The sequence below is a fragment of the Thyridium curvatum genome, assembly GCF_004353045.1.
Source record: "Thyridium curvatum strain D216 chromosome Unknown NODE_64_length_252902_cov_84.359145, whole genome shotgun sequence".
NCBI lineage: Eukaryota > Fungi > Ascomycota > Sordariomycetes > Thyridiales > Thyridiaceae > Thyridium > Thyridium curvatum.
The window spans coordinates 116302-252035 of NW_022156819.1; the positions used below are offsets into that span (position 1 = coordinate 116302).

At 55.4% G+C, this 135734-nt stretch overlaps 34 protein-coding genes across 34 annotated transcripts; 25 read left to right on the forward strand and 9 right to left on the reverse strand.

The window, feature by feature from the left end:
* Window positions 1-923: 923 nt before the first annotated feature.
* Window positions 924-1817, forward strand: E0L32_009130 (uncharacterized protein; the record flags this gene model as incomplete). Its single annotated transcript, XM_031144061.1, has 1 exon — window positions 924-1817. The coding sequence occupies one exon, from the start codon at window positions 924-926 to the stop codon at window positions 1815-1817; it is 894 nt and encodes a 297-aa protein (XP_030991368.1).
* A 619-nt stretch (window positions 1818-2436) lies between these two features.
* On the forward strand, window positions 2437-4045 carry E0L32_009131 (uncharacterized protein; the record flags this gene model as incomplete). Its single annotated transcript, XM_031144062.1, has 2 exons — window positions 2437-2550; window positions 2663-4045. 2 exons carry the CDS (start codon window positions 2437-2439, stop codon window positions 4043-4045), a joined length of 1497 nt encoding a protein of 498 aa, XP_030991369.1.
* Window positions 4046-5456: 1411 nt separating this feature from the next.
* On the forward strand, window positions 5457-7237 carry E0L32_009132 (uncharacterized protein; the record flags this gene model as incomplete). The annotated part of the gene is made up of 3 exons (XM_031144063.1): window positions 5457-6039; window positions 6108-7060; window positions 7124-7237. The coding sequence occupies 3 exons, from the start codon at window positions 5457-5459 to the stop codon at window positions 7235-7237; spliced, it is 1650 nt and encodes a 549-aa protein (XP_030991370.1).
* A 1619-nt stretch (window positions 7238-8856) lies between these two features.
* On the forward strand, window positions 8857-9513 carry E0L32_009133 (uncharacterized protein; the record flags this gene model as incomplete). Its single annotated transcript, XM_031144064.1, has 1 exon — window positions 8857-9513. One exon carries the CDS (start codon window positions 8857-8859, stop codon window positions 9511-9513), a length of 657 nt encoding a protein of 218 aa, XP_030991371.1.
* Window positions 9514-9836: 323 nt separating this feature from the next.
* E0L32_009134 (uncharacterized protein) lies at window positions 9837-10550 on the reverse strand (the record flags this gene model as incomplete). The annotated part of the gene is made up of 1 exon (XM_031144065.1): window positions 9837-10550. The coding sequence occupies one exon, from the start codon at window positions 10548-10550 to the stop codon at window positions 9837-9839; it is 714 nt and encodes a 237-aa protein (XP_030991372.1).
* A 1337-nt stretch (window positions 10551-11887) lies between these two features.
* E0L32_009135 (uncharacterized protein) lies at window positions 11888-12743 on the forward strand (the record flags this gene model as incomplete). Its single annotated transcript, XM_031144067.1, has 2 exons — window positions 11888-12035; window positions 12100-12743. The coding sequence occupies 2 exons, from the start codon at window positions 11888-11890 to the stop codon at window positions 12741-12743; spliced, it is 792 nt and encodes a 263-aa protein (XP_030991373.1).
* A 1154-nt stretch (window positions 12744-13897) lies between these two features.
* On the forward strand, window positions 13898-15064 carry E0L32_009136 (uncharacterized protein; the record flags this gene model as incomplete). Its single annotated transcript, XM_031144068.1, has 1 exon — window positions 13898-15064. The coding sequence occupies one exon, from the start codon at window positions 13898-13900 to the stop codon at window positions 15062-15064; it is 1167 nt and encodes a 388-aa protein (XP_030991374.1).
* Window positions 15065-21929: 6865 nt separating this feature from the next.
* Window positions 21930-23397, reverse strand: E0L32_009137 (uncharacterized protein; the record flags this gene model as incomplete). Its single annotated transcript, XM_031144069.1, has 3 exons — window positions 21930-22401; window positions 22463-22998; window positions 23185-23397. 3 exons carry the CDS (start codon window positions 23395-23397, stop codon window positions 21930-21932), a joined length of 1221 nt encoding a protein of 406 aa, XP_030991375.1.
* A 6364-nt stretch (window positions 23398-29761) lies between these two features.
* E0L32_009138 (uncharacterized protein) lies at window positions 29762-32794 on the forward strand (the record flags this gene model as incomplete). Its single annotated transcript, XM_031144070.1, has 4 exons — window positions 29762-30081; window positions 30200-30453; window positions 30577-31088; window positions 31163-32794. The coding sequence occupies 4 exons, from the start codon at window positions 29762-29764 to the stop codon at window positions 32792-32794; spliced, it is 2718 nt and encodes a 905-aa protein (XP_030991376.1).
* A 1424-nt stretch (window positions 32795-34218) lies between these two features.
* E0L32_009139 (uncharacterized protein) lies at window positions 34219-36996 on the forward strand (the record flags this gene model as incomplete). The annotated part of the gene is made up of 1 exon (XM_031144071.1): window positions 34219-36996. The coding sequence occupies one exon, from the start codon at window positions 34219-34221 to the stop codon at window positions 36994-36996; it is 2778 nt and encodes a 925-aa protein (XP_030991377.1).
* A 7374-nt stretch (window positions 36997-44370) lies between these two features.
* Window positions 44371-46593, forward strand: E0L32_009140 (uncharacterized protein; the record flags this gene model as incomplete). The annotated part of the gene is made up of 4 exons (XM_031144072.1): window positions 44371-44548; window positions 44817-45247; window positions 45313-45638; window positions 45693-46593. 4 exons carry the CDS (start codon window positions 44371-44373, stop codon window positions 46591-46593), a joined length of 1836 nt encoding a protein of 611 aa, XP_030991378.1.
* Window positions 46594-47274: 681 nt separating this feature from the next.
* On the reverse strand, window positions 47275-54352 carry E0L32_009141 (uncharacterized protein; the record flags this gene model as incomplete). The annotated part of the gene is made up of 6 exons (XM_031144073.1): window positions 47275-50836; window positions 51420-52248; window positions 52308-52405; window positions 52470-53030; window positions 53084-53199; window positions 53252-54352. 6 exons carry the CDS (start codon window positions 54350-54352, stop codon window positions 47275-47277), a joined length of 6267 nt encoding a protein of 2088 aa, XP_030991379.1.
* A 941-nt stretch (window positions 54353-55293) lies between these two features.
* Window positions 55294-56876, forward strand: E0L32_009142 (uncharacterized protein; the record flags this gene model as incomplete). The annotated part of the gene is made up of 6 exons (XM_031144074.1): window positions 55294-55932; window positions 55990-56125; window positions 56199-56313; window positions 56368-56494; window positions 56550-56678; window positions 56733-56876. The coding sequence occupies 6 exons, from the start codon at window positions 55294-55296 to the stop codon at window positions 56874-56876; spliced, it is 1290 nt and encodes a 429-aa protein (XP_030991380.1).
* Window positions 56877-57077: 201 nt separating this feature from the next.
* On the reverse strand, window positions 57078-57744 carry E0L32_009143 (uncharacterized protein; the record flags this gene model as incomplete). Its single annotated transcript, XM_031144075.1, has 2 exons — window positions 57078-57374; window positions 57439-57744. The coding sequence occupies 2 exons, from the start codon at window positions 57742-57744 to the stop codon at window positions 57078-57080; spliced, it is 603 nt and encodes a 200-aa protein (XP_030991381.1).
* A 379-nt stretch (window positions 57745-58123) lies between these two features.
* E0L32_009144 (uncharacterized protein) lies at window positions 58124-58912 on the forward strand (the record flags this gene model as incomplete). The annotated part of the gene is made up of 2 exons (XM_031144076.1): window positions 58124-58400; window positions 58500-58912. The coding sequence occupies 2 exons, from the start codon at window positions 58124-58126 to the stop codon at window positions 58910-58912; spliced, it is 690 nt and encodes a 229-aa protein (XP_030991382.1).
* Window positions 58913-60093: 1181 nt separating this feature from the next.
* E0L32_009145 (uncharacterized protein) lies at window positions 60094-60506 on the forward strand (the record flags this gene model as incomplete). The annotated part of the gene is made up of 2 exons (XM_031144078.1): window positions 60094-60266; window positions 60350-60506. 2 exons carry the CDS (start codon window positions 60094-60096, stop codon window positions 60504-60506), a joined length of 330 nt encoding a protein of 109 aa, XP_030991383.1.
* A 293-nt stretch (window positions 60507-60799) lies between these two features.
* On the reverse strand, window positions 60800-63939 carry E0L32_009146 (uncharacterized protein; the record flags this gene model as incomplete). Its single annotated transcript, XM_031144079.1, has 5 exons — window positions 60800-61548; window positions 61614-61834; window positions 61897-62091; window positions 62515-63399; window positions 63461-63939. The coding sequence occupies 5 exons, from the start codon at window positions 63937-63939 to the stop codon at window positions 60800-60802; spliced, it is 2529 nt and encodes an 842-aa protein (XP_030991384.1).
* Window positions 63940-64718: 779 nt separating this feature from the next.
* E0L32_009147 (uncharacterized protein) lies at window positions 64719-65963 on the forward strand (the record flags this gene model as incomplete). Its single annotated transcript, XM_031144080.1, has 4 exons — window positions 64719-64765; window positions 64837-65015; window positions 65081-65178; window positions 65523-65963. 4 exons carry the CDS (start codon window positions 64719-64721, stop codon window positions 65961-65963), a joined length of 765 nt encoding a protein of 254 aa, XP_030991385.1.
* Window positions 65964-66132: 169 nt separating this feature from the next.
* Window positions 66133-67933, reverse strand: E0L32_009148 (uncharacterized protein; the record flags this gene model as incomplete). The annotated part of the gene is made up of 3 exons (XM_031144081.1): window positions 66133-67277; window positions 67333-67590; window positions 67642-67933. 3 exons carry the CDS (start codon window positions 67931-67933, stop codon window positions 66133-66135), a joined length of 1695 nt encoding a protein of 564 aa, XP_030991386.1.
* Window positions 67934-71740: 3807 nt separating this feature from the next.
* On the forward strand, window positions 71741-73265 carry E0L32_009149 (uncharacterized protein; the record flags this gene model as incomplete). The annotated part of the gene is made up of 4 exons (XM_031144082.1): window positions 71741-71885; window positions 71951-72274; window positions 72328-72340; window positions 72392-73265. 4 exons carry the CDS (start codon window positions 71741-71743, stop codon window positions 73263-73265), a joined length of 1356 nt encoding a protein of 451 aa, XP_030991387.1.
* A 1753-nt stretch (window positions 73266-75018) lies between these two features.
* On the forward strand, window positions 75019-76484 carry E0L32_009150 (uncharacterized protein; the record flags this gene model as incomplete). The annotated part of the gene is made up of 3 exons (XM_031144083.1): window positions 75019-75274; window positions 75331-75412; window positions 75467-76484. 3 exons carry the CDS (start codon window positions 75019-75021, stop codon window positions 76482-76484), a joined length of 1356 nt encoding a protein of 451 aa, XP_030991388.1.
* A 640-nt stretch (window positions 76485-77124) lies between these two features.
* E0L32_009151 (uncharacterized protein) lies at window positions 77125-78885 on the forward strand (the record flags this gene model as incomplete). The annotated part of the gene is made up of 6 exons (XM_031144084.1): window positions 77125-77233; window positions 77303-77522; window positions 77597-77858; window positions 77927-78245; window positions 78305-78399; window positions 78457-78885. 6 exons carry the CDS (start codon window positions 77125-77127, stop codon window positions 78883-78885), a joined length of 1434 nt encoding a protein of 477 aa, XP_030991389.1.
* A 1685-nt stretch (window positions 78886-80570) lies between these two features.
* On the forward strand, window positions 80571-81575 carry E0L32_009152 (uncharacterized protein; the record flags this gene model as incomplete). The annotated part of the gene is made up of 1 exon (XM_031144085.1): window positions 80571-81575. The coding sequence occupies one exon, from the start codon at window positions 80571-80573 to the stop codon at window positions 81573-81575; it is 1005 nt and encodes a 334-aa protein (XP_030991390.1).
* A 2119-nt stretch (window positions 81576-83694) lies between these two features.
* E0L32_009153 (uncharacterized protein) lies at window positions 83695-85229 on the forward strand (the record flags this gene model as incomplete). The annotated part of the gene is made up of 3 exons (XM_031144086.1): window positions 83695-83818; window positions 83939-84133; window positions 84190-85229. The coding sequence occupies 3 exons, from the start codon at window positions 83695-83697 to the stop codon at window positions 85227-85229; spliced, it is 1359 nt and encodes a 452-aa protein (XP_030991391.1).
* Window positions 85230-85982: 753 nt separating this feature from the next.
* Window positions 85983-93046, reverse strand: E0L32_009154 (uncharacterized protein; the record flags this gene model as incomplete). The annotated part of the gene is made up of 5 exons (XM_031144087.1): window positions 85983-90988; window positions 91035-91143; window positions 91615-91648; window positions 91747-92964; window positions 93027-93046. 5 exons carry the CDS (start codon window positions 93044-93046, stop codon window positions 85983-85985), a joined length of 6387 nt encoding a protein of 2128 aa, XP_030991392.1.
* A 563-nt stretch (window positions 93047-93609) lies between these two features.
* E0L32_009155 (uncharacterized protein) lies at window positions 93610-95703 on the forward strand (the record flags this gene model as incomplete). Its single annotated transcript, XM_031144089.1, has 3 exons — window positions 93610-93744; window positions 93804-94701; window positions 94763-95703. 3 exons carry the CDS (start codon window positions 93610-93612, stop codon window positions 95701-95703), a joined length of 1974 nt encoding a protein of 657 aa, XP_030991393.1.
* A 562-nt stretch (window positions 95704-96265) lies between these two features.
* E0L32_009156 (uncharacterized protein) lies at window positions 96266-99568 on the forward strand (the record flags this gene model as incomplete). The annotated part of the gene is made up of 2 exons (XM_031144090.1): window positions 96266-98850; window positions 98902-99568. The coding sequence occupies 2 exons, from the start codon at window positions 96266-96268 to the stop codon at window positions 99566-99568; spliced, it is 3252 nt and encodes a 1083-aa protein (XP_030991394.1).
* Window positions 99569-102837: 3269 nt separating this feature from the next.
* E0L32_009157 (uncharacterized protein) lies at window positions 102838-104630 on the forward strand (the record flags this gene model as incomplete). Its single annotated transcript, XM_031144091.1, has 3 exons — window positions 102838-102848; window positions 102963-103021; window positions 103081-104630. The coding sequence occupies 3 exons, from the start codon at window positions 102838-102840 to the stop codon at window positions 104628-104630; spliced, it is 1620 nt and encodes a 539-aa protein (XP_030991395.1).
* Window positions 104631-105687: 1057 nt separating this feature from the next.
* E0L32_009158 (uncharacterized protein) lies at window positions 105688-106409 on the forward strand (the record flags this gene model as incomplete). Its single annotated transcript, XM_031144092.1, has 3 exons — window positions 105688-105780; window positions 105915-106273; window positions 106346-106409. 3 exons carry the CDS (start codon window positions 105688-105690, stop codon window positions 106407-106409), a joined length of 516 nt encoding a protein of 171 aa, XP_030991396.1.
* A 9000-nt stretch (window positions 106410-115409) lies between these two features.
* E0L32_009159 (uncharacterized protein) lies at window positions 115410-116895 on the forward strand (the record flags this gene model as incomplete). The annotated part of the gene is made up of 6 exons (XM_031144093.1): window positions 115410-115455; window positions 115518-115690; window positions 115746-115829; window positions 115897-116245; window positions 116302-116700; window positions 116762-116895. 6 exons carry the CDS (start codon window positions 115410-115412, stop codon window positions 116893-116895), a joined length of 1185 nt encoding a protein of 394 aa, XP_030991397.1.
* A 1401-nt stretch (window positions 116896-118296) lies between these two features.
* On the reverse strand, window positions 118297-121226 carry E0L32_009160 (uncharacterized protein; the record flags this gene model as incomplete). Its single annotated transcript, XM_031144094.1, has 14 exons — window positions 118297-118432; window positions 118571-118816; window positions 118898-119120; window positions 119192-119681; window positions 119744-119822; window positions 119914-120021; window positions 120089-120102; window positions 120168-120175; window positions 120238-120443; window positions 120521-120549; window positions 120600-120809; window positions 120859-120867; window positions 120929-120975; window positions 121178-121226. The coding sequence occupies 14 exons, from the start codon at window positions 121224-121226 to the stop codon at window positions 118297-118299; spliced, it is 1854 nt and encodes a 617-aa protein (XP_030991398.1).
* A 1048-nt stretch (window positions 121227-122274) lies between these two features.
* E0L32_009161 (uncharacterized protein) lies at window positions 122275-124927 on the forward strand (the record flags this gene model as incomplete). The annotated part of the gene is made up of 4 exons (XM_031144095.1): window positions 122275-122347; window positions 122423-122889; window positions 122946-124026; window positions 124083-124927. 4 exons carry the CDS (start codon window positions 122275-122277, stop codon window positions 124925-124927), a joined length of 2466 nt encoding a protein of 821 aa, XP_030991399.1.
* A 734-nt stretch (window positions 124928-125661) lies between these two features.
* Window positions 125662-126864, reverse strand: E0L32_009162 (uncharacterized protein; the record flags this gene model as incomplete). Its single annotated transcript, XM_031144096.1, has 1 exon — window positions 125662-126864. The coding sequence occupies one exon, from the start codon at window positions 126862-126864 to the stop codon at window positions 125662-125664; it is 1203 nt and encodes a 400-aa protein (XP_030991400.1).
* A 575-nt stretch (window positions 126865-127439) lies between these two features.
* On the forward strand, window positions 127440-129622 carry E0L32_009163 (uncharacterized protein; the record flags this gene model as incomplete). The annotated part of the gene is made up of 5 exons (XM_031144097.1): window positions 127440-127466; window positions 127541-127587; window positions 127650-127678; window positions 128503-128637; window positions 128706-129622. 5 exons carry the CDS (start codon window positions 127440-127442, stop codon window positions 129620-129622), a joined length of 1155 nt encoding a protein of 384 aa, XP_030991401.1.
* Window positions 129623-135734: the final 6112 nt, after the last annotated feature.

The window sequence follows — 135734 nt, forward strand, 5'->3', positions numbered from 1 at the left end:
CCGGGGATGTGGGAATGGATCTCTATTAGGCTTGGTTTTAGGCTTCCCTTGGGGGCGTTTTTTTAACCCTTTAGCAGCGCTACCCACCCCTCTCCATCCGGGCGATTCTTCCTCTCTTCAGCCCTTCCGGGTTGGTTTGGGCGTCCTCCCGGCAGGATGGTAAACGCGAGATGGGACCATGCACGAGTATGATGACTCTTGTGTCCGCGGCTCGTACCCCTTGTCACTTTTGGTACAAAGTACTCCTTGGTACGGACCTAACCTTGGGTAGGTAAGGTAGGTAGAGCACACAAGCAGAGGAAACACAGTGTCGGGACGTAGTTAGGTGCTGTTGTTTTCGCACAATCTCCAGTCCACACTCTTGCGTGCTGCCGTTGGTCAGGGATGAAATGAGACACGGTTTACCTCCGTACCAACTTGACGCTGTGTAACCGGGTCTTCGGGTTCTTTGCACCTAGTTACGGGCCCGGGCGGCTAATTTTCCATGTGTGCTCGGTGTTGATGAAGCCCCGTGCACCAGGCGTTCACAGTGAGGCTCAAGAGGTAACCAGACAACCAGCTGCCTACAGCTGTCAGCGCAAAGCGGCCTGTCGCCCTCGCCCACGCAGACTTTCTCACTGGCTTCAATGTCTGGCTTCCCCAAACTGAAGGTCGTATATTCATTCACCCATCAGATTCGCAACAGTACTCCGGAGAAAGTGGTTGCAAATCAATTAATCTACGATTCCTCCAAGCTGCCGACCACAAGATAGCCAGTATATGCAGGCAGATTAATCTTTTGGCGCTCCCAGATTTTCTCACCTAGTTCTGCTTGCCCCCTCTGCGAAACACTTTCAATTCGACATTTCGCGGGGAGGTTATCAAGACATCTGATCATGTTTGAGATCCCGAACGCAAAGAGGTATATCCCAATCGGTCACGACATGGCTCACGGACATGACACGCTGACGGACCTCATACACAGGGTGAGACGTGAAGAGCTCTACGGCAACTCCTCAGAAGAGGATGACGGCCCCCACGACGAGGCGCAGGATGCCGAGGCGCGGGCGCAACTAGCTCGTCTGCTGGGCCTCGACGTGAGCGCTGGCCCGGACGCGGCGGAGGCGGCAGAGCAGCCGGCCGACGGAGGCGCGGAGCAGCCGCTCGCCGCGGCGCAAGAGGAGTTCGAGTTCCGCCTCTTCTCCGCCCCTTCTGCCGACGCGCCGGCGCCCAAGGTCGTGATCTCGCCCGACGAAGAGGCGGCGGCGGCGGCAGACGGCAACGCCGGCTCGATCGTGGCGGGCAGGCCGCTCGAGTACTACGTCGTCGGAGAGCCGACGGGGCAGCAGCGGGCCCGCTACGAGTTCGCGGCCGTGAGCGGCGACGACGTGCTGAGGGGCGCCACGCGGCGGAGCTGGGGCCTGGAGGTGCCGTGGAGGGTGAGGAGGGTGGTGCTCTCGGCGAGGCAGCTGCGCGCGCTGAGGGAGCACGGCTGGGGGCCTGCGGAGGCGGCGCTGGGGTCGCATGGGCCCCTCGGAGGAGGGAGCGGGAGCAGCACGATGCGAGATTCCGACGAGCGGGAGAAGAAGAAGAAGCGGCGGCCTGGGAAGAAGCGGAGGATAGCGCTGAGGGTCAAGGACAGGGCCGAGAAGGAGAAGGCGGCGGCGGCGGAGAAGTCCAAGATCAGCAAGGAGGAGCACCTGCGGGAGAAGAAGAAGCGCCTCAACAGGGAGAAGAAGCTGAAGAGGAGGCAGAAGGCCAAGGAGCAGAAGCTGGCGGGCAAGGAGGCCGGCGGCGCGGGGGATGAAGACGGGAGCTCCGACTCTGGTGGTGAGTAGCTGAGAAAGGTGTGCGTGGTAAAGCACGTAACGACTGCCAATGATGATGAGTACGAACTGGAAACATTAGCGGAATGGGCGATTTTGTACTAGTCTTCCGGAAGATGTCAGGCTGTAACTGGATCTTGAGGCTCTGTTCTCATAGGTCCAGGTACGCAGAGTAAGAGCAGTTCACCCTCCCAGACGCAGCCCTTCGGATCACTCCGTTTGGCAATTGGGCCGTTGAGGTGAGCGGTCGGTGCCGAGTGGCAGCCACACCCGATGTCGACGGTTGGTAATGTCAAAGTCGTCGATGGTGTGACAGCCCAGAGCTAAGCATTTTGGGGGCCGGCTTTAGCAGTCCAATCTACGGCCCTTGAAGATGCGCCAACGCTTGATGGAGAATACGGTCAGCTTTCTGGTGTGGGGGGGCCGATCTCCAAGCGCCTTGCGACAAGACTTCATAGGGCTGACTCCCCCGTCTGACACATCTGATGCCTCGCTAGCCAAATCAACCAACTTTCTTCTCATCTCTGTGCAGGTGCGCGCCCTCGAGGCTCAGCGCTCATAAAATCCAAACCGCCTGGTATCTAGCAGACTCATCGAAGGCTTGGCACGCACGAGCTCTGGAACGCAAATCATGACAGGCAATTCATCCCTCGACCCCGGGGCGCCACAACGCCCAACAGGCCCTAGACTCTACCATCGCAAGTCTCGGACAGGCTGTTTGAGGTGCAAGGCTAGACGGGTCAAGGTAAGCACTCTGATACTCTAATGTCTTGGCATTGTCTTGTCATTTGTTTCGTCACGAGAGCCCCTCTCTGGTGTAAGATGTGTTTGTGTGACTAAGGACGCACGCATCACAGTGCGATGAGGACCGCCCCTCATGCGGTGGCTGCAGCCGCCACCTGGTCGAGTGCGTCTATCCTAATGCAGACGCGGACGGGAACTCGAGAGCGCATGCAAGGAGCTCCCGGTCGTCGACGAGGGGTGCAGCGCAGGGCTTAGCGCACACGCCCAACGGCGTGTCACCGGCGGCGAGCAGCGGCACTCACGAGTCGAATCCGGACTCACGCTCTGAAAGCATGGGCATGGCCATTTCTCCGCCCGAGGGCTCGCAGCACGGCGCGTCTACCCCGGCTTCCGCCCGCGCGCACACAGCGCATGGCGGCGAGATGGAGACCGACGCACCCGTGCCCGAAGGCAGCGTGTCGGACTCGTCGACGCACCAGCCAGGGAGCGTCGACGTGCTCGACCTGCCTGAGACGCGCGACCGACGCATCACGGAGATGCAGCTGCTGCATCACTACCTCTTGCACCAGGCCAAGACGTTTAGGAGGTCCCTCGTCCCGGAGGAGTACTTTACGCAGCCCAACCCGAATGAGTATCTATGGTCGGTCGAGACGGTCAACATGGCGTTTGAGAACGACTGCATCCTCTACGGACTCCTCGCGCACTCGGCGCTGAGTCAATGGATCGAGTACGTGGAAGCCGGGGACGAGCGGGCGGAGCACTACCGGAACCTACAGCAGCAATACCTGGCCATGGCCCTCCGCGAGCAGCGCCGGGCCGTGGCTCAGCTGTCGAGCGAGCGCACAGATCACGTCGTCATATCGAGCCTGCAGCTGCTCAACCACGTCTTCGCGCTGGTGCAGACCGTGCCCGCCAGCCCGTGGGAGCCGCCGGCCGAGTTCATGCAGATGGGCCGCGGCGTGGGCCAGGTCTTCATGGTCGCGCGGGGCCACCTGGGCGCCAACACGGGGCGGGGCGGGCACGGCGACCGCATGACGCGCTTCCTCAACACGCCGCCGCGCTTCGACCCGGACGAGATCTTCGACCCCAAGTACCGCGCCCACCTCGAGTGGGTGCTGGACCGGCCCGAGGGGCTCGCCGAGGCGGCGGACCGCGAGATGGAGGACAAGGTGACGCGGCACTTTTACCTGCGCACGCTCAGCTACGTCGGGTGGTGCGAGGCGGCGGTGCGCAGCGGCACGGAGCCCGACGTGCTCGTCTGCCGGCGGTTCGCGGCGTTTGCGGTCTGGGCGCCCGAGATCCTGGCCGACTTCATGGCGCAGCGGCGGCCGCGGGCGCTCGTCGTCATGGCATACTTCTTCGCGCTGTGGATCCCCTACGAGCACCTCTGGATGATCCGCACGACCGGGGCGCGGCAGGTCCGGGGCATCTACGAGGCGCTGCCGCCGGAGTGGAGGGCCAAGCTCGACCCGCTGTTCGTGGAGTATAAGCTGTGATTTTTTACAAGTACGTGATACCGATTGCTACTCGCATCAGTTGCATGGCGGCGATGGAGCCCTAGCAGTCAAATGCTTGCTTGCTTGCTTGCTTCTGGTGATGTTGATGTGGCCTGGCAAAAGCCGACTTCGTTCGTGGCACTGTGCCGAAGGCGGAACCCACATACCCGCTCGACACAGCCACCAGCTCCGGCGAGATACCCGCCGCACGAGCACGCGGCCATTCTCGGCGGCCTCCGTGGATTGGAAAGGGGGGAAGTGCGGATTGAAATATGCATCTAGATTTTTTGTTGTTATATCGAGATACCAGATAACTATCTACAGAGCATGTGGGAAACGTGACCGATAGGTAGTACTGATCGCTCATGCAGTGAAGAGTTCGCGCTGGCAGCACCGCGAATAGGGGCTGTATTCGTGTGCGTGTCTCTAGCACTGTGCAGCTGCGTCCCGTGACGAGGTTGGCCAGTCGTACCAGTACGGACACCCATTTCCAAACTTAGAACAAGAGGATGTGTGTGGCACTGGACACCTTGTTCAGCCTGCGTCAATTCACATCACTGACGCAACAAAGCCAAGTGGGAGGCTGGGCAGATACCCAAGACGATATGACGAATACGTGGCGCCACAGCCGGCTTCGTGTTAAAGAGCGGCGTACAGCCCCAAGCCTGAAACGAGCCTTCGACAGTGCAGATCTTTACGGGTGCCGGGAGGCTCTGGCCACTAGCTACCCGAGCTGACTGGTGCTAACCCACTGAAACAGGCCCAAAGTCCAGGCACTGTTCCAGCACAGCCATTAGGAGAGACGACAGCCCGCTCCACACGGCGCCCACACGACCATCAGCCGGCTTTCTTCTACTAAGTACCTAGGTAGTGTGACGACAGCGTGCGCGCGCCGCCGCGCTCGGGTCTTTGTCCCAGCTCCATCCTCCCCAAAACTTGGAGGACCCTGCACCCCAACCCTCGCAAACCCTTTTCTACCCGTGTTTCATATTGCTCGCTCGATACTCCCTTCAATCGTGTTGACGATAGGAACACTTTCGGCCAGTCAGTCGTTTCACTGCGCGAGAAAGACGACCTCGGCCTGCTTTCGTTTGTACTGGCTCGATCAACGACTGAGATTTTGCTGCTTTACTTACCGGCGCTGGCTAGGGGTACAGAATACCAGCCAAAAGGGCGGCTTTTAATCTCGACCCGCGCTCTGACGACGAAACACTTAACTTTACCCCTTCGAATCCAACTCCAGCCAATACCCGTCCTGGGAGCCGCCCTGGCGGAAAGTCGCGAGAGTTGTTGTTCTTCTCATCCACCACACTCTCTGTCGCTAAGGCCCCGTTCGACCAACCCGTGCCTGTAGATCGAACTCTGAATTCCCCCCGGAGCTTGATCATCTTCTCGATCGTACTTAGGCAATATGGCCTCTCACAACTACTACGGCACGCCGCCGCCCCAGCACCAAAACTACGGTGTCCCCAATCCACAGCAGCCGGCCGCACAGTCGGCTTCTTCACCCTACTACACTCCTTACGACGCAGCCTCGACAGTCTCTTCCTACCCGCCTTCGTACGCGCCCTATTCCTCACAGCAGCACCTGACCAGTGCTCCTCAACGGCCGCCGCAGAGCGTGTCGCCCGTGTCGCCCTTCGAGACGCCCTTCGATGACCATGTATACCCGACCAACTCACGGCAACCGGGCGGCGCGTCCGCCCAAAGCCTGCCTCAAGACACTGGCTACCACGGCCTAGGTCGGACGCCGTCCGAGGACCAAATGATGGCGAATCAGGATGGCATCCCCCTCCAGAACCGGCCCACCAAGGATCTCGAGGGTAACGATCACGTCTACGAGGTGCCTCGGGGCACCAACAGGGCGCACAAGGGCAAGGTCCGGTTTGGCGAGCTGGGCATGTTTGGGGCGGGACAGAAGAAGATTACATTTGTCGTCTACTTCTTCACGCTTGTTCAGGTCGCAGTGTTCCTCGCCGAGGTCATCAGGAATGGTACGTTCCGCCTCTTGCTAGACCTTGTGAAGTACCATGAGAAAACTAACCCAGAAGGAAAAAAACAGCGCAACTGACCGGCTCGCCCATCATGATCAAGCCTCAGTTCAACCCCATGATTGGCCCCTCTAGTTACGTGATGATCAACATGGGAGCGAGATTCACCCCTTGCATGCACAACATTCCCGACCTCCAGGGCGGTTCGGGTCCTGTCTTTTGGCACTGCCCCAATTCAACGACTGACGACACGGACGATCCGCGCAACAAGTGCACGCTCTCCGAGGTTTGCGGCTTTGGCGGCGTCCCCAACCCCGTCTACAACAACAAGGACCAGTCGCCCGAGCCTAACCAGTGGTTCCGCTTCATCATCCCCATAGTCATGCATGCCGGTATCATCCATATCGGCTTCAACCTAGTCCTCCAGCTGACGCTCGGACGAGATATGGAAAAGGCCATTGGCTCCATCCGCTTCTTCCTGGTCTACATCTCGGCGGGGATCTTTGGCAATGTTCTGGGTGGCAACTTTGCGGGCGACGGCCTGGCCTCGACGGGTGCCTCGGGCGCCCTCTTCGGCATCATCGCCCTGACCTTGCTTGACCTGTTGTACTCTTGGAAGGATCGACGCAACCCACTGAAGGACCTGCTCTTCATCGGGCTCGAGATCGTCATCTCGTTCGTCCTGGGTCTGCTCCCAGGTCTGGACAACTTTGCCCATATCGGCGGTTTCTTCATGGGCCTGGCCCTAGGCATCTCGGTGCTGCACTCGCCCAACGCGTTGAGGCGCAGAATTGGGGAGGATGCCTCGTACGCGTCTGTCAATGCCGGATACCTCAGCCGCGAGACGCCTTCATTCATGCGGAACCCCATCGGCTTCTTCAAGGGCCGCAAGCCGCTGTGGTGGGCGTGGTGGCTTGTCCGAGCGGGCTTTGTTGTGGTGGTTGTCGTTGTCTTCATCCTGCTATTGAACAACTTCTACTTCTACCACCACACTTGCAGTTGGTGCAAGTACCTTAGCTGCATTGTAAGTACTCTGGGTCTCGCTGGTTTTTCTCGGTTTATACCCTTTACTAATTGTCACCTGCAGAATGTGAACAACTGGTGTGACATGGACAAACTGCAGTTCACACCCAAGGGATCGAAACGGGCCCTCGAGTTGCTGATGTCTGGCACCGAGCAGATGAGCAAGCGTTTGTCTTGAGGGAAGCATCGCCAAAATAGACACGAGAATGACACTTTTTTTTTTGGTGGCTTTGTTGTTGCTATAGGGGTTTGCATTTACCACAGACAGACGGCACATGACGACTGAGACGGACGGCTATTCTGAGGCTGATCCCATTAATGACGACGGTCTACTGCACAGCGATGGCGTTTTACGGGCAAACGAACTATTTCTCAGAGACTACAACTTATCATCTCGAAACGAAGGGTGTGTGCTGCGAGGGTGAGCATGAGAAGCATGAAGCATTTACCAAAGACCAACGACCAGTCTGGACATCTGCATCCAGGGAAAGGAAAATCAATCCGCTGAAGATGGGGCCGCGGGATGCACGGGAACATCCTGTGTGCAACGTGCGCTTGGAAAGGCAATTTGGGCTGGAGACGTGGGTATGGGCCAAGAGGATTGGCTCTGCGGACGGGGGGGAGGGACGGCATTGGTGGTTTGCCTGCCGTCTTGCCGATTGTTCTGCAGCTTACCCCCCGCTGGGTGTGACCCCAGTACCTATTTGATAATAGAAACTCAAGCTGCATAATACCTAGTAAAGGAGAAAGTCCATTTGCTCTTTAAGAGATGCGTGTTCCATTTCTCCTCCTGTGACTACTGTACTTGTCTTTTGATATCTCTCTCTCTCGTGCGCGCGCGCAGTCCGGTTCCGTTCTGTGTGGTTCTTGAGCTCCAAAACCTGACGTCTGAAAAGCAAAGCCTGGAGTTTCTACACGACAGCCTGACACCACATACGGTCTCTCAAGGCCTTGTAGTTCGCTGGCAGATGGTTTGTATGGTCCTTTTTTCCCTATTGAAACAGTAAGCCTTCCTTCTTTCCTCTTCCTTCCCCGGTCACTCCGCTCCTCGTTGTATGATGAACACATCAATTGCATGGCTTATCTGATTGTCCGCTGACACCGGACCTCGTGTGATGCCAACTCCTGTCCTGGAGTAAATATGTCTGATTCCGTCGAGAACAGTCCACATCAGGCCGTATCCGCTCAATTCTTGCTGTGTATTTACTAATCTGGTTTGCTGGATTTCGTGCAGGTAAAAAAAAAGCCATAGGCCAGCTAGAGCAGGCTGTTGATCGCGTGCCTGATTGCCGCTTTGTACCTTGTAATTGATTAGCCGGGTTGGATAGGGGAGGGGATTACAAAGAGCCATTGTCTCGTCGAGTTCGCAATTTAAAAAGGTCTCAGATGGATCATTTGTACACAATATTATGTCGAGCAGTAATTGCTCATTGACTCTACAGACCTTGTCAATTCTTCAGCAAATGGATGGCGTCTTGTCATGGAAGGCGCGCGGCAGCTAGCACAGACGCACACTAGGAAGGCGGGACCCGTCCTTCGCCGCCCCCAAAAAAAAGCAATGTTTCCCCATGCAGGCCGTCAAGAAGCTATCGTCGATCTCCACACAAGCTCAACCTCTCTTCAATTGCAGCGACAACTTTTGTGCACCTATGACGCCAATCGCGTAGCCGCGTCAACCAAAGGTCAATTGGATGACAGTCGAAGGTCCCATACAATAGTCTGTACCATCACGGCACTGCAGTGGATATTCCCGCCCACCGTTCCGTCTCAGTCCCATCCGCCAGCCCCGGGCCCGCCATGGCAAGGTCACGCCCTGCCGCAAAACCCGCCGCCGCTGGCTCAGCGGGGGTGACGAGCACGCCGGCCTCGGGCAAGTCGAAGCCCAAGGAGAAGAAGGTCTCGGACGACAAGGTCAAGAAGCCGCGGGGCCGGCCTCGCAAGGCGGACGAGCCTGCCGCGCCGCATCCGCATCCGCAGGCCGCCGAGATCAGCGCCGCCGCCGCCCAGGCCGTGGCGGCCGTGAAGCAGGCCGAGCAGGAAGCAGCCGCTACGGCGGCGGTGGTAGCAGCGGTGGTGCCAACTGCAGGGGAGCCGGGCCCGGCCGCGCACGGCACTCCTGGCGCTCCCGGTGCTCCCGGTGCTGCTGGCGGGGAGGGCAAGGGTCTCAACCGGGCCGCGAGGCGGCGCCTCAAGCTCATCGCGCGCCAGCGGGAGCTGATCGCCGGGCAGCTGCGCCAGGCGGCGGCCGGGCCGCTCGAGCTCGAGGAGCAGGTCGAGGTGCAGCTGCGGGCGTGGACCGCGAACATGGACGCCAAGGCCGCGCCCAAGGCCGCCAAGAAGCAGCAGCAGAAGGCGAGGCGCAGGAAGGCCCAGATGGAGAAGAGACGTGCCAGGAAGGCCAAGGCGGCGGCGCGGGCGCAGAAGAAGTTGGCTGGGGGGAAAGGCTGTGCTTGAACAATATTCATATCGCTCCTGTCTGTCGGATCGGATCTTTCCAAAAAAGGACATCTTTGGAGTGGCGTTCAGGGAACTCGACCGGACTAGCTACGTAAAACTGTGGTAATTCATTGGGAATGTGTACGAAACAGAGTCATATGAGCAACTTGGTCTCTAGCTCTCGAGGCCGAGAAATGAGTAGAAATAGTACAATTGTTGTACAAGCGCTTTATCGCGGCTATCATATACATGCTCAACCATCATCCCGATACCCAATCTATGTGATTGCCGTCCTCGGCGGGCTTTTCCAGTAACAGTCATTGCGCACAACTCCTGACTTATCAAGACTTTTTCTCGGATTCCTTTGCAGCAGCTTCGTCTCTCTTCTGCCCGTCACTGCCCTTCCAATTGACAACATCCGATATCTGCTCCACGATCAACCCCCAGTACCCCCTGCCGTCCTCGATGGCCTCTCGCTCCTTGGCTAACCGCGCCTCCTTCCAGCCGGGCTTCTCGCCGCCCATCCACAGCTTCGTCAGCGCTCCCTGCTTCTCCTCCTCGCCCTTTTGCAGCAGCGCGTCCGTCACCGGAGAAGGCGATGACGAGCCATCCTGCTGCTGCTGTTGTGCTGGCGTCGCCGCGGCACCGGTCTGTTGTTGCTGGGCCGCCGATGCCGCCGCCGCCGCCGCCGCCCTGCGCGCCTTCTCGGCCTGCATGAGGGCCTGGTTCTTGCGCGCGGCCTCGGGCAGCCCGCCGTCGGTCCACCTGGCGAAGCGGTCGGTGAAGCGCTGGTTGATGCTGCGGCCCGTGTAGTCGTAGGCGAGCTGCGAGGTGCCCCAGAAGGTGCCCGAGGTCAGGATGACGAGCTTGAAGTCGGCGCGGCGCGGCGGCAGGAGCATGCCCACGGGGCCCAGCACCGTGGCCGCGAGGGCGAAGTTGTGCAGCCAGGCCGGGGTGCCGTGGTACGGCAGCTTGGCGGCCTCTTCGGCGGTGGTCGGGATGACGGAGGGCGACGCGGCCGGGCCGCCTGGGGCCGAGGGGGGTGGCGCGGCCATTCTGTTTGGGAGGAGACGGGGGGGAGGTATGCGATTCGGGCTATATCCTCATTACTGGAGGGAGAGTTTGACTGGCCGGTGAATGGGGGGAGATTGTCGCAATCTGACTGAGCTTGACGGCCGTGAAGGGTCCTGGAGGTCAATCATGAAATCACAGCATGCGGTCCGCACAATCTTTTTTGTGGGTCTGGTTCAAGGATAAGCGGTATCAATGGGCCAGTACTCCGTACGCTTATCGCATCAGCGCCTGCCACGGCTAAAGGCCTGAAAGTGTTCCGCACCAAGTTCGTTGTCCTTGGACCGAGACATACGGCGTTGATCAACCAGCAAAGAACCATTCGACTTCTTCGTCGTCAGCGGCTCTGACAAGATTGATTGCAGACCCGTTTGGGCGCCTGTTTGACGTATGAGATGCAAGGCCACCCTGCACGGAAGCCGGAAGCCCAGCCTTCTCGAAGCCTTCCTAATAGGTAACTACCTATCTTACCTTACTGTACAGACATAGGTACACAGACACTCAGAATCAGTGGGACATGCGCTGTCACCAACCATCCTATTCCCCAGTGCGCTAGACTCCACTACAGCACAACTACTTGTGCAGATAACTCCGCCAGTGCGCCTTTCAAACATCACCAGATATTCGCAGCTTCACTGGCAGCATCTCCTTGTCGCATGTCATCCAGATTTCTGAATTGGCAGCTTCATGCTCGCTCTACCGCCTGGACTCAAGTCAGAACAGTATGACGCACTCCAAGCCGCGGTGAGCTTCAGTGCCGTCCTGGCTAAATGCGAGTGGCTCGGGTGATCGTCCATCTTGCGCACACCAGAGACCTCGCCGTCCATCACGCCAGCCTCACAAGAAGCCTGGTCTCACAAACATGATGCCAAGCTCCTCGAAAGATTTTGAAAGGTGCGCTCGTTTGTGTTTTCCGCAGACAGCAGAGACCGCCAGCCAATGGCGGGACTGAGTTTTCCCAAGGTTTGTTGAGTCTGATCGGCCTTCCATGCTTCATGCGGTGTCGTGTCGCAGAGCCTGTCCGCCTGCTGTTTCAGCGTCGTCATCGTTTCCGCTTGTTGCGGATCGCCGATGACACGCCACAGAAGGCTCTCGAGCATTCACTTCTGTATGCGGCAAAGTCTGCATCTTTATTACCAGCCATTCCTCCCACGGCTGTCATATTTGATTTCCTTCTTGTCCGATCACCGTCGACCTATCCTATCTGAGAAGCCTCGTGAGACTTTGTACATGCGCTCTGGTTAGCCCTGCAGTTTGACACTGCCTTCTTTTCCATACTCATTGAACCCCTACAGAATTGCCGGCAATCATATCAGTCATAATGTATTCTCCGTCGTTGGTCCTGCTGGCGACCGTTGCGGGCGCTCTTGCCCGGACACCAGCCGGCTTCGAGCCCTCGAGCAACACCCAGCTCATTGTCGAGTACAACAACATTGCGGCGATGAACGGGATGATGATCTCAAAAGAAGGTAAGGATGCCACCGTAGCCGACAATTGACCCGAGTCCAAGAGCTCTAACACACCGGGAAATAGCATCATCAAAAGCGCCCAGGCTGGCGACGGCCGAGAAGCTCACGGGCACCTTCGCGGTCATCATGGTTGACCTCGACATCCCCAGCAACACGTCGCGGACCAACACGCTGCTCCACTGGATGCAGATGGGCCTCACCTCGGCCGACCGGGCCACCATGCTCAACACCACGAGCGGCCAGAACATGGCCTTTGTGCTCGAGAACAGGCAGAACACGCCCGCCGCGGCAGAGTACATCGGGCCCAACCCGCCGGCGCGCAACCCGCTGAGCCACCGCTACACCGAGATCCTCGTCAACGTCGACAACCTGCAGGCCGCGTCGATGAACGCGCTGGCCACGGCCGCGCGGACCCGCCTCGGCTTCAACGCCATGGAGGTCCTCATGCGCGCCGGGCTCCAGAACAAGGTCGTCGCCGGCAACTTCTTCAACGTGACGAACCCGGGCCCGGCGACCGGCAACGGTGGCAACGGCGGCGGGGCCAACAGGACGAGCACCGACGGCGGCCGCACCAACACCGGCACCACCACCTCTGCGCGGCCGGGCGCCAGCAACACCTCTCTGATCAACGCCGGTGCCGTCAGCGGCGCCCAGCCGGCCTTGCTCCTGGCCTTGGCCACTCTCGCAGCTGTCTTTTTGGGTTTCTGAATGTTCTTAGATTACGGAGTGACTGAGCTCTTTTTTTTTTCTTTTTCGTTTGGCTTTGTGGCTTGTAGTAATGCTTGGCGAATGCAGCTTGAACAGTAGTGTATATACACAAAAATACAAAACCCTTCGAGACTTGGACCCGATCAAGTCAGGCAGTGCTGCATCGTGAGCTGTGATACTCTCTTTGATACTCTTAGATTGCAAAGTGAGAAGGGCTAGATGATCGACCCGTGCGTGTACTTGGTCTTATTACACATCAGACGAAGCCTTTTGCAGACACACACCAACACACACCAATAAGCAAAGTGAACATATGCCGCCATGTAGAAATAAGGTTGATGGCTGTCATCCCAGACCAATAATTTAGTCTGCACTTGACTACGTGTCATACATAAGTACCTTAGTGGCCAAACAAACTTTTGTATTACTTACCCGTTCTGGACAGCGGAGGGATCTGATTCGCCCCGGGTATGGGACAGTGCATGCCCGCGCGGCAACCCTTCTCGTCTAGTGTGGGCCGGGCTCTGCGCGGACTGGCTGGGGGGGATCCAGCGCGCGCTGAAATTTGTAAGCCAGACTGTCCGAGCCAGCGGGCGGGCCTTTCACCATGGGAATCCGACCCAAATACGCGTGTACAGAAGAAGGCTCTTCCCGCGCGGGTACTGAGCATGCAGCGAGCGACGCATCTCCTTCCCCCCGGAGACACAGCGAGTCCTTTGCTGGGAGATGGATTCACGGACAACTCGTTTGGTCCGACTCGGAGACATTCCAATGGCCAGGCAACTAGGATTATCAATGCGAAGAGAGAAGGAAGAAGAAGAAGAAGAAGGATCAATAATATCAGTCTTTTGGAAAGCGATATGGGGCTCTCCCTTCACGCCTTTTTGCGTGCCGTTCTTACACAGACTGCCTATATATCAGGCCAGAGTAGCCATGCATTGATGCCCTGGTTGGCTTCTTGGACAGATCCGTGAGCCTTTTTGAATTTCTGCTTTTTTGATACCCAGACTCTTTCTTGCTCTTGTTTCTATATATTCTGTCGTCTTAAGTGATCTCGGGATTGGGCTTGTATACCCCGACTCACCTTCCCCCTAAACTGATCTCTCCAGACACATACAAACCACAATCCCTCCATCTCGATCTCAAAGAAAACAATGGCCCCCCACACGATCGTCGTCCTGGGCGCTGGCCTCGGCGGCATCCCCATCACCCACTGGCTCATGAAGCACCAGGTGCCGACCAACAAGGACCTCAAGGTCGTCCTCGTCAGCCCCACGAGCGAGCTCTTCTGGAACATCGCCGCCCCGAGGGCCGTCCTGCCCGGCGCCCTGCCCGACGACAAGGTCTTCTACCCGATCGCGTCCAACTTCGCCAAGTACCCGCAGCACGAGAGCCAGTTCGAGTTCATCGTCGGCAAGGCCGAGGCCCTGGACCCGACGAGCCAGACCGTCACCGTGGCCGAGGTCCCCGGCGGCGCCCACCGCAGCGTCCGGTACGACACGCTCGTCGTCGCGACGGGTTCGTCCGCCCGGGCGGACATGCCGTGGAAGAGCCTCGGCAGCACGCAGGAGACCAAGGAGGCGCTCAGGAAGCTGCAGAAGGCCATCGGCGCGGCCAAGCACATCGTTGTCGCCGGCGGCGGGCAGACGGGCTCGGAGCTGGCGGGCGAGCTGGGCTCCGAGTACGCGGCCAAGGGCCTCAAGCAGGTCACCTTCGTCATCGACGACGACCTGCCCCTGACCGCCGACGCCCGCAGGGACGTGCGCCAGGCCATCGCCAGCCGCCTCGAGAGCTTCAAGGTGCGCATCGTCAGGTCGGCGCGGGTGACGGCGTCGTCAGTCGAAGGCGGCAAGACGGTGCTGGAGCTCACGAGCCGCGACGGCGGCAAGAAGCAGCAGAGCCTCGAGGCGGACCTGTACCTGCCGACCGTGGGGCTCGTGCCCAACAGCGACTTTGCGCCGTCGAGCATGCTCGACGCCCAGGGCCGCTTCAAGCAGACGGCGTCGCTGCGGGCCGAGGGGTTCGGCAACGTCTTCGTGCTGGGCGACGTGGGCAACCTGCAGACGGCGACGGCCAAGCACGCCGGCGACCAGGTCCAGCACCTGACCAAGGTGCTGGGGCCTTACCTCAGCGGCGGGCAGAAGGCTGAGCCGGCATACAAGGCCGACAACGGTCCCATGTTCGCCGTGACGTTGGGTAAGAGCCATGGAATCGGGCAGATGGGTACTTGGAAGCTGTGGTCGTGGCTCGTCGCCATGGTCAAATCGAAGCACATGGGCACCAACATGGCGCCGGATTCGGTAACGGGAGCCAAGATGTGAGAAACGAAGACGGGTCTGGGATAATGGCAGGGGGACCGATTGGGGCCCCGTTAAAGCGGATTGTGTTTCTTTGCTTGACGGTCTTTGCTGGCCGGCAGTTTTATGCCGCTGATAAACAGGGGGGCAGCCAAGCAGTGGATTTAGCTCTTCCCTGTCTCTTGTTTTCCTTTTTGGGTTTTCCAGATTTAGAGCCATCTCAGCAGGCCTTGGGTAGATAAATCCACCCCCGTCAGAGGAGGCTAGCAGCAGTGTGATGGAGGATGTTGGCTTGCATGATGGCGCTGACCGGTTGGGACGGGTGCGGGCCGCATCTAGTTAGCGATCCGGATATGTCTTCAGCCCCAGGACAAGGGCTGCCTTGGTCACGTAATAAGACAGATCGTATCTCAGAAATAGCGCCTGCGGATCAGCTTCATGATCAACCATGCCCTCCCTGTTTGCTCTGTGGGGATTCTGTGTCTGTGCGGTTGTGTCTACCAAGCTATCGACCGAGTCCTGCCTAACAAGCCGGGCGACGACAGTGGATACTGCCAGGGGCTCTTAGGGTCAAGGTCAGGAGTTTATGTCCCTACCGAGCCTCTCGAGCCTACTTGTACCTACGTACTTGTAGGTACTTGTAGATAGCAGGGTAAGCCAGGCCTGTCTTTCTCGGCTGTGAGAGGTTGGAGTGGGCTAACCATCCTGGCATGACAGAAGATGGCCCAAATTGTGACCCATGATCTGCGGCAAAGGGTCCTCTTGGACTCGCTTCAATTGCTCGCAGTGACCAGGGCTAGGTGTGCTAGGGTAGATAGATCCACCCAAGCCGCGCAGATCGGAAGGCTCCCGGCAATCCGTAGATGTCTTCTGAGGACGCATCCGAGTGGCGCTGTTGTTAGCCGGGGATAACTTGGGAGATGAGGGAGATGAGGGAGTTGAGGCTCAGCAGCAGAGCAAGGTTGCTTGCGCGAAGGCGGTGGGTTCTCAGCATTACGGAGCAAGATGAAGAAGTCTCGACGCTCGTCTTCACACAAGTACTTTTTGTGGCACCTGCCTCGATGGCAGTGGGTCGATGGCAACTACCCAGTCCGGTACACTACCTAGCTTTGCGGGGAGTGACCTGGGGGTCTAGCCGCCAAATCGATGCTTCCTGTTTCAACTTCACTCACTTCAATTCAGAGGCCTACCTTGGTTGCGAATGTTTCGTTCCTTTTTTTGGGGGTCTTCTTTAGCACTCGGGTACGAAATGTGCCAACCAACAATGTCGGGAATTGGGCCGAACGGGCTGAGGCCTGGGGTCGGCGGCTGAGACGTCATGCGTCCAAGGTAAACCCAAGGCCGACAGAAAGGCGCGTCTCGATTCGTGACTCTTTGAGATTTTCTCGATCTGCGGTTGGTGGCACAAGAGGATGTCAAAGTGGGCAAACCCAGCAGTCAAAGACCCGGACCTGAGGAATTCGGCCTCCATACCCTGAGTACCACACAAGTGAACAAGGTGTGTCGATTACCAGCTTTGGCGCATTGCAGAGTCTGGAGTGTTCTCGTCTGTGGGAGGCCCCCGGCTATTGACCTTAGGCGATCTGACCCTTGCCTACGATACTTCTGCAAAGCGTACTTAGACAACTGATATCCTGGCCGTCGTCAAATGCACCCGTATCCGATGTACCTATCGAGGTAACTTATTCTGGAGCGAAGTGGTGTACAGTCACAACATCCAACCGTTTTCCATCCACCCCAGCCCCCAGGATTTCGGAACGAGGATCAGGCTGCGTCTGCAATTTTGCAACAGCAGATGCGCAGAGAAGAGTGCTACTCGTTTCTCGAGCCAGGCTTTTCTTCCACCTTCGGTCCCCGCATTCGTGGAGATACAAACAAGCTACTCATGCGGTCGAGGTTGCCTTCCTCCAAGCGAGGGAGGGCTGGGGCTTCGAAGAAGGTGGATGGGTGTCTGGTCGCGGCCTTTTGCTGCATGAGTTCCATCACTTCTTGCACGACTGCCCTTATTCCCGTTCACGTCATTCCATGCATACCGCCTTGGTCTTTAGCCATCCACCGGCCAGTGTCTGTTGATCGTCAGGAGCCACCTGTCAGGGCACTCGGATTCCAAGACATTCGATTCGAGACCATGCGCCCAAGGTACCTAATTTCCCGAATGTGCGACCACCCTCTGCACCTCACACAAGATATGATGGGCCTTTTCCCTATCCTTTCACCTTTGCATGCAGGGGAAATGACCGAAATGACCTGCCAAAATGACTGTACAAAAGACCCACCTACTGGTATTGTCCTCGAAGACTCTGGACATGAGCTTGAACGGGTGCAGCGACAAAGCTACCGATTATATGCAGCTGTACAGCGTTTATTTGTCTATCATGATTGTGACTCCCTCCTTTGATTGGCTGTTGCCGCGACCGAAGGGGGTCTGGGAACGCCGAGACCCCCTTTTGCCTACAGGCACCAACTTGTCCAAGGCGGCCCCAAGAGGCATACATTGCTGCCAATACAGAGAGCACAGTAGACACACCTCAGCACGCAACTGCAGTTTCAGATAATATTCCAGAGAGCCTGGGTGGGCATCATCTGACCAGCTCGAGGATGCATGTTCTTCTCGACTGCACGCACACAAACACCTGGCCCCCAGGCCGCCGACCAAGCGGCTGCATATCCCGCTTGATACCTGGCCCAGGAAATCGGTCATTCGATGTCACACCTCCATCTCTCAACTCTTCCCTAGAATAAACGGAAAACCGGAGTCGGGTGGGTGGTGTCATCCAAGGTGTCAGAAGAAACTTCCCCAGCCATGTGTTGACCACTATCTGGGTACATATCCACTTCCTTCGTAAGGTGCCCGCCTTAACCACATAAAGACCACAGAGAGGGGGGTGTTCGCCTTACGAGACGCTCCTCTATTTTTCTTCAGGCGGCCAGGATCGTCAGCAGGGGCAGCCTCTCAGCTCGGGGGCATGACATGACCTCCTCCTCTCCACTCCCTCTTCATTCAAGTCGGGTGGGCCTGGATAGCAATCACACTGACCAAGAGTCTGGCCTGCAGGTCTTCTGAGACACCTCACATAGGGTACAGGAACGAAATGCGTCCCCATCAATCCCTAGTGATCGCAGTAGAGCCAATCAGTCATCCCTGATCCTCCAGGCGGACGGCCTTCCGGCAGGTCTCCTCCATATTTCTCCCCGACCAAGCGAAAGCACAAGACTGGAGTGGCTCGACACGAGAGACAATGGGATCCTTGACAGGCAATAGTTGGTTTCAACACTGGATGACGGCGTGGATTCCTCGTCTTTTCTTTCCCACTCCCTCCCTACCTTGGTAGTGAGCAAAGCGTAGTTGGGATGACATGTTCCTGGCCTTCGGCACCACGCACAATCTTCCTCAAAATGTGGCTCTGTATTCGCTGTATGTCTCTGTTTCAGCAACGCCTTTTCAGCATCGCTATTCCTCTGATCGTCACCTCAGTTTGATGGAGAGACTGGCGCATTTAGACAGCCTCGTATGTTATTCCCAGGCTCAAGTCACCGTAAAGCTCGACATGAGCCATCCGTCAAACGCAAAAAGACATGAGCAAATGAATCCATCATGAAGCGAGGGTTGCAATCGGGAATCTCTACTGCTTCTGCATATGCCTACGTCTCGGCAATGCCTGCCGTCTGGACCAGGGTATACCTAGGTGAGGGTTGGTCTCCTGTAGAGCCGATCTGCGTCCCAGCCCGTACTCACGCCGTGTTTCCCCTTTCGCGCCACATGACCACTACGCAGTCTAGAGTCTAGGTTATTTTTCCTGCAATGCATCATCCTACGCAGCTCTCCACCTCGACACAGACCCTTGTCATCCTCGACGCCCCATCTGAAAGCGCTCTCGTTGCTCCGTTGGGTTGGATGGTGAAAATCGACCAAGTGATGTGTATTCACCCGCGTCAGCGTCCAGCCCAAGACACCTGGCGCAAGCCATACAGCGCGCTACTCGATCCTGGATCCGCGGAAATTGCTCCGGCACGACTAAATGCTTCTGTCTCTTGTCGCACAACATCCATCCATGGATGTATTCATCAACATCGGATCACATCTGCAGCAGGAGCACTCACACCCCCTCAGGATAAGGGCCCCTGTCCAGTGCTATTCGCCGCGTAGGCCCTGGATGTCTGATGCAGACACGATAGCTTCTTTGCTTTTTTTCGCTTTGACCCTGTGCCCCTATTGACAGCTCATCGTACTTGGCTTGGGCGGCGAAAATCATGATCCTCCGGAGAGGGAAATTGTTTCTTGTCATACTGGGCCAGGTGCATGTCGACGCGTTGGAAGAAAGCCGGACTAACGACAGCCACTCAGACCGACACCAGATTCATTCACCCTTGACCGCCATGCTGATACGGGAGCAGTGTTCGCAGTATCATCTGCCAGTTCTTTGACGTATAAGAAGCACGATGCCTTCCCTGACCCGGGTCGGTTTGCAATACATTCAGGGACAGCGAACGAAACCCCTTCGACTCCAAGTCATCAAGCGATACAATCCCCTTCCCTAATCAACTCGACTGCAACAGCACTCGTACACAGCCGTGGTTATGGCCCAGTCTCCGACCATGCCTCTACCGAACGGGTAGGTCAATGATCTCCCATTGTAGCTGGGCCGGGGCGCGCTTTCAAACAAGGTGTTACCTCGCCGTTCGTCTCCGCTGACAAGAAGCTGCAGACAGAACACAGCTCCTCAGGAACCACCCAACAATACCGAGAGAAGACAGGGGCGACCAATGCAGAGATACGTGCGAGAAACACCGCATCAAGGCTATCGAATTGCTGCCCTGGTCTCGGGCTCGTCCTCCTCTGACATCACGGGAACACCCAACCCCGAGTGTTCCAAGGTGATATCGCGTGTTGAGCAGAAGCTTCCGGTTCCGGACAACAATCCCCAAAAGTGACTTACAGAGAGACACTCATCGGCGGCTTCCCATGGCGTTGGTGACGATCGGCGGTAAGCATTCTGCGTCAAAAGTGCCCCTGAAGCAGGCCACCGGTGAACTGACATCTTGACGCCCGAGATCCCCAGCAGGTGCCCAGCTCAAGCACAAACACGAACAGTCACGGCTCTCCCTGCTCTTCCAATCATACTGCGTTTTCTTCTTCTTCTTCTTCTTCTTCGACCTTCACTTTCTCTCCCCCTTCTCGCTCGATCTCCTTCCGGAACCCACCCCTCCCTGGAACAAAGACCAAGCTCTGAAGATCCAACACCGGGCACCCACGCTACTCGACTCGGAGGGCCTTGGCCAGCGCCCACGGCGCCACGGCACGATGCCGATACGCTCTTTCCCCTCGACGCCACGGTCACACACATACACAAGGATCACCAACTTTGTACGCCTTGAGTTGCACAAGAGAGGAGTAAGACCTAAAGTCGGGCGAGGCGAGGCGGTCTGGCATTTTGTCAAAACTGTGGGATGATTTCAGTCGTGATTTTTTTTTCCTTCTTTTTTCCCTTTATTTCCTCCGGCGATGCAGGCTGCCGGCCGCGCCTGTCAACAGTTCTGCATCCGCGGGACTGTCAGACGGGATACAGCGGCAGGTTGCATTTTGGGGTGGGATGGTCGTACTTTGTGCCTATCGGGGCGTAATGTAAAAAAGGTTAATCTCTATCTTATTTTATCATCGAGAAACTTCGTCTACAACCCTATACATTGTCTGCCCTATTCCCCAATGTCGTGATCACTATCTTGTTCCTCCTTCTCGCTTCTGCTGTAGCAGAGTCCCCCATAAGGGTGTTCCGGCGATGCTGCCGTTGCCGCCACCTGTAGAAAGCCACGCCGCCGACCATGCAGTCACCAGCCAGCCCAAAGACAAAGGGCAAGTAAGTGAATGTACTTCATTTCACACCTGGGGGGGCACATGCCGTTGCTGCTGCAACAGCGTGTCCCTCTCACAACCCCGAGCGCTGCCTCCCCCACGCCTCCCTCCCTGACATGGACTGGCTGGAGTGGCTTGTGGCACGAGTAATGAGCCAAGCATGAAGAGCGGTGAAGACCAACTTCTCTTCCACGGCTGACCCAAGCGAGCTCCGTCACAAACATGCATGTACGAGGATTGTGACATTGTACGACACTGCGTGGTGGGAAACTCGGGCAATTCCGTCCGTTTTTGCCCTCTCCAGGGACCGTTGATCGCCAACTATCAGGACAGAACCCGAGTTCAGTGGCCACCCAGCAAACGCCTGACGCAGTTGTGTATTGTCCTCTTTCTCTTTTCACTCCCCCTCGCTTTTGGAGAAAAAGGGAACAAGAGTCTTGTTCTCCTTCGTATTTAAGGCAGTCGTCGCCTGTCCTTGTTTGATTCGTCCGATTTGCAAACAATGGGCAGCGCGCTCCGAAGATCGATCGGCCTGGCGTGTCTGCCCTATTGCTCAGGATGTGTGGAACGCTTGCACGCAAAGCCATGAACTGCGACCAATCCATGCGGGATCACAGATGTGATTGTGATTGTGAAACTCGAACCTGGTCACAACGGCGATAGGCCATGGCTTTTTCATCACAAAGCATGGACCAGACACTGTCGACCAGTCGTTTCGCAAGGGCGGCCCCCAAGAACAGACGAGGGAAAACTGCACACACAAGATCCAACCCAAAACAAACCATGGGAACCTTTTCAAAAAATTACACATTATTAGATTGAATCCGGAACCTACTATACTATGGTGCCCGAATTATGTAATAAAAGTACAAAAGCGTCGGAGTTGGTGTCTCCATAAATGGCATAAACAAACCGTGTGTGTCTCCGCACCTGATGTACGGACTGGGTAACCTCTGGGTATCATTCCCCTTTCCCGTCCTATCCTGACCCTGATCCTACAATTGTCCGCCATAGCCCTCCTCCCTGTTGCCGTCCTTCCTAGACAGCAGTGCCTCGGGTGTAGACACCGTCGTCGTAGCGGTAGTTCCCACCGGCGGGATAGGTCGCGGGCTCCGTGCCGTGCACGCCACCGACGACGCCGGTGTGCCCGTAGGCGGGGTCGGGGTGCACAGGGCCGGTGCCGACGCCAGCAGCTCCGGCGCCGGCGTGGCCGTAGCCCGCCTCGCCGTGCTTGGGGTAGGTGCTGCTCACGCGGCCGTCGCCCACGGCGGTCGCCTCGGTGGCGTAGCTGTCGCGCATCGCGCTGGGGTGGGTGTGCTCGGGCAGGGCGTTCTCGTTGGCGGCGGCGGCGGCGCGATCGTGGCGGCGGCGGCGCCAGCCGAACAGGCCCTTGCGGCGGCTGCCGTAGCCCGAGGTGTAGTTGTTCTGGGGGCCCGGGCCGAAGCGCTTCTCCTTGCGGTGGTGGCGGACGAGGGCGACCTCCATGAGGGCCGAGAGGAGGAAGAAGATGCTGTGGCAAAATCGTTAGGATCTTTGTATGTCAACGACACGAGGTGAATATGGTATCTTACACAGCTACGATGGAGACGGCGAGACAAGCAGTCTCCATCCTGCACGCCGTGCGGAGGCTGGGCAGATGGGTGAACCCGCCGTGGCCATCGTCGGTGACGTGGTTGTCGGCGTCGCCCGAGCCGAAGGGGGTGTCGACGTAGCCGGAGCACGAGCTGGCTCCACCGCGGTTGGCAGTAGCAACGTAGATGAAGGCGCCGGCAAAGGCGACGTCGAGCACGATGGCGATGAAGGAGGTGAGGGCGAAGCCGGCGAGGCAGCAGAGCAGCAGCAGGCCGAGGATGGTGTAGAGGACAGCGGCGCCGGAGATGCCCTCGACGGCGCGGATGTAGGTCGCGATGGGCAGGTCGTGGTTGTGCAGCGTGGCGAGGAAGTACGAGTAGAGGGCGAGGACCACGGCGGCGCAGCAGAACTCGATGCCCCGAATGAACCACTGAAGGAACTTCAGTCCCAACCCAGATTTGGCACCCATGGTTTCTGGCTCGTCTTGGGAATGCTTGAGCTTTGAGATGTTGGAATGGAGTGAGTTTGTCCAAGACTGGGAGACTGGTCGAGTCGATGTGTGGTCGATTTTCAGGGTCCTAATCTACAAGAGGTCCCTGCAGGATAAATGTCCCGGTAGTTGATGGCTGGTTCGAGAAGGATTCCTGGAGAGAGGGAGGGCTTGGGGGCTGAGCAGGAATTTAATACCGAAAGGAATGTTCAAAAAGGAAAGTCAATGTACTTGCACTTGCAGATGAACAGCTGCGTCACCTGTGGGCGTTACATCACTTTCATTGGGATTGTCTGGGCCGTATTGCGCCAGGACCAGGGCAGTTGGAGCTGTGCTTAACTCGAAATGGTTTAAACCACCGGCAGACAGGAATCGATCAAGAGGCAGATCATCGGCACTACCGTGGCCCATGCAGGGACGTTGAGACCGCTTGAGGGCACACATGACGAGTGCATCGTTGCAGCAGAACCTGTCCTGGGTTGTTCTGAGCTGGAGGGAACCGGCTCGTGACGTCAGATAGTGGCTCTCTGCTGGGGCCCGATGGGGCTAGCGCCCGCGCCTTGTCAGCCACACTGCGCCTGCGCACCTACAATAGTGGTGGTGTGTGGCGCTGGTGGCTCCCTTAGTGCTTGGCTCCCTCTTCTTCGTCAGGTCTTTTCTCTCATCCCATTCATTGTTCAAACAATTGGATGGGATGCTCGATGAATGACCGACCTTAGCTCAGAATGGGAGTTGCACTAACACCGACCTAGCGAGGCATCAAAACTCAATTGTGCACAGCGACACTTCCCGTCAAGAACACCTCAAGAATGCGGAGGTCCGCTGACGTCTCGGCACTGTAGCGGGATCACCCCTTGCTTCGTACGTGTCAGTACACTCCCGAGCATAACCCTACAGTACGATGTGGAGCGCCGCCTGCAGTCCACAAAGGGACGACTCGTGTAATAAAACAGGGGAGATTGTACGACGACCCATCCAGATGTTTATGACAAGCCCCTCTTGTGATTGTAGTAGCCATTGTCCTCGCAGGTGCGCTTGAGATTGAGTATGACGTGACGTTGAAATAGCCATGCTCGCGTGGAGTAGTGTTTGGTGCGTGCTTGCATGGTTCGCGACATATTGCTTCTTTGCGCATGTCATCGACCTCCCCTGCCTGTGGCCCGACACCAAACAGCAAGGGTCCCTGACAAGTGCGCAAGGGTGTTCTCGATCCCCCAAATGGAGTTCCATGATAGGTCGCAACGTATTTCTGGCGTGATCACGGCGAGATCTTTCGGCAGCCACCACGCTCACCAGGCCTCGAGGGTACTTGCATACGAGGACAAATCCTGCAGCTGGAACCAAGAAGACCATATCTCGGCATACATGGTTCCTGGAAGTGGTCATAGCCAGGAGACCACCAGCACGAAATCCATGCTATCCACGAGACTGGAGCCAGATGACAGACTCCTTGGACACGGCGACGATCTGGCTATTGCTCTACAAGGCGGCAAGACCAATGGAGCTGCATATCAGAAGAGTGCCGATACTGGAGTCTGTTGATACAGAACACAGTTAGCTATAACTTGCAGAATGGCAGCTTCTCACAGAAGCCTTGCCTCTTGGCTCTGGTACAGTGTCCCGGAGCTGGGTATCCGAAGCTGGGTTAGTCGTTCAACAAGTGCCAGATCCAAACCTACTCAGAAGACACGCTCTCGAGAACAAGCGAGGAGAGGATGTAGAGTTCCATTCTTTGGGGGAATGAGCAAGGTAGCACAGTCTTTCGGGTTGCTCTGCCGTAAGATAGAGCTTGATCTTAGGCCAACTTCAACTCGAGGCTCGATCTGTATATTTAAGAAATTTGCTGACCTTTTTGCGACTCGTTCCGAAGCGGAAACTCAAAGAGCTCGTTGCAGTTCCAATCTATTGCATCTCCATAGAAATATCAGAATGTGGAGAGTATGCTCTGTGTGCCTCGGTTCGTGGAGCCTGGAGACATAGATGCCCGGCCGAGGCCAGGGCCGCAAGTCACCATGAATAAAATCGGAACAGTCGGAGTGGAAGCGCAGAATACCTAGCAGATTTCCTGAACGTATTAGATATTTTTATGGGGGGTTGACACAGTACCCTGCCTCTATGATGGTGTCTAAAGCTGGGTCTTGCCAGTGTCCACTACTCAATGGTTGCCGGCCTCCCCATTGTGAAGACTACCTAGGTAGAGTAGGACTTCGTGTAGATTCTTGACGCGAGAACTGCCTGCTTATGTCAGTATTGCTTGCCCATCGCTCTATAAAAGGTCCAGCCATGGTAAGAAAGCAACGAATCGGGTCGATGGAGAACATTCTCGACTTGTGAGGTAGTCGTGATCCTCTTTGAGTGAGTATGACACTCATCGATGGGAGGACTCAGAGGGCTCCAGAATCGAATTGACCGGTCTTCAATCCTGTATTTCACATTGCCTCAGCCAACCAACGGTTCGACTTATGGAAAGTTCTCCAATGTTGTCATGATCATCCACGGGATGGCTGTTCCCGGTGAGTATCAACGCTCGACGTGTGAGATTTGCACATGTGCATCCAGATAGAATCGACACCATCTCAAGTCTTTATCAGAGTAGTTCTTTCACAGTAGATCAATACGGCTGGTGTGCTTTAAAACTTGGCGGAGTGAGAGCCTGGCCAATTACATCAATTTTGGTGACGGTCTCGACGGGAATACGGCCATGATGGGCCTGGCAGATCTTCCCAGCGCAAATGAGCAAATAATTTCTCTCTTACAAGGGTTCTGTACTGATTGTGACTAGCCTTGCCAAAGACCTATGCTCAAGCCAGTAGCTCCTTTACAATGGCCTGGTGTGGCCTTGCTTGACTGGCAACACCATGCGCGATGGCCCAGCCTCTGGTCTGACGAGCATATGGAATCATCAAGGTGTTTCTTGCTAACACCAGTCGCTGATCGGCCACGCCGTAGCCGTATGAAAAAGCAACAGGGCCATCTGCAAAGTGGCAATGATCACACCACGACGATGGGACCTTTGACATGCATCACATCCTTCGTCAAGTTGTACGAAGATACCCGCATTCAGCTAGCCGTATGCATGGCAACGGCCGCTAGAATCTCACAAAAGCCAAAACCCCTTGGGCAAGCTCCCAGACTGCCCAGACCTGACAAGTTAGAGGCATGCCCTTTTCAGGAATGGGTGTGTCTGGGGGAAGCACGCGATCGACCCTCTAGCATTGTTGGATCATATCATGACTGCTTTTTCCCATCACATTGCAGGGCCAAGAAAATAATGATGATGATGATGCAACGCACACCTGCAGAAAATGCTGGCAGGTCCAGAATGCCATGTCGTCCCAATCAGCACAATGTGATTATTTCCCGACCTAAGGACAATGTTCTATAACGGAGTATGCTCGGCGGTGACGAGGGCTGAAGCTCGGTGTGTGGGTGGAGATCCCGTACGTTCCCGCCGTCCGACAGGATCCGGGACTGTGGCAGGCGAGACGACTTGTACGCAATCAATGGAGGCTGCTCCATTGACAATTTGGATGCGTGATAATGTAGTCATGTCAACCTCTGCCTACCAAACCCAACGCGACGATCAGCGGCCGCATAGGGTTTGCAGTTCGATCGTAGACGTTTCCCCAAAAGTTTGAATGCCAGCCAAGAATTAGGCGCTGGTGGCAAGCAGGTGGTCTGATAGTTTCTGGGGTAGAAGTAACGAACCCCAGGTCCCGTAGTGATGGATGGACTGGGGACGAGTCCGCCCAAACGCCATAGTGTCACCCCTCGAAGGCTGAGGGACCTGCCTTTGGGTGTCTGTCCAATAAGTCTCGTCTCGTTGGAGACCGTGACGAGGTGCCGGAGCCATCAGGTGGTAATGAGGAGATCGAGGAGCACAGCTGCGTTAAAAAAAAAAGGCTAACTACCTAACAAGCCCGATCCACACCAATTGAAAAGGACCAGACTCATTGCTTGGCACAGGGAGCATGTGTGTGTCAAATATTTCCCGCTGAAAATGTGTCTCTGTCGTTGGAGGCGAGTCAGCCAACCCCTGGGAGTAAACGTATAACGCCAGATGTCGCTCCTTGAACATTACTCCAGTCGCTTCCCCTTGATCCGGAAAGTGTGACGGTGGAGAGGAGTAGATGAAAGATCTGGACCCCAGCCATGGACGCAAGGATTGCGTCAGTCAGGTTGTCGCCGTCACCCTTATTTGGGGGCCATTATGGCCAGGTTTGGCTTGTCTGGTTACCCCAGACATGTCAAGCCGTGTCACAAGGGTGGTAGAAGCGGCCATGATCATCAAGAGTTGTTGGAAGCAAATGCTCAGACATTTGAAATAACTCGAGACTAAAAACACATGGTTGCAACAATGCAAGGCCCGAGCATGGAGCATGGCCATCGGGAGGGGGACAGACAGCCAATGGCAGCATGACTGCCACCGCTTCCTCCGGGAAGACACGGAGATCGCGTGCTGGACGAGGCAATCGTAATCGGAGTCAAATGCACGACGGCGAACGCGGAGGTGGGGATCGCGACAAGGAGTTCACGGCGGCTCCAAAACGGGGAACAAATTACGACTCCTACCCGACGCAGAGCTCGGCGTGTGGGTGTGCCCATCCACGGACGCGTGAGTGCGTCCGCCGTCAAAAGAGATCTTGCTCCGAGCCGGCAGTCGTACATACGACCGATTGTCGAGCGAGGCCAGTCAGAAACAAGCAAAAGAGCGGCGCATCGTGCGCAACCCTTGAAGGGGGCCTTGCCCTTTTGAGCTGCTGAAGGAAAGTGTACGAAGTACAAGCTGCGAGGACAAATTTCATGCTCAAGCCATGCCATACTCCGTAAAAATGGAGGCCCTCCAAGGTACAGGCGTGTGGGTCGTTGGAATGGAGCCTCGACGAACTCATGAGCACTCGAGGCACTCTATCCCAGCATGACTCCAGGCGCTAACAATGCCCAATAAAAGCCTCGTGACGATTTTTCTTTTCATGGGCCTTGTTCGCTCCACGTTGAGGGCTTTCAGCACCGGTATACATCTCCAGAGGACGTAGATTTAACTCCCGGAAGCCTGGTTCATAGAACGGGCCTCCAGAGCAGCTCCGGGAGGGTCATTCGAGAAGAAGGGGAGAGGGAGAGACACACCCTGGCATATGAAAGTCCGAAAAGGCCTGTTGTCGCGATCACGATCCCGAAGCACGCTGGCCCCAGGGTTGACTGTTGGAAGCGACAAATTTGCTCAGCATGTGTGCAGCGTGGAAGAATTAAAGCGTATCCATGCGGCCTCTCGACCCACCCGGGGACTACTTGTACAAGTAGGATCAGATCCGTACTATTTCCCTTTAGTCCACTCCCAGGCCAAGATCCCGAAAGCTTCCGATCTTACGGGCTCTGACAGCTTCGTGAGGTAATTGGCGCGTTGCCATGTTAGTGCGCCTAACGCGGAGCCAGTCTGCGCGCAGGCCAAGCACTTGCCATGCCTCAGCATGCGACCTCGGACAAAAGGCGGGAAACGGAACGCTGACTGAGCAGTGAGATGGTGGCCCGGAAAACATGAGTAACCAACCGAACACAGCTGCCAGGCTTTCCGGAACCGACTCTGGCCTGCCGTGAGAGATTTCCAGTGCCGTCCTCCAGTCCCGGGCAATGATGGATAATGGAGCTAGGGGCCCATCAGGGTTTCTTGCCCTCGAAAGGCCCTCGTCTCTTGCGTGCCGGAATGCGGAGTCCGACATCGTCGTCGATGCCCGTCTCGCTTTGTCTTTTGGCACTTTATGACTCGCCGGCCGGTGCCGATTGTACAACTAGCTTCGCATTGCGAAAAAGCTGGTGGCCTGGGATGGAAGGAACGGCGTCCTTTTACCATCATGATGATTGGATGCTCCACGGCAGAACGACAGGAAGAAGGGGGATGTGGAGAGCCGGTGGATGGGGGGAGCCACACTGGCCTTGAACTGCCCATGCCGGTGTGGTGGACCCGGTTCTCGCCCAGGGGACCACCTTGGCCTGTTTGACGAGGCCAAGGAGTCACCAAGCAGGCCAAGCTAGCAGTGCCAGTGACTTGAAATATAATTTTTCCTGCCCACCCCGAGGCGCAGGCTAGTCCTGCTAGAGACGAGGGCGCAGGCAAAAGGTGTGGTCTGGGGGAGATGGGTCAAGGCACCCCGAGGGGTAGGAATGCTGCTCCATTTTTCCCACCAGGTGTTGCGAGACCTGGCGGACTCATGCCAAGCAGCCCAGACGATCACCGGGCATGTCCAGAGGTACAATTCTGCTGGGGAAGGGGGCCCCTTAGTGTGGAACACGCCCATGACAAGGCTTTCGTGTGCGGTGGCAGCTTGGTGCGGAGGAATGGTCGATGGATGGTGTAAGTCGCCCAGGTCGAGATATAATAGACCGCACACCCCACCCACTGGGGCCCCCAGGGTGTAATCGATTCTCTCTTTGAGCTGTTTGGCCTTTTGTCTCGCTGCCCTCGCCTCCATCTTGAACTCTTCTTGGTGCTGCGTTGTTCTTCGATGACCGCCAGCAGTGAGATGAGTGAAGACTTGCTGCAAGGCTTCTTACACGACTAAGACTCGGGTTGTGCTGTCCACCACCCAAGAGCCGAAGCTGGCCGCCACTGCTGTCATCACCGCCGACGACAACAACACCTTGACGGCAGATTTGACCACCGGATGTTGAGGAGACTCCTAGTTCCCTGGCACTGATTTACGCGGATAGCATCTAGACGGCAATACCGGCAAAAAGAGTCTTCCGGAGCCACTAGGAAGAATACCTGTCTACCTGGACTCATTCTTCTTCCTACTACACAACACATCCAACCATGACGACTACCGAGAAGCCCCTGGCTTCAGCCGCGAAGGCTCCCGGTGCAGCGACAGAGAAGCCGACGACGGCCTCACCCGCCTCCAAGGGCGCAGGAGTACCGCCGCTGAGGAAAAAGAGCTCGGCGTCGACATCATCGGTCGGAGACGCCAAGGACAAAGACAAGGACAAGGACAAGATCACCAAGCGCCGCGCCGCGAGGGCCTGTGTCAGCTGCCGAGCTCGCAAGGTCCGCTGCGACGTCGTCGAGGGAGCACCATGTGGCAATTGCAGATGGGACAATGTCGAATGCATTGTCCAGGAGAGCCGCCGTCGCAAGTGAGTGTTGGCCCCTTCCGCCCACACAAGAACCTGCGTCATAATCACAGGCTTCTTTTTCTTTTCCCCAAAGCTTGTCCACCACACTGGCACGCGCACACACAAGAGGCTAATGCAGCGGACCCCGGTCCCGTCCTGGTCACAGGAAAAACATCTTTACTGCTTCGAATGGAGCGGGGCACGTGGCCGGAGGTGCCGAGGCACTGCGGGCGAAACCGCTCAGCGCCAACCCAATCAGCATCACGAGCGCTGACCTGCGCAAACCGAGTACCGCGACGACCATCTCCATGACGGGCATTGAAAACTCGGCCGCCGGCGGTGGAGCTGCGCCCCTGATGGACGGGATTGATGGTCATATGCCCCATCTCATCTGTAAGCCATGGATCTTACCCCAATCACATGCCAAAACAAGGCCCATTGAAGCCACTCAGTGAGCAACCCCAAAAAAAAGAAAGCCTCTTTCTAACCACGAGACAATCTCGATTTCTGTAACAGATCAGCGCCAGAATGGATTCCAGCCGGATACTGCGGCCTTGCTGTCCAAGCTTGGCGACGCCAGCAACCCCCAGCTGCTCTGGTCGAATCCCGTGCTCAACCAGACATCCTTGTTTGGCGACCTGCGTACCAATCAGTTCCTAAACTCTCTAGAAGAGCCTGACTTGGACGCCCAACTGCCAGCGTTCATCAAGCCGCTCCCCTCCAAGATCGCAGCCGAGGATGAGAAGTACCTCAAGACCAAGGGAGCTCTCACCCTCCCTAGCCTGTCTCTGCAGAGCGGGCTCTTGAAGGCCTACATTGAGTTTGTACATCCGTACATGCCCATCATCGAACTGCATGACTTCCTGGCGATTGTCAATTCCCGAGAAGGCTTCCATGGCCAAGTCAGCCTGTTCCTTTACCAGGCTGTCATGTTCTCGGCCACGGCCTTTGTCGGAACAAAGTACCTGAAAGAAGCGGGATACTCGAGTCGCAGGGCCGCGCGGAAAGACTTTTTTACCAAGACCAGGGTATGTTGTTGACAAAGCCCAGGGCGAATGAATCCGCTGTGCAAAAAAATCAACTGACAAACGTTCGTGTGTAGCTGCTCTACGATTTCGACTACGAGTCTGACAGGCTCGTCCTCGTGCAAGCGTTGTTGCTGATGACGTATTGGTACGAAACTCCCGATGACCAGAAGGACACTTGGCATTGGATGGGCGTTGCCATCTCTCTGGCGCACACAATCGGACTGCATCGCAACCCTGCCAACACCAACATGGCTCCACGCAAGCAAAAGCTCTGGAAGAGGATCTGGTGGTCATGTTTTATGCGTGATCGCCTGATCGCTCTGGGCATGCGCCGACCCACAAGGATCAAGGACGAGGATTATGATGTGCCCATGCTGGAGATGGCGGATTTCGAAATCGAAGTGCTTGCCAGCGACAACCAGATCATTCCGGCTGAGTGCCTGACGATCCGCGATATCAGCATGCAACAACAGCTCGCCGAGATGTGCGTGCAGAAGACGCGGCTGTGTGTGCTGGTGAGCCAGATGCTGAAGGCGCAGTACTCTGTGCTCATCAGGGATCCGGCCAGGCCGGACCAGACGACCAACAGCACCATGATGCTCTTCCCGAACAAGACGCTGGAGAACGTGGGCAATGTGAACATGGTCGACCTCGAGCTGACCAGCTGGCTCGAGGCACTGCCGCCTTCGTGCAAGTATCGCCCCATCACGTCAGAAGAGGTCAAGAAGGGCCAGGCAGCCCTCGCGGTGCAGCGTAGCCTCCTCCACATGGTCTACTACACGACCATCTCGGCTCTGCACCGCCCGCAGTTCCTGCCTTCGTCTCCTCTCCAGCAGCCCAGCATCTCGCGCCAGATCCAGGAGATGTCTCGCATGCGGGTTCGAGACTCGGCCAACCAGATCACCAACATGGTTGCTGAGCTGCACAAGTACCACCTGGAGAAGTTCCTGCCGACAACCGGCGTGACGGTCATCCTTCCGGCAATGATCATCCACCTGCTCGAGATGAAGAACCCCCTCTCGGAGACGCGGGAGAGGGCCACCAGGGGGTTCCAGCAGTGCATGCAGGTCATGGTGCAGCTCCGAGAGATTTATGCGGCTGCCGATTTCGCCACGGGATTCTTGGACGCCGCGCTGCGAAAGGCCTCGATCGACATGGCCGGCATCGACAACCAACAAGCCACCGCGGCGGCGGCGAGCCTGAACCTCGGCAACCTCATGGCCCAGCAACAGAACGCCGAGGACCTCTCAACGCCGCCGCCCGAGAACGCGCCGTACCTCAACTCGACCGAGGTCAAGCTGTACCATTCTCACCGCTCGTATATGCAGAAGACGGGCTCGACATCGGTGGCACCCGACGGGGCGGGACACTCGCCGCCGCCGACGGAGAAGGACCTCGACTCGGCGGTCGGGCTGACGCCGTCGGCCAGCGGGTCGTCAGAAGGCGGCATGGTGGACGGCGATTTCGGCATGGGCCAGGAGTCGATCGATTGGAACGCCGTGTCCGGCACCAACCTGGACTTTGACCAGTGGCTGCAGTTCCCGGCCGAGGGCGTCAACAACACGGACGATGCCTTTATGGGCATGTTCGATGCCGGCGAGGACGCCGGCCACCAGGCTCTGCCGACCCAGACCCTGTCGTGGGCCGGGACGGCGGACGACAAGATGGACATTGATGGGCAGGCGGGACTTCCCATCCTTGCGTGATCTTTTTCTGGATTGCCCTTGAGTGTCGTGTGTCTGGTTTCGTCTTTCCTTTTTCCTTCCGTCTTGTGATCTTTTGCATTTTCACTCGGAGTTGTGGTCCTCAATTTCAAGGGGCGTACGGATCTCGGGATGGGTGCAGGGAAAAGTCTCATAGAAAAGAGCATGAGCCAGACGACATCCACCCAAAAAGAAAAGTCGTCTGAAATGATTTTGATGTTATTCCAAACTTGATTCTTCCCGAGCTGCTGGACTAGCGGCACAACACACACTCTTAGAAGCAAAGACTTGGTCTACAGTTTGTGTTTCACCAGGATATAACTAGTTTCTACTAAGACGAGCGGCAGCGAACAGCTCCGTGTCTGCTATTTAATCAATGAAAAGAAGAGATATTTGAGGAAGATCGACCGGTTCCGGGCTCGTGACAACTCCTACATGCTGTGCCTCTCGGGTAAGTTGACATGCCACTGGGGATGTGAGCATATGCAGCGCTGTACATCGGCTTGCCGAACAGCATCGATCTACCTATTTACAGAGACCAACTGATTATACAACATTCCTTACGCTTCGATTGGAGAAGAATGCAGTCTAAGTAGGTACTCCGTACATGTCTCTCTAACAGAGGTGAGGTTCGTGGGATGTTACCCCAAATATTGGGGTTAGTAGTGTTTTATTTGGCGGGAAGCTTTCACTAGCCTTGCCGAGGGAGAGGGTGCTGGCGCTTAATTTGAGCACCTATGAGCAGTGTCAAACCCCCTAAAGCTGATGCAGGAATGCGCACCAATGCAGCGACTGGAGGCAATATCCGACGTCAAACACCGACCACCAACGAATCAATCTCGTCGATGCTTTCATCTCCACCACCTGTCCCATCTTGCAATTAACCCGTTTCGCGCTGCACTTTGTGTGAAACACGTCACTCGCTTTTCCCTTTGCGGTCCTTTCACTTCTTTGCCTAGCCTTTCTCCTTTGACTTCATATTCGTTTCTTGACCGACGCGTCTTCATCCCCTTGTGCTATTGTTTCCCCTAATTACAACAAGTTTCCCCAGCAGCAGCAACCTCGTCTCGCCTGACTGGTCGGCGACAGCAAACGAACGAGACCCGACATCCTCTTCGACGGCGTCGAAACCCTACTTCGATTGATCAGTCTCTTGCTTGTGGACTCATAGTTCCTCATGGTCGCATAGTCAACTCGGGCCACTCGATACCTGCCTTCAGCTCCAGGCGCGCCCCTTTCATTGTCGTCGAGGAACTGCTGTTGGCAAACAGGCGTCGGCTTTGTCTCCTGGGCGCACCCAGTTGGTCGTTGTTCTGCATTATGGGCACTTTTGACCTGCAGAACAAGCGCACCACCGCCTCGATGGCTCTATAAGAAGAGCGCCATGTCCTACACACAGGGCCGATCCATCGACGTCTAACTCCGACATGCAACAGCCGGCCCGCTATACCATGGGCGACACGATACCGTTCCTGCCAGTGCCAAAGGGCCAGCATCTTCGCTCAACTTCAGGATCCCCCACCCGACACCGACATACCGATGATATCCTTGCGAACTTGACGCCCTCTACAGCCGTTGATGTTCTCCGTCACCCTTCGGGTTCGCTCAAGCGCTGTCTCGATAGTGCAACACCTACCGAACAGTCCTTTGCCCTGAGAGCTGCCCAGGCCTCCAGAGCTGTGGCACAGTGGCTGGAAGAGCTTTCCACCTGGCCATGGCCCGCCGGCGGTGGCTCTGCCGGCTTTGAGATGCCCACGGCGAAGAGGCGGAAGCTCTTCACAAGGTCCGATGAAACGCCAACTTTGAACGGCGGTGCACAAGAAACACACCAGACAGAGGAGGCCCCATGGCTCGGAAGCCTTCCGGCTTCAGATGTCACACAGTATGAGAGGCGCGTGAGCGGCATCCGGACGGAGATGAAGGAGCTGGATGTCGAAGAGATTAAAAGTCACGTCTTGCACCACCACATTCTACCCCTTTCCCGGCCAAGTACGCCCATGTCCGATTCGAACCGCCCCGGGAGCTCTCTGGATCAGAGATTCAACAAGATGGACGACCTGGCTGCCATAATCACTGCGATCGTGATGCAGCTGTTGCCGAACTTGTCCAAACTAGTCCGTCTGATGGATACCTGGAGCCTTCGAATTTCCGTATTGCATAGAATCCCATCGACCTTGCATTCGCTGCAGGATGCTGAGGTTGCCCTGCAGTCAGGATGGGACGCCACCAGACGTGAAATCGATGCTGCGGGCACACATCCCGGATCTACTTCTTCGATGCTGACACGCCAGGATTTCGATATCATGAAGCTTGTGGTAGATAAGAAGGTAGCCAAAGCTGCCCGTGATATCGACTTCATGCTTGATACGCTCGACGGGGCCGAGGATACTATCCCGGATGAGTGGGTTGATCGGATGGACTCAGTCGAACAACGATATGGCGAATGGGTTGCGACATGCGAGCGTGAGATGCGACAGTCATTATGGAACCGGGTCAATGGCGGTGAGATGAGCAGCCTGGGATCTAGTGCCACTGAGGGCAGACTGTCTCCGACCAAGGGCAAAGATGAGGATCGACCAAGTGATAAGCCTGCCGTCTCGGCACAACCAGTCCCAGTCGCGCCAGAGGTCGAAATCCGCCTGACTTCTGCGGAGCAATCACCTGTTCAGCAAACGCTCGATGGAGGCCGAGATACCAGCCCACCTGATGTTGATATTGTTGATATATCAACTCGGCCAAGCGTCAACGGCAAGGAGCCGGTAGCTCTCCCTGAGGACAGCCTGCCGGACGAGTCTAGCCCGGGAGCTCGCACCTCGGAATCCGACCCTGTCTCCGAAGAAGCTCTTGAGTCATACCATGATCTTTCTTCCCGGAATTCCCTTGCATCGCTCAGAACCCAGCCATCTTTGCCCTCCTTGATGGGTGACCCAGTGGTGGGGAGCGAAACTTCAACGGTCGTTCATGGGCCGCCTAGTGGCTTTGACATCTCAAGCGACCAGGCCGAGTATATGGACACGGCCGCCGACCTTCCTCAATTCCAGGAGCCCGCTGCACAGTCCGATAACGGGAGCCCTCCAAGCTCTCCACCGGACTTCAGGTCCAGCACAAGGTCGACTTCAACCTTCACTGACATGCCTACGGTGGTCGAGGAGAGCCCGCCAAGAACACCGCTCATGCCTTCTTTCTTGGACGACACTGATACGTCACTTCAACTGGGTAGCCCAGGTAAGAATAGCGTTACCAGTGAGGATGACCAGCTGCAACAGCAGATCAGCGAGATCCTGGGCTCTATCCCGGCCAAAATCAAACTCTCGGCAGATCCACCGCCCGTCAACCATCTCAATCCTCCAGACTTGCAGCTGCCAAAGATGAAGCGTAGCAGCTTTGGCGCCCCCGAATCCGTACGCAGCCAGTCGAGCATGTCGTCCAGAGCTGGCACCCCTTCGTTTCTGTTGGCTCCAGCCTACGCTCGGAACACGCGATCCCGTCACCAGAAGGGCAACTCCGAGATCAAGCTCTACCATCTCTCGAGGTCTACAGGTGAAGCGCCTATCAAGCTGTTCATCAGACTCGTGGGCGAGAATGGCGAGCGCGTGATGGTGCGAGTGGGTGGCGGCTGGGCGGACCTGGGAGAGTACCTCAAAGAGTACGCCAGCCATCACAGCCGGCGGTCCAAGACGGGCAAAGAAGGCAAGGTGGAGATAAGAGATCTGCCTCCGCTCTCGACTTCCAAGGTCGGCTCGAGCCCTGGCGGGCCTGCGAGCCGGCCGGCGTCGGCCCTCGACTCGCCCATCACGCCGCTCAACGTGCGCAAGACGAGGAAGAGCATGGGCGACGAGAGCTTCTCGAGCAGGATGCTCCCCAAGACGCCGCTGCCCGCGGGCGGCCCGCGGTCCTCGGACACGCCCGTCTCGAACGCGTCGGGCCGGTCCCGGTCCAGCTCGCGGCTGAGCTGGACCGAGGAGGACAGCTCGTTGGGCATGTCGGGCCCAAAGGCCAAGAACATCGCCATGAGCGAGGAGAGCCGCGCCTGGGTCGAGAGCGTCAAGGAGAAGGTCCGCATCGCCAGCGGCGAGCTCAAGGCCGCCACGTCGTCGGACCAGCCGCCGCCGCTGCCGCCGCCGCCCGCCGTTTCCGACGGCCGGTTCGGCGAGATGGGCAAGGTCGGGGGCACCAAGCGTCTTTTCCGGAAGGGCGGTGTCTAAAAAGTGCATCGGGGAGTTTCTTGGAGAGAGGACAAGGGCAAAAAAGGGGGGAAAAGAGTAATGTATGGCGGGCCTTTCGAAGGGTTCTTGGACGGAAGGGCTTGGGGGCGGAGGGAGGGGAGACTGTCGAGCATTCTTAGCATTTGGAGGAGCGTTGCATTGGAAGCAAGCCAGTCAGTCACACAGCAGTACGGCATCTTCTTTGGACAGAGGCAGAAGAAGGATCATACTTGATGATTCATGCCTTTGTTTGTTATTGTTCTTTTTTTAAACCCAAGTCATGGAATACCCCGAATTTATTTTCTTTTTCATCTAGCTTCTTACCCATCAGACTTGCAGGTGTTGGTGCATATACAATATCAATACTATACTTTCTGCAACACTAAGAACTATCCTGCATTTCCACCTGGTATAGGTCCAGTTATCACCGTCGGATTGTTGTTGACTGGCGCGGCCAATAGAGTCTTGGCTACCAGGCTTTGTTATTACTGCTGTGCGGTACTGAAGGGCAACCTGGATCAGCTTCAGGGAAACTGGGACAACGGAATCATGGGACTTCACAAGTCAGAGACCTTCATGCAGTCCCTGATCTTGTGAACGGCAAGGGAGACATCGGTATTGGCCTCAGATGCTCCCACAAATGGACTTTGTCGGGGGGGATTCAGGTCAGGGCCTTACGCAACGATGAAGCTCGAGCTGTCAGGCTTTCTTCATCGTTCAAATTGACTGCTCTACGTTATGCCCTCAGCATTTCATGCACAAGCCGAACTCAGGGGGGGATTCCCTGTCCTGCGGAGAGCCGCCAGCTATATGATATGGAGATCAAGGCAGATTCCAACCCGGCGGACAGGTCTATTGCAGATGATTACCAGGTTGAGCTGGAATACCTCAACTGTTAGCCGGCCAGGGCTTGCTCGGGCGCTCCTCTCGTAGCCGCCATCATCGCTGTCCCGGTCCCAAACCTGTCTGCTTTTGTAGCTCGGGGTCGCTACTCAGGAGCCGCGACGCGACTTCTTCTCCCACCACTTTCACTTGCTGTTTACATTTGATAGTTGCCCTTATATGTGTGTATGTCACTCTGAGTCTTACCGAATATCAAGGCACCGCGAGTCAATCTCTTCTCTTTGTCCAGTAGTGACATCTCCTGTGCTGGTTTCGCCATCTTAAGATTGAAATAGCCAGTTTCATGATCTGACCTAACGAAGGGTGCAAGAGTCCCCTCGGAACACTGGTGGCAACATATGGATGGCGCCACGAAAACCTTATTATCTCTCTGCTGCCCGCCTTGGGTAGGCAAGGGGCAGAGCTGCCCGTGGTGGAGAGTCAGGTAGGATGGTGGAGGAACAGGAGAGGAGGAGAAGAGCAGGGGGGGAGAGGAGCGGAGGTGGAGGAGCAGGAGAAGGAGGACCACGACGATGGATGTTAGAGTTCAAGATGGTATTGTGTAGAAAGAAGATACATAGTCTACACAATCTCTTTCTTGCCAAGTAAATAGCCGCGGCTCGACACTCATAACACAGGATTATCACTTGTGCATGTGTAAAAAACGTTTCCAATCTTGCCAAAGAGCTCAAGTCAGATGGTTCCAGATTGAGATGGCCTGCTGTTGACATGTGGCGCCCAAGCTGGACAGACTAGTGATGCTTGTCTAGTAGTTCACACCAATATTGAGTCACAAGGTAGATACGTAGGGACGGTGTTTCGGAGATGCCTCGGCTAGGCTCAGTCAGAAGGCAAGATGATATCAGCTGCTATTACATTGCTCAGAGCACGAAAAAGAGACGATAACCACAGAGACAACATGGACTATACGAGGATAGAGTGCAGACCGTAGTCTTGGCATTGAACTCTAGCCGCATCGTCGAGGGTGAGTCATGGCGCAATCCGGAGGGCATCTCGGCTACGGGTGTGAACCTACCCCAGATCTCTCGAGATCCGAGGTAACGCATCTAGCTGCCGCCCGTCTAACACCAACCACGAAAATAGGAGCATGTGGAGTAACGCGGCGGGAGCGCAAGGTACCGGTACTACTGCAGCCGGGGCAAAGGGTGGGAGGGGGGGAGGGAGGTAAGGTAGCGTAATCGCGCGCTTGACGCACATGCCAGCCCTACAGAATTGGAGATTTGGAGAACTCGAACTATCTAACAAGGTGCCACCGACTCTATTTTTACTGTCCTTGACGATCCGGGGAAGACCAGACCGTTTGTGGTGGAAAACGACGTTGATGGGCAGAGGGCCGGGTAACCGGAGCCGAACTGAGCCGGCGGAGGCCGAATGACAGGTGAACATCGACCGGGGGGGTGACCAGAACTCCCGTTGTCCCTAGCGCAATGCGGGGTTTTGGAGCCGCGGAGACCAGGAACGTCTTTGGCAATAGTTAAATTCGAGTGCATGTGTATCCAAGATCAGATCAGATCAGATCCAGAGATGATCTTGCATGCCCAGGAGCCGTATCATTTTCGTGGTGGTTCGGACCTAGTGACTCATGCTACCGGGCGGCTGTCGTGCACATGCACGCCGCGGCTAGGAGGCATCACGGTGCAGAGAGCGGAAAAGGACCACTCATGGATGTAAAAGTTGAAAGGCAGTCCATGGGCATTTGAGCACGCTGGAGATGACCAGGCATGAGGTAGGTATTTGTATAAGCTGGGAGCTACTCAACCTCAACGTTGAGAGACGAGCTCGGGCCGTTGATATCCAGTAGTTCACTAGTTGATACAGGTTGAGCCGTGGATATCCAGGTCAAGCATGTGCTGGCTCAGCGCGTTGGAGGTCGGCAATGTTCAGAATGGCGTAGGCCGGCCGACTTTGTAGACTGCGAGACGCGTAGCTTCACAAAGAGAGGATGAACGAATGACAAAGGCGGAGCTAGTTGACCTGTTTGTCTGAAACCCATCAAGAGGTCTTTTGCACTAGCACGAGGGCCGAGATGTATCAGCATGTCAAAGTACATCGTCATATGCAAAGGCATATATGGCTTCGTGGGTCTTGGCCAACCGTGACCTTTCACATGCCTCCTCGAGGTCACGGCCACGAGCCAAAGGAACTTTGCGGAAAGAGTATACGTCGATCTGATCTCCAACAAGAAGACTATGCATGTGCTTGATGCTGGCGAAGCTCAAACGGCGGCCGGAACAGGCCTTGAGCCAAGTTGAAAGAAGATGGTGGGGCGGGAGGAGATCATGCATGGGCGGGCCAATGCTACAGATGCTCGCTCTCCCGTGCACTACCAGAGATGAGACTGGTCCAACGGTCTTGTCTACGGGTAGATGGGATGCTGGCAGATCAAGCAGCTTCGAGGTGTGCGAGCATGGATGCTCGTGAGATTAAGGCGAGAGAGACTGAGTAGGTCTGAGTGCCGTTGAGACGGGGCCTCCATGTAACTACAAGACAGAGTTATGCAGAAGATCAATGCGCCAATGAAGATTGACAGATAATGCAGGTGCATTCGTCCCCCAACCATTCAATGAAAGAGGAAGCACACACCTCAAGCTGTTTGACCTTCCAGCTCAGGCATCACAACATTGAACCATGACTACCTTATCTGGCCGTGTCTCCGGATGTCTGAACGCTCCTCCTCGTGTTGAGATACTCGGGAGCCTGCTGCCTACCTGACCTCGTACCCTGCCTCTTCAGGACAAGGGCGGGCAGTTCAACGCCGGTGGGGCGGTGTGCAGGTACTTTACAGGAGTAACTACCTACCTAACTATTGCACTTGCATCAATATCGGAAAGAGCAAACTGGCTGGGAGCATCGTTTCAGGCGACAGATGATGGGGGCCAGGGACATTCTGGAAGGGCCGACCCCATTTCCCGATCAGGACCCATCAACTTGAACATTGACCTGTCACCCTATTTCGCACCCCTTGATTTCTCTTACTCATTTTCATCTTGGGTAAACCCATCTCCCCATATCCTGTGTACGGAGTGGCGATCGCAGACCTTGCTCGAGCGTGCCGTAGGCCAGGGGGTTGTGCCTGTTCTTGCCTCCTCGCTCATGCCCGACCAGTTTCAATATTTGCCCTTTTTTCCCACAAGTTTCATTCCCCAAAAAGTTGCTTCTTTCGATGTGGATCGCCGCCCACCCCAGCCATGCGTGCATGCTTCCAGGCCGCTTACCCAAATTGGGGTCCTGATGCGCTACGATTGGGCAATGGTCCTAGCTGCAGCTTCCGTGGAGCCGACCCTTGCGACCAGCCTTCCGACATTGCCCGACAGCTCCATGCGACTTGGAGAAGTAACATCTGAAACCCTGTCGTCGAGGAGATTGGGGCGGGTCTTCTTTTGTTGATGAAGGTTTGGCCTCTTGGCTATTTGTCCTTGACAATGTGTATTGTGGGCGAGCGTCCTTGTACTTGTAGATCAAGCTGCGCGTCAACAGTCTTGCGTGCTCTCCATAGTACTTGTACAGAGTACAGTACAGCAGACCCATCCCCAACCGGTTCTCTCTGGCTCAAGACAACATACCCCAGACGGTGATGCTTGTGATAGCAAACCTTGAACTACCCCAACATTTCACGCCTTCCTCCTACTGGGCCGTCGTTGTCCCGGCCGAGATCGCCCACGTTCCAGAAGCCGCCCTGCAAAGCTGCCGGCACATCAGCAGCTAACTAGGTCCAGTCGTTCTGCTTGCGGGTCTTTGTCGGGGCGATAGGACATGTAACGGGACGTGTGGCTGGGCCCTCGTCCAGAAGACGGTGGAGACTTGTCAGCCAAGAAGCCAAGCACCCTGATCCCAGTAGCCCACGCTCCGGAGACCGATCCCTGGGAGCCCAACGCTCACACGAGTTTGCGCGAAAGTACCAGCACAAGGAGCCTTGCTGGCTCTCAGCTGCCCTCGGACGCAGTACGTACCCGCGGTTCGGGACGCTGTCACAGCCTCTGTCCCATCAAGGAGGGTCGCTATGATATTAGGGTTCCGCTAATTGGACAACTACCGCCAGGTATGCGGACTCCCTGAACTTAGCTCTGGCTCGGCTTGCACCCGTCTCTGAGGGCTGTTCCAGACCCCCCTCCTTCTAGGTAGGAGAGGAAGAGTCACCACCTAGTCCGAACAATGCAATTTGACGACCAATCGGCCTTTACCTGAACGCCCATGCTCTAAGGAAATCAGATCAGCAAGGGAAAGAAAGTCAATGCCGTTTACAGAGAGTCACTCCGTGAAAGAAAATACACCCCGTCTCACACCGCTGGGACTCCGGTAGCACCAATCAGCAGGCACAAGGAAATGCGCCGGGCAATTTCCGTGGATCAGCGGCGTTGGACCTACGCACGCCCGGCGGGCTGGGGCCGCCGGAGATCGGTCGTGTCGGGGCATTCAAGTGGACCGTACAGAAAGTCAGGGCTCGGGTTCAACAAAGTCATGGCTTGAGATATGGCGTTAGTGACTCCGTCTCGTCCGTACTTCGCAGCACACACCAAAAAAAAAAAAAAAGGAAACCCACAGAGGGCTGGTAGGTCTCACCCACCGCATAGCTCCTGGATCGGGACCTCGCCCGCGTATCGAGTGACAATGGGTTGCGAAAGAGGTCATGGTCAGTGGGCGTCTGAAGGACCAAGTACCTGATGTGGGATGCTTACCCCGATGCGTTGTCACTGTCACGGTCACGTTGGTGGTATGGGTTGGCGGTGGTACAAGTGCGTTGATATGGAGAGCCTTACAGCTCCACGCCGCAGAAAGCGGACCCCAACAAGGCCCTGCTGGCTGGGCTTACGATTCAGGCAAGAGTCATCAAAGGAGAGGGAAAAAAAAAGTACGGAGCTGGGGCAACAGCGCCGTGAACGGAGCTGGCAATCCAGCGGTGACTGGACGGTGCAAAGAGAAGGAAGAGAAAAAAAAAAACCGAAATGAGAGGCCATTTCGTAAATCCACAAGCATCCTTCAATTTCTTCTCTCAAGCGACAGTTGCAGTTGCAGTTGCAGTAGCATTCATCATCCCCGAAAACCAGACTCGTGTCGCCTGCTTGGTGCGGCGCGGTGCAAAGCCCGGTGCGAGGTCATTCATTCATTCACGTCTCTGTGACCAGCGCCTACGGTACTCCGGCAGCTTCCCCAACACTGAGAACCTTGGCCGCCTGCTTTACGTTATCCTGCATTCCGCCTCCGAAACACGCAGACTCCAAAAAGGAGAGGTCGTGTGCGCAAAGCAGGGTTGACCAATTGCGGTGTTGAGGTAGTGGTACATCTTACGGGAGTTTTCGGCACGCATCCCCCTCCTGTCCTGTCCAGCTCTATCACAGGAAAAAGGGCGACAAGGGACCTTGCTTGGAACTTTTTCTGGGCTGCCTCGTTTATGAAACGGGCGCCGAAACTGCCTGTAAGAGACAAGAGAGCCGCCCCCTGATGTTACAGAAGAAGCCTAACGAAGCAGGGCAGGACTAACAGGGTTTTGTTTTTTTTTTCCCTTTCCTGTTGCAGCATTCGCGTACGATCTTCGGGGACGTTCCCGAGGGGGCACAATCCGACTTCCGACAAGCACACAGAGGACCGTCCGAAGAAAGGTCCCGAAGGACGAGGACGACGATACAACGGCAAAGCGTCTCCTACCCCCAAAAGTATTTCTTGATGGGGAAAAGTCTCAGTACCTGGGCCCGGTCGGCGTCCCTTGCAGGGGCCCCTGCTCCTGCTCTCCGCAACGTACTAAGGACGCTAGGAGGGCCCGCTAGTGGCAGACCGGGTCCGGTTCAGGCTCGTGTGGCCCCGCCTGCGTCTAAGTCGCTTTGCAGCTCTGCCATTCGCCCTCCTCGCATCTCCATCTCAGCAGTCGTCGCAACGGCAGCGGCTGCAATATCGCCATCACGTTGTTACTCGTCGTTGGCATCTGATCCCGTCTCTGCCTCTCCTGTTTCGCCTGGCGACATCCCTGCTTCCTCGTCGTTTTCTGGCGCTGCTACTTATCATCCACCTCGTTCCTCGTCTGCCGGCGTCGTCGAAGCTGCTGATCCCCATCTTTCTTCTTCGTCTTCCTCATCTCTTCCCGCTCCTACTTGTACTGCTGCTGCTGGTTCCAGTCAGATTCCCTCCCGTTCCCTTTCCCATCATCATAAAAGCCCCCTCAACAGCCGCCGCCGCCGTTCCTCCTCGCCGCAACCACCATTCTCCACTAGTACATGGTGCTTGACTAATTGCAATTCCTCGTGCTGCTCGCCTCTCCCGTCTTCCTCCGCACCCTCATCTACCCCATCTTTCTCCATTCCACAATCGACGGTGCCAATGGCGTCGGCCTATTCATTCAGCACTAGCAGTTCTGACGTGTCTACTCCTCGGTCTACCTCCCCATCCGCCTCAGTAGCGTCCGGCCGTTCATCGCAGACGTCTATATCTAACAAGCGCATGTCCATTTCCTCGAGCCGCCGCATTTCTAGCTTCAACCCAATGTCCTCCGTCGACATCTTCGCCATTGAGGAAGCCATGAAGGCCCAGTCCCTCGACCAGCTTCGCGGTTACGCTCAGAACTCCTACGCAGAAGTACAACAAATGTCTACTACTGAGTACGTCCCCAAGCACCAGGCCCTGGGCTACCAGGTCCTTCGGGAACCTCTTTGGAACAAAGGTTGGTCTAGCTCTTGCTCTGAATCTGATTTCATGGTCTTTCATATTCTTTTCTTCTACATCTCGAGTCTTGCCTTGTTTTCTCCTGCTGCTCTGTGCTTTCATATCTATCTTTCAATAATTACTTTTTTTCTTCTTTTTTAATCCTCTCTGCCTGCTCTAAACTGCAACCGTTGTACCATGTGCACATGACTCGGTTTCTCTTAGTGTCCACGACTCTCTCGATGGCCCTTGTTGATGATGATCAACTAACACCGCCGTCCATATAGGCCTTGCCTTCACTCCTGAGGAGCGTGTCACCAAGAACCTCACGGGTCTGCTGCCTCACGTCATGGAGAACCTCAACACGCAGTGCGAGCGCTCCATGAAGATGATCAGGACTCGTCAGACAAACATTGACAAGTACCTCTACCTCTCGTCCATCAAGCATGAGAACGTGGATCTCTTCTACCGCCTGCTCATGGACAACGCCCGCGAGCTGATGCCCTTGGTCTACACCCCGACCATTGGAGATGTCTGCCTCCAATACTCCACCCTCTACACCCGCCCAGAGGCTCTCTACATCTCCATCAAGCAGCGCAAGAGCATCCGCACTATTCTGAGGAATTGGCCCCACCCTGCCCCGGAGATCTGTGTCGTCACGGACGGCTCTCGAATCCTGGGTCTGGGTGACCTGGGTGTGAACGGCGTTGGCATTCCCGTAAGTCTTGGTTCCGATGAACAGCCCCTGAAATTCGTCGCAACGAATACTGATATCTTCCCTAGATTGGCAAGCTGGCCTTGTACACTGCGGCTGCTGGTATCCACCCTGAGAAGACCCTGCCCATTGTCCTGGACTGTGGCACGGCCAACGAGGCCAACCTGAAGGATCCTCTCTACCTGGGTCTGCGCTCTAAGCGCATTTCCGTGGCTGAGCAGGAGGAATTCATGGACGAGTTCATGGAGGCAGCCGTTGACGTCTTCCCCAACATGGTCGTCCAGTTCGAGGACTTTGAGAGCGAAAAGGCTTTCAACTACCTCGACAAGTATCGCAACAGCTACAAGTGCTTCAACGATGACATCCAGGGTACTGGTGCCGTCGTTCTGGGAGGGTAAGCGGGAGACATTGCTTGAGCCCTTTTGACAAGTTCACTAACACGTTGCAGTTACATCGGCGCTGTCAACCTGTCTGGCGTTCCTCTCGAGGAGCAACGTCTTGTCTTCATGGGTGCTGGATCCGCAGGTGTCGGTGTCGCCAAGCAGCTCGTCGAGTACTACACCCGACGAGGACTGTCAGAACAAGCCGCCAAGGACAAGTTCTGGCTGGTCGACACCAAGGGTCTCGTAACAAGGGACCGTGGCGACAAGCTGGCCGAGCACAAGAAGTACTTTGCTCGGACAGACAACAACGGCCGCCAATTCCGCACCCTGGAGGAGGTCATTGAGTACGTCAAGCCTTCTGCCCTGGTGGGTCTCACTGCCACCTTCGGTGTCTTCACCGAGTCGGTGGTCCGCGCTCTCAAGGCATCTGTCGATGCCGGTGGTCTCGGCCGCCGCCCTATCCTCTTCCCCCTCAGCAATCCCCTGATCAAGGCCGAGTGCACCTTTGAGCAGGCCATCAACTGGACTGAGGGCACCGCCATCTTTGCCTCTGGCTCTCCCTTCTCACCTTACACCGTCAAGGCCGCCGACCAGGCCATCACCTACCACCCCAACCAGGGCAACAACGTCTACGTCTTCCCGGGTATTGGCCTCGGCGCTATCCTCGCCAAGGCCTCCCGGGTCACGGATGACATGATCTACACCTCGGCCGAGGCCCTTGCCAACTGCCTCAACGCCGAGGAGATCCACAAGGGTCTGATCTACCCCCGCATCGAGCGCGTGCGCGAGGCCAGCGTGATCGTCGCCAGGGAGGTCATGAAGGCGGCGAGGAGGGACGGCGTCAGCGAGCTTCCCGAGGCGCAATGGCAGGAGTGGGAAGAGTGGGGAGACGTTGCCCTGACCAAGTTCATCAAGCATCGCATTTACGACCCCTTCCCCGAGGCCCGCCCTCATGCCCACATCTAGAAGAGTGCTGCATCTCGAAGGATGAGGCATCGATAGTTTCTTTTTTTTTCCCGCGTTTTAATGGGAGCCTAATCTGGCCTTTGTAAGGCCAATGGGTTCAGAACGAAAAGGGTGGCGAGGCTGTCGTGGCGGGAGATGGACGCAGACAGTTGAGACTCGCCGGGATACGCGTGCTGTGTGGCCTTTCTTCATACCCCTTGAGGCTTCTGCAGAGGATGAGCAACCCAATAAGCTAGGTTGTGTGTGGTATCAGATAGAGATTTGGGCACAACAAAAGCGTCATGCCTGGATGGGAGAGCAGTCGAGATGAAAAAGTTGGAACCAAAGTTCTAGGATGAAGGGTGGCTTCCTGAGCATACATAGCAATCATGGTTTTAATGAAGCACACGAGGTTTTAATTACCAAATGTCCGTTGCTTGATCATTCAGATGCAAGTCTTGGGTGTTGATCATCATTGATGAGTGAAATGTCTAGTGTTACACGCTTTTGTTTTTCATGATCCTGCGTATTTCTGCAGAAAATAGATATAAATACATTCATTGTTACACAAACTCCCAGCTCGACCGTGCTCTGCCCACATGTCTTGACGACTATCCGTCTTGACATATTCCTTTATTACGCCTAGTTCAACCTGGTACCCCCCGGCGCGCAACGCGACACCAACCAGCCCACCCCCCAATCTCACGACGTGCCGGGCCAAGTCTTGGGCGACCAGAACCTAATGCGCGCCGGCGCCTTGCTCGGGTCGTTGACCTGCAGCGGGAAGGGCGCCTTGGGCTCGTTCTTGAAGACGTCGTCCCACTCGAGCGGCCGGTCGAGGCCGTACACCAGCACGGGCTTGCTCCTGGCGGCCGCGTTCTCGCGCCGCCGGAACTGCACGCCCCTGCGGCTGAAGTCCTGCAGCTTGCGCATGAAGACGCGGTCCCAGGCCGGCTTGCCGTTGTTGTTGTTATTGTTGCCGCCGCCGGCGGGCTTGCGGTCGGGCCCGAGGTGCTGCCGCCGGCGGGCCTTGATGCGCTCGTAGAGCAGGGCGGCGCGCCCGGCCTCGAGCTCCTCGATGGCGTACTCGACGACCCACGAGGAGCCCTTGGTGAGGCCCTCGGGCCGCTGGACGTAGGCGCCGTTGACCTTGTTGCGGATGGTGAGGATCATGCCCAGGAGCTCTTCTTCCTTCTTGGGCTGCTCCTCCTCGGCGGGGGCGGGGGCAGAGGCGGAGGAGGAAGAAGAAGTGGCGGCAGCCGTGTCAGTCTCGGATGGCTGCTCGTCGGTGGTGCTGGCGGCCGGCTCCTCCGCCGTAGTGACGCCCTCCTCATCCGCCGCCTTGTCACTCGTTTCCTCGACTGCGGCGCTGCTGCCCTCGGCCGAGTCCACTTTGGAGGTGGCCATCAGCTGAGAGAGGATGCGCTCGAACCGCTTATTCTTTGGCGAATCCGTCTGCGTGTCCAGAGTCCACTTTTCGTCCTCGCCCTCGCCGGTCTTGTCCTGCGGCGAGGCCTCCACCTGCGCTGCGAGCTTGAGGATGAGATCCTTGAGCGACAGCTTGGTAGCCGAAGCCTTGGAGGAAGCTCGAGCGATCACTTCCTCAATATTCTCCTTGGCCGAGGCAACTGTCTCGTCCTCTGAAGCCTTGTCCTCAATGGCAGTGAGGTTCTCCTCCGCGGCTTCGGCGGGCGAGGTTGCTGTATCGCCGGCAACTTCATCGGAAGCGGAAGATGCTGGCTGAGATGCCTCAGCACCAGTCTCTGAAGTCTCTGCAGGGGCCATTTCGCGCTCCGTCTCTTCGTTGTCCTCAACCACGCCCTCGTCCCCATCGATCGAGTTATTGTGGATGTTCTCGGCTGCAATAGCGGTGTCCGGACTGGTGACGGCTTCCAGTAGGGCATCCACGTAATAATTCGTCTCTTCTGGGGATCTTGCGACCAGCAGGCCACTGTGCTCCAGAGCATCTTCAATCGTCTCACGCACCAGGGTCACACCAAGGGCCTCGTTCTCCGTCGCCTCTTCGACCTTGAGCCTGATCTCCTCCCAGACATCTTGGCTCTGCAAGTCATCTTCCTCAACCTCGGGCTCGACAACCTCCTCTGACTCGGGAGAGGGGTCTGCCTCTTCCGACACGTCGTTCTCGACTTGTGGGGCCAGGCCCATCAGGTTCTGCTCGAATGCCTCAATCTCTGCCTTGTTTGCATTTTGGATCTCCGAGATCTCCTCAGTAGTGACAGGTTTGGCAAAGATGTACATGAATGGACTGTCCACAGATGGCCGGGTCTCAATGTGCAGTCGGAGCGAACGGCCTGGATACTTTGCCGTTGCTCTATCGAGCACTTGATTGAGCAGATGGAGACTCAATTTGAACTCACGATCGCCGAGACTGCGGTCATCAGTGCCGTGCAATGCCAAATCCATCTCGTTGATGCTGATGTACTGGAAGCCAAAGATGCGCTGCGTGTTGTGGAAAGCCACAAAGATGCCGTCCATACGACCCATGCGAACCTGGAGCGAGTACTTCAAGAACGCTGAGCGGATCATGTCGTAATATTCACGCTCGAACGACTCCCACTGACCAATGCGATTGCGAATCTCGTAGCCGAGGCCCTTGTGGAAGTCTTTGGCGTCCATGCGGATGGACACAACAGCCCTCGTCTTCAGATCAAACATTCCCGACCCCAGGACTCTAGGGTCATGGGCATCAAGTTGCGACCGCATCATGAAGTCTCCCAGTGTTGTGTAATGGTAGGCCTCTTCGGCATTTTTCTCCTCGTCGGACAACTCGTGGGACTTGCTGATCCGGTACTTTTCGAAGTCCTCCTTCGGCAAAGTCAGGAGCTTCTCCATGGACTTTCCTAGCATGCTAAGGATGTTGGCTGAGTCGTACTCCTTGTCTGCATCGATGGCGTAGGTGCCATCTTTCCAATGAAGAAAAGCGGCAGACGGAGCGCGCATGATGTTGGTGAAGTTGTATGACTCTGGCTCGAACGACCGAGAAGTGTGCGCTGGATTGATGGGCCTCCAGGCGGAGAGCAGATAATGGAAATGTGCAAGGGTAGAAGTCATGCTAGAAGTTGACCCAGTGTACTTTTTTTTGTGCTCGGCAGCAATGGAAATGAGGGTGTTGTCCTTGGACGACGTGATATACTCCTTGAGGGCTTTGAAGTCGAATTCATGTATTGGCATGATAGTGGCAAGGTATGGATCAAAGTTGTACACCCTCGACCTAGGATCCTGGAGGTGATAAACACCAGGGTTGAACAAAGCTCTGTCCAAGCCGTACTGAAGACGCGGGACGGGGGGCTGAGGACTGGGAACGGGCGTCAACTTGAGATTGTTGGAATTGACCTTTTGGACCTTGAACCGCGATCTCAGCGGGTTGCTAGCAACGACTGTTGGAGCTGCTGATGGCGCTGTTGGCGAGGCTGCCTTCTTGGACCTGGTCTTGGTCTTCTTTTTGGCTGCAGTGACAGCATCATCCTGCTCATGGGGTACGGCTTCGTCTGTCGAAGCTTGAGGTAGATCGCTAGTCGCATCTGTATCTTGTTTTGCAATCGGCCTGGCGGGCGTGATAACATTGGATTCGTGCGCTGGGGTTGTATCCTTTTTTGCGGGGGATCTCTTGGCTTTCGGTGTCGAAGACTTTCCGGACGAAGGCTTCTCAGATGGAGGCTTCTGAGAACTGAGCACATCCTTCAATAGTTCGAGTGCTCCAGTGAGCACTTCGATCTGGCGCTTGCTTGATCCCTGATCCAGCGGCTGCTTCCCCGACGCCTCAACTTGACCCTTCGGGGGTTTGGTGTGTTTGGTAGCCCGTTTTGCCGAACCTGGCGCTGCGGTTGGAGATGCTCCATCTCGTCGAAGCTCTTCCACTTCGGCAGGCTTGCTCGTCGTCGCTGGAATGCCTGGCAGGCCGCCTGCCTGCTGCAAGTTTTTCAGAACATCCAATGTCTCCTGCCAGATCTTCAGTTGTACTTTGGAACCCGAAGCAGGGTGACCCGCCCGTGTTTTGTTTCGCCTCGTGGACCTCCTTGGCTGAGTTTTGCCTTCCTTTGCCTTGTTCTCTCCTCCTTTGGGTTTTTTCGAAGTAGAGTCTTCCGTCGCATACGACCGGCAGCTAGCTGGGGTAGTCCATGGCTTCGGCGAGCTCGTGCTCTGGGTTGCCGCAACACGACACGAGGTACATATGTACGATGGGCGGACAATGCGAGCGCCCGACGCACCCAATTGAAGCATTGGGAGATATTCGTCTGGGATACTATTGTCGGGTTTACAGTGTTGGGATCTCCGGCAAGCTTTTTGGTGGTTGTTTTTTCTCTAGGCAAAGCCAGAGTCTGAAGAGACGCGGGTTGGAACTAAAAATTGATCATCCAACGCGCGATGCCCCTTATTTTTTCCCGTTTCCCCATGCAGCTGCTTATCGCATCCCGATAAGGCGCAAGCATACTCTGTGATGCAATTGGACCGAACAGACCAGCTAGATACAACGTCTGGTCGACATTGCTCGAGGTTACTTTCCTCAACATTTTCTGTCATCTTTTTACAACAACGTATTACCAAGTCATCATGCAGGTGCTAATGCCGAACCAGTCCATTCATACCATGATCCCTTGCCCGTAGCCCGTCCTACCGATGCCGTGGATGATTGCCGATAGTGTGCCCAGCCTCATCCGGCCGCCAATGCAAAAGCGCAAAATTGGGGTATACATTTGTTCACAAAATCACCGACATGCGCCACAGTATCAGATCAGCACCTTGTGCCTAAAACGCCCTCCTGGCCCTCCTCCCATCGTAGAAAAAGAAAAGAGCAATACACGCCGCCTGTCTCGGGAGTACCCTACTGGGTCTTCTCAAAGGCTTCATTCGCATATCGGGTGGCCGACTGTTGTGCTTCCCTCGCCTCTGATAACGCACCCTGCACCTCATACGACTGCGCCAACATACCATCAGCGACGCTCATCCACAACAGGTTACCACTCTTCTTGGCCTGAGTAGCACCCGCTTTTGCGCTCTTGAGGGCCTGTTCCCCAACTACGTTCTCAAACAGCTTGAATCGCATGATATTGAGCGCAATAGACAGGCAATGCGTATTGTTCGCTGTTTGGGCACCTTTCAGTCCCAAGTGAATGTGGCGCTTGGCCTGGTTGATCGACATGGGCGGATTAGTTTCGACGGTAGCCATGACCAAGTTGAAGGCCGTCTTAATCTCGGGGTCTGGGTGGTCGGGGCAGATCTGAGTCAGCTGCTCAATGAGCTCGTCCGTCTTTCCTTCATTCCCTCGAGCCTGGCTCGGCGCCTGGAGGATGCAGAGCCGGTTGAGAGCCGCCAGTATCGAGAGATCCTTCTCCGTCTTTCTCGTGGCATGGGTCCCGTCCTCTATCAAGGAGAAGCGCTGGTGTTCAAAGAGCCGCAACGCGCTATCCAGCTCGCCCACACCTTGTTGATATATCCCAGAGAGATACATGGCCATCGTCTCAAGAGAAGTATCCCGCTGATGCTTCAGCAGCTTCTCAACCACGTGGACAGAACTCTTCACCCTGGCCCAGTCACTATGAGTTGCCGAGTGCAGTCCTATCATGATGTGAATGTAGCATTCCATCTCTTTTCGCCATCGAGCACGATCGATAGCATCAGGAAGAGAAGATGGAGACGGAGGAACAACCTTCGTGCCTAGATACCAAGCTCGTAAGCAACAGAATCCACACCAGGGTCACAAAGAGTCAACTTACAAGACGGAAGCATCCTCTGTGCCTCATTCCAGAATTCCAAACTCTTTTCGCTACTGCCCGTAGGCTTGTACAAAAGCCCTAATCCGCTGATAGTATATCTGAATCCGTATGTCAGTTTTGCATCTCCCCGCTGGTCATCAGAGGTGCCAGGGTGCCACTTACGCAAGTACATAGACTTCCATCTTGCTGAAGCTTGACAGAACTAGAAAATCACAGTCTCCATCGCCGGGGCGCAATATATCACCCGTGTCGCCACTGATAGTCTGACTGGATGTGCCCTGCTTGCGCATCGGTAGGAGCAGTTCGGTTGTGTGCTCCTTCCAAGATGGGACATGGACTAGATCGTCCATCCGACTCTGCAGTGCTGTGAGCTTCTTCATCACATCGGACGGGACCTTCTGATGTAGACTGCAAGCCAGATCGAGCAACAAGGTCAAGATATCGAGCTGTGGGATGTGTACAGTGGCATCTAGCTGATATTTCGACGCCTGCGCGATGCAGGTCTGAATCCGTACGATGGCGTCGTCTTTCATGGTCTTGAGCAAGGTCAGGCCCTCCAAAAGATAACCCAAGACGCAGATTGCATTGTCGCCTCTCTCGCCGGCGAGAATAGTGATACTCCTCAGGTTTTCTAGGGCATGAGCATCGGCTTGCGAGCCGCCCTGTACATAGAAAGCTGCTTTGAGAAACCTAAATGCGTAGATCCAGTAGACTTGCTTGTACCTATGAGCAATAGTTAGACCGAGCAGTCTGGCATGTACAGCTGCAGTACGTACGTTGTGCAGTCCGAGATATGCTTGTCTACGGCAATGAGAGCCGCCTTGCGATTTCTGCGGAACAGAACCCTCAAGAAATGGTATTGGGTATAAAGTTTCAAATCCGCGAACCGGTGCTACCAAGGGTCAGCGTGTCGCTTCATTATAGATACTAGGCCGTGACCATACCTTCTCGCAAACAGTGATGCCTTTGCTGAGGGCAGTCTCGGCTTGCATGAGATTTTCCGTCTCCTCATTGAGAGTGGCACCGTATCGGAGCCTGACCTTGGCCTCGGCCCTGGGCTGTAGCTTATTTGTATTGAGGGCAGCCTCTAGGCACGCCAGCCCAGTTGCTATAAGCTTGTGGTACTCTTGCAACATTGCGCCGTCCATCGCCGCCGCAACCTGTTCAACTGCCACCTGCGCTTGGGAGAAACAGTCATTCGCAGTGCAGACAAGGAGGGCTGCGGCGTCGACGAGCGAGGTGGCGGCTGGTTTAGGCGACTTCCCGATGGAGCTAGAACTTGACTTGCGCGACTGCTTCCCAGATGTACTTTTGACTGACCCCTCGGATGCTAGCCTGCGACCCTGGTCGACAATCGGACTGTGGACTAGGGGTGTATGTTGCGCAGATCGCTCTTGCGATGGCCGTTGCGGCGGTGGCGGCATCTGTTGGGGCAGTATTGGCGACGCTGCTGGCTGCGGCGAGGGTCGTGGTGCCGGCTGCGGTGAGGGCTGCGGTGCCAGTTGCGGTGAGGGCTGCGGTGCCAGTTGCGGTGAGGGTTGCGGTGCCAGCTGCGGTGAGGGCTGGTGGGATTGTTGGTACGGTTGGAACCCTTGTGTTGTTGGATGCGGCTGATATTGCTGTCGTGGAGGGAACTGCAGCTCTGAAGGTGCGGGCACGGGAGAAGGCATAGGGACACCATGGCCCAGATAAGATCCATCCCAGGACGAATAGAGCTGTTGAGGTTGTAGATTGTGATTTGGCACGGCTTGCTGCTGTGCGTGCAGAGCCCGCTGTTGTGCGCTCATATGAAACTGAGGGTGTGTTTGTGGAGGCATGTGCTGCTGCTGCTGCTGCTGCTGCTGTTGATGCTGCTGTTGCTGGTGCTGCAGATGTTGGTGCTGCTGTGGCAGCTGTTGTTGGTGAGGCAGGTACCCGGCGTTCTGGTATGGCATATGTGTTTGCTGGCTGCCATTGCCGTAAGCTGGGTAGCCATGCTGCTGGTGCTGCATCGGCTGCTGGCCGTTGTAGGCCTGCCCCGGGGGCAGATGTGCACGATATGTCATCTCATTTGGGGAGTCGCGGTTCGTAGCTGCGTGGTCGTGAAGCTCTTTCAGTCGTGTATTCGGCGCATCATGGGCAAGACGGTCGCGGTTGGTTAGTTATTCGACACGATACCCTGCGCTTGGGGACCGTGGAAGTGGAGGAGTTGAGGGTGGATACGGTACGTAGGTACTTGCACCTCCAGCCAGCGCCTGACTCAATACGCGCAAGTGGCACGCTTGCACCGCCTGCGCGTGCAAGCTGGGGGGAGGAGCTGCAGGCCCCACGTGACTAAGCCACGAAAGCCGGGCGCCAGAGGCAATTGCCAGCTGGAGACAGGCCAAACGGGCCCGCTTCTACTTGTATGGCTTGAATTGACTTGATTGAAGTCCAAGGTGCAAGTGTGGGACGGCGCATTACCATATCATCGATATGATGCATACATAGGTACTTTATGCACTTGACGTACTCCGTAGTTAGTTACCTTGATCTGTACCTACTCCGTAGAGTCTGGGTTTGAAGCTCCACCCAACCATCAGTTGATGCACGACCTGCCTGCCTCGGCAAGTGGGCCAAATATGAACAGACTCAGGAACCAGACGACTCGTTTATTTGGAAGAAGAAAATAGTCTGGACGTCTTTGCTTAGGAAAGTCTTTCATCGCTTCTATGTGACGTCTGCACGTCCCAACTATCCTCTTGTGATTCGATCATCAGTGAATTGATTCGCTGAGCGAGTCTGTAGTTTATGTCCTCTTCTTCCGTTGATTCCCATCAGCAAATCGATCTGTCCAAGCCGTTCATATAAAACTTCACTGGTGACGCCCAATCCGGGTTGCTCTACTTCCCTACACCGAGTACGGAATAACAGGGCAGAGACTTGCGTTTGAGCCCAAAGCGTATCGACCTCCAACAACAAGCTGTTGCGGCGTAGTGCAATCACCGGCGCGCAGAGACGGGGCGGGATGGATTGGTTCGGTCGGGCCCGGGTGGCATTCACTCATGCCCCTAACCCCTTGAGTCTGAAGGGGAAGGATGGGTTGCAAACAGATTTGCTCAAGATCTGCGAGCAGAGTACACCGCCATGCCGTCTCAACCCGTTGCTCTTCAATGGACACATCCAGACGATGTGGACGGTGACACAGCCTCACGGCCCCCAGGTCTATTATCGAAGGAAGATCTTCGATGCCAGCCACAAGACTTACACCGGAACCTTTGCCGTCGACTTTGCCGTCGATCCGCACACTGACCACGATGAGCCGCTGCCGCCCCGTACCGCCTATTTCTCAGACGAGGCTTTCGCCAGTATCGGGTCCGACGATGAAAGGCCCATGCTCATTGTCCTCCACGGACTATCTGGGGGCTCCCACGAGGTGTACCTGCGGCATGCGATCGAGCCCCTCCTTCGTGACGGCGGCGGGGACTGGGACGTTTGTGTTGTCAATGCCCGTGGATGTGCGCACAGCGCCATCACCAGCGGCGTCTTATTCAACGCGCGGGCTACTTGGGATGTCCGGCAGGTCGTCAATTGGGCGAGAGAGACTTTCCCTAACCGGCCTCTCTTTGGCCTCGGCTTTTCTCTTGGAGCCAACATTCTCACCAATGTATGTGCAACGTCTTGACGGCGCTTGGTGGTGCCTGGTGCTGACATCAAGGGCTAGTATGTGGGCGAGGAAGGGGAGAATTGCCCTCTCACAGCCGCCGTGGTGGTAGGCAATCCCTTCGACTTGCAGCTGTCAAGCAAGGCCCTGCAGCGCACCTGGCTTGGAAAGGAAGTGTATCAGCGATTCATGGGCAGTATGTCGAAGAGCCATCATGTTATGCATTTCCAGTGGTCCGAAACGAAACTGACAAAACTTTGCTCTCTTAGCGAACATGAAGAAGTTGATCCAACGTCACAAGGAATCAATCGAGAAGTGGACCAACCTTGATTTCCAAGGCATTCAAAATATCACCTATCTTTTCGAGTTTGATCGCGAGGTTCAGTAAGTATCATGTAGAAGTTGCCGGCTTTTGATTTAGGCCAAGACACTGACCAGCCGCACCTCCAGATGCGCAACATGGGGTTATCCCACCGAGGAAGCATACTATCGCGATGCTTCCTCGTCTGATTCGGTACTTGCAATTCGAATCCCGTTCTTCGCCATCAGCGCGGAGGATGACCCGGTAAGTGCTCTTCTGCAATATGTCTCAGATGAATGTAGCTAATATTTCTTCCCAGATTGCGGTCAAGGAAGCAGTGCCTTACCAGGAATTCAAGCAGAACCCATGGACCGTCCTATGCACAACCTCCCTGGGAGGGCACTTGTCATGGTTTGAATTTGGTGGTGGTAGATGGCACGCACACCCGGTACGTACTCGGAGCTCTAATCTTTCATTCGGACAGAAATCTAATCGATGGTAGATCTCCAATTTCCTCAAAAACATGGCGACAAAGGTCGATCTCAGCAGTATACATAAACCAGCGAATGGCAAGGCTGACGGAAACTTCTTCCAAGGGGCCGAGTTCGACCCGATGAGGCGAAAGATGGAAATTGTTCTAGATTAGAGAGCAAGACAGTGAAGAGAACTTTTCGGAGTGGGAGGATGGATCTAATAGACTGGTTCGGACTGGGTATCGCATATAGATTATCTGGACAGGAGCTTACTGGCTCGCCAAATCCTTCGAATAGCCCCCTTTTAATGACCGCGAAATACATTGTAAACCCCAATGCGCCGTACTCCACGCCATGCTAGCGGTTAAAGATCTTTACTCGTCTGCAAAAGACACACTCTTCCTCTTCTTAGGCTTGGCAGCCTTGGTTCCTGCCGATGCAAACTCGTTGATATTGCTGTCGTCCTCCCCGCCCTTCTTTGTTCGCTTTCGTTTCCTCCGTAGAGACTCTTTGGTTTCGTCGAACTTCGCCTTGCGCTCAGCTTCCTTCTTCTCCGCCTCGGCCTTTCTCGCTTCACGGATCTCCTCCATCTGGCGCGCCTTCATGATCTTTGACTCGATCTGGCCCTCCTTCTCAGCCTGGACCATCGCAAGAATCGTAGACATGCTCTCCTGTCAACGGCCAAAAGTTAGCACCGAAGAACCTGTGGCGCATTGGTGGATGCAGAGAACGTACCCTGTCGTCCACGAAAACCTTGCCCTTCTTCTTGCCCTTCGGCTTCTCCACGCCCACAGGGGTGATCATGTTGAGCTTGGGGATGTCCAGTTCCTTTTCAGAGTAAACCTTCTTCTTGCGCTTCTTGAGCAAGTCTGATATTGACGGCCTGCCCTTCAGGGGCGTTTGGATAGCGTTCTTTCCCTTGGGCTTCTTGGACTTGGAGACTGGGTCGATATCCGGGTTTTTGGAGCTCCTGCTGCTTTTGATGCCAGACTTGTTGGCAGCATGCTTGTTCTTGACGGTTCTTGTCCGTGTGGGCGCCATCTTTGCTGTATGCAGGGGCAGTTCACGATGTCGCACCTGAATCCGATACTCGTGATGGTAGGATTAGCGATTCGAGAAAGAAATTTTTGGCGATAAGATGGAAAGCTACCCACTGATATCCGCTGATAGAGGGGCGGTAATGGTGTTCAGTGGTGCTAAACCGGTGGCTGGAACATGCCTGGGTCGCCTGCGGGGCAGCTTATCGTTATCGGCCAGCCATGGATGCGATCACTAACAAATTGGCCCAAATTTTCCGGACGACCAATGACTTACTGCCACTTTCCAAGCAACCGGATAGACCATTGTCACGTATGTGCTTGGAACAGCCGAGACATTCGAGAAACGCTTGAGCGCAAGATCATACCGGATAGATCAGACCATGTCCTCTACGAAGTCGAGCCCTCGCTGGGCTGCAATTGCTCGCGACACCAACGAGACCAGCATCCAACTGGCGCTCAACCTCGACGGCGGATCATTCCCCACAGACACGGACTCGCGATTGCTCGCAAACGGTGCCGACAGCCACGCCTCGCAGTCCAGCAAGTCACAAACCATCAGCATACACACCGGTATTGGATTCCTTGATCACATGCTGCATGCGCTTTCCAAGCATGCCGGCTGGAGCTTGACGCTCAACTGCAAGGGCGACCTCCACAGTGAGTCAGACATCTTACCATTGCTCACCTCCTTGAAACCCTGGGCTACCTGGGTTTCCAAACAATATTCGCAATGTTCTAACTAGACCCCCCGTCCAGTCGACGACCACCACACCGCAGAAGACGTCTGTATTGCCCTCGGCACCGCCTTCAACAAAGCCCTCGGCAGCGCCGCCGGCATCGCCCGCTTCGGCTCCGCCTACTGCCCGCTGGACGAGGCCCTGTCGCGCGCCGTCGTCGACATCAGCAATCGGCCGTACAGCGTCATCGACCTGGGCCTGCGACGGGAGAAGATTGGCGACCTCAGCTGCGAGATGATCCCGCACTGCCTCCAGAGCTTCGCCCAGGCGGCCCGCATCACCCTCCACGTCGACTGCCTACGGGGCGAGAACGACCACCACCGCGCCGAGAGTGCCTTCAAGGCGCTGGCGGTGGCGGTCAGACAAGCAACGTCCAAGGTGGCGGGCAAGGAGGGCGAGGTGCCGAGCACGAAGGGCACGCTGAGTGCTTAGGTGCTCGAGACGGGGATGATGTGTCAAAAGGCGTCATGGAGCGGAATCATAGAGTGACGGATGGGGCAGGGTCCCTATAGACACACGTCGGCATTGAATTGGAGTCATCGATGTCGAGAATGCATATATAGTCCGATGTATTTTCAGGATAACAGAGGAGGAGATCGAATGCTGCATGGTGTTGGAGTTCATGATAGCAACCCAGCAAGATACCGAAATCTCCCGATAATCGAACGTGCGCTTCTGTGACAGCCTTAAAGATGACTGGGGTAAAAAGACCCATTGAGAGGGATTCCACTGCGGAGTACATCATTGAGCAAGTTCCATGCAGGCACTTATTAGGCTGGATAACCGATGCGGCCACCCCGAGACAACACAATGGATATCTGTACGGCGTCTAGCTTTGCTGACCGCAAACGACACACGACAGAGCTGGTTGATACACTCAGCGTCCGGAAGGATCGCTAGCCTTACAGGCAGGTCCCGTGGTCCCCTAAAACGCTTTTAGGCCGTGGTGCCCACTCGGAATGATGATGCTCCACACTTCGGGCCATGACGCGCAGAGCAACTCGTGGTGGTCGCCGAGCTTTCTCCCTCCCGGGGGTCCAGGCCAGCGAGGTCGGGATCAATCATACGAGCTCAGCGCTCTAGCGAGTCGAAGTTGCCGCCAAAACCGTGGGCAAAAACGAGTTGCATGGGAATTCCCCATAAACCAAGACAGCCTTGGCCAAACAAAACTTTTTCTCTTTTTTTCGTGTAATGCTTGATTTGACTACAACCTAGGTAATAAGATCTGAGCGACTTTTCTCATCTGTGTCATATATTACCCATACTTCTCCTGTGGCAGGAAAATACTTCCCCGTCCATCCTCACTTGCAGCACTCTTGCTCTCCGTTTTGCGCACGCGACCCACGAAGCTTGTTCTGGACTCAATTGACAGGACGCTTATCTCCACGCGATCGTCCCTCCCAGTATATTTATTATCCAGCATCGGAGACACCCGGGCCTTGTCAATTTCACGGTACAGAGAAAGCACAATCCCGGTCAACTTGGGACGGAAAACTTTCACCCTTCTCAATTGCGATTCCAGTCAATTGAACAACTTCGCGCGCGCACTCTTTTTTTTGTTAGTTCTTCTGTGGAAAGGAGTGGTCCAGGAGACCACGCACAATCGACCAAAGATGCGCCACACCAACGTAATGAACAAGGATGAGGAGACGAACCAAGCCGCGAGGGAGGCCATGAAGGGCGCCTTCTACGGCACGGTCAAATGGGGCGCTGCCGTGGGCGTCCTCTGCGGCGTGGGTTATGCCGTGTCGCCGCTGTTCAGGAGTTTCACGATTCAGTTCAAGACGTATGTAGAGTTGCTGCCCGCCCTCCCTTGAGGCCTTGAGGCCGCTGCTCTCCACAGACTGGCATGCTCACGAGATTGAATAGATATATCGCCATGTCCGGCATTGCGTTCGGTGCCGCCCTGGAGGCGGAGAACAGGATGAGCGCGTACCGCAACATGATGAAGCTGCAGCACAAGGCAGCGCGGAACGCCATGCTGCAAAAGGCCCTGGACGAGGAGTACGGACCGGAGGAGGAGTAGGGTGCATTCGAATCGGTGTTTGTCTTTTCTATTTGGGTAGCGGGAGGCAAAAGCGCAAGTTTCATGATATTCATGTATAGACTCATCCATTAGGCAAACTGGGTACCGAAAGATCCCAAGGAGCCCATGTAACAACACCAGCGACTCTTGAGACCATATCTACCGGCCATGCTTCTTTTTGTGTACATCCATTGACTGTGCCTGTGATCCGAAAACGCCATAGCCATGCCAGCTCCTGAACTACCCCGACCATCATCTTCAAGTATTAGATGACCTGCTGTCCCCATCATCGCTTACTTCTTGGACACCTCGAACTTCTTAGGGTCCATGTTCAGCTTGCACAACCTCACCACACAGCCGCTGAGCTGTAGTAGTGTCTGGACACCTTCGAGGATCTTCATGTGCGTGAAGCCAATCTCCTTGATGAACTCGAGCTTGGCATTCTCGCTCAAGGTCGGGATGGTCTTGGTCACCTTGAACATGGTGGAGATGATATCGTGGCTCGAGTAGCCAAGGTTCCACAGCTCGCGAAGGGTGTCGAGCGCCGAGTCGACATTACCCTCGTAGCACGCCTTGAGCATGGCCTGCACCTTGATCGGGTGCGGAGAGTCAACGACCTTGAAGACGTTGTCGCCCGACACAAAGCCGAAGCCGGCATATGTCGACTGGAGATTGTTGATGGCCTGGCGCATGTCGCCCTCGGCGCTGAAGACGAGCGCCGCGAGCCCGTCGTCGCTGTATTCGACCTTCTCGGCCTCGATGATCTGCAAGAGGCGCTTGACGACCTGTGCGTCGGTCAGACGGGCGTATCGGAGGATGGCGCAACGGGACTGCAGCGGCTCGATGATCTTGTTGGACTGGTTGCAGGCAAACGCGAAGCGGGTGGTGTTGGAGTAGATCTCCATCGTCCGTCGGAGGGCTTGCTGTGCGCCCGAGGTCATGCTGTCCGCCTCATCGAGGATGACAAGCTTGTGTCGGCCAGGTGGCAGGGTCACCTTTTTCTGCGCGAAACCCTTGATGCGGTTCCGCACCACGTCGATACCTGTATGAGAAGGTCTGTTAGTCGCCTCGTCACTCTGCACGAGGCATTGTTCGTTCGTTGCTCACCTCTCTCATCACTGGCATTGAGCTCCAGAACAGCCTCCTTGTACGAGTCGCCGAGCAGTTGCCGGGCCAGGCAGAGGACACTGGTCGTCTTTCCGATACCGGGCATGCCAGAGATGATGACATGGGGCATGTTGCCGTCCTTTGCGATGATCTTGAGGCGCTCTATCGTTTCCGTGTTTCCGACGACATCATCCAGGAAGACTGGTCTGTACTTCTCGACCCTGCGTTCGTCAACAGAATTAGCATTGGCTAGAGCCGTGGACAATCGCCGATTTTGACTGACCAGGGCAGCTCATAGTTTGGGGAGCCATTCGTGGCAGCGCTGAGGGCACCCTTTACTGCCGCTGTCGAGGATTCGCCCTTCTCCTCTGCCTTTGCGGCTGGCATTGTTCCTGATTGCTGTCTTGTCACGATCGGGAATCCGGTGGTTGCGCCCGGTTGGTGGGAGAAGTGCAGCGGAATTTGTGATGGTGAAGCACTTTACGCGGTTGGAAGCGCGACGCGTGAAGCTCAGGCAGACAAATGGCAAGGGCTAGTGGGGGTGGGGTCTTGGTCTCCCAAGCTCTCTGGTCACTCACCTTAACATGATGTCGACAAGTCAAATCATTGAAAAGGGATCACAAGTCTCGTTTTCTTTTTCTTTTTTGGGAATGGCTTGATATCTTTGGTCAATATTTTTTGTACATATTTGCTACTTAAGGCTTTACAAGGTCTATCTATAGGCAGGTCTGCCCAATAGTCCGGCCTTGAACAGATATCCCTTCTAATCACGCTTGTCTAAGTCACCAGAAGACAGGGCAGTGGCCTAACTAGAGATGATCTGGATCATGTCCGATAGTCTCCATTGATAGTACTATCTCTTGTCAGCAGAGTTAAAAGTTAAATGGGGTCCATCACTTACACATATTCATGGCTGAAGTCGCAGGTCCAGTACGTAGCCTCCTTGTCGCCAGTACCGAGTCTCACAAGGATCTCGAGATCCTCAAGCTCAAGAATCTCTGCAGCCCTAGCCTCATCAACCAGTTCAGGTTCACCGTTGACCAGAAGCTTCAGTTCGGCAGATCCGTCGGTAGGAACGAACGACACATTAGTCTTCTCCGGAGCAACCTCGGGGACATCTGCAGAAGGAACACCAGGCTCGGTGATAAGAGAATAGCCAGTGGCGCACAGAATGCGGCCCCAGTTGGCATCCTTGCCGTAGAGCGCAGTCTTGACAAGCGGGGACCGGGCGATGGTGCTCGCGATCTTGCGGGCGCCCTCCTCAGTGGCGGACTCGGTCACGCGGATGGTGACAAATTTGGTGGCACCCTCGCCGTCACGGACGACGAGCTTGGCAAGATCCTCCGCGAATTCGGTCAGAATTGACTGGAATTTCTCATAGTCCTGTGATCCCGGGGCAATTTCCTTTCCACCAGCAGCGCCGTTGGCAAAGAGGGCAACAGTATCATTGGTAGAGGTGTCCCCGTCAATGGTAATGCTGTTGAACGAGCGATCGACAGCCTGCTTCAAGAGGGCTGGCAGCACATCGGATGAGATGGGAGCATCAGTTGCAATGACACCAAGCAGCGTGGCCATGTTCGGGTGGATCATGCCAGCGCCTTTCGTCATGCCCGCAATGCGATACTCGATGGACGGCGATGACGGCAGGTTGAAAGATCTAGAGATGAGCTTGGGGAACGTATCCGTCGTGCAGATGGCTTTGGCACAAGCCATCCAGTGGTCATGAGATGAGCCTAAAGCTCTGTGTGCGACGGGGATGTTGTCCACGATCTTCTTGATTGGCAACCTGGGCACTTCAAGTCAGCAAAGTCCTGGTTGACTGCCACTACCTACTACGAGTAACATACCGCTGACCGATGACGCCCGTGCTCATAACCAAGGTAGCTTCCTCGCTGCCAACGCATGAGTCTGCTCCTTTCGCCATCTTCTCGGCATCCTCGAGACCGCCCTTGCCCGTGACGGCATTGGCACAGCCCGAGTTGATGATGACACTCTGAACGCCCTGGTTCTTTCTCTTCTTCAGAAGGTCCCGGCTGAAGACAACTGGCGCGGCCTGGAACTTGTTCTTGGTGAACACAGCCGCAGCCGCACAAGGCGTGTCCGAGGTGATAAAAGCTAGGTCGGGCTTGGTGGTGTTGCCGGGCTTCACGCCGACCACGGTGCCCGAGGCTCGGAAACCCTGAGGATAGGTGCCGGTTGTAGGAACATACTTCTTCTTGGCCGCCGGGATGGAGCCGGAGACTGGTGCTGAGTAACTCCGGGTCAATTGAGCTCGAGACTGCTTCAATTGGTTCCAAAACCGGCCAGAGGGTCGTTTGGAAGCCATGTTGCCAAGATATTCTCGAACTGGCGGGCGAGAGTGAAGGTGAGAGCTCAAGCTATGCTTGCGCTTGTACTTATGTATCCACGGGCAAAGGGCGCGCGGTGAGTCAAAAACAGCACAGGCCTGTTGATATGACTGACCGACTACTGAGAGTGAAAAATGGCCTAGGGGCGAGACCGGAGCAGATTTATGATTTACACGCCGAGAGATTGCTGAAATACCACGAGATCATTCAGTCCATCTCGACAGTCCGATTCTCTAGACTATTGAAGCTATTTGCTCTTCGATCATTCGTCCTTGACTTTTTCCGCTCTTGGTACAAATTGCTTGCTTTCACATCCATACTCGCTGTTTGAGAGAATCCATATGCCAGCTGTAGCCCGTGGAATTAGCAGTTGACAGTGCAAACAAGTGCCAATTGTGGGGGCTTCCATGCTGACAAGAGGCGGAGCAGTCGTCCAATCAACCGAGAAAAAACCGAACCAGGCATTGAAAAAGGCCCCAGCTTTCAGGAACGAATTTCTCCTTCCTTCCACACAGCTTAGCTAAAAAGCCACGCATCCAAAAAGGCATGCAAATATCATCGACGCGGCTGCCTGCCGTTGTCACCATTTCCCGCCTTCCACGCTGAGCATCTTTTCAGTACCTTGAGGAAGGGAGAAGCTTGCACCAGCTGGACTGCCCCTGGAATTCATTATTGCCCGTCTCTCTCAAGGTTTGGTTTTGTACATTCAGGATCATCACGGTGACGAGCTCTCTGGGATCTCGAACACACCAGCACGATGGCTGAAATCATGGACGGTTACTGGCAGGCGCCGCCTCTGGCAAGGTGAGTTATTCGATTTATGGTCATCCGGCAATGCCGCTTAGTAGCTCAATGCTAACAACATTCGCAAACAGAACTCTCGCCCTTGGTGTCTTCGTCTCCTCCGTCGGTGTCTACACTGGACTGCTTAGCGGGTCGTGGTTCTATCACCACTACATGCTCTTGTTTACCGTACCGCCGCATCTGTGGCGGCCGGTTGCAAACTTCTTGATATCTGGCCCTAAACTGGGCGTCATCCTCGATCCATACTTCCGTAGGTCCTTGCCTTGCCGACATCCTTGACGATCCCGGAGCAGCCACTCACATTGATGGCCACAGTCTACTCCTACCTGTCGCAGATGGAGATGTCCAACCCCAGGTTCCCGAGGAGAGAGGACTGCGTATGGTATCTGATCTTTGTTTGCTCTCTGATTTTGGTAAGGATATACTGCCTTCCCTTTTGGTGTCTACCCCCACGTTCTCCCTTGTCTTGTGCTTCGCTGCACCTCATATATCTGCCCGGATAGTGTCGTGCTCTACTACTATCGCGGTTCCTGGAAATGAGGAAGATTACCCCTGCATGCCAGGCCGTCCGTCATTCGCAAACTGTCAAAAAGGGCGGTCTGGGGTGTAGGCATGGTGGGATGTCTTAATGGATGACTCGGGCGACATATCTCAATTGTCCTCGGGTGGTTTTTTTGCTCCCTACATCACAACACGTTCCGATCTTGTTATGCATCCGCTTTGTGCCTTTCAAAGAACGGTAAGCTAACAAGACTAGACCATTGATGGCGTCTTCGGCCTCAACACGGGCTTTTGCCTACAAGGCCTGATTCTGGCTCTGGCCTATACCGGCACACAAGACCAGAGGGGTGTCAAAGTCAATTACTTCTTCGTCACCATCCCTGCTCAGCTCATCCCCTATACGATGATGCTCATGACGATTCTTACCCAAGGCCCTGGGGCGGTTCCAATCCAGCTCGCGGGCTTATTTTCTGCGCATATGTATGATTTCCTATCACGCATCTGGCCCGAGTTTGGAGGTGGCACGAACTGGATCGCTACTCCTGCGTTCATCACCAGGCTGGCAGGATCGACAGCGAGGATTCAGGAGCGGACGTTTGGCACGGCCATCCGCCCAACTGGTTCCGGCTCAGGTGCTGGTAGCGGGCCTCTGCCGGACTCATGGAGGACGAGAGGTAAAGGACAGCGTCTGGGGTAGAGTAAGCATCAGAACTATGATAAATCATCGAGAAATGCAATGCAAGCGTTGATCTTGATATATTGTTCCCTTTTTTTTTTAAATCACTGTTGCGCGTTCTATAACCAGTCCAGGCTCCAGCCTCGCCTCTTAAACTCCAAAATATTGTTACACTTGGGGTTCTCCAGCTTCAACCATATAGCTGACTCTTCCCACTTTGGATTGGCATCTCCCGGGTGCCCTTGGATTCATCTACCCTGAAAAAGTGCTGCACGATACGGTCTTGCGAGCTGTTTGATGGGCCGTCTCTCTCCCTGCTTGAGCTCCTGCCCCTGCCCTGTCGGAAGCGATCTTCGTCCACTCGTGGGATTGGTAGTGAGATATTGTCTCTCGGGCCAGTGACTGGTGAGGCTTCCTGGATTTGTATCCTTGGAGGGTTATATTTCTTTGGTACTTTCATTCGTGGTACCGACGGCAATGCAAGGGAGGGGACTTTCTCCCGGCGAGGTGGTGGAGGGGGAGGCGGCACGCCGAAGTTGAACCCAGACTGTGACACGGGCGGTACCTGTGCTGGAGGTGGAGGGACATTCGTCGATCCGGCCTGGTCGAGCGAATCTAAGTACGCTTGTACGGCGTGGGACTTGGATCTTTCGGCCTTGTGAGCTGGCGGAGGACTGGCTATTGGAGGTTGTGACGAGCCTATGCGGCTACTGGATGTGATGGCTCGCGGCACATATGCTGGATGCGTGGGAAGGGAAGTCCCGTCTCTGGTCTGTCCGAACGTGGGTGCGCTGGCGGCGGTTACCGCTCCAGTCGGGCGCTGGCGCGCTTGGTAGTCTCTGTCTACCTGGTCGTAGTACTCCCCATTATTTGAGAAGTCATGCTGCTGACTAGGCTGGTTGCTTCGGTGGCTGGTGATGCCCTTATACACAGGAGGATCCATTGTCGACTCGTAAACCCCGATCTGGGACTTGTAATCCGACATGGGATAAGGCTCACCGCCGCGGTGCGTGGCCGACGACGACGACCTGTTACTCTTGGGCGGATAGTGGGAACCGTGATCGATATCTTCGTACTTTGAGCTCCTTCGTTGCCGCCGCCAGTGTACGATGAAGAGGGCCACCCCACCGAGGAAGACGAGTGCAGCTCCGACGGCGATTCCGACGACAGCACCGACGGTCATTCCAGTGCCCTTGTCACTTGGTCCGAGAGGAGGCTCGGCCACGGGCGGAGCAGTGATGTTGACGGGATCATTCGAGAATAGACTGCCACTCAGTCCTAAGAGTGTACCGGGGACAGGTTGTTGCTGGCAGCCCGCATGGAGCGCGGTGATGACTGTTTTACTGTTAGTCCGAACCATGTCGTTCATAATAAAGGCGGGAAGTCTCACAGTTGGATAGGTAGGTCTTCTCATTACCCATCTGGAGGCATTGCTCGCAGCTACTGATAGTGTTTCCCCCATAGAGAGCGTGGTCTGCACCACAATACTGGAATTCCGTGCTCCTACTCGGCTCCGAGATGCCTGCCTTGAGAGGAGTCTGTAGTGGGCGGCAAGTAAGGTCCATGTTGCAGGGGGAGGAAGTCCCCTGTGTTGCATTCGGAAACCCGAACAGACAAACGTTGACGGCATATCGTACATTATCTTTTGCTGTCTGTCAATAAAATGAAACGATGGATTGATCACTGGGACTCCTCGTACACAAGAACCAAGCGATATCGTTCACCTCCCCGTCCACACGGGGACTTTTTTGCAGGCAGTCCATGCACTTTCGAAACTTGACGCCGGCATGGGTCGAATAGTACTCGACGTCCTTACAGACTATGTCTGAGGGACGTGTCGTTGAGTTCTTTGGGTCCGGGTCATCTCCATCGTTCTGGTCGAGACAGACCGATGCACAGCTTGACCCTGGAGTGACACGGAGAGCATGGACCGGGGCGAAGAGGAAGAGCAAGAAGATCGTGATCCTCGTGATAAAGCTTGAGGAAGTCATCGTGGGGGATTTCGAAGGAGAAGAGGGGCGAAGAAAGGTCCGGTATGCCCTTGATGGGGGAGAAGGAAGATGTTTGGGAGGAATTCACTTGAATAAAGCATACATTGCAAGCAAATAGCGGAAATCTCGCATCAGATACGGCAACGCCGCCGAAAAGCTGCGATATGAGTACCAGCCTCGAATGCAGAGGTTCAAGAGATATGGGAAGGGCGTGAGCAAGCGTGAAGGTAATGCCCCCCGGGTGGTAGCCTGGGCATCTGTATAATTATACCATCCTTTCGTCTTCCTAGTTCTAGTCAGCCTGACCAGGCTTCTTGTGGTGTCTTGCAGACAGCCGCAGATGAATGCAGCTAGTCAGCCACCTCATGGAGGAGTCTTGCTAGTACTCCGTACAGCTGCTCATTGCGGCAGCCAAATGAAGGGCACAAGATGAGAGGTCAGGGATCCATTTTCGAGGCAGGCAACAATAGAAACGGGACGACCCCTGCACTTGCAGCACCCATCAGAGTCCGAGCCAATAGCACAGTTGTTTACCCACCACCCTCCGCAGCTTGGCGGGAAACAGCCAGAGTCGTGGCCAATGGCGGTCGGGGAGGCAGTCAGACAAAGCGCGCTGATGGTGGGAGAAAGGCTCCTGTCAGAGTCGCGCGGAGATGACCCAGGACAAAGAAGCGCCCTCAGCGGTCTTGCAGACGCCGGCCTAGAATCCGGCCGCACCCCCCTTGCGCGAGCCAATCGGTCAGACCAAAGAAAACCGGGCCTGGACTCTCTGCCGTCTAGGCCTCCTCGACTGGCCGCCACGGCGTTTGGACAGGACGCTTCCCATGGATGATGACGGCGAATCCTCCACGATCCTTAACGACCCGGGAACATTCCCACTTTGCTCCATCGTCGATTCGTCATGTCCAACAGCACACTACACAGTCACTGGAGCATATAGGCTACAGTGGTGGATCACCGCCGGTCCAGCCCAATTCATCAGTTTCAAGCTTTAGCCGCGCTCGGCGGTTATTCAGGCCATGTTCAAAAGATTGGGCCTTGACTAGTGCTGAATGTGATCAAGCGTGCATATGCAACGGGAAGAATTGATCACCATGGAATGGATGCAATGGCCGGTTCCATCCCGGAAGCCATTCCCTTAACTCCGCTCCCATGCTGTCTTCATAAAGCTAGGTTACCGATTTTATTTCGAGACACCTGTTTGAATAACATCGACACCGCTGTCTGATTGATCCTCAGGGGTCGTGCTCAGACCAACAGCAAAGCCAACAGCCAAGCCAAGAGCAAAGCCAGCAACAACGCCAACGTACTCCATACAGTCTCCGGCATCGCAAGATATTTATGCAAACTGGCATGGTTGCGCATTGAACCGAGTGTCTCGTGCAATATTGCACCTTCGAAATGTAAAAATTTCCCAGGACTTATTGTGCCTCGTAGAGGGAGAGTGTGATGTTCCCCGCGAGGAGTCCTCCCGGGCTTGAGTAATCAAATCACCACCTCACCGATCAAGGAAATATGGTCACAAGACGTGAAAATAAACCGCCTGTGGGTAGAAAAGCCCGCGTGTGACGGATGGTTATCTTGGTAGTGTACCTGGAACCCATGCGTTGCTTGTCTCGCCGTAGAAGGCTGCCTACGCCTAGAAGGATCTACCATGTATAAAGACGTTTGGCCCTCGAAACTTTTGTGCAAGGAGGCGCCAAAATGGTTCTGTTAGCAAGGTATTTTGGCCTCAGAACCGCAGCGGTAAGTACCACGCTGCAACTGTGATGTAGTTGTGCCTAAGCTGCTCTATGGCGATGGTACCCCTACGATCCGTCCCGGGCTTGTTGTGACTTGGTCGGTCTGAAACGGCCGCGTTGTTACCGACCGTACGTATCTTGCTCACAAGCCAGCAACATGTCTCTGTAGCCTAATTAACAATTCTGCTTCAGCCTCGCTCTTTTCAGATACACCAAGGTAGTACTGGTGTTGATATCAAGCTTGCCCTGACAGGCTCAATGACGAAATGTCTGGTATGCCGCTCCAGTTATGGAATCACTACGAGATAGTGACTGGTACGTACAGGACTCTCTCCTAGATGTCCACACTTACGTCCAACATGACTGTGTGTGATACTGGTGCAACGACACTTCCAGCTTGTGGCGCTGTGAACACTGCGAATCATCTTCAAGTAGACATGAGGTCAGACGGGACAAAGATCGCGTTATCAATCTGCAGCATGCAGAGGTACTGTCTGGTAGGCAGACTCTAGCGCTTCCAGGGCAAAAGGCTCTTACTGGGCGCCCTGCGGTAGCAACGCCGGGAGACCGCCCTTTTTACCAAGATGCTGTGTAGCTACGGCGTGGTACTTCCCTTTCTTGTTCACTTCGACCGTACGTATCCTAATATGAATCCGGGCAGATCCTCCCGGCAAAACTTTGGTTATTGGCGGAGGGTCTTAGCCAAGTCAATGTCACAGGTCCCCGGACTGGCCATGGTGACGAGTCTTATGAACACCCCCTAAGAGAAGTAAGTTCGAGCCGGTGGTTTTCGAGGGACAGGTTGTATGACCTTCACCGCCTTTAATGTAGCCAAAGATATCCAATCAGTGGTGGTGACCGTAGACGGGATGGGTTCCATGCTGGTTGCAGGCAATTCAATCTGCGCTTCCTCTGTGCCTTTGCACATCGCACATGGGAAACGGACTTGTTCACGTGAGACCATGGCTGGTTGCCTTCGATTAACGCGTGAGCACAACCCATATTTCCATCTTTTACGTTCGCTGAGACGTTGATATGTATCACAGCGCGATGTCATATCCTGTGTTAGCGCAACGACATGATCTATCTCAGGGATCCCGTGATACAGTAGAAGAGCATTGCATGTCATCCGCGTACGCCCAGCTACTGACCTGGTTGGCCCGCAGATCATGCCGGTCTTCCCATGACCGCGGAACTGCGAGGCGCTCGCCCTCCGCAAATCGTGCGAGGTTTGACCTACCAGCCACCTACCCAAGGTGGCAAGCCGCTTGATGAGCGGGGGGCCAAGATGCTTCCATCTGTGCAAGGTGTCGTCGTTGGGCTAAGCCACGAGGGAGTTGAGTCCCTTTCTGCAAGGTGCTGTTGGTCCACGAGGCGAGGGGCCAACACCCCGTGGATGCAGGGGACGGCGGCTGCTCGCCTTGTCTGATTGGGCCAGGCGTGCGCTGGGGAGACACTGCAGGATGCAATCTGTACTCCGTCGATGTGCGACTGGTGCCACCCTCGTCAAGTACCGAAGGCTAGTTCTGCACTGTCGCAACACCCGTCCAGAATACTCTTGGTGATGGAAAACCGATTGTTTCTAGGCTTCATAAATCTCTCAGGATTTGAGGGTTTCGTTGTTGGGTCACGACTCTATTCCGTTCGATCCGTTCCGCAAATCTTCACCGGTATAAAATGTTCAATGTAACGCGGCGTCATCCGATTCAGTACAAGGCCACGCCATTTCCCCCCACACAGCTCCCGGAGCTCTTCTTTCTTCAACCCACTGTTCAACCCATCAAGTTCCACCTTTCCCTCTGCTGCAGACATCATGACACTTAATAGAGGCTCAGTCCCCAAAACTTCGTGCAGACAAGCGTACTGAATCTGGAGCTTGTGCTACTTGGCAATTGCCGGGATTGATGCTGGGCGTCTTGCCATTGCGGTGACGCTTTTCCTTGAACTCTCTCGGAGATCGCGCATGTGCGGAGACCCCGCAACCCCCACTGCCGAGTGACGGCTTCATCCCGGCACGACGGACAACAACCATTGATCGACCGAGAACGATTCAAGAGACCTCAACATGAGAATAGGTTGTCTTCAGTTCGCCCCCAATGTTGGCGATGTCGACAATAATATTCGCCGCGCCGACCAAGTCCTGAGCCGTGCAAAACAGGATGACCTGTACAATCTCGACATGATCGTCCTGCCCGAGCTGGCTTTCTCTGGTAAATTCTTTGAATAGTCGTGTATATGATGGGAGGAGTTGGGCAGCTACTGACCAAGGATTCAGGGTACAATTTCAAGTCCTTGCAGCATATCAGCGACTTCCTGGAGCCGACGACTTCCGGGATCAGTGGTCTGTGGGCGCGAACGGTCGCGCTCAAATATGGTTGCACCGTCGCTGTGGGCTATCCAGAGAAGGTTGACGTTTCCACCGACTGGCCCACCTCTCCGCGGTACTATAATTCTCTCGTGGTCGTCAACGACGACGGAGAAACCGTGGCAAACTATAGAAAGACCTTCCTCTACTACACCGATGAGACGTGGGCTTTGGAAGGCAGCGGCTTCTATGATGAGATTATACCAGGGCTAGGCAGTGTTGCCATGGGGATTTGTGAGTTGCCCATGCCCCTGACCTGAAACTGTCAAACTAACGTGGCCATGTAGGTATGGACATTAAGTGAGTGGGAGCATTGCATCTCTCTCGCTGCATGTACTGACCTGCTCATAGCCCCTATAAGTTCGAGGCACCCTGGCATGCCTTTGAATTTGCGTTCCATATCTTGGAGGTCGAAGCGAGCTTGGTCATCATCTCGATGGCCTGGCTGACCCGGGAGGAAGCTGAAGTCTTCAGTCGATTTGGACAGGACCCGGATATGGAGACCGTTACCTATTGGATCCAGCGCCTTGAACCAGTGATACGAGCCGAAACGGAGGAAGAAATCATCGTTGTGTTTTGCAACAGATGCGGAGTTGAGGACGACGCTGTTTATGCTGGCACCAGCACCGTGATTGGTATTCACCATGGAGAGGTCAAGCTCTATGGCATTCTCGGTCGCGGTGAAGAAGAGCTCTTAGTGGTCGACACCGATCGTCCTCCATTTGCCAAGCTCGTCAAGCTCCCCGAAGATGAAGCTGACAGCGTGGCAAACGACAGAGGCTCAGCACCTGATAATGCGGAACGGGAAGCCCAGGAGGCGACTGATGATGGGGATGACAGCCGAGATCCTTCAGCGCACTCTGAAGATCCCCTGTATAGGGGCAATACCGGTGATGCTGAGCACAGGGCAGATGATAACAATATCATCTCAGATGGACTGATGACGACCATTGAAAAAGAAGACCTCAACATTGCCGCAACCACCAAGTCGGAGCAACAAGTCGTCAATGCAGGAACCGACATCCCTAAGTACCCGTCACCAGTCTGTCCGAGTCCTAGGTCAAGCATTGCGCTACAGAACCCAGTACTTTCTCCGTCAACTCCCGGAGGCTCAAGCTCGCCACAATCACGACGAAGATCTCGTCTCAGCTGGTGTCTTTCCGAGCAGGAAGCTATTGCCTCCGTGCTTCCAGTCATGAGCGACACAAATATGGCAGCGGGATGAGAGCCACAGTACGCGACTCCAACAAGTTCAGTTTGGAGCTGACATTACCACGCTTCTCCATGCAATCATGGCGGGCAATCGGGTTGGTCTGAATTGCAGATGTGGGAAGAAGAGCTCCAAGGTACACTTGCACGATGCAGTGTCACTCAGAGCCAGGGGATTGTAGGGCACTCCGTTGAATGGCAATCGCGAATTTCTGCAAGGAGCAAACCGGAGACGAAAAGTGCATGGATTCGAAGAACAGAATGGGGGGAGTAGGTGGATCAGCACTCGCAGCTGCTCGACCGCGACTGCAGAAGCTCGGCCGAGATATGATGAGGAGTCACTCCGCACCGTCATAGCTTAGGCTGGTCACCTCAGAGGGTTGAATGCTGATGGACGTCGTATTTGTATACCGTGACGTCTTGGTCAGGATGAGAGCCTTTCACTAGTAGCCGCTTCATCATTTTGCACCTATGCAAGGCCTAGCTTGGCGGCCGCTTGAACTGGGAATCACGGGCTGTAGTCTGCCTGAGTAGACGCCGGGACCAGACTGTCGGTATTCTCTGAACCCCTTGGGGACTTGCTCTAGGCGCCACAGACCAAGGATTGGGTGATCTGAAGTCTTGCTCGAACTATGCGTAGGATCATACTGAGTTCATGCCTCGGAAGGATCAACGTATCTACTAGGTACGTCTTCTCACCTGCTCGGGATTTGGCGCCGCATGTAACCCTGATGTGCAGGCAAAAGCGGGTTTGCCTCAGTCCGGATCGTCTATTGGGCGAGCTCGAACTTCAGCCTAGACAAGGAGGAGGTGGTCCTTGGCGGCACGAAGTGCGCCGGCAAAATGCCAAGGCCCAATAAGCAACTGCCATGGTCTGTTTCTCGTTGACCACGAACCAGGGCTCCGTGGGCCTCAGTGCTCTCTAGGCCCGGTTGGCCCCCAATCGCCCCCATGGATGTGACCTGAAGGTGAATGGTTGCGGGGTTGCATGGTGTTAGTGCACAGATATCACACTTCCTCGAGACGCTCACTGGTCAATGCTGTGCTGGAACCTGGTGGCCTGCATATGCGGCCCCGCTGATTCACACTTGGGTGGGCTTCCCGACCAGTAGTAACTGGAGCTGAGCAACGGATCCCTGTCCATCCTGCTTTTCAACCACCAACCGCCTTCTTCACATCGCATGGTGATATGTGCTGGGTGGTGGGAAGACATGGATGGGAGAAGTCCCTCTGCCGGCCAGTCGCAACGGCCCGTGACCGAGGAGACCGGATGGGGGGCGTTGTGGTGTTCACCAGGCCCAACCCCAATCATGCTTTGCTCCTCGCTGAATCCTACAGCCAACATCCTTCAACCCCAGTCACAATGCCACTGATAACAATGTGCGTGAAGTCACAATCATAAAACGTGTGATTGTGGTTTCAATCTCACCTCTTCTTTCTCGTCCGACGTGTGGAATCTGCCGATCGGGTTCGTGTAAGCGCTCGTTGCTTCAATTTTCCCGGCCAAGCGAATCCCGAACATCAGTGCATATATAGCGCGGCATGCTGAGCTTCGGCCTCGGCGCCTTCGAGTCATCCAGACGAAGATCACAAGCCATCGTGTAACGCAACGTTTGCGCCACCCAGACTACGTGAAGGGTGTGATGTGCGACTCGACTGCTTGACGCCTTCCCCGCTTACACCGCTTTAACAACTTTCGAGAATCAAGAGATTGACAGCACCAGTCCTCACTTTACTTCTGAGCGACTTCGCTGCGCGTTGGCGACGAAATGATGAAGATGGCCATGCACGCCTACATTCTCGGCCAGCTGGTCTCCTCGGCTTGGGCAATCCTGGTTGCGCCGGACTCGCCTTGCGCGAAGAACTGCGGCAATGTTCTTCAGACAACGACGGGCGCAGATATGCAATGCAACGAGAACAGCTTCACGAGTACTGCTGCCGGTGTTGTATTCCAGACCTGCACAACCTGCGAGTTGACAAGCACATACTCGAGCCAAGGCCAGACGGACCTGCAATGGATGCTGTGTTAGTTGCGCTCTCGGTCCCCACTTGAACTTCGATGAACTGACCGTTTCTCCCAGATAACCTCCGCTACTCTATATCATGGTGTCTCTTTGGCTTCCCAGATAACAAGGATGTCAACAGCTCTCCATGCATGACGAGGTCAGTGGGACACGCGATATTTAACTCTGAGAAGCCTTCCTAACTTTGGTTCAGTACTGCCTGCGGTCCTCTCCGAGATGCATTCCAGTGGAACAATCTTACAAAGTCCGGGGGAGGATACGACTATTGTCAAGTATGGGATGAAATACAGGTTCCGAAGTGTACAGCTTGTCTGAGAGCTGGCAACGACTTTCTTGCAAACTATATGACGATACTCGACGCGGCATGCATGCAGAAGCCCGAAGTCGGAAGTACCATCTCGGTTGACGGCACTCCATTCTCCACGGTGCCGATGAATATCACGACGCCGACACCAACCTCCCTTTCGCAGTTCAAATATGACAGCGGCCCGCTTTCCTTGGGCGCCAAGGTTGGCATCGCCGTGGGCGGGATCGTCCTCATACTTGCTCTTGCCGGCTGCGGTGTTGTTTGCAATGGGAAGCGTCGGCGCAAGGCTTTTCTTCGACGACTCGAGCAACGCCATGGCGCCCAAGGCTGGCCTCATCCGCAGCAGAATACGGACATGTTTGAGACCCCCGTCTCTCAGAAGCCCCTCCGAGGATGGGAGGAATCTCCTGTGTCCGCCCAGACCGAGTCGACGGAGAAGCCCTACACACGGTACTTCTCACCATACAGTAGCCAGTACAACAGCCCGGTTAGCGCCGTTGAAGCGTCCAGCATGCAGTGGCCTGCTGGCGCATGGCCAAGCACTCAAGAGGAGAAGCTAGCTCAGATTGCACACGAGCAACAGCAGCAGTCCACGCGCTCTCCCACGGAGATACAGATCGGCCTCGCCCTGGGCGGCGATGACCCGAGCATCCGGTCCAAGCCCTCGAACCAGAGCATCCAGTCACAGGGCTACGCACAGGGCTACACACAGGGCTACGAAGCCAGCGACTCCAAGGGCAAGGATAGGGGAGAGGAGTATGAGCTCTATGAGGTGCCTCCTCCGCCTCCACACCCGCCAGTCTTGCAGCATCCTGGCTATGGGCGGTATCACAACGGCCAACAAGCGCGCTATGACTATGGGGGGCTGACCGAGGATGATGCTAGACGGGGACATGCCGTGTGAAATGATTCTCGTTTTTTGTTTTCAGTGTCTTTCTCTCACCCTTACCTGTGGGTGTTCATCTAGCAAGGAGTTTCCCTGGAGTCCTTTTTGGGCGATACCATCATTCGACCGCTGGGTAGTGGACGGATCAATGCAATCCTGCATAATGTGTGTAGATGAGTGGGCTGCCCCTGAACAAGGGCAGGTGTGAATTTGCCGATCGAAGTCGTCAAGCGTACGCTTTCAACTTGGGTTAAGGGTGTCAAGTAAATACTGATATTGATATGTGTTGTGAAACCGCTTTGCAGCTCCATTGTGTTGTGGTGCTTCTGTGTCGCCTTGCTGTGCAGAGCTTGTTTTCTGGGAAGGCATGAGTGTGGCGGCAGAGGTGGCTGACAGAGCTTGAGCCACACACACGCTAGCCCAATACAGGACTAGCCGCGAACATTTCTAGCCCATCCCCACAAGCGAGTCTACCAAAGCAGGTGCAAAAAAAATTTGGGAGTGGAAGCTTTTCAATTGACGGGAAAAAACACCAAGCACAGTTTGAACATCGTTACAGTGTTCGACTGCCACGCGCCGGGTACACCCTCGTCGCTGTTCCCAATCCCCCCGACCTTGCATATTTATTTGCATATTTACCGAGGGAAAAATCATCAAAATGGCAGACAAGACCAAGGCAGAGGAGGACTACTCCATCAAGCCCCAGGCTGTCACTCCAGCTCTGGACGCGAGCAATTGGCCGCTCCTGCTCAAGAACTACGACAAACGTATGTTCTGCCTACATTCTGAACGGCATGTTTGAACTCGCAGTGTCGCTGACTGATTCCTTCTCGCAGTCCTCATCCGCACTGGCCACTTCACCCCGATCCCCCACGGTTGCTCGCCGCTGAAGCGTGACATCAAGTCCTACATCTCGTCCGGCGTGATCAACCTTGACAAGCCTTCCAACCCGTCCAGTCACGAGGTCGTCGCGTGGGTCAAGCGCATGCTCCGCGTTGAGAAGACCGGCCACAGTGGTACTCTTGATCCCAAGGTGACGGGATGCTTGATCGTCTGGTAAGGCATTCGTAATAAAAATTGGGCCTTTGGGGGCCTTGGGGTACGGCAGACCAGGACTGACAGTTCTATAGTGTCGACCGAGCTACGCGTCTCGTCAAGTCCCAGCAGGGTGCTGGTAAGGAGTATGTCTGCGTCATCCGACTCCACGACAAGGTCCCCGGCGGCGAGGCCGAGTTTGCGCGTGCCCTTGAGACTCTCACCGGCGCCCTCTTCCAGAGACCTCCTCTGATCTCTGCCGTCAAGCGTCAACTTCGTATCCGAACCATTCACGAGAGCAAGGTTATTGAGTTCGACAACGAGCGCCACCTCGGTGTTTTCTGGGTCAGCTGCGAGGTGAGTTTTTTGACCACATGCTGGCGCCCAAGTAGTGGAGAAACCCGTCGGCTAACGTGCTGTTCAAGGCCGGTACCTACATTCGAACTCTCTGCGTCCACATGGGTCTTCTGCTGGGTGTTGGAGCTCACATGCAGGAGCTTCGTCGTGTTCGCAGCGGTGCTATGGATGAGACCAAGGACCTGGTCACGCTGCACGATGTATTGGACGCTCAGTGGCTGATGGACAACACCCGCGACGAGTCATACCTCCGAAGGGTGATCCAGCCTCTGGAGACCCTTCTGACCTCCTACAAGAGATTGGTGGTCAAGGACAGCGCTGTCAACGCTGTCTGCTATGGCGCTAAGCTTATGCTTCCCGGTCTGCTGCGCTACGAGGCTGGCATTGGTGCGTTTCTATAGGTCCCTCACATCTTGCTTTGGCGGCATGTCACTAACATTGTTTAGAACTGCACGAGGAGGTTGTCCTGATGACTACCAAGGGCGAGGCCATTGCCATTGGCATTGCACAGATGTCTACTGTTGAGATGTCCTCGTGCGATGTAAGTCACATTCCCGTTGGAGAATTACCTGAAGAATCTCAGCTGACCATTTATTAGCACGGTGTTGTTGCCAAGGTCAAGCGTTGCATCATGGAGCGCGACCTGTACCCGCGTCGCTGGGGTCTCGGCCCTGTCGCCGTCGAGAAGAAGAAGCTGAAGGCTGACGGCAAGCTCGACAAGTTCGGCCGACCCAACGCTGCGACCCCCGCGAAGTGGACCGAGGGTTACACTGACTACTCTCCTGGTGCCGGTGACGAGGCCGCTGCGCCTGCCGCTGCTCCTGCTGCAGTATCATCGCCCGCCAAGCCCGCTGAGGCGTCTGCCGCTGAGCCCATGGAGGAGGACAGCCCGGAGAAGAAGAAGAAGAGCCGAAAGCACGACGGCGAGACGGCGGAGGAGAAGGCCGAGAGGAAGAGGAGGAAGAAGGAGAAGAAGGAGAAGAAGGCCGCCAAGAAGGCCGCGGAGAGCGACGAGGATAGCGATTGAAGGGTGTGTGTGTGAGGTGAGGGGTTTTGATACCACGGCCTGACGTCTTGAAGTGTTGCTCATTTTGATTCGAAACCGGAGTTGGCTTCTGTACTTTTGCAAAAGGACTGGAAAAGGCGTTAGGACAATGCAAACAAGAGCATTTCAACTTGAAGTTCGTGGCATACTGCTTTGTTGTCCGCTCCTGGCAATTTGAAATATTGACACATGCGTTGGCATTTCATTGTTCGACTACGGCCAGTATTGAAATCACGATGTGTCGCTGGTGCGAACAGTGTAAAGATGTCCATTTCTGTGAACTTGGGACGGATCAAGTTCTTTCTCGCGGGCGTTGTGTAACTGTAAAGGTCGTGAGTGAAAGTGTCATACAGAGTCAATGCCAGATCAAGCAGGTCACCTCTGATAGTGCTGACTGTGTTGGAGATGGCACTGAAAGTTATGCTTACACTCTCCGAGACAAAATGTCGGATCTCGAAGCGATATCCTGCAAACCCCGGTCTCCTTCCCCGCGATCTGGACGTACATATTGCAGAGCAAAAGGAAATTACAGGTACTTCACAGTGTGGCATGCATGGGCCGTCGGTATCTAGCTTTGTAAGATAATCTGATGTTCAATGAGGCCAGGGTTGGTGGCTTGGTGCTGATGGGGCGAAGTTCATCCTCTTCTCCGGAGCTATGCGTCTGTCTTACACGGGGATTCGTCCGAAGCTGAAACCAGCCGAATAGTGTATCGTGGAAATGGCACTGAACAGGGTTCTAGGATACTTGGTCTATCTCAAAATAGATTAAAGAAACACACTGGGTGCATGATGTTTCTTTTGAGCTGCAATTGAACACAGCCTGCCTGGGAGTTGTACAGCCGTAGCTCATCGGATCTTACCATGATCGACAAAGATCACCGGCCGCCGTTGTCCGCCAGCCTAACATTGCTCCGTCTTTGCTCTCGGCGACCTGTCGTCGTTGCTATCTCGGCTCTACGTCATGGGGTTTATGGTACCTCTAGCCAGATCGGCCGAGTGGCACTCGTATGCTGCCTTCCTTTCTCTATTCGGGTCGGCTTGGAAAGGAGCGAGATGGCCTTCTCTCGTAGCTCTCGGGTCGCTCCGTCAGTTAACTACTTCTTAATTCGGTAGGTAGGATCACATCTTGCAACGCGGTGTGGGCGGCGGCACGCTACGATCGAGCCAAGGCCGACGTCTACGCCCAATGGAAGCGGAACCTTGACCAAAGTGTACACCCAACGACCATGTACTGAAACTTGATCGAGAGTGTTGACATGCTTGTATATGATAGGATTGGCGGACACGACAGACCCCTGCGCACAACTCTGTCCAAGGCTTGTAACCTCGGGCAGATGACGGGGGGACCGGGATCGAGGATGTCGCTCCGTCGATGACGATCTTGCTTACGGAGAAGACCCTGCCAAGGGCTGTGCTTTGCTGCCAGTCCCCTGTTCATATGCCTTGGTCCACGTCTACCTACTCCATAGAGCTCACTCCGGCTGGAGATCTTTCTCACGGTGACGATTGTTATATAAAATAGCGGCATCCCGGATCCAACTGCACCACTTGGAAACCAAGACTCGAGCTGTCAGCACTCCTGATTCTCTCTCACGGTGAACAGGAACACAGCAGCTTTTCTTAGCTTTATTAGCCCGTTCCAACACAGAGAGCAACATTTTTACGATGCGTTCGCTTGCATCCCTCCTCAATGCCGGCCTGCTTGGCCTGCTGCTGCCCCAGCTCGCTGTCGCAGCACCGGCCGATGACTTCATGGCGGCGCTGAACTCACGCGCGGATAGGGCCCCGTTGCTCCACCGCGACTTCCCGGACCCGTCCATCATCCAGGACACGGCAGGGGACGGGACGTGGTACGCGGTGGCCACGGCGTCGGGCAACAAGCAGGTGCAGGTGGCCAGCGCGCCGAAGCCCGAGGGGCCCTGGACCTACCTCGACCGGGACCTGCTGCCGGACCCGGGCCCGTGGACGACGGGCAAGAACACGTGGGCGCCGGACCTGCGGGTGCTGGGCAAGAACAAGTACGTGCTATACTACTCGGGCAAGACCAAGCGGCACTGCGTCGGCGCGGCCACGGCCACGAGCATCCTGGGCCCTTACACGCCGCAGGCCCAGCCGATCGCCTGCCCGGAGGACAAGGGCGGCGCCATCGACCCGTCGGGCATCAACGACGACCGCAACGGCCGGCGGTACATCACGTACAAGGTGGACGGCAGCGCGATCGGCACGGGCGGCGAGTGCGGCAACGGCGACGAGCCCATCGTGCCGACGCCGCTGATGCTGCAGGAGGTCTCGACGGCCGACGGCTTCACCAAGATCGGCGCGCCGGTGCAGCTGCTGGACCGGATCGCCGAGGACGGCCCGCTGATCGAGGCGCCGCAGATCGTGCGCGTCGCCGACGGCACCTACATCCTCTTCTACAGCAGCCACTGCTTCAACTCGGCCAACTACGACGTGAAATACGCGACGGCGGCGGACATCAGGGGCCCCTACAAGCGCGCGGGCACGCTGCTCAAGACGGGCTCGCTGGGCATGAGCAGCCCCGGCGGCGGGACGAGCATCGTCGGCGGCGGCTACATGGTGCTGCACGCCAACTGCGACGCCGGCGGGAGCGGCCGGTGCATGTACGGCGTCAAGTGGACGTGGAGCAATGGCAAGATCACGGTCAGCTAGGTGGGACTGTGGTGTTTGTGTGGCCACTCATTCGGCTCGTATGAGATGGCTTGGGTGAGTGTTGTCTTGAAAGGTCTAGAGAGAGAAATGTCCTACCTTGGATAAATTGAGAAAGCGGGTGGCTTCGTGTACATATCTTTGTCATTGTTTTGGAATATGCACCATGGTCTTTTGGGGCCCTCGTCTTGCCTGTCTTCGAATGGGGCGTCCCATCTTGCCGGATCTGCTCTTGAGTATCTCGAGTGTCGAGTTTTGGCCCCCGGGTAGATGCACGACAGCTGGCTCGACCCACTCGATGAACGATCGAAAGTCTAGATGCTTTCGATGAGGTTCAATGCAAGTGATGAATGATGGATCCGAAACCCGAGATCCGAGATTCTCAGCTGCAGTCTCGCCCTGTGAGGACGGGAAGGCTAGTGAATGGCGCCCGCTGAGGGGCTTGCTGTAAGCGCCCGCTAGTGCTGGCGTGCTCGCTAGCGAGATCACCACCTGGCCCACTGCGAGCCACTGGGGGCTCTGATCAGCCTTGGAACAGGTTAGCGCAAGGGGACAACCACCTCCCAATCGAACACTTCTCCAACCACATTCGCTCGACTAACTTGCAGTGCTGCCCTCGAAGCGCCTGGCTGCCAGCCATCATGCAAGGAACCGACCCATGCGGCGAATCCTGAACTCTTTTCGTCCCAATGGGGGTGCCCAGACGTGCTCGGAGCTGACCATGATGCCCTTTTCTTCCCCAGCTTTCCGGAATTTCTTTGCGTCTGACAGACTTCTTCCTTCGTAAGCGCCTGCCATGAGCTCACGGCACTGTCGAGTCGTGACATACATGATACGAGTGTCACACTGCGCAAGGTCAGACACTAGATGTCATGGAGCGATGACTGCCCATGACTGGCCGGCCTGAAGCCATATTTCTTGTCCGTTCAGCGTAATGACTCTCCGCCAGATCAAGGCTCTGTCTCCTGCCTGGCCAATCCTGGAAGCCCAGTGAAGCATCTCTCAGTGGGCGCCACAGCCAAACTTCATTCACACCAAATTCATGAGCGAGTTCGTGTCTTGTGTGTGTGTGTGTGTGTCTGGTCTGGTGCCAGTCTGCACGGGACACCGTGACATTGCCTGCTGAAAGCGAGGTTGCTATTGCGCTCGCAGCCGCCGCCCGCATGCACACAGACTCGGTTCGGCACACACCATCACCACCATCAATGGCGGTTGGACACGCTCGGGAGCCCGTGTGACGAGAGCTCTATCAATCCCATACCTCCACATGCAGATCCAATGGCGTCCAAGCAAAATCCCCGAGTGGTCGTTGGCTCATCTCCACATTCCCGTTCTGCTCAGACCCTCCACGGGCCGCGCGCTCTGGCCGGCTTCGACACCCAGGAAGAACACCCTGGTCCCCATGACGGGCTACCTACCTTTCCTACTTGGGCACTGCACCAGCTCAGATGCAGATCTGCAGCCATACAGATGCGAGCGAGCCGGCCCATCTAGCAGGCCAAGTGGCCATGCTCATCTCATCCTCCAAGGCCGTGGGCGGCTGGATATTGAATGGCCGGCAGGGGACGTGCATCTGTTCATCGAAGTGCGGAGAGCTCTGTGAAACATTGATATCTATCGCTCTCCTCTGCCTCCTCTCTCCCACCTTGATCGAGTGTGCTGCATCGTGAGTCCTCGACATTGACTGTCCAATTGATATTCTCTTTCCCTTTTTTCCCCCTCTGTTCCCATCCTTCTCCTTTCCTTAGGTGTTCTGAGCTTTGTTTCATTTTGATACCCTACGTCGTTTAATGCAAACCAAAGCTCTGGTAGCAAGTCCAGTATCTCGACATCAACTCTCGACTGTTTTGAAAACGCTTCGCTTCTTGGCTCCATGACGGTCTTTTAAGAAACCTCTTCCCTCACTCTCGGAAACAACTACGGTACCAGCACAATTTGTTTCAAGGATTCGTTGTTTTGCATTGCAATTATGGCGGCCAGAACATTCCTTTTCTTGACCCTCTTCCTTGCCTATGGCGTAGCCATACAGGTCACACCCAATTCGCCCTGTGCATCTGTTTGCGTGGACCGTTCAGATCTTGATCTTTCCGATCCGAACTCTTCGTCAACAAAAAACTCAGACATGACATGCGAGGATCGGTTGTATCCAAAGTCGACTGCTGGTGTGAAGTGGCAGAATTGTCTCACATGCTTGCAAAACAGCACCTACGCCCAGGGCACGGAGAACGATCAGGGCTGGTTCCTATGTAAGTCGTGAAGTACAAACATGCCCCTTAAATGAATCGAAACTCTAACGAGATCCCCTATAGACAATCTTAGATATAATTTTGATTTTTGTATCTTCGGATTTCCCAATTCCTCAACAGCACGCTCGACACCATGCACCACGTCCACCGCTTGTGGGCAACTTGGAGACGCATTGAAGCATGGGAATCTGGAGCCAAATGCTGCCGGGCAGCTCGACTTTTGTGATGTGGACAGACAAGCAATGACGGGAGAGTTTTATTCGAAATGCTTGGACTGTGTCAGAGCTACTGGCGACGAGATCTATGTGGCCAACGGTAAGCTACGTCAACCTCATGAGCCAGAGGACATCCATCTGATTTGATTTTACCAGCACTCGTTGCCCTTGAAGCCGGCTGTCTTCAGAAGCCCAACCCCGGTGAGATCCTTGGCCTGAGTGGAAGCGTCTTCTCCTCCAGCGTCATCACCATAGTCGACCCGGCGACCATGACCAAGCCGGCCGAGCCAGCTAAGCCACCTGCCTTGGCGACCACTGCCATCGTCGGTATCGCAGTCGGTGCTGTCGTAGTCATCGCCGCTGTCGCCGGCTTCATCTTCATCTGCTACCGCAAGCGGCGTGCCCGCAGACTCAGCGGCAACTCGCCCAAGGGCACCGCCGAGTCACTCTCCTCGTCCGACGGCGGCTGGGCCCCGCAGCACCGGCCCAAGTCGTCCCTCTCCTTTGCCTGCCGCGCACACCTCAGTCCCGTCAGCCCGCGCTTCTTCCCTTCGGAAGACGCTCTCGACGAGGTCGATAGCCACCACCACAATCACCACCCGGAGACGCGGCACATCACGTCCTCCCGCCCGGCCGTGTGGCGGCCCAACACTACTAACACCTACGGCACCGGGACCTCGAGCCTCTCCTCCATGGTTTCTGCTCCCAAGCCCGCTCCTGCAGCCGCAGCCGTCGTGCCCCTGCACCAGCTCACTACCTCGCTGCCCGCCATGCCCGCCGCGGCGCACTCTTCCTCGCCCGTGATCGGCGCCGCCCGCGGGAGCCCCATGTCCCCGGAGTCGCTGTTCGCCACGCCCACGTCCGCCACGCAGCTCCTCCCGCCGCCGCAGGGTAACGTCATTGCGCCGTACAACCCCGCCGAGTACCGCCGCGGCGGCGGCGGTAGCCCAAAGGTCGGCAGCGCCGCGTTGCCCGTCACGCGGAAGGCGCCGACGGGGTGGACTGGCAGCAGTCCCGTGCCGCCGCCACCGCCTCCCAAGGCGACGGCATGGGGCACGGCGACTCCTGTCAGCGGCGGTGGCGGTACAGGAGGAGTAGGGCAAATCAAGAAGAAGAGTAGGGAGTCTGGGAGCCCTATAGAGAGTAGGCAGATCCAGATTGCGTTTGCTGGGCCTCCCGCCGCAACGAGGAGGTGATTCTTTTTCTTAGTCTGTTGCAGCTTCCAGGCCTTTTTGCCTTTTTTTTTCCTTATGTATATATTTTTCTGTCAAGTTTTCAGTCTTTATCTGGGACAGCGAGGATGGAAAGTCCGGTATCGAGGTTTCAACGGCGTTCAAAAGGAGTTAATTAGTCCCCAAGCTGCGTTGTCCAACCGCTCACTGGGTTTAATGTCGAGAGTCGCTGCTTATTGAAAGCCTTTCTGCACAGATCACTGTTTCAGTAATGCACGCATGTAGTTCGTATCGCCTCCACCAGATCGGCGAATGTATTGATTTGTCTAACCACCCGTTTTGTACGGAATAAACCAGTCCGTCTCCCAAGACAAAGAACAAAACAATCCCAAGGTCTATCATGAAAACTTATGACAACCTCAAGATCTTCTGCAACAAAGTATTTGCTGCAGATATAGCAAACATCGCTATCAATGTGCCGACGCCATATTCGTGCCGCGGCGCTCCTCCCAAACACACATATGCCATGATGGGGTATATCTGAAAGGTCGTCGAAAACCCTCAAAGACGAGCAGAGAAAACATCTCTCCCCTTTCCTCCATGAACGCCATTGCCATGCATCATTTTCGACAGAGCCGGAAAATAAATCAGAAAAAAAGCAAATAGACATTGTCTTCGTTTATGTCCCATATTCGCAATGGACATCTTGCTCACCCCCCTAAATATGCCTGCCTCTTCTTTATGCAGGTAAAAAAAGCCCTCCCCGTCTCCCTGTTCTCACCCATCGTAGATCGATGTCGATGACTCCTTCATCCGCTCATTCTGCTCATGGTACCATTGAGCACCTTCATCTAGAGCCTTGATAGTCTCTCTCAAGTCGCCCAGGATACGCTCTGCCTCGGCAGGATCCCAGGCCTTCTTCTGCTTCTTCAGGCCCGTCGGAGAGCCCTCTCCGCGGCCGGCATCATCCGATTCATCTTCTGCATCCATTGATCGCTTCCTCTTGCTACCTTGGGGAGATGACGACGACGTCGGCGGTGGCTGTTTGCTCGAAGAAATGCTCCTCCTCAGGCGATCTGAGAGGCTTGCCCGTCCCTGCAGGTTCTCTGCAACATCTCCATTCTGTAGAGACAGGGACCTGCTGTGGGTCAAGAGAGGCATGCTGTTGCTGTTGACTAGAGCTTCGGGGACGTAACCGCCATCCGGAGTATGGACCAAGCCCATGGCACGCAAGCGCCAATGGTTGGACCGGATGTTGGACCGTCGCTCAGTAGTCTCACGAGCGGGCGGGGTGTTCTTGTAGGTGCGAGAGAAGTTCGTAGTTCTCGCAGAAAAGGAATGGCGGAAGTTAGAGGCTGACCCGGTTGGTGAATATGACCGATTCCTCGAAGGCTCGGATGCTGGCGGACTCATGCTAAGAGCTCGCTTCGCAGCGGCTCGGTTTGCTGCCATCCTGAGAGTCAACTTCGTCTTGGCCAGAGTGATAGGCTTATAGTCCTCCCGCGTGTTGACAGACTGTCGCTTTAGCACAGGTGTCGAGGGGATGGACTCTACTTCCGATGTGGGGGTTTCGGTGCGGACCGCTCGAGCTGCCGCTGCCTGCTCGTCCCGAACACCTTTGAGTACGCCCGTAGCGAGCATCGTCTCAGCAGAACTCAATCGGCTACGCCGGAGACTCGCTCTCGAGTCCACAGAAGCTCGAAGATCCTCAGTGAAGCTATTTCCGGAAAGACGTAGCTTCGCAGCTTCTTGCTCACGTGCGGCCCGGCGCTCAGCGGCCTTCGATTCCCGCCATGCTTTGGTGGTCTCGCGAACCTCGACCGCTCGTCGCTGCAGACGTCGTTCCCTGGCATTCTCACGCCAACGGTAGAAGAATTTGAGCCCAAGATTGTGATGTCGCCACTGCATCGCCTTTGCCAACGACTCGGCCTCTTCTTTCTCGCGACGGTTCTTCTCCTCTTGTTCGATGAAGCTCTCGTAGGCATCCTTGAGGATATGCTGAACCAATGCCCCCTGGAAATCTTGCAACAGACCGTCATCCCCGTTGACAAACCATTCGGTAAAGCTACCCATGGCATCAGATTTCTTTGTCGGCGCTGAGATCTTGGTGGGTTTTGCCAAGGCTTGCTTCGGAGGGTCATTTTGTGGTTCATGCTGCTCTGAGTTGGCAGATTGGGCAGCCGGCTCCTGGGGAGGGCGATCTTCGCCTGTTCGAGCTGCGGAAAGACCAGACAGTTGTTTTGTCGAGTCGGCTGTCGTCGTCGGCGAAGCAGCTGGCACCTTCGGTTGACTAGCCTCAATATCGGACGAAGCTTTATTGACGGTAGGCGGCGGCTTAGAAGCGTCACTAGCAAGGGTAGGGCTGCTTTGAGCTTGTAGAGATTTGCGACCGCCAGAAACGTTCTCGCTCCCGGCTGTTGGAGCTGCAGAAGAGATGCCTTTGTTCGCAAGTGAAGAACTTGCACTGAGTATACTGGTAGGCTTGGGTCCGCCAATTGAGCCAGGTTCTCGTGGTGCAAAGATACCCATCTGAGAGTCATTTGCAGGAGGGCCGGGCTGCTGCGCACGGGGTATAGAATCCGTTGCCTTTGTTGTCGATATTGACGGCGCGGACGCGGGGCCGGCAGTGGTGATAGGAGGCGATATCTGGATCTTGGGCGGCTGTGTGGTATTCTTCCCAGCCAAGGGGGCATCGAGAGACGGCTTCGTGGAGGTGGATGGTTGGGTGTGAGACGACTTGGAAAAGGGGTTTGCGCTCACGTGAGGTTTGTTCGATGTATGCTGCTTTCCGTCCTGCGGAATAAAAAGGCTCTCCTCGTCTTGACTAATGGGCTCACTGACTTCCTTAACAGCAGCAGCTTCTTCTTTCTCAGACGCTACTGATTCCTCGAAAACAGTGGTGTGAATGATTTCTGGAAGACTATGGTTGCCTCGCTTCTTCTCAACTAGGTTATGAGAGAAGGATTGTCGAACGGTCGGCTCAGCAATCTCGCTCTGTCTCTCGAGCAGTAGATAAGAGTTGTCGTGCCCATCCGAAGACCACGAGAGGCCGTGTTGATTCACGAACTCGATAGTCTCCTCAGTAGTGTCGAATCTGAGTAGCTCGTGGACTGCGGCGACAGTGACATCCTTTGGCGCATCCCGACTTCTTGAATATGCGCGGATCAGGTTGTTGAGGATGTTTCGACGGACTTTGAGGAAATGGGTTTCGGCTAGGCAGGCCATAGTGTACGACACATCCGGCCCCTCGACAATGCGAAAGAAGGTGACATACGCATCAAGAGCAGAAGCTTGCGGCTCTCCAGGTCGTAGTGGGCCAGTACGATCCCGGGCAGTCTTCAACGCTTGCGACATGGACGTAGCCAAATGCAAGTCATTGGAAGAGACCCACAGATCCTGGTTCCATTCCATTGACTTCTGTTCAATGTTGGGATCGGAGAGATGCTGGAGGACGAAGTAGGCGCGGAACTCTGCCTCGTTCTCGCATTTGATGCCCTTCACTCTGCAGTCATCATATGCCTCCATAAGAGACAACAGGGACTTGGTGAATTGCTCTTTCTCCTGAGCTTCGGAGAAATCATCCGCCGCGAAGTCTTTCTGGGAAAGGAGGTGCAATGCGGTGATATGAAAGCGAGAGATGTTTTCCAGACAGTAGACCATGTTTTTCATGTCCTTTGGAGACATCATGGAATGGAAAACAAAATCTCTGCGGATGGCTCGAGTTCGGTCCCAGAGAAAATTGTGCATAGCGGGAAGCTTCTCATCGTCGTCAATCATGCGGTCAATGAGATAGTCCAAGGTACGCCGTAGTGCAGCTGTCGAACGAACATCCATTGGTAGCGGAGCTTCCTGACCCGCAGCAGAACGGGCCAATGCCTTCACCATGAGAGGCATTGATGCACAGAGAGTACCATCGGCGGCAGCTTCCTTTTCCGGCATCTTGACGTCGTGCTGAACGATACGTGTGATCTTCTCGAACTCCGGGCACATTTCTTCGCAGATGCCCTTGAAGACAATGGCCTCCTTGAGGGTTTTCTTGACATCTGGGTCGTCGATCAGCTTGGCACGAATGAGTGAGGCGCGGACAGCCTCGCGGTGCTGCTTGAAAGCTTCGCGGAACTTTTCAGCATCGTTCCGTTTGGATGGGTTGCCCAGATGGTTTGGACAAGTCATAGGTATGATGCCGTCTTTACGAAGATGCTCGTAGATTTTCTTGGCATAGTCGCTCAGCTCCGAGTCAACTGCCGCTGGAAGAGCAGGGTTTGGAGGAGCGATTGTTGAGAAGGGCGTCCCCGTCGACTTCTTCGTCGCAGTGTCATCGCGCTGGGCAAAGATGTTCTTTCGTTTGCGCGCACCGTCAACTGTGTGCGAAGCAGAGGTGCCGCTGTCGGCTGCCTGTGGTGTGGGCACTGCAAACCCTGAAGTCATGGACTTGCTCTGTGTAGCAGGTGAAGGACCGGCAGGTTGGGTAGGTTGACCAAAGGATGGCTTTGCTTGCATGGCCGAACCGTTCATCGCGGCTGATAGGGTAGCCTTACTCGTTGGTTGAGTAAACGGGTTGGAAGAAAGTCCACCGTTTGACAGCGGAGCGCTTGGTAGCGGCAATTGCGAGGGAGTAGAGGGTGTGCTTTGTGTAGGAAATAGTGATGCGGCAGTGAACGGGTTGGACGTCGTCATCTGAGGTGCAGGTGAACTCTGCAGTGAGCTTGGAGTACCAAACCCGGTGAAAGGTTTGATCTGGGCGCTTGGCAGAATAGACTGCTGCCCGATGGTATCCATGGTTGCTGGCTGGTTTGACGCAGTCGAAGGAGCCACCGATGCAAATGGGTTTGCCGCACTCGGGGGCTGAGATGATGCAGCAAAAGGATTCACAGGATTCTGTGTCAGTGCTGCGAATGGGTTTGCCGGCGTGGCTGCCGATTGTGGCACCACGCCAGTGGGCTGGCCGAAGCCGCCGAACGGGTTGGAAGGTGCGGATTGGGCAGCCGACGCGAAAGGGTTCGGGGCCGGAGCCGTGGCTGGTGCGGGATTGTCTGACATCTCGGCATCTGGGGTGTGGATTGTTAGTTGATCCATGGCAATTTGGATCCTCTCAACCTCCGGTTCGTCAGCCACCATCCGAGCCGAGATCTGGGTAATATCCCAGTCCTGGTCGTTGGCCAGTAGTAGCTCATCCACAAAGTTGAGCTCTGCTCCGCTCCATCCAGTCTGATCAACTGGCTCACGCCAATGTATGAAATGGAACAGAGGTGCGGCGGGTGGTGAGGAGGTTGAAGAAGCAGAGGAAGGTGAGGAGAAAGAAAAAGAGGAGGAGGAGGAGGAGGTGGTGCCGGAACTGGTAGATGTTGCGGACGAAGAGAACGACGAGGCAACCGAAGTGGTAGATGCGGCCAAAGAAGAAGAGGTAGAGGAAGCCAGGGGAGAGGAGGGCAAGGAGGATGACGAGGCCGTTCCCGTCAGCTTCCTCTTCTGTGCGGGACCTTGCGGTTGCTGCTCGTCACGAGTGTCTGGTTGCTTGTCCCAGCCATCGTCGGCGAAGGCGCTCTTATTGATTGGCTGGAAGACTTGGCCATCTCGCGTGACGACGTTGAGCAGAAGTAACGGGGCCATCTCGAAGTTCAACTTGACAACTTGAGGGTTGATGCAAGACTTACTTGTTGTTTGCGGAAACAAGACAAGTTTGGAAGAGGATGAGAGGAAGAGAGAGAGAGAGTCAAGCAGATTGAAAGAGAGTGTGCAAGGAGATTGAGAGAGAGTGTGAAGGAGGATGGGGTTTAAAGAAGCTGGTGAGGGCAATATCTGAATAGAAATCAACTTCAATTCACTTACGGCTCAGTTTGCTGAATGGACTCTGACTTCGGACAGAGGACGTGACCCCATTGCTACCGCCAGAAAATGCCATTGTGGCTATTGTCGGGGCTGACCATTGGGCAGCGCGCTATTGAGTCGGTTGTCGTATATAGCCAAAGTTATAACTCATAATGATCGAGAGACCCGTAATGGTTCAATAGCAAGTAATTATCGAGTGTTGCAGTCGACTTTGGCGGCGGTATGGCGATTATCACGGCGTGCGAGATCACGGCTCTTGGTGTTGAGAGCGAACAACTGCATCGCGACGAAGTACCAAGCTGGGGCCGCATGCGGTATTTTGCCGCGTCTTACCGCCCATGCTAGCGCAGGCGGTCAGAACCTAGGGTGGCCCAAGCTTCACTCAGCTGACCCCACTTGATCCTGCGACCTGGCAGGCAAGGTGGAAGCAGGCAAGCAAGTAAAGGGAAATCCGTTTACTCGATGAGCCAAGTAATGAGTGAAATGAGGAGAAATACCTATCTCGGCGCTGTACAGTCTGTGCCGTCTATCATAACTCATTGGCCGCGATGGACCAACGCAGGCACCCAGTCACACATACATGCCTATGACACGACCAGCCAAGGGCGAACATGCTGCAAGTAGCGGGTATCTATGTATGAATTCATGAAATCTTGTATATGGACCGATCGGGTCCACAAACTATCAGAGACTGTCTCTATTTTCCTCTTACGACTTGTAGCGGCTGGGTATCCTAGCCGGGCCTAACCCCTTCCTGATTTCTGCCAGCTGCTCCAGGCCGGTCTGGTATTTCCCCTTTTTGATGTGCTTCTTACCCGAAGCCGAGTAGTTTCCCAAGAAGTCATCTAGGATGTTGTCAAAGTCCGCCCTCAGCGGGCCTTGAACGCTAGACACCGAGGAAACGGCCGATACAGATCCAACATCGTCCATGTCTGCATTGTACTCCTCTTCGATCTTGTCGAATCTCGCATCGAGAATACCGAGCTGCTCGGTGCGCACTAGGGATGAGGATGTCATCGAGTAGCCGGACTGGTTGGTGAGCGCACCCTTCCTCTTCTTGCGCCGCCCGCCATTGGTAGTAGTGGTCCAGATCGACGACTGAAGCTCTGAATGTGAAGGCGCGGCTGCTCTGCTCACAGTCTTTTGATCTTTCTTGAATTTTTTGAAATCTTCCAGCCAGTCCTCAGATGGGCCTTGAGATGGCTGGGCAGTAGCACTCGTATCAACGAGATCTGGCACCTCGTTGCTGTCCCTGTACTCCTTCGCCGGTTTTGCTGTGTCGTCAGACTCCCAGCCATCGTCCTCGAAATCAGGGTGTGATGCGTCAAACTCATATTCGTCGATCTCGGTCCCATCCTTAGCCAGTTCCTGGAAGACATCATCATCGTCGTCTACGTATGCCTCATCCTCCAACGCTTCCAGGACCTCTCGTAACCGCGGATCCATATCCGGCTGGAGTCCAGCGATGGCATCGGGCACATCTTGTTGGGCCTGATAGGTCGCTCTTTGCAGGTTCTTGGAGGGTAGTATATCCTCATCGAGCAGATCCTCGGATTTATCCTTCAGCTCCATCTCGCGGAGGGCGTCTTCGAGCGACTGTTTCGCCTTACCCTTGCCCTTGTTTTGGTTCGCGGTCGATTCAACGAAGACCACTTCTCCTGAGCCCGTACCAAGTTCCCGGAGATGTTGCATGTAGTCATACTCGGTGTCATCAAAGTAGACGCCATAGTTGGCTGCCTCGCCCTCGTTCTCGCGGATCTCTTCCGCCTCAGAGCCGAGCTCCGAGGCTAGGTCGCCTAGTTTCTTGACTTTGGATGCATTTCCCAGCTGGGTGGGGTTGAGCACCATAGAAGGCGCCGATTCATCGTGGATGAGAGGATCGTTCTGAGGTCGGTGGACAAGCGTGAAGTGTGAAGCGTTCTTCTTATCACTGGATGGAGAAGTCAATAAAGGGCTTTAGTTGCATGAAAGAGATAGTAGGGAACTACTCACATCCACTTGCGGCGCGCCATGATGATGCAGTACCTTGAAGGAAGTCGAAGGGATCAGTGCAGTGGACGGGGGTATTGAGTTATATGAGTAGTGACAGGTCTCGAGTCTTCGTTTTTCCTGTTGCTGAATAGAAAGATCAAAGATATCAAATCGCACATCTGACGGTGTCGCCCAGAGGCGGCGAGTGCGGGCATCCTTGCGATAAAAAATAATTCTGCGGGGACTAATGCTATCGTTATCTTATCGGCCCAGTCTAGCCCTCAGAAATGCTGTTTGGTAGTGGATTTTGCCAGCGTAGTACCACCAAAATTCCAGGTTTTGGTGAGAATTTTGCCCCGCCATTAATCAGCGACTGTTGCGCCCGCCTGAATTTATCTATTCACTAGTAGCGATCGAAGTCTTGGATCGCATTGGTGCATTCAACTTCCCAACTTCCTTTTCAACTTCCAGCATCACACGTCCCAGGGAAGAGGGAAAACATTTTCGTATCTGGCGACCGCGGCGTCAGTGAAACCAACACACTGTTCTATATTCGATACTCTGTTGCACATTCCACGGCTACGTCGATAGCCTGCCTGGCAAGATGGTTCTCGCCAAATCCAAGAATGCCGTCGGGCTCGGCAACACGTTGATGAACGATCGCTTTGGCAAAGGCAAAGGGTCCGACAGGAGGAGAGGAGGAGCCATCACCCGTACGAATCATACTACGGGCGAACAGGTATGCATTTCTCCATACTATGTATCTCCTGCAATGCAGCTAACGTCGGATCCAAATAGTATGTCACCAATGCCAAAGAAGAGGCTGGCTGGGTAAAGATGCGCTCAGTCACCGAGCAGGGTGCGCTAGACGAATTTCTTGCTACTGCAGAGCTCGCCGGGACCGATTTTACCGCCGAGAAGATGAACAATGTCAAGATCATTCATGTCGACCAAAAGAACCCGTACCTGCTCTCTGCTAAAGAGGAACGAGTCGCGATCAGAAAGCACAAGGACCTCAAGTCGAACTTGACTGTTCCGAGACGTCCTCACTGGGATTCGTCGACATCACCAGAGCAACTGGACCACCTAGAAAGAGAGAGCTTTCTCAATTGGAGGCGAGGGCTGGCGGAGCTGCAAGAGAATCAGGACTTGCTCATGACTCCTTTTGAACGAAACCTTGAGGTGTGGAGACAGCTCTGGAGAGTCATCGAACGATCGGACTTGGTTGTCCAGATTGTAGACGCCAGGAACCCACTCCTCTTCAGATCCGAAGACCTCGAGCTCTATGTCAAGGACGTGGACCCACGGAAGGAAAATCTCCTACTGATCAACAAGGCTGACATGATGACTGATCGACAAAGAGAGGCATGGGCGCGGTATCTCAAAGACGCCAAAATTTCTTATAAGTTCTTTTCTGCTCATCTGGCGAAAGAAGCGAACGAGGCGAGGCAGTTTGAAGATGAGCAGACGGATGAAGAGTCCCAAGATGGCGATGAGGCCCGGGACGGAGGCGCACAGCTGGACCAGGAGAGCGAGCCGGACTCTGACGCCGAGGAAGAAGACGATTATGACGTCCAGGGTCCTGCACCAGAGAGCAGCCGCAGTCGCAGAGCAGACGAGGATGACCTTGACACAACTATTCTCACTGTCGACGAGCTGGAGGATTTGTTCCTGTCGCACGCACCGGAGAACGCAGGTATGCAGCAAAGACCAAAAAAACCTCGTTGCGTGAAAATCGCCGCTGACACTCATCTTAGACCCCAACCATAAGCTTCAGATTGGCCTTGTCGGTTATCCAAATGTCGGTAAATCGTCTACAATCAACGCCCTCATCGGAGCGAAGAAGGTCTCCGTATCTTCAACGCCTGGAAAGACGAAGCATTTCCAGACCATACACCTGAGCGAGAAGGTGATTCTTTGTGATTGCCCCGGCCTAGTCTTCCCCAATTTCGCAACAACCAAGGCCGATTTGGTCTGCAATGGCGTTCTTCCAATCGACCAGCTGAGAGAGTTCACCGGTCCTGCTGGCCTCGTTGCCCTAAGGATACCGCAACATTTTCTCGAAGCCGTCTACGGCATACAAATCCGCATTCGGCCATTCGAAGAGGGCGGTACCGGTATTCCAACAGCCGAAGAATTGTTGTCGTCTTATGCACGCGCTCGTGGTTTCACCAAGACTGGACTGGGTCAACCAGATGAGTCAAGAGCTGCGCGATACATCCTGAAGGACTATGTCAATGGCAAGCTGCTGTACTGCCACCCGCCGCCAGGCGATGTCGATCCGGACGATTTCAACAGCGAGCTGTACGACGATGCCCATTTGCCAGAAAAGCGGCGGGGCGCGCTTTCCCATGCAATGGAGACAATGTCCGTTGCTGGAGATGATGCGACATCTGTAGCAGACTCTGACTTCATTCCCTTGCCGGCTGGCCCGAAGTCACAGACACTGGACAAGACATTCTTCGCGAGTGGTAGTAGAAGCGGAGGCCATCTGAATAGGCCCTTCAACTACAAGTACACAGAGCAGGGGAGTGCGGACAGGAAGCAGCTTACTGGGAGGAAGGCCAAGGCCATGTTCGCCCTGGAGAATGGACTGGACCCGAAGGAGATGCAATTCGCGTCGAGTAAAAAGCACTTCAAAGGAGGACCAAAGAAGGCAAAAGTTAAGAAGCGTGTCAACAAGCTTGGGGATGATTAAGAAGCTGAAGAGTCTAGAGTAGCTCCCGGAGGGTAGATCTTGGGACCTAATATACCCCTAAATCATCAATATTACTTTCCACGCTGGCTTGTTCCGCATTTTTGTGCCAGAAGCGTCAAGAGCTTGACGACTATTCCCGGACTGTGTACTTGAAATGAAATCGAAACGTCCAATATGGCAGGGCTGAGGGAGGGAATAATGCCCAAATTCAGGGGCTTCTCGCGAGAGCAGTCATAGCATTAAGGTTGTGTTGCAATGACCCCCCCCCCCCCCACCTGGGCGTATTAGGCGCACGGCCCTTGATCAACCAGAACCTCCGACATCCGTATCCATGCCCCGTACATTGATTTCACCCTCTATCCCAACCTCCAACCATTACGCTGCGCATCCAAGCCAACCAACTCGCAATTGTGTAGTCAGACCTGCCAAAAAAGAAGCCCGAAGCTGTTCCAAAGCCGTACCTAGTCTCAAGGCGTCAGCCTTGCAGCCAGCTCGCCACGCGTCGCGTCGAGCTGCCATGCACTAGATATCGAACTAATCGACTCAACACAAATGCGCCAACATGGCGAATCGTTACGGCGCATCTTTCCGCAACGGGAATGGGTACGGCAACTTTGGTCGACAGCAGGACAGACAGCAGGATGATGGCGATTACGATCCGTACGGCGATGAATACAGAAGCGACCGATATGGCTCCTCGGCCCCACGGGAGGTGGCTTCTCGGGGCCCTCCTCCCGCCCAGAGCTCCCGGCGTCAGCAGCAGCAACAGCAGCAACAACTGCAGGCGTCAAGGGGCTACGAGACGAGTGCCGAGAAGCAAATCGGCCAAGTTTTGGAGCATATCAAGGCGGAATGGCCCGCCATGTGCGAGAACGATTGCATTCCCGTGCAACTGGCGCTACAGCTGCTCGACCCCAGCTCCGTTGGACGCGCCCACGAGTACCGCGCTTTCCAGCAGACTCACCAGTACCTCCAAGACTCGCTGAAAAACATTGTGCACGACTATCACCAGGGTTTCAATAGCTCTATCGGCACGTTCCACAAGATCCAAGGCAGCATACAGGCGTCGCAGAAGAAGGTCCGCCAGCTCAAGGAGTCGTTGGCTTCATCCAAGACTGCGCTTTGCACAACGGATCCCGAGCTCAAGAAGCTTTACACTACCTCTCAGATGTACGATGACTTGCTCCAAACACTGGGCGAGCTGGAGGAGCTGCGGCAGGTGCCTGATCAACTCGAGGCGAGGATATCGGAGAAGCGCTTCCTCACGGCTGTCGAGGTGCTGCAAAACGCGCTGCGAAGGTTGCGGAAACCCGAACTTGACAACATCGGCGCATTGACCGAGCTGAGGAGTTATTTGGCGAATCAAGAGACCGCACTGATGGATATCCTGGTGGAGGAGCTTCACGAGCACTTGTATCTGAAGTCTCCTTACTGCCAGGAAAGATGGCAAAACTTGGCGAAGAATCAGGGGGCATACAGCGAGAACTTCTCAGATTCTGTAGCTGTTATGCCATTTCACATGGCCATGGACTCGATGGACTTCGAACAGGCAGTGCAGGAAGACCCGGGTCGAAATCCAGAAGCGGACACTTTCTACTACGTCACTCTGCTTGTCGAATCACTAAACAAGCTGGGCCGTCTGGAAAGTGCTGTCGAGCAGCTGAAGCAGAGACTTCCGGTTGAGCTTTTTGGCATCGTCAGTGAGACCGTCAATGAGATTGACCAAAAGCATCCAAGCTCGCTCAGGGGAGATATGGCCGGCTCACAGGGCCTGCACGTGTACGGCAGTCGAGAGACTCAGATGCGAGCAGACGTCATATACGACCTGCTCTGGTCACTTTATGGCAAATTCGAAGCTATTGCCGAAGGCCACCGTGTGTTCCACGAATACATCAAAGCACTTATACGCCGGGAGGGTTCCGGAAACAACATCGCCCTTCTAGGCAGCTTCAAAGAGTTGTGGAACCTCTACCAGAACGAGATCCGGTCTCTTTTGCACAACTACGTCACGACGGACGCCGACGTCTACCAATACAACTCGCAGAGGACGGGCGCTAATGGCAATGGCAAGATATCGACGTCTAGGGAGCATCTATTCAAGTTTGCCGAGGCAGACGCCAAATCCGTCGAAATGGCAACCGAGTACGAGGCCCTTGACGGCATCATTCGTGCCGCCGTGCCCGGCTTGACTAGCAATTCAAGGAAGGCAGGTGCTGATAAGAAAGCATCCCAAGCCGGAAGTCGGGCCTCCCTAGACAACTCGCGCAAGAGCGCTATAGCGTTCGAGAGCACGAGGCAGAACAGTGACATCTACAAGTCCCTTGTCGAGCCCAGTGTGTTCAACATGAGTCTTCTCCTCCCCCCTACTCTCGTCTTCCTCCAGAGACTCAAAAACATTGTACCACCTGGCTCAGATCTGGCGACGAGCACTTTGACTAGCTTTCTGGATAATTTCCTCGTTAATGTGTTTCAGCCGCAATTGGACGAGACACTGGGCAAGCTCAGCGACACAGTGTTTGGCGAGGCGGATGCCTTCCAGCAGGACTCGAACTGGAGTCAACTCGCCCGCAGGCCTGTGTTCAAGGGGTCAACCGCCTTTTTTGCTGTCGTTACGGCGTTCTGCCGGATGTTAGGCACGATTCCTCACGATCAAGCTCTAAGCTCCCTTATCATCACACAGATGATGCGGTATTACGATCGTTGTTTTGGCTGGTTTAAGGCACTAGTTACCAAGACTCAAGAGGAGGCATCGGACACGCAGACGTTGAGGGCATCTGCGCTCTTTGCGACGGAACCTGGCGAGATGCTCGAGACGATCAAGAATCTATGGACATCAGAGAACCTGGACAGAGAGCTTCTTGACAAAGAAATTGGGCTCCTCATAGTGCAAACCAACGAGAAGCGGCTTGGCATGTCCGATGTTATCTCGGACCGCGATACAATCTCCTCGCTCTGTTTGCTCTATACCAGCATGAAGTGGCTTGCTGTCAAGATCTCCAGCTTGCGCCACATCACGCGTCAGGATACCGACTCCTCGCGATCTAGCTTGTCCAAGCCAGAAAAGAGACGTTGGACGCTGCTGAACGACCCCAACAAGGCGACTGAGCAAGGACCTGTCTATCTGCCTATGACTCAGGAGACAGTGCAGTAAGTACCCTTAGCTTATTACCCTCGAAACAATTCACTGACGTCGCCCAGGTCCTTTGATAGTATCGTATCCTCGTACGAAGAACTCGCGGCTACATCACTCCTCACCCTCCACATGGAGATTCGATGCCGGATAGCCTACTCGCTCCGCGTCGCACTAGACCCGGAGACAGCACCCTACTTACTCGACCAGGACGTGAGCGAGCCGGACCCGGAGATCCTGTCGCTCAACTCTGAGCTGGTAGTGTATGACGAGACAGTTACGAGCTACCTCCGAGACCGCGAGGTGGCCTTCATCCGCACCGGTCTGGGCCTCCTCATCAACACCTACCTCGTCACCAACGCGCCCATGACATCGCCCATGAACAATAAGGGCTGCAGCCGCATGCAGCTCAACATTCTGGTCCTGCAGCAGAACCTCAAGAACATCGAGGAAGGGGTCAATCTCGCGCGCGCGGCTAACTACTACGCGCTGTTTGACCAGGGCCCCGATGCCATCGTGGAGAAGGCAAAGGCTGACGCCGCCGCCGCGGCGAGCGGTGAGAAGGACGCAAGCGGCGATGACGCCGAGAAGTTTACGTACGACGAGCTGAAAGCCCTGGTCGAGTTGTACTACTCGGAGCAGCTGTCGAATCCGGAGAGGGGCATTGAGAATGCCGCGAGGAGGCAAATGGCGGACAAGCTGCTGGGGCTGAGCGAGCACATGTGGCAAAGCTGAAAGGCGATATCATTTGTAACCAGGTCGAGACCTTGGAGCGGGAGTCGTTCTTTGGCGTTTACGGATGGGCTTCCGAGCCGTGCATGGGCAATGTGAATGTTCCGTTACGTGGCAAATGATGGTGTTGCAGTTCAAGTATTTGGGACAGAGAGGTGATATCAACATGATCTACATTGCTTCCAACGAGTAATCGTCAGGTGCAAAGCCTTCGATCAATGAATGGTCGACGAAAGCTGCATTTGCCACCGGTGTGTGTTCCACTTGAGCCTCATATTAAATCGCGGCTGTTACTACAATTGAAGCGAAGTACCTATATCAACGCGAGGCATGAATAATAGCGGCAGAAGGCAGCTTCTTGGAGCCTGTGATATGCATACGCATAAATAGATTTAGGACACAGCTGGACCCCCCTGAAAGCCTCACGTTGGTAGTAGAAGAGCTGATGGTTGGCTAGCACTGTTCGTGGGCCGGAGCTTCTCTCGCGAGTCGTGTTCGTCATGGTGTGGCGTCGAATAGAGTTCACAGCAAGGCGGTGCAAGTTTATCTGAACCACGGGACGCCTCAAAGGCAAGGGCCGAGACGAGACGGGAGGCCGGCCGGAAGTGAGACCTGGGGCTGGGTTGTTCTGCTGTCGATCTTCTACGGGAGCACGCACTTCTTCGGCCCAAGGACCTTGCTGCAGATGGATTGATCATTCGCCTTTGCTTGGGATCTGTCGTGCTGATCCTTTGAAACTGCGGGGTAGGATCGTTGTGTCATTGGCAGCGCCAGGATGGCATGCCATCTGCCGTCTCATGACAGATCATTGGCGTCACTGGGTTTTGCGCGACCAGCCACGACATTTCGCCTCTTACCTTCAGAGAGCCGGGGGAAAGAAAGAGTGCCGTTCGTTGTCACCTGCAACCCGGGTTCCTGACTACTTCCAGTGGCGATTGCTTTTAATAGCATTGTTGCTTGCGCCTGGGGACAATGCCGGGACGATCTCTACGCCCGTTTGAGGTTAGAGCCTTCACCAGTGACTGGCAGGTGAGCCGACTGTAGGTACAGATCAACAGTTGGCCCGGCATCGTTGAGAAGCCTCGACCGAACCGGCTTGTGAGATTGACACCCTCCCTGGCTGAGCGTCAAAATCCGAGCCTGCAAACATCCGTCAGAACGCTTGTCACCAGTATGCGTGCGACGCCGGACAGCGGCAAAGAGGCGGCAAGTGGTAGCGGTTTGAGTGCCGCATGCACCCCGTAACTGGACAGTCGACTTGGCAAGCTGGGGTAAGGAGTCCAGAGCAGACAGGCTTGGACGCAGGTTCCAAGCCACACATCAAAAAGGTGCGACGGGCGAGGCGTTGCGAATCGACGCCGTCTCTACGCCTCCGCATGAAACTCCTTCGGGCTATTGGCCAGGGCGCCTGGGCCTGTCTGCAACATGACGTGCCATCTCCAAGCCAAACCGCGGAGACTTGGTCGAACGCTTGTTCACCGTGAGCCGACGTCGAGTATGAACATTTTGCAATGAATCTTTTGGGGTTTTGGGGAGAGAAAAAAAGGTGTCGCCCAGTGATGCCAAGGAAGCGACATGAATGCTTAATAACATTAGGGGGCTTTAGCGAAAATAGAGGCCTTTCATGGTGTCAAATTGCATGCGTTGTGATCCTGGGCCCAATGTCGCAGATGCTCGCAATTCTATTTTGAACTCCACGCCGCCCCTAAACACTTTACAGGGGGAACATGCAGCTTTGCTGACCACTTATCTCGTGCAGGTCCGAGGTCTTTGCTCTTCCCATCTCGATTTAGGTACAACGTAGGTACAATGCATGATTTATCTTGGGGACGAGTAGCGAGGGAGAAGCTCTAGAGGACGGGCAATTCATAAGGTGTGGCATGGTAAAAAGAGCCTGGGCACTCCCCTTCTGACATTTGCATGCGACTTCATATCGGCAGATTCAGTAAGGCCGAACGCGCCAGGGGTGGCTAATACTTGTACCTGTAGAGTTGGATGGATGGGAGGGACTGGGCTGGACGTAATCCATCCTCGACTGAATACTCCAAACAAAATAGGTACCTCGATAGGGGACGGACGAGAGGGGGGGCGAATTGAGCATCGGGTCCAGGTACAAGTAGTCTGAAGAGCGGGTCCCCCAGCTCACGCTTTTTCTCCTCCGGCCCATTAAACCAGAGCATTGAAAAATTAAGGCGACTTGAATGGAGCCCCCCCGGCGTGTCTTGGGGGTTTGTGAGAGCGCGCAAAGTGGTCCAGGATGTGGGCAGAGATGCGTGGCCATTCCATGGTCGGCGTGGGCGATGGGATTTTTGGGGAATATGATCTGGTAGGTACCCGTCACTGCCAGCCCCGGCCTGTGTAAATGAAAGTAGCTACCTCGGGGCAGCTTGGACAGATCGAGTCCCTGTCCCAACGTGGATTCTCTCTCCCAGGTCCCGTCCGCTGCTTGGCCTGCCAATTCGAATGAGGATGGATGGGCCTTGGAAAATTAATAAAACTACCGCCCAAGTAACTAGGCCTTGTCTTGTGTCTCTTCCTTTCATGTTCCCTGCCTTGCCCCGTCTGTCCACCCGTTTCCAGACCACTGTAACGTCGTCATCGCCGCTTTTAACCCAAGGTTCTCCTCAACCTCCTTTCTTCACCTTGGAAGGTTCATCGCTCGTTTCTCTCTCCTCCCGACATATAATCCCGAGGAGTCGCGTGTCTTTCGCTATCAACTACGTGCAGCAGGTCAGAGAGGGGAAATCGGTACTTCGCCAAGCAGCTCGTATCTCTCTGACACGGGGTCCAACGAGCAGCGGAAGAGGGAAAAAAAAGGACAAAGCCAACGCAACCGCTAAAAACGTACGGCGGACAGTGTGTCCCCCCCCTCGGCGCTACTGGCAGAGCCACCTCCCAAAATTCCAGCAGCCAAACATAAACACGTACGTTGGAGAACCGGGCACGTTTTTGCGCAGGATCACGAAACCACTTTCTATGCGCGCTTGACTTCTACGGCGGCTCGCGCCTGTGAATTCTCTCTGCCTTTCGCTGTTTCTCCGTCGTCTCACCGTGGCTTGACGATCACTATCGTTTACCTTACGCCTGTTCCCCCCCGGAAGGCGCCATTCGGCACCTCCTAACTTCGCTGGAAGGCCCACTACCACGTCCAACACCCACCGCCGCAACCCCTTTCTACGATCCAACCCTTTGAACACGAACACATCAATCGCGTTCTCGTCACCCTCGCAGCTCGGCCTAACGCGTCGATCGCTGGAGTCCGACCGCCCAGCATGGCTTCATCGTAAGTTGCTTTTCCTGATGGTGTTTGCTTGTCTTTCCAGGTCCCTGTGCCCAGGATGCACCCGCCAAGGGACATCATGAAACAAAACTAATCGACTAATTCTGCCATCTCCAGATTCGGGATCGGAAACGCCTTCAAGTCATTCTGGCATACTATGACCAGCTATGACCGACGTATGTCGCACCCATTAGATGACTCGAGAGGAGAACGTCCAGTCGCTAACACAGGCCAGATTCAACCACCGAATCCCCATACCGAAGTGGTCGCCATGTGCCTCTCAACCAGGGAGGGCGAATGGGCCTCACATCCATCGCTACTGCGTCAGAATCCCGCGCCGACATTACTTCACCCTACACCGATGAGCAGAGGCGGCTTTCCACTGCCGGGGCGAATGATACATCCTACCAAGGCGCAATGCCATCACCTGCGCTTATGAGTCCCGGACCCGGTCGCCCTTACTCCCCAGGTCTTCGATCCGAGAACGCGCGGCGCCACAGCCAGACAGATGGATTCGAGACGCAGAGTCCTGCCGGCGAAATCCCTATGCAGTCTTTCGAAGACGGTCTTCCCCCACCCCCTCCAGTGGAGCATTCCTGGTCCAGGATCGATCAATGGGCAGAAGAAAATTACCCGGAATTGTTTGACCAGATTTGCGAGGGTTGCACTACCAACGACATCAATGAACTCGAGCACCAGCTTGATTGCTCCCTCCCTCAGGACGTTCGCGAGTCGCTGCAGATTCACGATGGACAGGAACGCGGTGGCATACCAACTGGCATCATCTTTAGTTCCATGTTGCTCGACTGCGAGGAAATGGTGCAGGAATGGGACAACTGGAGGAAGGTCAACCAGGAATTTCTACTGGAGACGGCAGTTGCCAAACCGGCCGCGCCCTCCAAAGCCCTCGGCGGCAGCAGCAGCGAAGCATCATCTTCCAGGGCCGCTGGAAGTGCCTCTCCCTCGTCTCGAAATGCGATGTGGCGGGAGAACTTGCTGGCCCGCCAGGACTGTGTTCCCCCCAATGCTGTGAGGAAGGCTTATGCACACCCTGCCTGGATCCCTCTTGTCCGCGACTGGGGAGGAAACAACCTCGCCGTCGACCTGGCCCCCGGACCTGCTGGTCGATGGGGCCAGATCATCCTCTTTGGCCGCGATTACGACACAAAGTATGTGGTGGCCAAGTCGTGGGCTGCCTTCCTGGGCGTCGTGGCCGATGACCTGAACAGCGGCAAGTGGTTCATTGACGAAGACACCAATGAGCTGAAATTGCGCGAGTTCAAGACCACTCGCGTCGAGCCGTCATACTTTGATATTCTGAGGTGGAGACTGGACCAGAAGTATGGACGTCGTGTCAACAAGCGTAAATCGGTGGTTCCTGGCCCTGGCTCGCCGACTACACCTGGATCCCCCTACGCCAGCCCGACTGAACCCAGCGCAGAGCCCCGCGGCCGACCTCTGCAGCGCCTCAGTGCAAGCAGCCCCCTCGCCAGCCCCAATCGACCTGGCTATGGGAAACCGAGTCCTCTAGCCCGCGTCAACGAGGAGGCATCGCTTCCCGAGCTTGAGATTCCAACTGGCAAGGCCCGCGAGAAGCTGGTCGACTTGGACACGCCAAGAGCTAGCGGCGACGGCAGCTTCACACCAAGGCTCAACGCACTTGCGAATGGCACTGCCAACACGAATGGCGAAAATCACTCGGATGAGCCTGATGTGCCCACCACCAAGGCAATTGCCAAAGAGCCAGAGGCCAAGGAGGATGCAATGAAGACGATCGAGATATAGAGATGCGCGGTCACGACCTGTCACGAAGCCTTGCAATGCAAGCAACGTATGAGACGCTTTACCCCTGGATAGGTGGCGTTATTCTTTTCTCGTGCGGCATGCCCCTTTTCGAAAAGGGGAGGCTCCCACTGCTTCAACCCGCGATCTTACGGCGCACTTGTTCACTACGCTCGATTCACTCACTTAATCTCACACGCTCTCTCGTTCAGTTACGGGCCGGCATCCGACACGGTCGCGAATAGTCGAGACTTTACCCCTTGATTGGGAGACGACGGAGCGAGGCCGAGCTCTTCGCCTCGGTCTCGATTCCCGCACTGTAAAAGTATTTCCTGGTTTTTTCTTTGACGGATGACGAACAATGCCATGGATGATATGGAACCGGTCTATCTTGACCTTTGCAGTCGTGGTTGGCTTTGGAAATCCGAGACAACACATGACAAACGGACTGTCTTTGGGGTCAGGCGATCCTGTCCGACAGTACCAAGTAATTTGTATGCTTTCTTGTTCTTCAGCGGAGTGGCGGACACGGAGTTGCAGGGTTCGAGGGGCTCCTTTTTGCGCCTCTTCCATCGTTCAATTGAAGGCGTTTCGGAACGGTACCCGGCATACATATATCACTCAAATGAGGTGATGGGCATTAGAGTAGAAACAAATCATAACGTACTTGGAAGCGACTTAATTCATGCCATTTTGACTTTGTTTTTGTTTTTGACTTTGCAGCTCGAGAGCTTGGCCAGGATACCTAGAGAAGACACCACCCCCTGTAGTGAGCTCTGCCCGTTATCATGGAAGTAGGAATCACGTGCAGTGGGGCCACCCGCCTCCCCGGCTTGGTGCACGGAGAGCTCGCTGGTCAAGGCACCGACCGAGCTCAGACACCATCGTCATCCGTCAGCCCCAACTTCCACCCACTATCAAACAACCCGACCTCTGCATCGTCTCTGAACTAGAGCTTCGACTGTCCGCTCTTAGTTGTCTGCATCGTGACGCTTTGGACACTCTTCCCTGCGCATCTTTCGAGCCTCTATATCGCTACTCAACCCGAACTCGTCGGACCATGTCTGAAGAGCGCCTCTGGAAGTTCAGCAAGCCGCAGTGGCTCAACAGTGTCTGGGCGCGCAACAGCGGCGTCTATGCTGCTGGTGCACTGGTACGTTGAAGGGATTTTGTTCACGACTGTGCAGCGCGGGTCTCACTCCCTTCGCTTCCGGCCCTGCGCAGTCCCGCTCCGCATCCGCAGCAACCTCAGCTAACCTCTAGGCTCTCTTGTCTTGTTGAAAACAGTTCTCGCTCGCCTTCTACGTCCTCCTCGACTCGGCCGTCTGGTCCAAGTCGCCGCTCAACGGCTCCGACGTGCACGTCACCTTTGTCGACTGGCTGCCCCTCATCTTCTCGTCGCTGGGCATGCTCATCATCAACAGCGTCGAGAAGGCGCGCCTCTCGGCCGACAGCTTCAGCTACTCCGGGTCCGGCGTGGCGTGGAAGGCGCGCGTGGTGCTCTTCCTCGGCTTCGCGAGCCTGGCGGGCGGCATGGCGGGCGGCGTGTGCATCTTTGTGCTCAAGTTTGTGGTGCCCGGCGTCGGCTGGCCGATGATGGGCATGGGCGTCGAGAACGTGGTCGCCAACGGGCTGGTTGGTCTGAGGTAAGGGATCTATTATATCTATGGTCTATCCTAATATCCGGTGGCACAGCTGCTAATTTTCCGTCTTCATAGCTCCGTCGTGCTCTGGATCAGCCAGAACATGGAGGACGAATACTCTTACAACCTTGCGCTGTGAGCGGTGAAACGGCTTCTCTGGTTGCGAGGCTGGGATTGGACGGGGCGACAGGTTTGACAAGGCTCTCTTGTATGTCGGATGCTGCGGTTCGGTCTTGGGGTCTTGAATGGAGGAAAGTTGGGAATGGGCCGGGAAGTTCATGGCACTGATTGAGCGGGTCTTGCGTTTGTATAATATCATCAAGCATTACATCTAGGCGAATTCTGGAATTTCACTGTCGAGCTACCTCAGCAAATGGTTTCTTTCAAGGCAGCTCTGCATAACCCAGGCAAGTTCTCGTGAACCCCCTCGGATAGACTCAAACTCGATTGAAGAACTACCTACAAACTCGCGATGCCGATCACGCCATCGTTTTCATAATACTGATCTTCAAGACGAGCGATATCCAGTCTCTAGTCATGAACGCTGGTTGCAGAGCTGGAGCCAGCCTGGCAGCCATGTTTCGTGGAGGACCCGAGTGTGGCAGCACAGCTCTGAGACTACCTCATAGCTTCCGGAACAACGGTGGCCTGATAACGCCTGGTCGACTGACTTTCGAGCTTGTACGACATGCGATTCATTGCCCCCTGAAAGATGTTGACAAAGACGACATGAGCAAGTACGAGCGGGGAAGAGGCCTGCAGTAGTCTACAGCTGAAAGGTGCTGGGATAAAAGCAGCGAGGCTGGAAAGGTCCGTTGTTTCTGGACGGCGAGAACGCAAGGTGTGTGTCGATTGTTTATGACATATGGTCTATTTTTATGCACCTGGGTAGATACCGCGTGCAATATCCCCTTTCGGCTACGTCTGGCATGGCCCCATGTGAGACCGTGATTCAACATGTGTTCGAGACAAATGTCCCAACCGATCGGAGGGGGCAAGAGCCAGGTATTCTCCCTGCAACGCTGTGACCGAATTGAATTCATTTCGTAGGAGGTAGTGACAGGAACATCGCACTACTCATACTCTACCTCCAATTCATAGCTCTACTTGAGAAAGGCTGATCTCCCATAGCCTAATCCCGGGTTGTGAAAGGCGGAAGAGATATTGGTATTAGATCAGGATGATCTATTACTAACACTCTTTTACTCTTTCTCTTTTTCCATAAGCTGCACGGGGCCGGCCGCAGCAGACGATCTGACATGTCTGAAGTGCGGTCCAATGTAGGTTCACGCTGCAAGTCGCCCAAACAGGCAGGGGTAGCACGACAGCATCAGGTCTGGTCTCCCTCCCATTTGCGAACTTCCAAGCCGCAGGGCATGTGCCACGATGGCGTAGAATTTCTCCGGCGCGATTGCCTCCCTGGGCGACGAATATCCAGGAGTGGTATGAGGTCCATCAAAGATGACCCCCTGACTTTTGGGACCCCGTCTCAAAACGACGAGCAGACGGCAACGGAAGACAAGACAAGACCAGACAGCCTTTTTCCACTGGCTGGGCTTTTGTTGGGAAGTTCCTGGTTCCTTGGGACCCAAAGCTTGGCGGCGACTTGGGCAGAATTGCTTGCGTGTTTTCCGGCAAAGAAAAAGGGTACCGCGAATTCCGGAATGCAGGAGCCGCTGACAGCGGGAGAAGCTATGTATGCATGGATGCATGGAAAGGGGGGGGAGTGGGTGAAGCAAGTCTACGTGGTGCTGCGCGAAATTTTGGTGGGCTGGGATTGGTCTGTTGTCTCTGGAGAGAGAAATTCACACAGAGGCATGAGGATCGAGAGACAGAGGCGGCGGCGCTCAGTGACGAGTTGGCATACCCTTCTTGTTCCCCCTTGACAAAAGGAGGTAGCCAATGCAATCGTGCGGATCGGCTGCATGCCCTACTGCCACAGACTGTACGAAATTGCATGGATGTTTCCTATACGTCAAGAGGGAGACAGGCCGCAGTCTGCGGCGGGTGATATGTGACAGGCCGCAGTGGGATACCAGTCGCTTGGAAACCGGTAAGGTGAAGATTCGGAACGAGAGAGGAGGTGGTGAGAAGCAACCAGGCTCTGGGACCCGCACCTGCTCATCTACCAAAGAGCGGTAGGTAGATAGATAGATAGGATATTGTGGCATTGGCACTTATGATAATAGACTTTTGGTAGGATTGACCATGTCTCGGGTTTTCGTGTCTTGCAGCAAAGTGAGGCTGCCTGGTTGCTTACGCCATGCCATGTCTGGGTGCCCGCATGCGAGTATCGATCAAAGCTTATCAGCTGCCAGTATGGCGAGGACACGGTCTAGAATCGACAAGGCGCGGAAGATGCTCTTCCTGCTCGGGAGGCTTGCGGGCTGCATGCACGAAGTAGGGAGGGGCGAGACATTTAATTTGCACCCTCACCGACGGTCCGAGCCTTGGGATCGCAAGGTGAAATGGTGCTCACCGAAACTCATGCAGGGGCCGGAGGACATGGTCGACAACGAGCACATCAGGTCGGAATCACATGGCAATCCTGCATCTCGAGGATGACAATTTCAAGAGAATAAAAGATATCAACAAATTCGACGAAGAATGACAAGGGCCGGGTTTGGTTGGTGTCTGTGCTTTAGCTCTCCGTCACCGCTTCCATGCAGGCTGTGTGCCCTGGTGGCATCGTGAGGCTGCACTGGGATCCAGCAAGATGCAGCCCAGGATGCCAGGGTCTGATGGGATCTCATCCCCTATCCTTGTCAAAGACCTAGCCAGCCATGCCAGCCAACGGGACCCTTACCCGTGCGTTTGATACCTATCGCAGCCCACGACAAGGGGCATGGATCGCTACGCACCACATATCATGTCGCATGACGGACCAGACACCACCGTATTGAGGCACAAGAGAAAGTGAGTAGCAACTCCTATTCATCACATGCATCCAGAGAGGATACTGTCCGTCGTTCAGCCAAGTCGGCTACGGACCCGAGAATGGAGAATGGAGACCAGCTTGGCGCGGCATTCCTGGTGTGCGTCAAAGGAGAAACTCGCGCCTAATGGCAAAGGGAGAAGCGCCGCATCAATGATCATGATTAAGCAGCTTACCTAGCTGTTGTCCAGCCTCGAGTGCTCTGAAGCCAGGACTGACAGATCAAGGGCCTGGGCTCCCCGGTCCCCAAGAATCCCAGTTGTTGTCCACTGCATCATGGGTTGCAGGACCGCAGGGGCCCATCTGTGGAAAAGTCACTCACGTGGTGATGCTAGCTTTGCCGCTAGCTGGCGGTTCGGAGCGAATGCTGACCAGCGAGAGCCAGGCTTCGTACAAGGATCGAGGTACTTTATTTGAACCCGGAGGTGTCAGCCTTTCTGCACCCAAGTGCCTACCTGCATACAAGTAGCCTGCAGTTAGGGTTTGGCCTAATTGTGGCCCGGAAAAGTGTTGAAGTGAGCAAGCATTGTCATGGACAGGCTAGCTAGGCCCGGACGGACATGGAGTGAAGAGCTCTCCTATGGCCGTTTGCATCGTTTCGTCGACTCTCATCTCTTTGACTACATAGCTCATAGGGAGGCAATGTACAAGTAGTCGGCAGGTCAGTCGGCTAGGTCGGTGATCAGGCAGCTTGGCATGACAGCATCGAGGTTGCAAGAGACTAGGTACTTGGTAGCACGCAACAGCCACCTCCCCTACTAGTGCCGCCAGACTTGAGAGGCTCGCTCAATGCTCGCTCATTCAAGAGGCTCAGTCTGGGTCCCACGGGCCAATGAAAGAGCTCAATTGCCAGCTCTGGGATTGGTCTGCTGGGCGCAATGAGGAGCTCTTCACGCAAGGGTGTGTGAGATTGGCGCGTCAGGTCCCGCAATTCCTCTTCCAAGTCTGCCCAAGGCCCAGAAAGCGACTTGCTGTGTGGAGAGTGGTTGTGTGGTAATACCTTTACTTTCACCTTGCTCGACTATGCTGCCCCGTACCTGTATCGTATGCCGAATGGTACAAGGTAGTGAAGGACCTTGAGCCCATCCATGGATGGCTAGCGTCGGCCAGTTTTGGGGTCATGAGACCAAGCAAACCGCCTGCAAAAACGCACCCAGGCAGAGCCAGCAAAGAACACATTCCTGCGTTGGCCCTGCAGCCCGGGTATCACAACTGCCCGCCATGTGCCATCATAGGTGGCTTGGTTGGGAACTATTGCTCTCGCTGCTCATCAAATCGATGCATGCGCCAGGCAGTCTACTGCAATGCAGGCCTTTCCGACCCCCTCCGCCTCCAATGATGCGCCTCACCCAGGCGGGTCTCAAGCAGGAACGGGTGGCCTTTTTGCGGCCATCTTGATCTCCAGCCATCGGTTCTCCTCGACGTTTGCGGGCCGCCCGCCATTGGCTTTGGCAAGCGGACTGCTGGGTGACGATGTCACCTCCCCCAGGCAGGAAGCATGAAAGGTGAGGTCGGCACAAGACGACCAAGACACCAACTACGTGATCGGGCCTCCCTCTGGGCGGCCATGCTCTGACTGGCACCGTCGATCTTATCTTATCCGCATGGGAACTAAAAAGTGCGACTCCATGATTGGTCTTCACCAGCATCGCCCACTCTTTCCCAACATCCAGGTCAGGAACCTCCATCAGCCAGCCATGGCTAGGCGCTCCAGCAAAGTACCTCACAGTCCAAACCTCCGCGAAGGCCATCCAGGACTGCCCTCTTTCATCGAGAGCCGAGCGTGTCAGTGGTGTTTCTTCAGATGTGACCCGGTGCTACTGGCCGGACTCATCTGTGCTCTCCTCAATCGAACGGCGTCCTTGCGGCGTGTACAAGTACAGAACTGGAACTGGGAGCTTCATCTGGACGAGTGCTAATGCTGCTAGAATCCTCAGTTACCCACATAGCACCACCAACAGCAAGTCTATTACCAATTTTCTCCTCCATTTTTTCTGAATTCATTGCGCCCAAAAACCCTGGAACATACCCACCATCCCACACCATCACGAACCATCCCCGCCCCGGTCACCCAAGCTGCCCCGCACTCCTTGTGCAAACCAGAGGCTGGGATTGCTCACCTCGTGTCGGACGGAGCTCCAACAAGGAGCCTAACCAACTTGCTGGTGTTGCTCCGTAGATGCTTTCCGTGCTTCAGCTCAGGTCGCTCCACGATCTGACGACCTGCCATGGCACATGTAGCACGCGACAGTGTCCACAGATCTTTCACAATGGCGGCAAGGCCCAGGAAGTGCCTCATGCCCTCCAAGGGGAAGAAAATAAGAGTCTGCTTAGTGGTTCAAAACCGATGATGCAAGCGTGCCTGAGATGCAGAGGGCTGGCCTCGCGAGTTCCCTCCCGCTCTACCTCCGAAGGGTCGAGATGTACAAGTAGAGCGAGAAACAAGCCTGATCCCTGCCCATGCGTCAGACGATCCCAGGGCCAGCGTCACATTGGTGATATCGGAATTCAAGACACAAAAAGACTTGTGCCCTCGCAGATGGATTCGCATCTCAATCGCCATGTATTCACAAATGGAATTGAACAGGAGCGACTCTGGATCTATCCAGATTAGATCTCCCTGTTCTGTTAATGGCATTGAACGCCTTGGTTTGTATGAGTGTGTGTGATGCATGAAAAGGACGCCAACACTCTCTGGCAAGCTTCAAGTTGCACGCACTCCTCACTGGGGCTTCCCCCTCCCCCCTACACCACCATTCTATGCATTGTCCTACCAATCAATCGATCTTTGACTGCCAGCGCGGATGGGACCAATTCGGGAGTACTGGGCCAGGATTTACTCGGCGCAGCCGGCACAGATTGGCATTGATCAAATATATCCGCCGTTGAACGAATATCACGGCTGTTCATGGCTACCACTCCACCCCGTCGTCGTGTTAGGCCCTCTGCGGGAAGGGAAAGGGAAGGATACCTGCATCGAGTTTTGACGTCCGGTCGCGTTGGTGGCCGCCTCTGGGAGCAACTCGACCCAAGAACACCAGAGACCCTGCAGGATTGGCTCACTCAGCAGATCAAGCCTTCATTTTGACTTCCGCTGCCGAGTCTTTAGCGCCTGCTGGCCGTCTCGAGATTTGACCACATGAGCAGTAGCCCCAGTCCGGCGGGTCCCATCCTCGACTCCTCGAACGCCTCCAAGTCCTCGCCCGTCCACTCGCTAACAACGGGGACAAGCTCTCTCGCGCGCATTCACTCATTCATGCCCTCGTCAGTTGGCCCTCGTTCGCGCCCTCGTCCACCCACCACACAAAGATGGCATTGCTGGCCAAACAAATCGATCGACCTATCGTGGGCCATCCGTGGTTCCTGGACCTGAAGCCACGATTTGTTGCAGCATGGCGCGCCTGAACATTGTTTCAAATCTCACATGCAGGTTCTGCCCAACGTACTATAGGGAAAAGAGCAGCTTTGCCATTGTGCACATGAATCGACTTACTCGTGGTGGAAACGTGCCTGTAGGCTGTCGGCCACCACGCGTGCCCGCCCTCATCTCAAACGCTGCCGCCAATTTTCTGTAGTTGTCCACTTAGAGTAACCATCTGCGCTGGTGACGATGGATCGAAGTCATGTTGGTGATGGTGGCGACGGCGGCAGCGACGGCGGTTATTCTTGGTCTACTAGGTCTTCACGGAGGCGGCTCGTCTCTTGGGTTCTTGGGTACTTATGGGGGGGACGAGAGGTCAGTCAGAAGTCGAACAAAGAGCAGACAAGTCAGATGAGTCCATGGTGCCCAAGTCTGTCGGCGTGAGAGGAGTGATCGTGACGTTTCCGGCCTCAGCCCAGGCCGTGAGTAGCGTTTTTGCCCACTTGCGGCGAGGGGCTCCAATTTCCACCTTCTTCTGCGCCATCACGTCACGGACAAGAATGATGCCCTTTGTGCCCTCTCTCTTCCCCTTGGTACCTTGCCTGGCCGGACCAGTCCCCGAAGCAATCTAATTGTCTTTTCTCTCCTCTAGCTACCTACTGTTCTACCCACACCCTTTTCCCAGCCAGCATCATCACTTTTTCCGTTCTCAACAGTCATTTGTAAAGCTGTCTCAATCATTCGGCCTGGAGTTACAAAGCCGTTTCCTCCCCCCACCACACACAAGTACATGCTCCAGCAACTCCAGCCAAGCAAAGAAAAGCTGTCCTCGCTCGAGCTCGAGGTCAAGGCACCCACGAGGTACCGGTCTGCATACCTGTTGTTTTTAAGGTACTTGCTGCTACTGCATACCTTACATCCCACTACTGGATCTGTGACCCTCTTTCTGCCTCCGCGCCCGCCTGTCAGTGACCAGCCAGCAAGGCTTGCTTGGAGTTGGGCTACCTCGACCACCAAAATTACCTACCACCTGCCGGCCTCTAGTTCGCTATTTGGACCCTCCAAGTCTGTTTTTAGGTCACTTGGTCCCCCGGTCCCTCCCCCTGGTCCAAAAGACCTCGCAACCCATAAAACCGCCCGCACGCCCACCCGTCTGTTCTGGCTGCCCCGCCTCGCAACCTTCAGCTTTGCCTCTTTCCCTCTGCCGGCCTGAACCCAAGTCCAGCCAGCCAGCCAAGTCGAGACAAGTCAAGTCAGTCAGTCAGTTCCATCACAAAGCCAAAAAAATCCTCAAACCGTCGCTTGCATCTCTCTTTCTCGTTGTCACCTCCAGATTCCCAGAACACCCACCCCCCGTCTGGAGCTGCACGACAACGACCACGACAACGATACATCATCGACGACGCGACTTTGTTAGCTGTGAGTACTCGCTATTCCCTCATCTTCGACTTGCCCAAGCCATCTCTTTTTTTCTGTCGAGCTCTCTCTCTCTCACACTCTCTTCCCTCCGGCCCTGATTCCCCTGCTGTTTTCTACCTATTCCCCTCACCCCTCCCTGCCCTTAGCAACAAATGACCTACTACTGCCCCGCGCCAGCATTGTCTCCCTCCTCGCACCAAAACACACAAGACCATTTCCACCGTCCACAATCCCTCCCCAAAATTGCCTCGCTTGGTCCCGAAACGGTACATGCAAGCCCAAGACGGGTTCTACCGGCCGCTTGACCTTGGAAGGGCTGCACGGCGAAGTGAGTTCGGCGCGTGTGGGAAAGGCAGGCATTCTTGTTGCCAGCCCTTCAGTTGCCTGCCTAAGCTGCACCACTGCTGGGGGGTGGTGTTTTAACGCCTGTCTCTTTTTAGTGACGCATCTACCTGCCGCTATCCTCACCCTCCATTCCGTGGAGAGCATGATGAGCTGCATGACCCGGAAGGCACCTCGCTTCACCATATGCACAAAGCTTTCCTCCTCCCTCCACGCGCTTCACTGCCTGCCCTTACCTACCACCTTTCCCTCTCGGCCACCCACTCGCCCAGTCTAATTCCTCTTGCAAGAATATCAGTGGTCGTTGACCTGTCGCAGTCTTTGTTTCTCCCTTGACTTAACATTGAGAGCTGCGTCTACCACGTCTCAATCTGGCTGGCACTGCTCCTCACCCGTCACTCAGACACCCCTTCGCTCGGCCTTGTAACCGGCTCCGGCTCAATACACAATCACCACCACATTCAATTCCTCCTCCGTCCTCAACCTAACCACCTCGTCTTCCCCACCCCCCTCCGTCACCAGCCCAGCCTTCTCTCTCGTGGCCACGGCATCACTGCACAACCACCTCCGCAAAATTTACTCACCTGTGGTCGTTGCACTCGTTCTTCACTGTGCCTTTGTTTGAATCGCGATTTCTGGTCTCTGACTGCCTCACCCAAGACTGTGTTCCTAATATTGAAGTCTACTTCGCCAGGCCTGCAGTTATCCTTCGCGCGATCCGCCCGCCTGCGTTCCTCCAACGACCGACCATTCCAGCAAATCATTGCTCGCAGACACCTCGGTTGCCGACAGCGCTGCACAAACCGCCTTTCATTGTCACCACGGAGGACAGCTGCTTGGAGGACTTGTCACGACGCCCATCATTCGAGTGGCAGGGTTCCCGGTGCTGAAAATAAGAAGCAATTCTCTGAGGCGTCTGCACATCCGAGCAGACCCCTGCCGTTATTTACTTCTGCCATCTTGACGACCTATTGCCCATCACGGCTCTCTTCAAGACCATCGCCATTTTGCATTTTATAGACACTGCCTTTGACGGTACTTCTCTCAGCAAACGGTAGCGGTCAGAATCACAATAGACCAGGATGGCGCAGAACCGCCCTTCAGCCTTCAACACCTTACGGATGGGGGGTAAGTCTTTCTACTGTGCCGGTTATTTCTCCTTCATTAGCTAATCTGGGTATCGCTGTCAGAAATCATCCGCGAAAAGGTGCAAGATGGCATCACAGGCGAGACCAGGGATCTGCAGTACACCCAATGTAAGATCGTGGGAAACGGTTCATTTGGTGTTGTCTTCCAGACCAAGCTCTCGCCTTCGAACGAGGACGCGGCAATCAAGCGTGTGCTTCAGGACAAGCGTTTCAAGGTTGGTACATCTGGCAATACTCGTGTGTATAAAAAATCTGTACTGACGGATACAGAACCGCGAACTTCAAATCATGAGGATCGTGCGGCACCCCAACATTGTCCAATTGAAGGCCTTTTATTACTCGAATGGCGAGAGGGTATGTGCCTCGAGGCTTATGGAGATCAAGAAAAATGTTGGCTGTGTCTTGCTAACGATTGATACAGAAGGATGAGGTCTACCTGAACCTTGTTCAAGAGTTCGTGCCCGAAACCGTGTATCGCGCTTCCAGGTTCTTCAACAAGATGAAGACGACGATGCCCAACCTCGAGATCAAGCTTTACATCTACCAGCTCTTCCGAGCACTGGCCTATATCCATTCCCAAGGCATCTGCCACCGCGATATCAAACCCCAGAACCTCCTGCTCGACCCCAATACCGGCATACTCAAGCTCTGCGATTTTGGCAGTGCAAAGATCCTGGTCGAGAACGAGCCCAACGTCTCGTACATCTGCTCTCGTTACTACAGAGCCCCGGAGCTCATTTTTGGTGCAACGAACTACACGACCAAGATTGGTGAGGATGGCTGGCTACTATTACTTGAGAGAAACGCTGCTAACTCCTTTCGCTAGACGTTTGGTCGACTGGCTGCGTCATGGCCGAGCTGATGCTTGGCCAGCCGTTGTTCCCTGGAGAGTCGGGTATCGACCAGCTGGTGGAAATTATCAAGGTCTTGGGAACGCCAACCCGTGATCAAATTCGGACCATGAACCCGAACTACATGGAGCACAAGTTCCCACAGATCAAGCCCCATCCTTTCAACAAGGTCTTCCGTAAAGCGGACGCCAATGCCATTGACTTGATCGCGCGACTGCTCGAGTACACTCCGACGGAGCGACTTGCTGCCGTTGATGCCATGGTACATCCCTTCTTCGACGAGATTCGCGACCCGAACACCAAGCTGCCCGACTCTAGGCACCAAAGCGGGAATCTGCGAGACCTTCCGCCCCTCTTCAACTTCTCTCGTCACGGTAAGTCCTCCTGCACTTGATGCCTTGTTGTGTACATGTCTGATCATAATTCTGTACGCAGAACTGTCTATTGCGCCGCATCTCAACCAAAAGCTGGTGCCTGCTCACATCAAACCTGTTCTTGCTTCGCAAGGTCTCGACATTGACAACTTCACGCCGATGACCAAGCAAGAAATGATGGCCAAGCTTGACTGAGAGAGTGTTGAGGTCTTTGCTCAGCATCTCTCAGTTTAGCGAGTCGTTCGCGGCAGTCGGCCCCGTGCGCGACATACGAGTATTCGTGGAGTTGATTATTACAGTCAATTCGGAAAGAAACCATACTCGTGACTCTTAGGCCAGCACTTCACAGCTCGAAGCGAGACGACTCTTTCGGGCGGATCGATCAATACCACGAAGCGGAATCGACAGCTCTGCTCAGAGTCTAGCAGCCACTACCTTTGCGATACCCCAGAATTTGGCAGCAGGCACCACCACCCTGCACAATCGCCACCAGTTTTGTCGTCAATTCTTAGCCCAGCCAGTCGCATCCAAAGCTCGATGGATATGATGACCCACCCAGCGATGAAGCAGCCAACACGACTAGCAACCGAGGACCTAGCACGGACTCAGAAATTTTCTAGATTTCTTTTCTACATGACCGAGATGGCTTTTGCTTGTTTCATGCCTATTGTCGAAGTGCGAGAACGGCGTCGGTTATCACCTGGTGCAGAGTCACGAGCGATCGCAACCTTGCTTCTCTTCTATGCAGCTTCCGGATTCGAGAGCCCTGGCACGGCTTTTTTCTCCCGTGGCGGAGTTGGAGGATTTTCTTGGCGTATATCTTAGTTTTGTTGAATCTTTGTAGGGATGACTGGTCAAGGCGGAAGGAAGGTTGCGGGCGATCAGCGATCTGTTAGGCAGCATGGGCAGCGAAGGGCATCAAAGGGGCTGCTCCTCTATTTTGGGCGGGAGGAAAGGCAAACGAGCTCTCTCGTTACTCGGCATGACTGAAAAGATATCACTTGTGTTCTTTTTCGATTCTCGTGGCGCCTCGTCTAAACATTGGGACGACGGCTGTCTGCGGCGGTATCAAAAGGGGAAAAAAGGGATGGCCACGTTGCTCATGACAACTCATAAGGGTGGAAGACTGCTGCTACTATCATGAAACAAACAAACATTCTACTTTTACCGTTCCGCGGTGCCCTGTTAGAATGTTTTCTGGTGATCTGTAAAGTCGGCGTCATCCTGACACAGAAGTCAGTCACCAGCCTACAGTTTGTCAATGGTAGATTTGCGGAGGCTGTTGCACGTTGTCTCTGTGTGTGTGGTCTTGTGTATATTGTTTGTGATGTGTAAGAACACCAATAGAGTAAAAAGTGACTACAGATGGCCAGCCGTTGCGCCTTCATCTATTGTATGTGACACTTTGAGGTATATATAACGCACGCGAGTACTCCTGTTTAACAAGATGGGTTTTAAGAAAATACGCCCCGGCCCGTTTTACTGGATCTACTAGTAACCTGCATTCTGTGCTCTCTCTGCTGCTTGCTTGCTTGCTGTCTGCCTACCCAACCAAGTAGCTGTCATCCATCCATCCATCCATCCAATCTATCGTGTCTACCTCTCTGTCGAGCCGTGGGCCTTGACCTCGGCAATGATGGGCTCTAGGACCCCAGCACTGGCGGCCACGAGGCCCAGGAAGCACGGCGAGGACTCGGTGACCTTGCTGAGGAATTCGGGGTGGGCTTGCAGGCTGAGAAAGAGAAAAGTTGTGTCAGTGATCCTTCCTTTTCTTTGTCTAGGATAAAAGTTGCCGTGGAACCAGGGAACAACTCTAGACAAGAGATGGTCCCCCAAGGTGTTTTGTTTTTGTTTTTGTTTTTGTACTTACCCGACGTAGAAGGGGTGGTCCTTGATCTCAAAGGCCTCCATGCGCCGGCCGGTCTCGTCCTTGGCGACGAAGTGCAGGCCGGCCTTCTCCAGCTCGTCGATCTGCTCCGGGTTCACCTCGTACCGGTGGCGGTGGCGCTCGTGGATGACCTCGGCGCCGTTGTACAGGGCGCGCAGCTTGCTCCACTCGGTGCCCTCCTGGAAGTAGCTCGGCCGGGTGCCCAGCCGCATGGTGCCGCCGAGTTGCCTGGTTTTTTCTCTCATGTTAGTATATCAAAGAAAGAGTGTGGTGAGGAGGGGATAGAGAGAGAGGATGCATGAGACGTACTCCTTGGACGACTCGGGCATGAAGACGACGGCCCAGTTGTCCTTGTTCTGGTGGTCATCGTGCCACTCCTCCGAGGTGGCATGGGGGCGGCCGCACAGGGACCTCGAGACCTCGATGGTGGCGACCTGCATGCCTAGGCAGATGCCCAAAAAGGGGCGCTTGGTCTCGCGCGCCCACTTTGCGCAGGCGATCATGCCCTCTGTGCCCCTTTGACCGAAACCGCCTAGATGGTACATGTGAGCGTCGCGTTGACCAGCAAACTTCAGAGTCTTTGGCATCTTCGAGATCACTTACCTGGAATGATCACACCATGAGCCTCACAGACAGCGTGCCAAGCCTTGTGATACTTGGCAGGGTCCTTCTGCTGGGTAGTCGACTCAAGATGCTCAGAGTCGACGGGGATGAGGACGAGCTTCCTGCGGCACCGCATCGCGGCATGCTCCAGCGCCTTAACGACGGAGGTGTAGCTGTCCATCAGAGACGTGTACTTGCCGACGAGGGCGATGTGGACAGGGGGGCACTCTGGCGGGATGATGATGGTCTTCTTCCAGAGCTCCCAGAGGGAGTCGCCCTTGGCCGTCATGGCGGGCGCCAGCGTCAGCTTGTCGAGGTCCAGCCCCGTCTGCAGCCGCTGGAGCAGGCCCTGCTCGTGAAGGAGGAGGGGCACCTGGTAGATGGTCTCCATGTCGTGGACTCCGATGACCTGCTCATTGTCCACTTGGCAACTCGAGGCGATCTTGCGGATGGTCGAGTTCTCGAGGGGAATATCGCAACGGCAGGCGATCTACCAAAGGTTCTTAGTATTCCAACGAAACCAGGATGAAGTGCTTGATAGAAGGTTCTCACAAGATCCGGAATCAAACCGGCACTGCGCATTTGCTTGATGGCATGCTGGGTGGGCTTGGTCTTCTCCTCACCGTGGATCCTGAAGCAGCATGGTCAATATTGGAGATTGATTCCATCTGGAAATGCCCAACGCAACCCGGATATAAACACTGAAGGGGGGAGACACTTACAGTGGCACAAAACTGACATGGATGTTGAAGAATGACGAGTTGGGATCTTTGGTGAGCTTATGCCTGAGCTGCACCAGAGCCTCGACGAAAGGAGCCGACTCGATATCACTGAATGAACAAGTCAGCTGGTCAAGGCCACCGTACACATGCAAAAAGAGGTGTCAGTTGTACATACCCAATCGTGCCACCCTATTACCGCAAATGGTCAACATCTGGAAGGGCCAGATCAATGCACAACCATGGGGAAAACGTACCAACTCGACTAGTAAAGAAGTTAGCAATTCAACATCCAGTAATACTGGCCAAATGACAAGTGACACGTACTAATGCAGACATCGGGCTCTGCGCCGGAGTCATCAACCGGGACCTTGGCGACACGAGTTATCCATTCCTGGATCATGTCTGTGATGTGAGGAACGACCTGCACGGTGCGGCCGAGGTATGTGCCTTTCCTCTCGCGTGAGATGACGGCTTGGTAGATCTTGCCGGTGGTGATGTTATTGTCCCGGTTCAAGTGGATGCCAAGATACCTGCAGGAGATCAGCCCCCTGCCCAACCGTCTCCGGAGTCACATCAAGGCAATGCCAGTGCCATGCCGTGTACGCACCTCTCGTAGTTTCCGAGATCGAGATCACACTGCAGAAAGTCAGAATCAACCTGGACCAGGGAGAACCGGGAGCCCGTACCTCTCCACCGTCTGCGAGGACGAAACACTCTCCATGCCTTTCAAAATCATCCCAGTCAGCCGTGCTCGAATGGTTACAAGACCTCTGAGAGAAAATTCTTACTCCAGAGGACCCAAAGCTGGAAGAATCAAAGTCAGCATGAGACACAGCTTGATCAAGAGTGAGGAGTTCCTGCTTACTGCCAGCATCGATGTTCAGGTAAGGGTCGATCTACTCGATTAGCTTATGAGGCGCCTTGACGCGGACATATTCAAGGTACCTTGATCGCCTGGATTTACGTTGTTAGTCACGGAGGATCGGGTGTGAAGGGAAAATTCAAGGCTCCATACCGTCACTCTAAGACCTTTGGTCTTGAGTAGGAGACCGGCCGAGGAGGCTAGAAAACGGAATGAGCCTCTGAGAGGAGAATATGTATATATATCATGTAACTGGTATTATATCGTACCGATGATCCCTATCATAAAACCACTGTTAGCACATGCCATCGATTGTGATCCCCTCAATTTCGACCATGCTCGTGAAAGCCATCAGAGTCGAGATTGAGGGGGACATGAGAGGGCAAGGTAACTCGAACTGACCCTTTCCAACGCCAGAAATGACACCACCGCTGACAAGAACCACACGCATCTTGATTCCAGGCTGTGGCCGAGGACAGTCGCGTAGGATTGTGAGTTGATGATAGTGAGTCTTGCAATCAACCAAGCCCGCGTCCCTCTTCGAGACAAGAAATTTTGGGTGTAAAAGCTCGAAAACATGTGGATTTGCCCCACCAAAAACCAGCGTAGTGGATCCCAGGCAGACAAGAGGTGTGGAAGAAGCTTCCAAGGTTGAGTCAAGGCACCAGTAGCGCCTCAGATCAACCCTCCGTCAGCCTGCTAGCCTGTCAGATGCACCCAGAAACACGCCTGGGCTTATCGCTCCCTGCATAACGCGCGTGAATTCAAAGTGACGACGCGAAACAATCGATTCCCCTTTAAGAAAGGGCATAGTCACTACCAGGGGAGACTGGCTGCCCACCTAACCTGGGCACTCAGTCCGGTATCGTTACAATACCAGACTCCTGACGAAACAATGGCATTATCAAGGGCAAGGTGAAGGATTCCTGTGCATTGTTTTCGGAGCACTGCGGCTTGTCTATCAGAATGCTTTCATCTGGAGGTTACGGGCCTAAGTCTCGATCCCCTTTCGCCAGGTACTTCTTCTCGCAAAGCCCAACCCGGCTTCTGAGATATACATCCTACTGGCAAACCCCATATCAGGAACAAAGGATGCTTATATAGTTCTCATTTTGGGTTCCTCTCGGTCTTGATCCCTTCTGTATATAGGTAGGTAAGTTTGGTGGATGGAGTTCAAAATGAGTTTAGGTACCTGTAATTGCCGAAGCGACATGCTGCATGTACTGCAAATGGCATATAAAAATAAAATGGAGCTTGGACCAATTCTACCCTCCCATCCGCCAGCCTCATTAACGAGGCAACAACGGATCTCGAGCTTCACGACAGCGAGACCCCCCTTCAAAGAACATCTAAAAAGAGCGCATTGGCACTGCTTCATTGCTCCCGTGTCTCCGCCAGCATCTACATTTCGCTCTGGAGCCCCGAGCTGCATGCAGTTCGAAACACCTCGCCGACACTGCTGATCTGGTCGCGCGACCTCTCGAATCTCACCTGCTACAATGGGCGACTACGATCGCAGACAAGGCGGCGGCGGCGGCGGCGGTGGCTACAATCGCAAACGGAGGCATCGAGGTGAGATTCTATCGATGCTTTCAAAGCTATCTACGTGCGATTGAGGCTCTTTGACTGACTCTTGTTTCCCCATAGATGATGACTACGAACGCCATCACCAGCGCCGACGCCACGACGTGCCCGTCCCGATCCGCGTTCGCAAGCAGCTGCTGTCCCTCGCCGAGTCGCCTCTGCGTAAGTGGCACGAGGAGGTTGTCGGAATCGCCCGCATGGTAGCCGACAACGATGATGATTCTCAGCTTCGCGAGAACTTTGTGAGCCTCGTCTGCCAGCTGGTCGTCGAGCAGCCTCTCAAGACACCCTTCGTCGCTGCTGTTGTCCTGGTTATGAACACGCTCAAACCTGACATCACTGTCGAGGTCTTGCGTCGCGTCACCGCCACCACGGAGGAGAACATCAAGGATGGCAAGTGGAGGGAGGTCAAGCTGAATCTGAAATTCTTGGCCTGCTTGCAGAGCTGTCTTGAAGGCGACGGCCTGTTCCCCGTATTGGAGGAGCTCTTCGCGAGGGCCGTTGACCTGCAAACGGCCAGTTCTGATGATGTGAGTCCCTTTAGAGTGACCGTGGATGCGACCAAACACTAACCCTGCGATGCAAGACCATCGGAACCGAGCTCGTCAAGATCATCCTTCTTACGCTCCCCTACCTCATGGCAGCCGCACCGGGTCAATGGCACCAGAAAGCGGCAGACCTCATGGATAAGACCGATATTATCGCTTCCGAGCCCCATTCCTTACAGCAGTTGATCGACCCCTACCATCCCGAGGCTGGCGAGGAGAGCCCTGCTGCGTCTGCCAGTGTTATTGGACTGCTCCAGAAGCAGCTACAAGCCGAAGCTAAGAATGCCTGGGCTCTGTCGTGCATCCCTCGGCCGTGGAGGATGCCCTTGGAAGAAGTCGAGCAGCAGGCCAAGCTAGACGAGGCTCCAAGACACCCTCTCCCGGCTATTGCCGTCCCGGAGACTGTGATAACTGGCCCACGGGCCCTCTTCCCAGAGGTCTACTTTTCGGTTTACTCAAACCAAGAGATCGAGTCCGTACCTCCGGTGACGAATATTGCCGCGTCCCTGGTCCGAGACGTGTTGCTGGATACGATTAACTTTCTAGACTTCAATCGCAACGTCACCGCGCGCTGCCTCATCGATCTCGACTGCTACTTTGCAGACGGGACCTTTGTGAAGCGCGCAACGCCATTCGATCGACTCAAGGACGTGGAGCCCGACAGGTCCACTTGGAAGCCCGAGGACGCTGCCGTAGACGCCGTGTTCTCCCAGCTCTTCTCCTTGCCTTCACCGGAGCACAAGCTGGTGTATTACCACTCTGTCCTGACAGAGGCTTGTAAGATCGCTCCTGCTGCAATCGCCCCGAGTCTTGGGCGAGCTATCAGATTTCTCTACAAGAACTGCAGTCGCTTGGATCTTGAGCTGACCAACCGATTCATCGACTGGTTTGCGCACCATTTGAGCAACTTTGGCTTCACGTGGAAATGGTCCGAGTGGGTTGAAGATGCACAACTGCCCAAGCTTCACCCGCGCAAAGCGTTCATCCGTGGCGCTATTGACAAGGAGATCCGACTCAGTTTTGCGCAGCGCATCAAGAACACTCTGCCTCCGGAGTATCAAGATATGATCGGCCCGGAGAAGGAACAGGAGATGCCCGAATTCAAGTTCAAGGACGACAGTAAGTAGCATCTCGCGATGGCTAGCGAGGAACATTCTCTAACTAAACACGTGCAGGCACACCGTTCGCGGAAGAGGGCCGTGAGCTGGCGTCTCTGCTCAAGCGCAAGGCTCCCGATGAGGATATTCAGCCCATCATAGAGCGCATTCACAACCTGGCGATTGACCGCAGCATCGATCCCCTGGTCGCCTCAACCGACGTCTTCACCACCGCTGTTCTGCACGTCGGATCCAAATCGCTCTCCCACGTCCTCGCCTGCATCGAACGCACCAAGGATCGCCTTCTCGACGCCGGAGCCGCTTCCGAGGCTGCCCGCGCACAGATCATCTCGTCGGTCATGAACTACTGGTCGGCCCACCCCGGCGTTGCTACCGCCATCGTCGGCAAGCTGCTCAACTACAGCATCCTCTCGCCGGCCGCCGTCATCCAGTGGGCCCTCGTCAACGACGCGGGCTCCAACCGCGGCGCCGCGCTCGCGGATGCCCACCTGTACGAGATGGTCTTTAACACAGTCGTCAAGGTGACGAGCCGCACGCGCGAGGTGGCCGAGAACCCCTCGAGCGCCGCCCTGCCCGCGGCCGACAACGGAGACGACGACATCGCCATGACCTCGGATAAGATCGAGGCCGCGAGCAAGGCCGCCGAGATCAAGGCCATGCGGGAGCTCTTCCGGCTCCTGGACGACGCCCTGGTCGCGTGGGCGAGCGGCACCAAGGACGAGATGATGGAGGCGGCGGACGAGCAGGCCAGCGCGCGGGATGCCCTGGTCAAGCGGTGGGGAGAGCGCTGGCTGCGGGTGTTCAGGCGGAGGTCCGCCATCGAGGAGGCTTTCCTGCTCGAGGTGGAGAAGAGGAAGAGCGGCGCTGCCTCGGCTGAGGGAGGTGAGAAGATGGAGGCTTGAACAGAGTGTTTCAATTGAGGGGATATCCTTAGGCTTAGCATGGCAGGGATCCGGGGGACAGAGATATACCGAGAAAATGTTGGGCAAAGGGGGGAAAAAGAAAGAAAAATTACGGCCGAGGAGGGCCTGTATTTCGTGTGTACTAACATGTAGATCAAAAGCAGGGTTTCTTTAACAAAAGGCTTGACAATGAACGGGTCCATTAAGTACTTTATTTTACAATTTCCAGAGATACAACCTTCATCCCTTTTATCGGCAGACGACTGCAAGTTCGAGTCGTATAAACACGCATAGGCAATGAATTGCCAGCATCCTTGTTTTCGACACTACTTGGCGTACCCATTGTAAAGCGAGCAGTGCCTGAAGTGTATGTATGTCAACTGTACTTGTACTTGGGTATCATTTCTACCGTTGGTCCTCGCATGACCTGTTACAAACCCTGTTTCCACGCACAGCACATGGAAATGTGGATGTCCTCGGTCTCTCTTCTCGGGAGTGAGGCTATGATGGACGTATGATCCCGCCGTCGCTGGAGATACCTCTCGTCGGCTGGTCTGTGATTCCACACATAATAAGCTCATCCTCAAGAGGCATTCGACCGAATAGTTGTTGGGCGGTGTGATTGCGGCGTTCCTAGCTGGACGTGCCGCCGATTGGCTGCCGCGTTTCGATGAGACCCTTTGTGGTCATGGAAAATAAATCTTGCCCTAGGCTTCACGATTCCGTTCCTCTCTTCAGCGACGACCGAACCCAGCAGGTGCCTGGCCAGGCGGAGGGGCGCCAAAGCCAGGCGGCGGCATGTACCCGGTGGGAGGAGGCACGGCAGCACCATTGGCGCCGCCAAAGCCCGGTGGCGGGGGAGCGCCGAAGCCCTGGGGAGGAGCACCCATCGGCGGAGCGCCGGGCATGGCTGGTGGAGGGGGCGGTGCGCCGCGGTATCCGGGGGCGGCGGCGGCGTGGTGGTAGTCCTGAGGCCCGTTGTAGCCTCCCTGACTGGGTGGCGGCCGGGCAGGCAGGCCCGAGGGGGCCGGTGGCAGTGCGCTGCCGCGGCCGGCAGCGGCCATGTGCGGAGGAGGGGCGCCGTACGCTGGCTGCTGCGGGGGGGGACGTATGCCTCCTCCTGCGACGGGCGGCGGGGTGGCGAACCCGGCAGGCATGCCGGCTGCCATTGGCGGAGCGCCGGCGACCGGGCTGGGGGCGAACCCAGGGGCGACGGGGCCTGGAGGCGGGGCGGTAGCGGGAGGGGCAGCGGCGCCGGCGCCGGGAGGGCCAGCCGCGGGGCCAGACATGAGGAAGGCGGGCGGCAGGGGCTGCTGCTCCGGGACGATGTTGTGCTTCTTGCCCTCGGCGGCGAGCTTGCGCTCGGCCTCGTCGCCGTGGCGCTCGCCCTTGCCGTCCTTCTTGTAGGCGTACTCGACGGTGACCTGCTTGCTGAGCAGGTACTGGCCGTTCATGGCGTCGCGGGCCGTGTCGGAGGCCTCGAAGCTGTCGAAGCTGACGAAGCCGTAGCCCTTGGACACGTTGTTCTGGTCGCGGATGACGCTCGGGGGGCTGACGAGCTGGCCGAAGCGGCCAAAGGTGTCGTAGAGGATCTTCTCGTCGACCTGGGGGTCGAGGTTGTTGACGAAGAGCTCGGCGCCGATGTTCTCGGCGGCGCGCTGCTTGTCGGCCGAGGCCTTGTTGACGCGGATGGGCTTGCCGTAGACGCGGATGCCGTTGAGGCAGCGCGCGGCGTAGTCGGCCGACTCGGGCGTGTCGAACTCGACGAAGCCGTAGCCCTGGTGGGTGCGGCTGACGCGGTCCATGGGCATGTGCACGTTGACCACGGGGCCCATCTGCGTCATGAGCTCCCAGAGGAGGCCCTCGGCGAAGCGCTCGTCGAGGTTGCCGACGTAGATGGTGGCATCTTTGTTCTGCTCCCAGTGCTTGTTCGACATTGTGGAGGGACGGAAAAGGGAACAAAGCCTGGAGTAAAACCAGAGGGCGCTGGCTCGCTCGAAGATCCAAGTCCTGTAGTGGCTGTCTAGCACTAGAACGAGGCCAGGTCGCAGCAATGCGGATGTCGAATGAAAGATGCAGTGTTCTCTTCAAGTCGGACCTCGAGCGAGGTAGAGGTCGGTAGCTAGCGATGGTGGACGGACTCGTGGTCGTCGTGAAGCAGCCTCGCTAGGCTGGGATTTCTAGGTGGACCAAAATTTTGTCTCAAGTGCTAGCCTTGCGCAGGTCGTGCCAATCTGAGGTGCCCTGGTGGATTCATGACTGGTGGCCCGAGCTCCCAATTTTCCATAGCAGCGACTCCAAATTCTGCGCCATCGGAAAGTCTAGCCGTCCGTTTGAACATCCCATTCAGCATTCAAGGAGCACCATTGCAACATCGCTCATCCAGGAATCCAGTCAAGGTTCGTTGCCCTTTCCCTTTCGATACGATTCGCACACTACAGCACGCGGTAGCTAACACAGGACATTATTAGATCACAGCCGGAGGGTTCGACTTGCCATACAAACCGCCACGATGTTCGCCCTTTCTGAAGAGTCCAAGGTCCGCATTGCCGAATGACATCCGCAGGGGGGGTCGCTGAAGGACTGCGCACTGACATGTACCTGGCCCTGTAGGAGCGCATTGGAAAGATCATCGAGATCTCCCGTGTTGCTATTCACTAGTACGTCCCTTCACCTCACAGAGGAGAATGTGTCTCATGGATAGCTCACTAACATATCACAGCGGCTACCTGCCTCTCGTGCTCTACCTCGGTACGCTTCCATGATTGGGGTTCCCTTACCCGCAGGGGATGAGCACACAATTCGCAAATCTAATCCTTCAAATCCAGGCTATACCCGCAGCGAGCCTCGCCCTTCAATCATCCGGTATGTCGCGCCCGCGCTGGACATGCTTTCCTTCCGGGCCATCATCGCTGACCTAGACTTGACGCAGACTCCTGTCGCCGCTTTCTTAAATACCGAATCGCCGAATGGGAGGAATGAGGATGTGTATATTAGGCCATGGCAGAGATGTCGAGCAGTCTCGCTCACGACAGGCACGTGCCGGGTAGTCGTCCTATTGCACGGAGTTGGAGGAACAGAGCTACGGCCTTTGACCCTTGCTCAACGAGTGGATGGAATGCAAAATCACCACGAACTGCTGTATTATACTGTATAGATGTGGGTTGTATGACCCTGAAAGTCCAAACAGACTCTTGATGAACCATATTATTCGTCCATCATGACTGAGATTGTGAGCTGGACGCTCAGTGACTTGCCAAGAGTGCATTGTGTCGACAACTTCAGAATATGATGCTTGCTCTAGACATGCAACTTTGACAAAGAACTGCAATAAACAGACCAAATGGCCGGGTTTGAAGAAGTGCAGATGTTGTGAATCCCAATCACGTTGATCTCCGCTTTCTCTCTTCGGTATCGCGATCCCCGAGCACTCCTAAATTTTTGAGTAGCGCATTTCGTCATCGTTGAAACCTCCCAACTTTTTTCAAATACCAACTCTTGATAAAGTTCAGGTAGAAAGCGGCGGCCCCTTTTGTACGACTCTTAGAAACTCGCCATGTAACAGGAAGCACTAGATCATTCCTCTATGACGGGTGCCAAACATGAGGGCCTCTCGCCAGCCCTCGTCGAGACCATCGCCGGCCTCTCGGCCGGCTCCATAGCCACCCTCATCGTCCACCCGCTCGACATCGTCAAGACGCGCATGCAGAGTATGTCAACTATTTTCTTATGTCTAAATGGATCGCATATTGATTGCTAAAACCGCACCCGTCCCCAGTCCACCGCAGCACCGTCGCGGCGCCCCAGTCGCTCACCACGGTCGCCCTGCTGCGCAGCCTCGTGACAAACACGCAGTCGCACCCCGTCGCCGCGCTGTACCGCGGCCTGGCGCCCAACCTCGTCGGCAACGCCACGAGCTGGGCCTCCTTCTTCTTCTTCAAGTCGCGCTTCGAGAGCCTCCTCCGCGCCGCCAAGGACAAGTCTCCGTCTCCGTCCCCGTCACCGGCCACGGCCACGGCTGCGGCGGCAGTCCAGCTCACGCCGACCGACTACTTCGTCGCCTCGGGCCTCGCGGGGCTCGCCACGCAGGTCCTGACCAACCCGGTCTGGGTGCTCAAGACGCGCATGCTCTCGTCGGACCGCCACGCCGCCGGCGCCTACCCGGGCATGCTCGCCGGCGCACGGCACATCCTGCAGACCGAGGGCGCGCGCGGCTTCTACCGCGGCCTGGCGGTCGGCCTGGTCGGCGTCAGCCACGGCGCCGTGCAGTTCGCCGTGTACGAGCCCGCGAAGCGGTTCTACTTTGCCCGGCGCGAGGAGCGGAGGCGGCGGCGGCGGGAGGAAGAGGGAGGAGGAGAAGGCGACGGTGGCATCAGTAGCAGTAGCAACAGTGGCGACACCCCCGACACGAGGCTGACCAACGAGGCGACGCTCGTCATCTCGACGGCCTCCAAGCTGGTCGCCGGGGCCGTGACGTACCCGTACCAGGTCGTGCGCAGCCGGCTGCAGAACTACGACGCCGAGGCGCGCTTCGGCAGGGGCATCGTGGGCGTCGTGTCGCAGCTGTGGAGGGAGGAAGGGTACAGAGGCTTCTACCGCGGGCTCATGCCGGGCGTCGTGAGGGTCCTGCCGGCGACCTGGGTCACCTTCCTGGTGTACGAGAATGTCAAGTATTACCTGCCTCGGATGGTTTGAGAGGACTGACTGCTCGGGGGTGGACGGACGGACTGTACGATATGGGATGTAGAAATGGTAGAACTCTGTATTATTGTTGCTCGATAACTTTGACAACAAGACCTGATAATCTACCGCCAGTTGTGACGGGAAGGAAACGAACTGGTCTCTGCAGACAACAGATGGTTGATGGTACACGGACGGACAGATCTCTGTTGTGATGGCGACGATTCAACACCACGGAGGCTCAAAGTCTCCCAGAAACTCGAATAGTCATTCGCGGCTCTCCTTCCTTTGCGAACGGAAGTCTCCTTCTCCTCAAAATCATGACTTCCAACCCGGATGTGGCCATATGGTTGGCCTGGATATTCTTGCTCGAAGGCAGCACTATCGCACATACAAGCCGCCCCTTATCCCCAGACAACGAGAATCAACCCCTATTCCACATTAAAACTCCACAGTCGCATCAGACGCTCTTCTCTCCAGTTTTGAACACCCAAGTGTCAGACTCACTAGACCACAGACGGCTCCTCTTGCCATCCCCAGCCTCCTCCTCCTGACCCTCAGCACACTCTCTCGTGTCAGCATCTCGATCTCCACGAACACAGACCACGTTGGGCATCAAAGGCGCAATCTCCGCATCAGACCCGGGGGCGGCCTGGACCGCTCATTTCCTCCGTCCGCACGAACCATCCAACGACAAAGGTTCCAGATGGAAGTGAAAGATCCTTTCCCCACCACACCCCCCACGGCCAAATCTGACGGCCGAGCAACGTTTCACGCGGTAGAGGAGAAAAACAAAAAAGGAACCCAAAGACTCCATGCCTGCGCCGCCCTCGGCCTGGGTGATGATGTCTTGTCTCGAATCACCGATCATGCACGCCCGTGAACTCTGTCTGGGACCATGTTCCCTGCCCCGGCCGGAAGTCCCAGCCCTGCATCCGTGCCTTGTTCGACGAGAGGGGGTGTGGTTGAAGAGCGGGCAGGTTTAGTCTCGTTCTCGACTCTCTTGTCTCTCTACCTCTTACATGAACGGAGCATTACTTTATGTGTAATAGGTATGTGTGGGTTGTGTATTTAGGTGTGTGTGTGTGTGAGTGCGTGAGTGTGTGTGTGTGACTCTCTTGATATGTACGTATGCATATACGCATGTATGTACGTATGCAGATACGGCAAGAGCAAGGTCAGGGATGCGCTTCTTACCTGCTGTCTCTGCCTCTAGGCCCCGTCGTGTGGTGCGATGAGGATGCCAAAAGCAGTTCTTGGCGCGCGACGTATGTCCGCGGTGAAAGGAGTGAGAGGCGTGCGATGTCTGTGTGTGGTAGGCGCACACCTACGAGAGAGCGAGAGCCCCCGGTGGTGACATTCCGAGAGCATGGGCATGGGCATCTCAGAATGGAGAAGTTCGAACTCGCATCAATCCTGAAGCGAAAATAGCATTCCCAGGTCCGTCCGGGATGGCCCTTGTACGCACTTCCCTGGACCACAAGAACAGACGGGCGTGCGTGGACACACGCTCCCGCGGAGACACACACACACCGCCCGGCCAACCCCTGTAGTTGCGTTCTTTGTTTTCCCATCCCTTTGTGCTTGGCTACCGCAGAAGGCGATCAGAATTAGAGACGGGCGGCCTGCAGCATCGACCTGTCATGGGAGGCCACCCTAGGTGAACATGGGCCATGCCGTCCCCTCCGCCGCCCGCGGCGGGGAGCGCCGGAACATGCGAAGCTTGTGCAAGACTAGGCTGGTCCTTCTCGATCGAGAAAAAGTAACCGTGCTTACCGCCGCCTCTTTTTCTTCTTCTTGCTTTTTCCTTTTCCAAACCTTCCAAAACCTGGTCCTGGGAAAACCGGTCTGGTGACCTCTTGCTGAGCTAGGCAATCTACGGTCAGTCGGGAAGCGGTGGAGGAGCCAAAGGGAAAAGAAGAGTGGAGGTAGGTGGACGGCTGGGAGCTGGGAGATACTGCGGCCCTATCACGGGCTTGCGGGAAAGAACCTTGTTTCCAGGTGCCATAGCTCCTGAAAGGACAATGGCCCTACCAGACCTGGTCCCCTCCTCGAGCATCCCAACGGTCGAGGTGCAGAAACGGGCGAGAGAGTGCCTCGAACAGGTGACGGGGGTGTGCCCTGGGCGCAAACTGTACAAGGACAAGCGAGCCAGGGTAGCTTGTTTCCCAATTTGTCGGATCCGGCCATAAGTGTCCTGTTGATAATGGCCAGGGCTTGTCTCGAGCTGACTTGGTGTAGAAGCTCCAGAGGGACATAGCTTCAGACAACCCTTGTCAGTATCTTACGAGTTGGGCTCGCTCATAAGCAGTCCGTGTCCAATCATGCCGGGTGTCACCCACGTTCGGTTTCCGTCGGCGAGAAGCCCGCCGGTGCGTAGTTACCAGGTGGGTGCTGTGGCTGAAGTGCCAGCATAGACCTGCCTCTCCAAGCATCTGAAGAGGACTGTCAAGGGGATCGGGTACCAGTTGTGTATTCTGGAGGCTCTGCATGCATACAGGCCCTGGAGTCTGCGTATGGCCAAAATCCCGTCTTTGCAAAGTAAATGATACCCAAGTACTGACTTGTATCTGAATATCGTGCATGTCTTTCATGAGTAATAGACAAAAACCGGAAGTTGACTGATCATACTACTCAACGCTGCTCCGCTTGTGTGCTACAAAGTTCAAGCCAGAGCAGTGGCTCGACATTTAGCGCCAGCGAAGTGCCTCGAGCCCCTGTCCTATCACTGGTCAGGAGTATCTGCCACTTGTGCTCTGCAGAGATATCAACAAAGGGCTTGTTGATGCGGCCGCAAAAGCAGGCCCATTATGAAGCAAAGTCAATCACGGCACGGGAAGAAGGTGGCCAAGGTTGCTGCAAATGACAAATGCAGGCGACGGAATCAGAAGACCGAGGGGGATGTGTGGACTCGCGACAGACAAACAGACAGACAGGAAAAAAGGTCCCGGCCCACCACCAGCAGCCACCACAGGATCACCGCCGGCATAGGCATTACAGCAGGCCGCGCATAGATACCTTGCCAGGCTGTCCTACATGGCACCGCAGCAGCCACAGGAAGCTAGTCATGCTCCCGCCCGCAGGTCACACTGCAACGCCGAAGACAAGTGTTCCACAGCATGGAATGAATCATGGAAAATGAGCGTGTCTTGCAGGTGCAAAAAAGGCGGTCAGCGAGGAACGACATTGTGCTCTTCATCGTGGAGGAGAGAAGATCCTGAAGTCTGACAGGGAAGCTTCCGCGCCCAACTTGACAGGTTGTTCATGGTCCAGAGTCGCATTGGGCATGCAGAGAGATTTTCAGGGGGCAGTCATGAGGGGGTGTGAATTTGTCAAGACCGATAGAGCCCGGAAAGTATCAATCGACAGGAGGTACTTGTCGCAAGTAGACGACTCTCTGCTCCTCTGAAGCCACCCTGGGCCTGGCTGTTCGGCATGTGGGAATGGATTTGCCATCAGCCCTCCTCGGCCCGGTCCAGGCGTGGGGTGTAGCTAGCCAGGAGGCAAGGTGATGATGCATCTGACTGGAGAGCATCGAGTGAGGAAGGAGGTTTGGATCATGGCCTGGCCGGCGGCGGGTCGACTTGCCCCGTGTGAAAGGGCGGAGAGAGTTCCATTTGCGGAGAGGAGAGCAGTGGGCTCGAAGGGCAGTGCATCCATGGCCGCCTCCTGATAGTCATCGATATTGCTAAGTCGACCTCTTGAACCAAGGGGCAGGGAGCAGCGTGAGGCACCAAAGACCCCATCGTGCACCTTGGTATGCCATACTCGAGTGAAGCAGGCAGCACTGTCCAAACCCCTGAACCCTACCCGCCGACAGTCACCATGGGGCACGACCGCCACCAAGAGTGACTCTTGAGCATCCAGACAGGGTCGAGCCTTTCCGGCTGCTTGCGGTGCACTCAAGCAGAGACGAGGGCGATGGACCGAGACCGGTAACGGTGGTGATAGTAGTCAGGGTTTGTGGTGGGCCGATGGCGGGAGACTGCATTATCGTGCAGGCAAATGCAGCCTTGAAAACCTCGAGACAAGCGAGGCGATACGATCCACGACTAATCCTGCTGTGTCACTCGGCACAGGGCATCCAATGAATGGCAAGCATGAACACTTGGCTTTGATATTCTTGACGAAGATTTGAAGTCCAGAGCTTGGAAAGGCAAGGTAAACAACATGGTCTGTTGCCACAAGGGAAGCTGGGGAGGCTGATCTGGACAAGGAGTGAAGTGTATCGAGCTTCTGCAGCACAGGGTGCTGTAGCCGAAAATAGTAGATACGACCCTGGGTTTGGGACGGGAAAGAGACCCTGGCGATGATGCAGATGGCAAATGCGCCTGGGCATCGGTTGGGGCAAATGCAAAAAGTCCATTTTCAGGGGAAAAGGTGATGATGATAAGGAGACCGGGATCAGTATGGGGAAGGGATCTCCAGGGAAAATGACAATCGACGTTCCAATGGTAGAAACGCGAGATCACTGAATCTCTCGTGTCATGAACTCTTGGTTTTAGGGGTCCCAGAGGCCTCGAAAGTGAAGCTATTCGCAGAAGGATTGGACGTAAAGCTTTGTCCACCCTGGCAAGCGTCCCCTGCGCATTTCGCCTGCGATGGGCCCGGTGAACAATTAAACCCTGTGGCTTGGTCCCGCATCCTCGCCACGCTCGGGCCCTGGACACAGCTGGGTTGGGGTTTCCAGGTTCTTTCGCCTCCGCTGCAGCCTCACTTTCTGCGGAGAGATGATCACTGATCGGAAAGGCTGCGTGGACTTTCGCCCCTGTCAATCGCTCCTCAAGGGTCGGCATAAGCGAGCCAGAGCGAGGTTGCAATGTGGACATCTTGTCCAAGTTTTTGTGTTGTGACAACGCGAACGAGGCTGCCAATAAGAAACAGAGGGTGCCTGGACACTTTGAACCCTGAAGTTGTGGAGGTGCAGGTGTGCTTACCCTCCGGACGTGCCTACCTACCTTAATCCTTACAAACGGAGGAAGGTAAGGATGCCTAGCTGAGGCAGGTACCGATAGCCCGGTTCTCAACCGCGCCGTCCGGACAGAGCAGCACCCTACTGTAACAGTACGCGTGAAGACGGGGAGCCAGAGCACCTGAGATTGAGCTACTGCCGCGCCCAAGCACGGCGAAACCCTCAGAAGAGAGGTCAGCCGTACTTCGTGCATTGAAGCACGGGCGTCGACCAAGGGCTCCCCGAGAATGGAGGGCCCCTACAGTAGTCGGTCTCGGGGCAGCCGCCTAGACGAGGTGCATTCCGGGTGTTAGTGAGCCTCTACGACACACACAATGGCCAAAACTTACCTCACTTGCACAGAGCATACCCCACGACAGAGTAGGACACGTGCAAGTGGTGGTCGCGTACGATATATGCCTGGTTTTCTACTTCATTTCATGCATGGCACAAACCATTCCGATGCGGCGCGGGAACAGCTGGAGTGACAAAGCGGCAGCGACAAGTCACAATCCCTAGAGAGGAGAGACGGACAGACAGAGAGGGCCCTGTGAAGCCAACACCCGGTTAGTATCACCGCAGGCCCCGTCTCGGTTCACGGGATCGGACCGCAAGGTCATCCTTCCCGCAGAAACTTCCTGAAATTCGTCCTCAGCTGAAGGCCCCCAACCACCAAGTGGAGATTTCGAAAAATGGGGGAAATCAAACACACCGCGAGAGCTAGCAATCAACCACTAAGCAACGACCGGGTCCGATCCTGCTAAAAGTCCCTATGAACCCACTCACACAGATCCAGAGATCCGCTCCCTTATTAGGGAGGGCCAAGGGCTCGCATCGGTGGAGCGAGTGCCTATGTTGTGCTGTGCTTCAACCTACCGCCGGCCCAGTTGTAATGTATGTACTTGTAGTTAGCCAAGCTGTAAACGAAGGATTGGAGCGAGACGAGCACACAAGGAAATATGATACCGAGAGAAGCTGTTCCCTGCAGGGTGGCCGCTCCATCCGCAGCGCCGAGAGCCACAATGCCATGTCAACAAGAATGCTGTCGTGCGTGCCCTGACCCCACGAAATGACCTTTGCTTATGGCGGTCCGCCCACGGCTAAGGTAGATCAGGGTATGAACGCGTGCGTGGCGGGAAGGAAAAAGAAGCGGTCCCCTTTGGGTCATCCTCGCCT